This window comes from Apteryx mantelli, chromosome 14 (genome assembly GCF_036417845.1).
Source record: "Apteryx mantelli isolate bAptMan1 chromosome 14, bAptMan1.hap1, whole genome shotgun sequence".
Classification (NCBI taxonomy): Eukaryota; Metazoa; Chordata; class Aves; order Apterygiformes; family Apterygidae; genus Apteryx; species Apteryx mantelli.
In genome coordinates, this window is record NC_089991.1 from 23,050,901 (window position 1) to 23,172,796 (window position 121,896).

General features: G+C 47.9%; 1 protein-coding gene across 2 annotated transcripts; it reads left to right on the forward strand.

Annotated features, from left to right (window-relative positions):
* Positions 1–62,277: 62,277 nt before the first annotated feature.
* PSD2 (pleckstrin and Sec7 domain containing 2) lies at positions 62,278–119,971 on the forward strand. 2 transcript variants are annotated; one of them, XM_013954559.2, is made up of 15 exons: positions 62,278–62,367; positions 64,559–65,163; positions 77,975–78,463; positions 80,687–80,881; positions 86,725–86,805; positions 87,400–87,512; positions 91,076–91,134; positions 99,470–99,559; positions 100,709–100,752; positions 104,617–104,807; positions 106,028–106,098; positions 113,260–113,417; positions 115,082–115,226; positions 116,355–116,498; positions 118,201–119,971. In XM_013954559.2, the coding sequence occupies exons 2-15, from the start codon at positions 64,625–64,627 to the stop codon at positions 118,405–118,407; spliced, it is 2,526 nt and encodes an 841-aa protein (XP_013810013.1). In that variant the 5' UTR covers positions 62,278–62,367; positions 64,559–64,624; the 3' UTR covers positions 118,408–119,971. The 2 variants fall into 2 exon arrangements, with proteins under 2 accessions (XP_013810013.1, XP_013810014.1); XM_013954560.2 differs by lacking the exon at positions 86,725–86,805.
* The last annotated feature ends 1,925 nt before the right edge of the window (positions 119,972–121,896 follow it).

Below are 121,896 nucleotides of genomic sequence, written 5' to 3' on the forward strand. Positions count from 1 at the left end.
CCAGGGAGCCAGCACAAGGAAGAAGCTCCTGAGCTGATGACCATGTAACAGCCATCCCCTGCATTCCTCCTGCATCAGGGAATTTAATGAGAGTGAGGCTGTGGAAAGAACAGGGTTAGCCTCACATCAGTAGCCCTCAGTTGCCTGGAGGAAGAGCTGTGGTCTGGGAAGCCAGTGGACCATGGGAGGGAGGAAGGAAAGGAGGGAGGGTTAGTTTGGGTTACCCAAACCCTTGTGCCTCTGCCTTGTGCAGAGCTGTTGATGCATTACGATGGGCCAGGGCTGGTGAGGGGACCCTGCGTGGGGTGAGACTCTGCATCCCTACTGCGTGAGTAAGCCACGAGAGGTGGATCTGGCAGGCGCCAGCTGCTCATGCCTCCAGAAAGCTCCCAGGTGCTTGCCGGAGTGAGGCTAATGCCTGGCCATATTCCTTGCCAGCACAGGCGAGGGCTCCACTTTTCAACATCTTTTTTTGTGCTGGCCACCAAGCTGACAGGATGCAGAGCTGTGTCTCATTACTGCCTTGAGCAGCTAGTCCCATCGCTGAGCCGTGTTGGCGCCATCGCAGTCCCAGGGGCATGTGGGGTTCTCTGAAGCCCCACTCTCCTCTGGAGGTGGTGATGTTGTGTCCTTGGGCTCCTGTCACTGGGCGGGGGGAACATTGAAAGTGGTCAAAAATCACCTTTCTGTCAAAATCTACATCTGTGATGTAAAAATATGAATGGTAGTAGTTTGAGAACATCCTGGAATTATTGCAATAAACCACTATGGCCCATTCCACACATTTGCTAGACGTGTGACTGCCATGTCGGAGAGTTTGTTTCAATTCAGTGCAGGATAAACATCTTGTCTTACCTTCTCCTGGACCACAGGGACTTCTCCCCTGGCAGCTCAACAGCCTCAGAGACACCAAACAATGCCTCTGATGCTCACAGCCTCAGTCACACTCTGCTGCTGACTTTTTTGCTTTGCATTGTCAAGCTGAGTTACTCAAAACCTCTTTGACATAAAACTACACTTGCCCATTGCCATGGCTGGAGTGAGGGCAATTAGCTGGGCTCCCACGAAAGCAAGAGTCCACAGGTCCTTTGGGTGCAACTGCTGAAAACTGCTCAGCAAATCTCTTTTTCAGTGGAAAATTCATCCTGGGATGAGATGATTCTTCCTTTTTCTCCTGGAGAAAGAATCCCCTGAAGCTGGAAACAGCCAGGAAATGTTGCACAGCACCCTATGGGAGGTTTGATTTCTCACTGTACTTCTGTCCTCTCTCCCATTGTCCTGCACCCTCCCACCTAGCCTTCAATCCAGCCATATCTACCACAGTGCAGGCAGCCTGACACACTCTGGGTGCATCAGCTCCTCACTGCAAGCGCATCATGGGGGATGCAGCCCGAGCAGAGAACATGGCCCATTGAGGGGAGCCAGGCCAGGGCTCCCAAGCACAGCAGCATTTCCACAGAAACACATTGGCCACATTTCAGCTTCTGCATGGTGGGGTTTGGTTGCGGGGGGGGGGGGGGGGGGTGTCTTTCTAGGATTTAATCATCTGCCCCCCAAAACACAAGTAAAATTGAAGAAAGCCTCCATAAGTTTCCCCTGTGCTGCTGGGTCTACTTCTAGTAATTCTTGTAGTCCAGGTCAGCATGATGTCTTGCAAGCTATACCACGGACCTACAGCACCATATGCTGGCCTAGATTAGCATCTACACAGCGGTACAGCCTGCCTCTCTCCATTCCTGGTCCCTACAAAGCAGTGCAGAGCAGAGTGGGCTGTGTGGTCTGGGCCTCAGGTGAGCTGCAGATGCCTGGCCACACTCCCTACTCAATGCACCAGGACTCAGTCAGTGCCCGGCAGCGCTGGCTCAGAGAATGGAGCATGACAGAGTGCTGAAGCAGCAGTGCTGAAGCATCCATCATTCCTATGCGCAGTCCCCAGGAGGGCAGCTTCCAGTGACACCTGGCTAGCCGGTGCAAGCACGGTGCCTGTCTGAGCAGTGAGAGGCCTGAACTAAGCCTGTGATGTGGGTCAAAGTAGTTACTGCCTCAATGACCTGCTCAAGCCCAGTTGATCTGCCCTTTGTTAGCCATAGACCACTGTGCCAAAGCCCAACTTGTGTGGAAGCTCCTGTCTAGTTTCAGTAGCCCTGAGGATAGAGCAGCCCTGCCTCAGGACCCCCAGGCCTGGGGGCCCTGTGGCAACCAGCAGACACCCTGCTGGAGGAGACGGAAGGCCAGCTTTGGGTCCGGTCCCCCCAGTAGCATTCAGACCTGCTAGACTCAGCTGAGCTCAGCTCATGATCCTCCCTCAGACAGGAGGGATGAAATAACTCTGACCAGTTCTGAAAGTATCTGCATTAACATTGAGCTGGGTGAAAAGTTTTGTTTCCTGAAAGTCTATTCTGTTGGACTCCTTGTCTTGAGAGACTGGTGATAACAAGAGCTTAGGATACAGAAAAAAACAATACAGCCAATGAGAGCTAGCTGTATCACTGAGAATAACAAGCATAATGCTTTTACATGCCTGATGTTAGCAGAGAAATTTCATTTTGTATTTTGTCGCCTACTTCTCATCATGCAGCCCCCCCCCCCCCCCCCGAGCTGTCTAGTACTGATCAGAGAAATTACATGAGCTTGGATTGTGGTGTTTATCAGTGCAGTGCAGTGCAGTGAGGCAGTGGGCCAGTGAGCACAGGGTTCTCCTAAGGGGCACTTTGCACTGCCATGGCATTTCCTGAGCTGTGGAGGATGGCTCAAAGATGTATCCCTCTGGAATAACTCTGGTAGCAGACTGTGAGAGTTTGGGACACCCTACCCATTATTCTTGGCCAGTTTCTGAGTGGATTCTGCCATGGGCACAAGGAATGGATGATCCCTGCTAGAAGGTCAGAAAACTCTAAAATATATGCCCCTGTACAACATCAGCATGGCTCAAGCCAGGAACTGCTATGAGAAATCTACCCTTGTGGTATGCCAGACATCAGCTTAGATGCTTCCTGCCCCAAAAACTTGTAGGGGCAGAGCTGGAGTTAGCAATGGCCCATCTAGACTCTGTATCTCTATTCAGTTCACCACATGCTCTAGCTGCTGTTGCCTTGCAAAGAAACATGTCTTCCTGTTCCGGCTGAGCCTCTCTTCTGTGTGGGACTTGTCCATGAGAGAGAACATGCTTAATGCCCAGCAAGCAGAGAACTGGCCCTGCAGTCCCACAATGCCTGCTGTGTCCTTGTATCCATGGACCAGGCTGCACACAGAGATGTGGGGCCTCTGTGGAGCACCTGGGGAGAAGCCGAGAGAGCTGTTGCCCCCACAAGGCAAAAGGATGGAGGACAGCAAACAAAATGCAAGAGGTCAGCAAACATGATGAAGCAATTAGCACAGGTGGGTAGGGAGAAGAGACTGAGAAAATGCAATTTATGGAGTCCAGGAGAGGGAATTCTCTAGGGGCCCTGATCATAGACTATAAATACCTTCAAGGTAATGACATAAATGAAGGGAGTGCATTAGTCACCATCTCTGATGATGAGAGGGCAAGAGGCAGTGACCTGCATCTAAGGAAGGGGAAGTGGGTGGGAGGAAGCCCGAGCTGCAGGCTGGGGCCTTCAGGTGTGGGATGTACTCCCTGGGGCAGCCTTGTCTTCTGGGCTGAAAGTCTGTCTGTAATGCATCCTTGGCCAGGCCCACATCAATGTTGGTGCTGGAGGGGCTGAAGCCAGGTGGTGGCCTGTGTGGGAGCTCCCAGCCTGCAGATCCCTCCTGGCATGGAGGAAGTAAGTGAAGTTTCCTGCATGTGATAGCTCTTGCCCACACATTGAGTCTGATGCTTTCCCAGGGCTGCAGAGAGCACGTAGTTTCTCTCTCCTGCAAGAAAAGACTGGCTGCCTGGACCCATACAAGCTGGCATGGATGGAGATTGGGTTGGCATTTGCGACAGTCACCAAGCTAGCCAGTCAACAGGAAGGAACTAGAATCAGCCATGTCTTCAGCTTGGAAAAAAAGAACCAGGGTCTGGAAATACTTCCTCCAACAAGATGGATGTTCCTTGTGGCTTAGGCACAGACAAGAAATCTCCTGCATGCTGCTGGGGTTATTTTATCCCTCTGTAGTCTCTGCTGTTGAGTAATGACTGCACTGATATTTTGAATGTGAGGAGGCCTGGGAAAGCGCTGTGTCTCTGCAGATGATCTTGCTAAGGTTGCCCTTGGCATGGGTGGGGATTCAGTCCCACTCCTGCTCCCAGATGTTCCTTCTGTCAGCTCCCCTCACAGCTCCCATTGCCTCATGGACAATGCCAATGGGGTGGTATGAACAGACTTCCCAATGCCTGCTCTTTGCTCTGTCTGCCACAGGATCACAGCCTCACGGCTCGTTCAGCCCATGCACAAGGAAAAAGGAAGAGAGGTGAGAAGAGTCCTGCTGCCTCCTTCATGTGTTGACAAGTCTAGGGGCACAGGGGTGCTTCCTACACACTCTGGCAGCCTGGCACCTCCACTTTCACCCATCCTGTGCCTACCCTGACATTGGCTGCCAGAATAGGAGGAAGGCAGAGAAACACTCTCACCCTGAGCAGACCTGATCTTCCACTTCTGCTCCCCTTTCAAGAAGCAAGCCTTTCACTGTGCAGGCTGGGGATACTTACATCCTGGCCTGCACAGATCTGTTTTTTTTCTCCCAGGGCCAAATAAAAGAAGAAATAAACACCTCCATGAATTCCAGAGGTCTGTCTGGATCAGGCTTGCCTGGCTGTGAGCAGCAAGCCAAAGCATCATCCATTCCCTACAAACACACAGGGAACTCAGACCTCTCTTCTTGTCTGCATACAGTAAATAGGCTGGCCATTTAAGCACAACACGGCCCTGATAATGGAAGATACCAGCCTGATGCCAGGTGGAAAGCAAAATATTATAGCAGATGCCATCTGGGGACCTCTGATCCAACAGACCAGGTGGAGTGAGCCAGCATGGAGAGGACCCATTGCATTTGCGAGGGGACCCATTTTGATCTCTGGAGCCTTTTATATCTCACTGCAGATGGGTTTGTCCTTATCTGCTTTATCTTCCTTGTGGGGGTCTCTGAGTATCTTTTTGTGGCTAGTGGGCCCGGGAGATACCTATGGTGCAGCCAACACGCTTGTGGGGTCAGAGTGCTACTGGGGGAGCCAGTGTGTCATTAGCCACTTGCCAACCCCATCCCTGGCAGAGGCAGACGCGACCTGAGAGACAAGTGGGTCAGCTTGGGTGGTTCTTGCAACCTCACCAGGTAACACATGGGAAACAGTGTTCTGATATCCTGCCCAACACACACAAGCATGTCACGAGTTTGGATCTTGGGTGGCAATGTGTGCAAGTTGAAGCTACCTCATGCTGGGGAAAACAAACAAAAAGATGGCTCCTGCCATGCACGTCCATCACAGCCATGTGTGAAAGGTGGCATGGGCTGGAATGACTTTGTGGGTAGAAAGTCTAGAGGGAGCTTGCTGGGTCTGCATCCCACAGAAGCCCACAGGATCTCATGTCTCCTTCTTGAGTGGACAGCGTGGCCAGCAGGCAGAGCAGCCAGCCTGACTGCTAGGCGAAAACAAAGAAAGTGAAATCCACATAGGAAAACCTTCATGCCTTTGGCAGCCCCAATCCTGCCACCTGGTCCATGTCTCCTACAGAGAAGGACTGCTAAATTCACGGCTTCTGGACACTACAGTAGCACACAGCTGTATAACTGCAGCATGAAAACAATGGTCCTTTAGGCCCTGGATGGTTCTGTCCTGAGCTGGCAGAGATGTAATATCTGTCCCAGGCACCGACACTGTAAGCAGTGAACAAGGACATGGTCCCGCATGGGGTACCCTGCCTTGCAAGCCAGGGCAAGAGGAAAGGCAAAGGAAACTGACTCCTAAATACCAGATGACTGAAGGCTGACTCCATGCTCAAGAGACAAAGCTATAAATCTGCCTAGCCCTGCTGCGAAAGCATGAGACACCCTGTAACAGCTGCTCGGTGTCAGAATGTCCTTGATCTCTGTTTTCTCTTCCATCCATTCCTTTCCTCTCTGTCACCCCTGGAGGCATGTTCAGTTTCCTGGTGGCTATGGTTTCTCAGCCTGCTTGAATGCTGCTTCTCCCCATCTTGCTGCATTTTATAGCAGGCTGGGTCAGGTTGCAGTTGCCAGTACCATTCCCCAAGCTCCACACCATTTGGTGCAGATGGAAGGCAGTTCCGGCTAAAGGACCCTGCCAGAAAAACATACTGTCCCTCTGTCAGCAGCATTGGTATACACACCCAACTCTCTCCAGTCATGTTATAAGAGACACCAAGATGACTGACCAGTGGGAAACACAAAGTGCTGGGATTTTTCCCCTGGGGCTCACATTAGGTCATGTGGCCAAGACAGGTCTGGCATGTCCTGTCATATGGCAGAGGAGTGGGTCTGAGGCGCTGCATGACCCGTGGGCTGTGGTGGGCCTGTGGGACTTTGCCCAGACTGTCTGTGGGTCACAGGATCGAACACAACAGCACCTAACACTCTTCTGTTTGCTGGGCTTGAATTTCCATTGCAAACTGAGATGAAAAGGAGGATTCTTATATCACCCCAGGAGCAGGGAGCTGCATCGACATGTCTTCCTAACATAGCACTGACACAGAGACATCCCCTGGGAGAAACGACTGTAGCCCAGCTCCTCAGCTGGTTTAAAACCATCCCTCTTTCAAAGCCACAGAGTGCCCCCCTCACAACAGCAAGCAAGGAACCAGTCTCAAAGGCCACCCAAACCACATCCAAGTGAGTCCATTGCCCATTTGTCCCCATTTGACGGTGTCCTGGATGTCATCTGGGAGTGAAGGAACAAAACAGAGAGGGTATAATGCCATTGCCTCTCTTTCTCCCCTGATTTAGCTCCATCGAGTGGAAGTAAAAACAGCATGCAAGCCACAAAAAGAAATGGCTTGTGCCACATTTGTATCATTTGTGTCTCTGGGCTTGCTGCACAGGGGGAAGAGAAATATGTTCAAGCTGTAACTAATGCCAGAGCCTAAGAAATGGATCAATTCACCCTGAACAATTTGCAATGTAAAGTGAGCTGCTCTCCTCTTGGTTAATTCCTCCCCACATGCAGGCATGCACACTCCCTCATGCCCACATCCCTGCCTTAGGAGAAAAGCAGTGACCCAGTACAGTCAGAATACTCCATCCTGCTGCCTGCACCAGATCTCAGCAACAGATTACTTCCTTGATGATTTAAATCCCTAGCATATGCCTGCCACAGGCACCCTGGTTCCTGTCCATCCTTCAGCAGTGATGAGCCGGGGTTGTGGAGACTTGATGCCAGGAAGAGGGTGGCCCTAGCGCATTGGCAGTACTGCCCATACCCAGCCCAGCTCTCCATGTCTCCAAAGGTTTGTCTCCAATGAGTGCTCAGCTAATTAGTAAACGGAGCCTAAACCTTTTGGTCTCCATCGATCTTATCTTCAAATCTTGCAGACAACAATTCCTCAATCGATACCTCATTTAATTGCTGCCACCAGGCTGACAGCTGGGGTTCTGGCTGTGCAAACCTGGCTGTCACATGGCAGGTTGCCAATGCCACCTTCTAACCCCAAACTGATTTATCCTCATGCAGTTCCTCTCCTCCATCCAGACCTCATTCCCCCACCTTCCTCCCTCTGCGGGGGGACCCCTGTAGAAAGAGCCCTGGCTGAATGCATCCCCACCACGTACACATCACATCTCTGTGTTCATTCGCCTCCAGAGCACAGCTGTGATCGAATTGTCTTGTCAACGACAGCCAGTGCACAAACATACAGCTTCCACACACACTGCTAAGATCTGATGCAGACCGGGCCCAGAACAACAAACAGAGCACTACCACAGGGGTGAATCCTAGGTGCCATGTGCAGTGTTTCACGACTAGTCCAAGCTGGGAGACAGTCAGACAGGCAGCTCCTCCCCATGGGTCCCACCACCAGACCTGGCTTTCATGCCTCCATGTGGCACTGCCATACCCTGCTGGGATCTGACATGTGCTAGGCATGATCAGTTGGCTGGGTTGTTTTTCTTGGTGAGCCCAGAGAATTGGGAAAAGGTAAGGAAAGATTGAGAGGTGGAAGGATCTAACAGCAGGGCCTTGTCTTCACTGGGGCCCTGCATGAGATGTGCTTGCTGCAGGTTGGTGGTGTGGGCACTGCCCAGCCCCATCACAGGTATTCGTGTGGCTACTGCAGCCTCCAAGGCAGGAAGGGACTTGTGCTGGACATGAGGCAGAGAAGACCAGAGAGCAGGCATGGGAGAACAGGAGAGGGCCAAAACATCACAGCATTTAGTGCTACAGGGTGGTTGAAATGACACTCCCATGGAGGATGATGGTAGCATGTTCCTTATTTCACTGGGGGCAGAACCACCCCACAGGCGATGTGTCTAGGACTAAATGAGCATGCTTTCACACTGAACACAAAGTTGCTGGACTCCCCCAGACTGTAACTTACCTTGTGGGTGACCTGTAAAGCTCTGGCTATGCTCCCCCTCCTTCCTCCTCCCTGCTCAGCGCCCTGCTCCAGCAGGTATTTAAGCAGGCTGCAGCAGAGATTTGCTGCAGGATAGCAGTTGCTGAGCAGCTGATTTGAGCTCTTTGAGATGCTCAGGGCTTGCTGAAGAGCAGCACATACAGAGACAACCCATGGCTGTTATTCTGGCACAAGCTGCCATGTGGAGCAGTGCATTGACTTCCCAGCTATGCGCTCAGCTTGGGGTTGCAGGAGGTATTTCAAACAGGTCAGGCTCCTGCCTGGCTTGGTTTTTATTCTTGTTTTGATCATGCTTTTTGCTGTAGTTTAATGATAATCTTTGCTGCAATATCTATTTCCCTCAGTGGCAGATATGCAAAATAATTGCTGTAACCCTGTCTTTGATCAGTTGTGTGTTTGTCATCTCCTGCAATTCTTGATGGGCATCTCTTTGTGGTGATGCTGATTGTTCTGTCTTTGTAACTTCAGGAAACATTAATATGTAATTTTGGAAAGAAATCAAGCTTGGAGATGAATACATCACTAGCAATACAGTCAGAATGAAATCTAGGCCTGCCTCTAGATCGAGACTGTACTTTACAATGGCAACCACGCATCTGGGGTCTCTCTGGCAAGTAGGTGGATGCCATGCTTCCAATGGTGCCTGTGTGATCAGCCACTACACAGCTCCGCCCAGCCGCCAATACCTACTGCAGGCCTGGTCTTGACCACATCAGCTGTAAAGCAGAGTGGAGACCTGGCCCACCACAGTGTGTGGCCACCACTTATTGCCTGCCTGTTCCTCTGAAAGTCTCGATCTTTAAGTGGAGGCAGCAGTTATTGTCTGAGCCCTCATGAGAACATCTCAGTGGACTTCTCAGCCCAGTTGCCATGGTGCTGGTGAGTATAACTTGTTTGTCAGCAGTCTTTAAACTAAAATCTGTGACTTTCACCGAACAAGTGCCTGGGGCTGATCACTCACTTCCCTGGACTCCAAGGGAGGAGAACATGTAGCAGAAGAAAGCTTTCAGATCTGTCATAGAGGGGGTGACTATTCACTGAGTAACACCAGTGACATTTTCTATATCACTCATCCTTGCAGCTTTGAGTTGCTCCACTCCATGGTGATAGTCTTCTCCAAGCAAGAGGAGCTGCAGAAATCTAAAATAAATCATAGCAAAATGAGCTCTACTATTGACCATAGCTAGTATCCTCACTTTGTGCTAAATAACAGGGATGGGACCCTTGCTGGGCTAGGTGCTGTACAAAGGAGATGGTTCTGATGGAACCCATATCTCTTCTCAGGGTGCAATAGGGATGTGGAAATCTTCTCAGAGGTGAACATCACAATACCTTTAAAGCCTTCACAGGCCAACACTGAGGAACTAGCACACCAGGAAAGATGGGGGAGTATGCTAACAGCTTGCTGGGAACAAACTCAACTTCGGTTTAAATGGATGCACTTTCTTTGGCTCCACTGGGCTAACTAAGAAGACCCTCGGCCGCTGCAAGGGTCTGGTGTCTGCTCAAACCAATGAGAGGTGAGATACCCTGTGTCCTTACACATCTACTCTTGCAGTATGCTCTTCCCCTGGAACAGCTACACCATGGCAGAACATGACCCTGGGAAAAAAGCCAGGTTCTGCTCTTGGTGCAAACTGCTGAGGCCAGAGGACACAGCATAGGTCAGAACTGAAGAAAAATAGGTATCTGAACCCCAGTTCTCTGTGACAGAAATAATTTCCAGAGCCCCTGAGGTTGGCCAGCATCTGGCCAGTAAATCTAAGGTGTCTTACCACTGAGCTTGAACAGTGTCTGTGTAGGCAAGAACATGCACCTGTCAGGATGCAATGTTAGGAGAAAGTCTGCCCTGTTCCCAATCTTGTGGGCCACAGTTACCCAGAAAGCCAGGGAGGAAAGTGAACGTTTACTTAATAGCTCCATGAATGAAGTCACTAAAAGCTTCCCATCATGTTAGTGGGACTGAGGGTTCATGTGTTATCAGCCAGCAGAAGTTGTTTCCCCTGGCCTCTGTTACTGTTCAATAGTCTGTCATATTAAGGACTGTTAACTGCTGCAGCTTGCTTGCAGCAGGTCCACTGTGAGACTTATGAGCCAGGCTGAGCACTGCTGGAGCAAAGGGGAGCCAAGCAGACAGTTCTAGCGAGTGGAGAAAAGGGGGCTTACATAGGGGATAACTGTTAGCAGAGGACACTACCAGGGCAGGAGAGGTCCTGGCTACCTGGGCAGGCAGTCCCATCAGGCTGCCAACCCTGCAGCCATCCTTGGCCTCATTGAGAGAAGGCGCCTGACACATGCTGCTGAGAGATCAGCAGTTGGCCCTGAGCATGCCCCAGATGGTCTGATGCCAGGGTGTTTGCACACAACTCTGCCATTTAATGGGGGGAGAACGCATGGCTGATCCCAGCTGAAGCCATACACTAAAATGCTGACAGACTGTTTGTTGAGACACAAACATTGGCAAATGGCCCTGCTTGCTGTATACTTAGAGTCAAGGCAGAGAAGAAGGAAACCTAAGAACAGTGCTCTCTCTTTCTGCCAATAACTAAGAACCACCAGAGTGCAGTTCAGTACATTTTTTCTGAGGAATGGGAAGTAACTTTAAGAGGAGTTTCGAAGCTCCCTTTTCAAATGGGATGCCCAGCTTCTTGAAATGAGGCTAGGTGCTGATGGAGATAGCAAAGGATGTTGCCTGGTACAACACAATTCAGGGAATGGAGCACCTCACCCCTTCGGCCAGAACAGTACCTCCTTGATCCCTCAGGCTTGGTGTGTTCAGCGATACTTCTCCAGAGTGAGCCAGCCTGTTAGCATCTCAGAAGTGCTGGAGAATTCTCTCCCAGCAGGAAAATGTGGCCTGTGGGGCTCACAGTGGTGCTAGCTGTGCTCAGTGCCTTTCAGTAGGGTTTTGCCTTACTCACTGATATGTGCCATTAGCTCTTCCTGCCTGGGATCCCACATACCAAAACAGAAGAGACACATGATGTTGAACTGTCTGTAGATGGCAGCTGTGGAGAATGTAACACTGAAAATGTGAATCAGAGTTGGGCAGGAACTGGAGACCAGTGTTTTGTTCAGCATGTGAGACAGGTCTGCTCTGCTCCCTTCAGAGTCAGGCCAGGACCTGTACATACTGGAGTTCCACACTTACGCCATGAATTGATGGTGGTGCTGGGAAGGGAAGAATTGCCTGCATCCACATTCATCGCTTTTGGTTTCCAGTGCTGTCATCTCACAGGTTACCAGGATTTGCAGCCTGGAAAAGCCAGCTCCCAGGTAGTCTAGGTAGTGAGGCTGCTGAAGGATTCCCAAAAGAGCTGCACAGGAGAGCTGCTGTTCACAGATATCAAACTAGGAAAATCATAAGTTTTGCTCCTACATGACCTTTTAACTTTTTGTTTGCAAACAGGTGCCTTTGTGTCTCAGATATGATCTCCCTCTCGTTTGTGAGAAACTTCTGAACCTAATTTTTAACCTGACTAGGCTTCCATTCAAAATGCCTGACTTCTGCTAACATGCAGTGTGGTGTTTCCTGGAGTTCTTCCCCCCTAAATGCTGAATACTTCTTACACCAAAAGGTGGGAGAGAGGGGTACCCAGAGAAAGAGAATCAGGGCCCATGTGGGTGGAGGAGGGGGCATGACAAGGGTAAGGAGTTATCACCTGGGAAGAATACATACAGAATAGATGGTGCGTTTTCAATTACGTGGACATCTGGGGCAGTTTGACGTTAATGGAGACCATGGATTAAAATTACTACTAGTGACCCTAATGAAAATATAAAAATGGGACAGATCTGTGAAAAGCAAGCCTGTTTGACTTGGACTCAAGGCTCAACAAATTAGCAAGGATTCTCCTGTGGTTTGTCTTGCTTTGAGGATCATTCGACGCATACCTGCACCAGAGGGCGAGCAGTAAAGATGCCGAGGGCATCCTTTTCACCAACCTCTCACAAGAGACAAATGGCACTGGTGTGACAAAGGAGAGAAAGAAGAGGATGGGATCACGGCAGAGAGGAGTGCTCAGCTCAGCGGTGGAGGAGGCTGTGCCCATGAGCGGAGCATTTTACCCTTTGCTGTTGTTGCAATACCACCGTGTTCCACACCGTGTCAGACGCCAACACGCAACCACTTCACGCAGGCTGCAAAACTGAGCTCCAGTACCTATCCTGCCTGAGATGGAACAGCCTTCAGGCACCATCAAGGATTGCACAAGGCATTAATTTGAGGTTAGGAAGGCCTGGGAGGCCCCAATAACTGCCTACTCTGAGCAGCCATCTCCTAATATGCTGTAGCACTGCAGTCTGAAGCTTTAAACTCATCACCTGCAGCTGCACTGCAGGAATAAGGCAATGTCAAATGATGTGGGATGAAGCCTCCCATTTAACTTGTTCTATGCTTCTTTCTGCTCTCTCCTGTGGCCTCCTTGGTGCTGCCAACTTCACTATATATATGTATACATATATATGTATTTTAATTTTAGATCACATGATAGAAATGTTGGTCACCTAAAAGGCAAAAAAGGCTTTTAGCTTTTGTGGGTTACAGTGAAAAGTGTGAAAAAGAACGTCTCAGACCTAGGTGGAAAATGTCTATTGTGGTGATAGGGAGCAGCTCCTCACCTTGTAAAATGGCCATAGAGTATGCCAGTCAGGGGCACCTAGTTGCCCCAGTCGCATGTCTGGGACAGGTATCTAGCTAACACTAAGCTTTGTGCTGCATCATCTCTGGGCATCTTTCCCTCCAACGCCTGCACTGGGCTTCAGATCCCCTCTGACATCCTTGACCACATCAAAAGAGGGGGAGATGAGAGAGACGAAGAGACAATTCCTCAACGCGATGCAAACACCCTGGTGAGTGACCTAGCTGCAGCCCACCCGCAGCAGTGCCTGGCTCCCAGTGCATCGATCCTGCCCTCAGTGTCCCCCAGCCCTCCCACGCAGTCACACTGCCTGCTCAGCCTTGACCCCTTTGGCTTGTGCTTGCCCAGCTGCTCACCCACGACAACCAGACTGAGCTTTCCCCTGCAGTGGACCCGGGAAGGGGAACAGGCTTCTAACAGAAGAACCTCACTTTAGTTTGATCTCTCTGACCCGAAACCCACAGGAAACTTTTCTCTACATTAACCTCATCTGTCTCCCAGCATTTCCTTGCTGCTCCTAAGCCCTTCTCCTGGGTCTTGACCTCTTTCTTGCCACTCCCATAGGTTTCCCTATGTGGGGCCGGGGTGTGTGTGTGTGTGTGTGTCTCTCATGGTATCTTGCAGCAGCCTTTTGTGTGACCTCCTTCTTGGCCTTTCCTTGCCCTGAGCTTCCCAAGCCTTTTCACCCCCTCCTGCCTACACGCTGGGCTCAAAAGCGCCAGCACCACAGCTTCCCTGGGGATCCTGTCTCTTAGCAACACTCCAACCCAGAAGGTAAATGCTGAGCACACATCTCCATCCATTGGCAGCCATAGTGCTGTGTGCAAAGTGCAGAGGGTAACTGCTGCCTGGAGGGGAGAGGGGACATGTGCCTCCCCCTGCACACGTCACCTCCTCTGTTTCCTGTCAGTGGGAAGCGGTCGTGGGCGGGAGAAGATGGAGGTTAAGTTCCTCGTCGCTAAGAGGAATGTGTGGTGTCACAGTCCAGGAACACTACCCTGGGACCTAGCCAGTGTGATGCAACAGGAGATTGCAGAGTTCAAGCATCCCTCTGCAGTCCCTGCCTGCTCCAGAGACACAGTGCAAGTGCCCCAGGGAGGCCTGAAGCCTGGATCTCCTGCCAAAATCCAGTGGTTCTGCCCATCTTCTGCCAGTGTTTCATGATTGACAAGGTCCTGAGAAGATGCTCAGACCCTTCCCTGCTCTGTAGGAGCTGCAGTGATGAGCATGGGTTCACACAGGCCTTGGGAACCCACATACCAGCATTGTGGCTGCATCCCAGTGAGGAGTGGGAATATCCGTAGGACTGAACCCTCTGTCACAGCCATGCAGTGAGGCCATCTCACGGGCACAGCGCTCTTGGAGATGAACTGATTGAAGATTTAATTCTGCTGGTGTGGGAACAACTTGGGCTTGGAGGTGAGTGCCAGCACCTCAGGCTCACTGATGACCCCAGAAAGAAGCTTAGGTTGGACTCTATCTGATTCCCCGCTCTGCTGGGAGAGCTTACATGCTCCTCAGCCTCCACGGGTATTTGGTGCCACTGTATCTGCAGCCTTGAAAATCATAAGAAGGCCCTAAAAGTCATGAAGCTGGAACAGAGAGTGACTTGAGGGCTGTGTAAGTCTGCCATATGCTGTTTTGTGCTGGTGGAGTGGTGCTATCCGCCCTCGGCCAGCATCAGTGGCTGCCCCTGAGCTGAGAGCAAAGCATCTCCCAGTTTCACACGGCACCAGGATTTGGCCATTGTCTCTGCTTCAGCAGGGGAACTGCCCCCAGGACAGGAGACACTCAAGTTGCGGGCCACCTCCCTGCCTGCGGTCCCCATGAAGCAGCATCCTTGCCCTGGGTGCAGGCAGTGCCCTGCTCCCATAACTAGGGCACAAGGTCCTGTGGTGAGAACAGGTGTCTTCACAGCCTGTCTCACACCGTACTTGTCTGTATCTACTGCCGTGTCTTATCTACTACAGCCTTCCCTGTCCACTTCCACCCACCCCAAGCCTGTCCCACAGTCCATGACCTGTCTCCCCCCATTGCCTGTCCCCCCTCACCCCGCAGCCTGTCCCACCCCACATCCTGTCCCACCCCACGGCCTGTCTACTCCCCCCCACCCCACAGGCCTGTCCCACCCCATGACCTGTCCACTCCCCCCACAGCCCACGACCTCTCCACGCCCCGCCCACCCCATGGCTTCGCCCGGTCCGCGATCTGTCCCACCCCACAGCCTGTCCCACAGCCCATGACCTGTCTCACCCCACGGTCTGTCCTTCCACCATGGCCTGTCCACTCCCCCCACACACCATGGCTTGCCCCCCTCCCAGCCTGTCCTATCCCAAAGCCCCCAGCCTGTCCCACAGCCTATGTCCTTTCGCACCCCCCACCCCTCAGCCTGTCCACTCCCCCCACCCCCCACGGCCTGTCCCACCCCACGGCCTGCCCGCCCCGCCGTGGCCGCGCGGCGAGGCCGGGCGCGGGGCGCGGGGCGCGGGGCGGGCGCGGGCCGCCAGGGGGCGGCAGAGGGCGCGGCGCGGCGCGGCGGGGCCGGCGGCGGCGGGGCAGCCGGTCCGGTCCTGCCCGCACCCTGCGGGAGCGGCCGCAGCGCCGCGGGGGCCGGGGCAGGGCCAGGCGCCTCGAGGACGGGCTGTGCAGAGCGGGCTTCCGCATGGCTGCGTGGTGCCGGCGAGGCGGGCCCGGAGCCGGAGCCGGAGCCGGAGCCGGTGAGTGCGTGTCCGCCCGCGGGCTGCGGGCTGCGGGCTGCGGCAGGGCCCGCCGCGGCGGCCTGCTCCGGCCTGCCCCAGACAGCGGCACCCCCGGGGCCTGGCAGAGCCCCTCGCCAGGAGGCCTGGCCCTGGGGCTGCGGGCCTGGGGGCCCAGCAGCGCGACCCCCACGGAGGTGCATGGGGCAGCCTTAGCCTGGCCCTCATCGGCATCCCCAGCCGCCTGCCTGTCGGCATGTCCAGAGGTGATGGGGCTTCCCCGTGCCCCCGTGCCTGGAAACCCTTCCCGGGCAGCCCGTCTCCACTGTGTCGTCCCCCCACCAAGCTGGGCCGAGGCACGGGTGCCAGTGGGGCCCGGCCCCACTGACTGGGCGCGGCGTAGCCCCACGCCATGAGACCAGCTGCAGGCTGGCGTTCCCTGGGGGTGTCATGCAGGCTCGGCCCGTCCAGGCCATGGGATCTCCTGGGAGTGATGCTCGCTCGAAGGCCCCCAGATTGTGGGGCAGTGGGGGGCCAGTTCAGTGCTGAGGTCCCTTTGCTTCCTGTGTGGCCTTGTCACCTCTGGTGAGGTGACAGGGACAAAGGGAGCCCCCGCTACCCTGCTTCCCCATCCACCAGGGAGGGCTGGGACACCCCTGGGGGCAGAACTGCCCCATGCGGCTGCAGTGGGGCACAGGAAGGACTGCTTGTAGACCTCATATGCTGCTTTTACTGTGGGTCATGCACACACGTTGAGCTAAAGGCTGTCCTTACCTGGAGAGTCTTCCCAGGAAGGAGCACTGGGAGATTAAACTTGTGCTCAAGTTTTGTAACTCTGTCTCAGAGGGCTGCAGTGATGATCAGGCTCTTTGGGGGAGGACTCGGTGTTCTGTTTTTGGAGGATTTGAAGTCTGGAATAAGGTTTAGTGCAAGGATTTTTCTGTTTACAGGTTCCTGACCTCCTGCTTATGTGTCCACTGCTACCTAAATTTTCTTCTGTGTAATGGAGTAAGCTCAACCGGCTGCCAGAAACATCATTTCAAATGCCGTCCAGTGGTGTTTAAGATGTGATCCAGAGAAGCAGGGCATTTATCTGGGTTTCCAGTACTTCAGCCAACCCCACTGTTCTATAAAAGGGGACATGAACATCTGTATACCCAGTGATGTCAAAAGAGCTGCTCAGACCTTTGGTGGAGCTCACAGGCATCTGCTTCTGGGAGGTATCTTTCAATTTCTCTCTCAATCCCTGAATAAGACCAGGAGAAGAGTGGGATTTAAGGTTCATCCTGTCCTCAGGGTTTCTCCACAGAGCAATTTCCTGAAAGACACCCCTGAGCAGGATCTGGAATGGTTAGTAAGCATGAGACTTCACTGAGAGAGAGCTTGAAGAGTGAGCTGTAGACTAGGACTTTCCTCCTGTTCACATGGCCATGAAGCCCAGCTCAGCTATGAGTTTCTGACAGATTTTAAGCAGTGTTCCTTTGCTCAGAATAGGGTGAGAGGGGTTGGGCTTACTTTAAGTGTCTGATGTAGAAGGAGGGCTGAGAAACAGAATTAAAAAGATATGATCTGGACAACACCATTCAATTTGATTTGCAGGTCACCTTGGTCTAATGGAAAGAAAACACAATGTGAAGGTTAACAGGCCTTTCTTGGTACCTTAGCAAGCAAAGTTAGTAATCTCTTGGCAAAGTTGCTAGCCTGGGATGCTGTCTCTGTGGGACAGGAAGTTGTTGCTATGAGGAGCTGTCTTCTGCTGTTAACTGTTTTCAGCTTTGAGATAATTGTCACATCCTTTGGGTAATGTTCTGAGGAGAAAAGAGGATCTCGCCTCAGGTTAAGCTATTACCTGTTGATTAGGGTTGAGTGAATGTGTTTTCACCTCTTTGTTGGCATACTTGGGCGAGGGAGTGGGGAGCTGGCTCAAGGAAACCAGAATATTAAATAAATTAGCATTTAAAAAATTCTTTTTTTCAACATATCTTTTTTATTAAAATAAATTAAAATGCTTTTGACACGTTCAGAACCAAATTATTTTTTGTTGATTTCAAATGATTCTTTAGTTAGAAATGCCTTTGCATAGGATGAAAGACATTTTGGAGTAAATATCGTCCTAAAGTGAATACTTTCAGTTCTTACTGCCTGTAGAATGTTGCCATTAGTCTGGCAGGGGAAGGGGAGAGATGGGCTCTACGTCAAACTTAGGGGAAGAGGCCGTTCTGGGGTTTTTGCCTTAGCTGACAGAGGTGATGTATGAGCGGGGGAGTTGCCTTGAAGAGCCTGCTTGTGTGCACCTATGGTCAGCTTTCTCATTGCTGGGGCCTTTGCCTCAGCTTAGCTCAGAACCAGTTTTAGCCTACACCCCAGCATTGAGAAATGAAATTTTACTGTCCTGAGGTTGAAGGCAAATTCTTGTCACTGTTGCTAGCACTAAGAATGGGATTGAGGCCACACTGGGCTGGACATGGTGGTCTCTTCTGTCCCAGCATTTCCTGTAACCCCCAGACATTCCCCTTCCAGCCTCAAAGGGGCAGCATTGCTAACCCGCCTGGACTGCTGGAGAGAGCAACCTGTTCCTGGGAAAGAACTGTGACATGCTACTCTAGCATAAGCCCAGTAGGCCCTCTTCCTGCTTTACTGGTGCCTTAATCTGCTCTGCTTTACAAGTAAAGCACATGCCTCCTCTCTGCCCCAATGCTTTGTCCTCTCTAGAAGACAAGTGCTAGCAGTAGCTGTTGTAACAGCCTTAACAAAGACTAGTGAAGACTTTCTCTGCCTCCCAACTTTGTCCTAGGCTAGTTTGCAAACTCCCCTAGCCCAGAGCAAATGACTGAGCAGCCCTGTTCAATGTAAGGTATTAAAGGCTATTGCAGGTGATGGATTATTTCAAGGTTAAAAGGAAGCGGATGCAGGGATACTTGCAGAGAGGTCTCAGTGCTTTTTTTAAAGGTGGGCTCAGCCACTGGATTAGGACGGAAGTACTGATCTGCATTCCGAGTCTACTGAGAGAATAAATAGCCCTCGAATTGTGCTGATTCCTTGGGCTGTCCTGTCATTGAAGTGGGACATGAAACAGTGAATACCTGCATAGAGGTAAACTACAGCCTGATAAAATGGGACCATTTGCTGCATTTATTATTATTATTACAGGTCTTGTGCTAGTTTTTGAATACCCCAAAGTCCTGTCTTGGGTTTGCTGCTTTGTAACCATCTCGTCGTTCCAGGAGACCCAGCTGATACCATGTTCCTGGGTGGAGTGCAGGGAAGGCTACCGTGGTTCACACCTGGTCAGCTGTCCCAGACTGCTTTCTGCAAATTTGGGTTTAGCAAAAGAAACTGCTCCTGGCAGGGAGCCATTTCTCTGAAGGGGCTTAAAGCTTTCTACAAAGGAAAGTTCCCCACAGACCTAGGGTCTGTGTACTTTCCTACTGCTTTCTTCAAGAGTCGCAACAGACGGGGAGCAAGATTTTGAACCACAGTCTGAAACCTGGTGTTCTGGGTTTCCTCTCCAGTGCAGAGTCCTAAGCCCAGAAAGTTGCCTGTCCTGCTGGACCCTGATATGAAACTCCAGCTCTTGCGCAGTCAGTAAGCAGAGTGGCATTAACTCCCCTCTTCAAACAGCAGTGAGGCTTCTTTGATGAGCGTGCTATCTGTGGTATTTACTTTGTTGTTTCTTTTTTAAAGACCCATCATGCTTGGTTTAACTGCAGCCTGCTGACTGGCTTGTGGGTTGCAGAGCTTTTGAAGATGCTAATACAAGCTCAGTGATGATTCTTAATCACTTCTTTATCATGTCCTCTCTGGACAGTGCTTTGCTAGTGGGCTGAAAACCTGGCTGGTGGAAAAGCAGTGAAGCACATGGAGTCCCTCAGAGCTAGGCTGGCTTAAGTTGACTGAAGGAATGGGCCCCAGTAGCTGAGACTCTTGAAGCAGTTTGCAAGCATTAAACTTGATCTGGCACTTCAGTTGTTAGGCTCATCTTTCTCTCTGGAAATGGTTTGGGGATTGAGGAAGAAATTTCTTGCAATACCCTGGGTTTAGCAGATCAGAGAGAGGGACCAGCTGTCAGCACATGGCAGGGACAGTTTAACCATTTGTAAAAAGTCCTTAACCTGAGGGGCTGCAGATCAGGGCAGCTTCGGCTAGTTTTCTTTAAAACATGTTGATCTTTGACCTGGAGTCTTCCTACTGCCTTTTTTGTCTGACTCAGCATTGAAGTTGGCATCCAGAGGTAAAAATTTCCTCTTCAAACTGTTAGATGATTTTCTTTCAGGAAGGAAGATGCCTTCACAGGGAGGTGTGCAAGGGAGGCTGTTCTGTTCGGTTTTGCATATCCCACAGGCTCTTGGGGCACAATGCTGCTTCTTGTAGGTAAAGAGATGGCTGCCAGCAGCAAGTGTAACAGTAGTGTCAGAGAGAGGGAGAACCACTCTGCTTTGATTGGGGGCCACTTGTCCCAAGCACCTCCCCAAACATATTGCATGTCTTCTCTTTAGTGGTCTTCCATCAAGTTAGATGCGTGCATGGACAAGCTGCTCCGCTGTATTTGCTCCTCCTGCTGTGGTGACCAGATGTCCTACTCTTAGTGTGTTTGTCCTACTTTCAAGTAGGTTAATCTATTTTTGTGTGGCCTAGAGTGTTGGACTGTCCTTTGTTGTGACATTGCCTTCCTACGTGTCCTGCTGCCTGGCTTTCCTGTGGTGGAGGCAGAAGTTTTACTTGTCATGATCCCAAGCAGCACAAGCAATGTTCCTTTGATCTGTACACTGGGGGAAGTACATGTGATCCTGTGTAGTGACCAGCCTTCTTTGCTAAGGTGGGAGGTGCGAGCACACAGTGTATGGGCTCAGAGACCCAATACCAGTGCAGGGTTTTGAGCCTGCCTTCTTAAAGATGATTAGATGCTGAAGGTCCTTGAAGAGAAGAGTCAGGTTTCCACGTTGCTTTAAGGTTTTGGGTGTCTGTGTGCTGTCTGTCTGTCATGCAACACTGGGTGTTCTCATTTGCACACTATTTCAAGTGCCTGCACTTTCAGGGTCTGGGAGAGCCATCTAGCAGAGATGGGAAGAAGGACTTCTAGGGCTGTGAGCTGGGGACTGGACTGGAGTCTTGTAGTGAAACTGATAGCAGAAGACATGTTGCAGCCTGGGCACTGCAGGGAACCTACTTCCAGCTCACAAGTCTTCCTCTAAAAATACCTTGTCTTTGTTTCCCTCTAAAAATGCCTCAACTTTGGCTTTCCAGCCCTTGCTAATATTGATCTCTCTGGCACTGCTTGGCCCTTCCTAACCGACTGATTTGTTTACCTGCTGCCCTTGAACTGGAGTTAAAAAATAGCAGCTTCTCATGCAAGCTAGTGGTGACACACTGAGATTTGCAGACCTGAAGGGTCTCTGAGCTACCCAAGCAGGACTCCAAGTGTCCTGGCATGGCTGAAATGCTGCAATCATGGAAAAAAGCAAGGGAGCTTGATTCCTTAGCAAGGTGGGCTGTACCATAGCAGGGCTGGAAGGGAGAGGAGAGCATGCAGAGTGGAAACTGAAGGCCGATGAGCTTTGGACCAGTGCTGCAGTTTATTTATGGCCTGCTTAGCAATATCAGACTGTCAGTCTGGTTTAAAGCATCTCCTGTCCTGGATTGACAGTATGGATCCAATTAGACATGAAAGCCTCTAATTATTTGTCCTGAATTGCTCCAATGGTAGCCAAGCCTGATTTCTCCTCCTTTTGTCTGTGTCCCAGCTGAAAAATGCCCCAGTGTCCCTGCATCTAGAGCAGCAACTGTGATGTGTGAGCAGAGTCAGCAGAACCTAATTTAAGGAGAGGGGCCACATGTGTTAATGAGGGGATGGGCCTGCTTCATTAAATTTTGGGAGTTCTCTAAGCCCTGTCCTGAGAGGTGAGGGATGGAGTTCACCAGATTATGTGTGGCCAAGATAAGACCCATGTGATGAATTAATGTGGTGGGAGAGCTGTTTGGCGGGGCTGCAGACTGAGGGGAGGAAAGGGAATGAGTGTCAGAGAGGATTTGGAAAAAGGTCACTCATATCTGTGCAAGACATGCATGTTTCTTATAGAGTGCAGTATCTCTGTCCAGACCAGGTCTCATGTTTCCACAGAGACCTTTCATACCCCCTTTGAGGTTGTACTACCAGGAGGGACCTCAAGGTTCAGAGATAACAAACACTTCTCCCTGCTCCCTTTACCCTCCCTGTTCTCTGCCCTCCTTGCTACTCTCTAGAAATACAGCTTATCCATATAAATGACACATTCTTTTAAAACTCCACTGCTTCAGCCCCATAATCCTTCTTGCTGCTTGTCTTTACTCTGTTCATCAATGTTGTTCCAGCAGAGAGAGAGCAATTGGTTCTGCCTGTTGTAGACTGCAGTGTATCAAGCCATTCGAGATGACCATCTCAAAGGAATGAACTCTAAGCTCTCTGGGAGAGAAATTTGGTCTCTAGAACTTGGTCAAAGCAGCAACATTTTTTCATGTCAGCAACTGACAGAGTAGTGGGAAGTACCTGTGGAATGGAGAAATCATGGAGGAGACTGAATGGGGTTATGGCTTAGAGGAGGCACAAACGAGGCCTGAGGACTTCTTTTTTTCCAGATTCACTGTGTTTCCAAACATAAGCATGTTATGTTACAGCTGTGGATTCTCAACTGCAAAAGCATTTTAAGGTGAAAAAACCTTTGCAGGGCAGTTATCACATCCTCCTGCTTATTCTGGTTGCTCATTATGCAAAAGAGGAGTCTCAGCTGGCTTCAGGATAAAATGTGTCATTTATGCTCTCAGTAACCTTAACTCTGACCCAGAATGACAATGAATAGCTCTCAGATGAGACAGGGCACCTTATCTTGGTTTTAAAGCAAAGTTTAAGACAAAAAATATTCAGCTCTTCTATGAGGGATCAGTTGAATGTTTCTGCCATTGTTTCCATGTCACAGGCTCCCACAAAATGGATTTTATGTTGTCACCTTCAGTTGCCATCTGAAGGCAAGCAGCACCTCTGCTCACACTGTTTTCTATGGACACTTTCTCTTTGTGCAGAGGTATGAGGCCATGTACTTCCTGTGACCAGTCCCCTCTTAGCGACAAAATTCTACCCATGGGGTAGCTCGGGAGGAAATGACAGTGGGAGAATCAGTAAGGATGCCCAGCTTGGGGAAACCTGGAACCCATTTGCAGGTGTCCCAGATGGGGCCCAGCTTGCTGGAATGTAGTGATCTGAGTCTAATATTTCTCTCTGAACTCCAGCCAAGGGATGTTCAAACAGGGCCCCTCTCTGCCAAGCAAAGTGCCCATCCAGCAAGGCTAGGAAGCAGCTGACACATCCTTCAAGTCTCTTGGTGTCCTTCCACCATAGGTCAGAGGTGTGTGTGCCAAGTTCAAACCAGAGAGCTCCCTCCATACAAATGGGGAGGGGGGGGGAGAGCTGTTATATACAAAAACTGTTTCTTTTCTGCCCACTTAGAAAGTGGAGCTATTGAATTTTAAACAGCAAAGACAAAACCCTGCTGAAGAGGCCTCCTCTATACTCGCTTGGTGAAATCACTGATCACAGTCGTGGGGGAATCCGGGAAGATGCCAAAGTTGGCCTGATTAATGACTCTGTTGTTGTGTGCTCTAGTTTGCTGGGCTTCACTCTGGGAGACCGTTTGTCAAAGCAGCAAGTATTTTCCCCAAAGAAGCTTCCTTATGAGCTGCCCCTGTGCTTGGAGTTGCTCGTAGCTTCATGGCTGGAGTTCATAAAGGTGGTTCTTGTACCAGCCCTTAGAGTGACATTGGGCTAATGGACTGACCCAAAGTGCTCTAGGAACCTCCTTTATGGCAACAAAGGCCTGAACTTGCAGATGGAGGGGACACAGGCAGGAGGAGACAGAGGCTTTTTGTTTTACCAGTGGACTTTTTTCCTTGGCATTTGAGGGTGAGCAGCCTCACAGCTCTGTACCTCCTGAAGAGGGGCACCCCCTTCTTCTTTCACTTCAATTCCCATGTAGGTCTCTCCACTCTCCAGGAGCACTGCTTTGGCTGTGTTGGGAATACAGTGGCAGCCTGACTCATGCCCTCTGTGCAGTAGTCTGTCGCTTCTTCCAGGTTGGACGATACCTTGAAGTCCATCAGAGCAGCCTTGCAGTTCCTTTTGCCTGCACACCTCCTGTTTCCTGTCCTAAGCTCAGAGCATCAGGCCCTCTTGCCTGTATTTTTCTCCTTGAACCACTTTATTTTTAAAATAGAGCAGTTATCTTTCTTCAGAAAGGAGCTAATTCTTTCCAATCTAGGGCAGGTTTGACAGCACAGCAGTGTATGCAGTTCTCTCTGGGAGTGTGCTTGTGTTCCCAGCATGAATTCACAGTATAGCTATGCTCACAGGCAAGGAGGATCACATCTGTGGCTTAAGACAAGGGTTGGGTCAGTGGCTCGGGATCTGAGAATGAACATCACTAGGAATGAGGGATCTGTCAGGGCCCAAGTCCTTGGTCCCAGTTTTTTCCTTATAACTGTACACTTGTCACAGGAGCACAGGCCTGGCTCCCTCAGCAGCAAGGCCAAGATGTGAATGACCCGAAAGGTAAGTTCTGCCAATACATCACAGCTCTCCCTGGCCACGCCTAGCTCCATGATGGATCTCTGGATGAGGAAACTTACATTGTTCCTGGGCCTATGTTATGAGAAAAGAGAGGTCTTCAGACTTGTACCTACACATGTGTCAACAAATAGTAGAACTGCAGGGCTGGAAGGAGTTTTAGGAGCTGACCTATTTCATCCTCTTGCCTGAAGGTGGGACCAGTTCTTATCTAGGTCACTGTTGATAGGGGTTTCTCCAACCTTTTCCTAAAATCCTTGCCCGTGACCCCTATCTCTCTCACAGAATGGAGACCTGACTGTGATTTGGGGTATATAATGGCTTCTGGGATTAAATGCTCAAAATTTAGGAGAATTTTTGCAGAAACTTGTTGTAGTGATGAATCCTGTGGTAAAAAGGATTCTGTCTGCATCTGCTGCCATGCCAGCAGTGACGGAAAGCTTTTATATGCTCACATTCATATTGGATTTTCTAATCATCTCCTCAGTTTTGGGATCCTTCTGCTGTCTTATAAGTTTATACCCAGCTGTTGTTTAATTAAAAAATAAGCAGACAGGTATTCAAAAAGAAAATGAAGCTGTTCTATTCTTTATTTGTCTATTCCTTGCTGATTTCCTGGTGTCTTGTCTGGGGACAATCATTCTACGCTTTGAATCTGATTTTTTGTCTTGCAAAGCCTATCATATTAATTGGGAACAGAGACATGCAACAGTAAATGTCCCATGCAGAGCAGACTGGCAACAGTGTTAGAGAGGAACTATGCTTTCTCCTTCCCCCTTAGCACTCCCTGCTAGGCTGTGAGGTTCAGGTGATGTGACTGCAGTTCAGGCTCAACTTTGTCTTTTGAGTGACTGCATACAGTTTCGTGTATCTGTGCTTCTACATCCACTGTGTTTGGATAAGACATGGTAGAAAAAAGTGAAATGCAAATTGTCCAAGGTGGAAGGAGTTGAATCTCCTCCCTTAAATTGTTTTGAAGCGCAGTGAACCTTGAGCCCCCCCCCAAGTGGCTGCTTCAAGTCCAGTTTGGGAGCTCTTCTGGGTGGCACCTGATACACAAGGCCCAAGCTCTCGTTGACATCCTCTCAGTGCATCAGCTGGGCAAGGCTGAAGGCATATCCCAGCTGAAAAGGAATTTCCCACTGAGGAAGACAAGCCAGGAGAGTGGAACTTGGTTGCTTTGGACTTCACCAGCAGGAATGCCCAGCTTTCCCCTCCCAGATCGTAAGATCCCTCAGATCATCTAAGGTCTAAACTCACCGGGTTTGTATACTGAATTGCTCCACTGCTACAAAGCAAATGCAGGGGTAAAGATCCAACCATGCCTTTGCTAATGCCTGGGGGCAGATTATTGTCAGTCTCTTGCTTGGCGCCTGCCGTCTATAACATCTTTGAGCGAGACAGGGGAGTGTTCATTTATTGAGCTCTACTGCACTCCTTCTACACTGTCTAAACTCAGTGATATTACATATTTTTCATACAGGAAACTGAGCTTTGCAGAGGTGAAGTGACTTGGTGAAGATCTTTGAGGAAGTTAGAGCTGTGGGGAAGAAGGGGGAGAAGAACCCAGGAGAGCTATAAAGATGCCATTTTAATTTGCTGTATTGTACCCTAAGAACATAAGCATTGCTGGAGATACCACCCCAGCTGCTAATCTAGTGAGAGTTGCTGGAGACTTGCAAGTAGAAGAGCTTTAAACAGAGACAATGTGAATTGAATCTTGACATCCCATAAGATTCCCCTTCTCTTGGGCCCTGATCTACCAATAGACACCTCCTCCATTTTGCATATAACGTGACCTATTGCATAAATATTTAGTCACCCTGTTGGGAACATTAATTATAAATGGAGATGGAGCTTTTGAAAGCTGCCTGTAGGTCTGGACACCCAATTTCCATTAATTTTAATGAGAACCAGACATCCAAATCCCATTTGATGGCTTTGAATAGCTCAGGCAGGAAGCTCCATTTGACACCCCCCCACCCTTTTTCCCCACTCTGGAATTTAATAGTGAGATTTGCAAATACATTACAAATCCCATGGATTCCTGAGTTGCCCTTGAGTGATTGTTCTCTGCTGAGGATGGTTGGCTGGTAGCTTCAGAAGTATTTATAATAAGTTCATTTAATCCATCCCGTTAGTTCTTTTCCTCCATCCCCCCTCCTGCTCTCCCCTGGCACTTTGAAACAGTGATGCCTGAATGAACCCCCAGCCTGCATGGTTTTTGACACAGAAGCTTTGATGCTTGAAAATGACAGCTGCACAGAGCAGGTCTGAAATGAGTGATTGAATTATCTGACTGATTAAAAATGTGCTGTGGTTTGGAAGATCTGACGGCAAATATTCACTTAGGCAGCTGACATGAAAGGGAGTGCGCATGCGCGTGGGGTGTGTATGCGTGCATGTGTTAGAAAAAGCAGCTGGTGAAATGTGACAAACACCCAGAGCTGCTTGGAACGGCAGCTTCTTAAGCTCAGCATCCTTTCAAAAGCCCCAAATCTTCTGCGCGATATTCGGCAAAAGCTAAAACTCAGTGTGGCTGCAGAGATAATCAGTATTTAGACAGACGTCAGCGGTGGTTTAGGAAATGGAAATTGAGTTAAAAGGTAGCTCAGACTGGGAAACTACTTAACTGCGTCTTAGTCCCATATGGACCTGTAGCTGAGGAATGATAAATTGTTCTGCTGAAAAAACAGTTCCTATCTTCCGTATTGCAGAAATGTACTCATGGTATGGCGTGGCCCCAGGGATACCAGCTCAATGGGAATGTGCCCTGCAATCAAGACTTTGAAAAAGATGAGCTCAGGTGAGATCATCCATAATTGAGTGGAAGGACAGAGAAAGGAGGCTTGACTATGGCTTTTTTTCCCCTCATCACTGTCAGTGATGGGAACAGCAGATGTGTTAATATATGAGGAACAGTAACAGCCTTTCCAGGTCTGTCTCTGCTTCCTTGCCCATCTCTATTTGGTGATTTGCCCCTTCCCAAAGCCTCACAGAAATTCAGCTCTGCTAGAACATAGGCAAAAAATCTTGGAGAGAAATGACTGAAAAAACAAAACTAAAGATGTTTCTTTGCAAATGAAGCATATTTTGTCAGCTCAACTGATTCACAGATTCCGGAGGGAGTTTCAGACAGGAAAAAAACATCAAGTCGTAAAGGTTACAGTTGTAGTTCTTCATTGCAAATGGGTTTGTTCTGATAGTTTACTGAAATTGATTTTTTTCCTAAAATATTTAACTGCTCTTCATCTCCTTGGCTGTAGAAGATCACTATCTTCTCCTGACTTCTAGCTCAAAAAAGACAAGACATTGGTCTAAAACTAATTGCTTTATCGGAAATAATTTTGGTTTAGTCTCTCAGTCAAACCACTGAATAATCTGTTCTTTGCCCCCTTCCAGTGCTATTAGCTGCAGTGATGTTAGATATCTCTAATTTCTTCAGCCATGTATTTTTCTGCCCACCCTGTTCCAATTCCAGTGACCATTTCAGCAAGATTAAATTCTATAGCTACAATTGTCCTAAGGACACACATAGCTCATGGTAATTCAGTGGGATCTGTATGTCATTTCCCCATCAGCATCCCAAAATGTTCCTGTAGCAACCCAGGACCACTCAGAGCAGAGAAGATGCTGAGATCCTCCTTACAAAATGTTCATGTAGCTGCATGCCTCATCATTACTTACTGCTCCATTGCAGCCTGACAGCTGAGATGTGGACCCCACCCCCATCCTTTGCATTTCTATTCTCCCACATCTCCCTGCCAGACCTTAACTGTTAGGTTTAGTGAAACCTCTGATGATTTCAATGTCCTGTCTTACCCCCTGCATATTTCCTTTATAGACAATAGCATGTAAATTAGATTTTTCTTTGCAAAGTTTGTTTTTAATCCTTCTTCCTGTATCCCAGGTCTTTGAACAGGAGAGCCAGAGCACCTGGTTGTGGCCTCTAGGTTGGATCCAGACTGACATGTTTTTTAAAGGTGAAGATAAATGATTGGGCCAACATCCACAGTTAGACAGGCAGGGCCCTCTCTTGTATATGCATAGTGTAGCTTATCTTGGCTGGCTTTCTTTGCCATCCTTTGCCACCATACCTCATCCTACAGACTAAGAAATCCCTGCTCTCTCAGAGCCAGAGCTAGGTCTCCCTTCCCACACCTTATGTGTCCTCTCTTTTAATGTCTTGGGTTGTCCCTTGTAACAGCAAATTCCCCTTCTTCACCCTGTTCTTTGCTCCTTCGTAGCAATGCTCCAGAACCTGCCCACACCAGCAAAATTATTCCTTATGCCTTTTACTCAACTCCACGCCCAGTTCAAGCCCCAAACAAGTATAGGCTTTATGCAAAACCCTCTTCAGATATTCATCTCCATGCTACATCCAGAGCTGTCAGATGAAATGTCCTAAGAAGAGCAGGACCCAGGCAGCTTTAGCAGAGACTGATGTGGAATCGTTACAGTTCAGCCAGAGAGGGCCTCCTGGAGATGCTAGTATCCTACACAAAGAGAATCTAACAGATGTGAGGAAGTGTAAATTACGTCTCTCTGTACTCACTTCTTCCCAGCCTCCTTAATGCACCAGGTTTAGGCATAGATCACTTGGATGCTTGGGCGGTCAGTGCTGAGTCCTGGGCCAGCTTGCAGCAAGGGAAGGCTGTAACTGTTTCCCACCACTGGGTCATTTCTCTTCGGTGGTTCTCTTGCCTTAGGAGTCCAGGTGGTCCTCTCGGATTGCATCCGTCTCTAGATACGCTTCCTACTTAGCAGCACTTGTTTTATCCATGCAGCAAAATACATCGCCTGCCCTGACAATCTACAGGATGTTCTGAGAAGAACTGTAGTATTAAAGAGTTCAAGGGCTAGGAGGACCTCCCAGCAGAGATGGACTCAGCAAATGGCTTTAGTTAAAGAGGGAAGGTTGCTTCTCTTAACCATAGGTCAGATTTGGCTGTCAGAAGCCAGTGAAAACAAGCTCTGTGTTACTGTATGAACAGAGTTATCGGTAGCAACCTTTTAGGCCTCTGAGCTTGAAATATGGAGGAATAGATAGAAAGGAGATTGTGCAGTCATCCCGTACATCAATGCCACATGCCTGAGTAATAAACAGACATCAGAAATTCTCATTTACAAAAGTAAATTGGACATCCTGGGCAATACTGAGACACATTAAAAGATTCACAGGGCTGAATCACAGGATACCCTAGTCACCCAGGGCTGACAGGGCAGAGAGCTGGAGATAAGAGCTGGATATGAATCTCAGAGCCATGCAGTATCAGGCACACTGAGAAAGTCATGTGCTACTTGGCAAATCCTCCACCTGCCTGGTGGAGATCATGTTGGAGATCCCAACGAGTTGATGTGATACAATTGTGCAGGACTCCTCAGAGATACAGCAGAGCTATGCCTACCTGGCATAGCACTTAGGTTAAGTAACATTTCAAAGAAACATCTGAACAGCAGTGATGGAGCTCATGGGCACCTCTGCAGGTGGTTGCTTTCCATTGGGTAACAGGAATAGATTTGCTGACAAGAGTACAATAACCTGTAGCTGTTTTGCCTCCAAATCATCAGCTTTTCTTGGGACAGTGTTTACCTGCCTGTCCTAAAATAAAGCCAAAGGCTGCTCTTCCATTCAGATTCAAGTTTGATCTGCCCCTGGCATAGATGTATCCCTGCAGACTACCAGATCGAACTGGAGAGCTGGACAAATAGCTTCCCTAAACAGCTTCATAATAAAGTGAAAGAAAATCCATGTTCATGGAACAGCTTTTCAGCCTCAGGGACAGATGCTGAAGGACTCATGCTGCTGCCAGTACTATAGCCTCAGAGTTTCTAAAAATGACGGATGATAATTTTCTGTTACCAAAGTATTGCAGTGAACTTAGCATAATTCTATATCAGACATCACTCTGACAGATCAGAGTGAATTGATTACTGAATTCAGAATTAATGGTTGCTTAAATGACCTAATTGCATTTATTACAGGCAGATAGAATGTAATTCTAAATGATGGTACATATGCGTGGCACTTTAAAGGGGACAATTTTCCTAAGATGAGAACAATTACAAGCAAAAAATGATTGGAGGAAAAACTGAAACGAAATGATGTGTATTATAGTTGAGAGTTGTTTTAGAAAACTTTGGTAGATGCCATTTCCTCCACATGCATGCATACAATTTTTCAGTCATCGAAGTATTCTTAGCTAAGAATCTATTCTTATTAAGGAAAACAAAAAATAGCAATAATAATTAAAAAATTCAGACAGAAAAAGAAGGGATTTGATAACAAAGGCTGTGGATTTACTCTTACATAATGCAGAAAACTGAAAGGCTAGTTGGAAAGAGCAGTCAGATTCAGAAATGAAAATTGTGTGTACTAGCATTGAAGACAGTAAGAGAATGTGTATATACATTTATCTATATGCATATATGTCAGGAAGAAAATCAATGCTACAAGTTGTTGTTAGATGGCGGTGGTAAAACAGTCTGTCATGATACCACAAAGAAAGCAGTGTCCAGCCAAAGATTCATAGCTCTGGAAAGAAGCAGTCTGATAGGTTCATATCTTAGAGATAATAGAAAGCTTCTTGTTCCAGCAGTAACCAGGCAGTGTCTTAAATGGCAACAGGTAGAACTGAAATGTTTGTACATGTCTAGAACTGGAAAAATTGCATTCAATGGTATTTTTTTAAAAAGTGGCTGAGAAATCTTTTCAGGGTGTTGATGCCTCACGTATATTGGTACCTGGGGCATTGGGGAAAGGTGTTTTTGCATCTCTAGTTAGAAAGGCAAACTGGTATGACCTTTGTTTAGGTGCCATGATGAATGATGGGGAGGGGAAGGCACATTATACTAGAATCTGGTAATAAAACATGGAAGACATGCTGCAGACTCCCTGTACCAGAAGAACAACTGAGTCCCCACTGGATTGCCCAGATTTTGTTTAGATCAGTTGTTGAGAATACGGTTTTCAGACACTAAAAGCTAGTGAAACAATAGACCAACATTAGGACAGATCGGATGCTGAGAGTGGTCTGGTCAGCTTGGAGAGATGATTTTATGTGGATGATGAGCTTTCAGGAAGACATGCAAATTCATACATCCAAGAACCCCCGCAAACATAGAAAAGATAGCGTTTTAGGGAACAGTGACTCATCTGGAAGTTGATGTGCAGAAAGACAGTGAATAGAGAAAGCAGGATCAATCTTTCCTTCTGGCAAAATCTGAAATGCCAGGAATGGTATCTCCCATATTCTAGGCTGGGATTTCCAACGCAGAAATACACACACCAGGCAGGGGGTCAAATACCTCCAGAACACATCAAGACTCCTTGTGCTTGCACAATAGATGTGACTAATCCTTGCACAGTAGATTCAGTCTGTGAGCAGTGTCTGCTTGGCATTTCTAGAAGGGCACTGGAGAGGATGGTGGCTCATAAAACCAGAGTATCTTCCAGTAGAGTTGTCAAATGCCAGTTCCTTGGTGCCTTGATGTGAGCAGCTCCATATGCCATGGTGTTGCTGTTCTCATTTTGTGTCACAGATCATCAGGAACACTGATGTGTGTGGAAAAACCCATGGCAGTCCTACTCAGCAAACAGTTGAGCAGGAGTTACTAGCATCACCACTAGGTAAGAAAGGAAGCCACGCATCTCTGCTGCACCTGGGAAGAAAGGTACATCAAAGCAAAGGGAGGTAGTAGTATCTCTGCTAGGCACTGGCCAGGATGCTACTCAGTTCTGAGCCCTCATCTAGTACCCACACTCAGAAAGTTATCAAGGAGCTGAAAGAATGAATTAAAATGTGGAAACCAGGATCACATGGAGACACAAAACATGTTTCACCTGTTTTGCATAGCCAAGAGAAGGCTATAAGGGGAATTGATCACAATCTGTGCAGCTTCCTAGAGAAAATATTTTCAGTAACAAGGCTCTGTCGTCAAACTAACCAAAATGTAAGAAGAACCAGAGATTGAAAGCTGACACCAATTGAAATGTTTGTATGCAGGGCCTGGGATTTGGATTGGAGGCATTTCACCCTGCGTGGTAATTAACCATTGGACAGTTCACCTCAGGGTGAGGTGCCTGGAGTCTTTCAGTGCTTGGCTGTTTTCCCCTGGGTGCCTGTAATTCAGCCAACAGCCTGGTTTGATGCAGAAATTACTGGGTGCAGACTTTTCTGGACACATTTTACCTCCAAGAACACTTTATCCCCTTCCTTATCCTCCTGCAGGAGTACGTATGGGTGTAAGCTATGACCTTGGATCTTGCAATACCTGCTGTAAGCAATATCACCCATAGGCTGCGAGACTTTCTCCTGAGATGAAGATGCTTTTTCCTGTGCATAAATGACACCTTCTTTATTTGAGGACGTATTTTGTCTGGGCTCTTCAAATCTCTCAGGTCAAAGAATTTTCAACTGATTGTTAAAGCAGAGTTCCCTGGCAATGCCCCTTTCCATTCATGTCCCGGACAGGTTAACAACTCTCCCTCACTCATCTCCCAATTCATCACAGCACCACAGCCCCCCATTTGCTTTGTGACCCCACACCAAGCACAGGCAATCTGTGCAACTGTAACATACTCACGAGCTACCACTGGGACAAGGTGTCATTTAACAAGAGGTACGGATATGACTGGAAGGGAAGAGGAACCAGCTGTGAGTCTTACATTCAGAGTCTGAGGCTTCAGCTCCAGTCCAACAAAACATTTTACTCCTCTGTGGGATCTCTTGCTAGGTGCACACACTCAGATGGATGCACCAGTGTATATGTACACACACACATGAGGTGTGTGCATTCCTTGGGCTCTCTTTTGAGAGACTCCCTCCCTCTAGTCCCTCTCCCCTCTTCCCAGCTATACAAACCTGTTAGCAGCCCTTCTCCCCTAAGGGCTCTAAAGGAGCTCTTTGCACACAGCTTTTTTTTCATCATTTTTAAAGCATCAGTTCTGTCCATCATCCAGCCACCCAGGTTGAGACTAACAAATCTCTTCTCTCCCAGCCCCTAGAAGAGCCATGATGACACCTCTCACCACGAGCTCTGGTCCTCCTAATGTGAACCACCTTTTCCACATCTCAGCAATCAATACTCAAGCAGCTGCAGGATAAACTTTTCATGGAAGGCATTATTCAGAACAAAAAGCTGATTTTGAGTGTCAGGAGAAATGCAGATAAAGGCTCACAAGGACTGGCCCTTCCTCTTCAGAGGGAAAAATCCCCCTATCCACACTGCCTGCAAAGAGCACACAGCAAAGGAAGGTCCTGGTGGTGCTTTCTCCTAAGTCTAGCTTGCATCAAGGTAACTTGTATTTTAAGTTAGTGAGTCCCAGCTGGGAAATCCAAGGGATTTCCAGTGAAAAATAACTGTGGGAGGACATAAAAGCAAAATCATTCCTGGGCACACCCTAACACTTGCAATATTTTCATTGTAAAAAGTAAAGAAAAGGAACAGCACCCAGGAATGTCCTTGTGTGCCACACCAAGTATCATGCCTTGGGCATGGTTGGAAAATTACCTGTAACAGGGCATCAAAATTTCAACTCAGGCACTTGTCCTAGCTGCAGTCAAGGCACTTTCTTCATTGTTGGGTGAAGCTGATTGACCCTATGGGATTGTAGAGTAATTGGGCCTGGGTTCTCCACTCAGAGAGAAAGGGGAGCAGGGCTAGGGTTGCAGCACCGCCAGCCTTGGAGAGAAAGCTCAGGTTTATCAGTAGTTCCCATGTGGGTAAGAGTCCTTTGTACAATTTTAGGACTACAAACACCCATCATTTTCTAGACATGTCCTCCTTTCCCATCAACCTAGGTGGTGCATTTCCATGGTCTGTAGAGTGTGGTTAGTTAGCATCCATGCATGTTGTGTGGTGTGTTTTGTTTAGTTCTGTTCAATGCATCTCCTTGCTCTCTGGAAGGCTCCCAGACATGTGCTTTCATTCATATTTGGTGTGTGAGGGATAGTTCATGTGGTGTCAGTGTGTAAGGAAAGTGGCTTCTCCTAGAGGTTGCTCTCACTTCCCCAAAGGACTCCTGTCACAGCTGGCAAATGACACCTGTAAGGTTCATGTGCACATCCAGTCAGTTAAATGACGTGTGGAAAATGGCTGTAATCATGGAGTTTTATTTAATTCCAAGAAATAATTATGGCATACCCAAGGCATCTAACACAGCTTTACAGACAATCTAGGAAAAGTATTAGCGAGGAGGAGGCAGGGCAATAAGTAGGATCGCAACCCTGGACTTGAGGAGAGCAAACTTTGGCCTCTTCAGGGACCTACTTGGAGGAATCCCATGGGTTAGGGCCCTAAAAGGAAGGGGGGTTCAAGAGAGCTGGTTAATATTCAAACAACACTTCCTCCAAGCTCAAGAGTGGTGCATCCCTAGGAGTAGGAAATCAAGCAAAGGAGGCAGGAGACCTGCATGGATGAGCAAGGAGCTCCTGGCAAAACTCAAACAGAAGGAGGAAGTATACAGAATGTGGAAAGGGGACAGGCCACTTGGGAGGAATATAGGAACATTGTCAGAGTATGCAGGGATGCAACGAGGAAGGCTAAGGCCCATCTCGAATTAAATCTGGTGAAAGATGTCAAGGACAACAAGAAGGGCTTCTTCAAATGCATCTTCAAATGCTTCAAATGCTTCAAATGCTTCTTCAAATGCAAAAGGAAGGCAAGGGAAAATGTGGGCCCATTGCTGAATGGGGTGGGTGCCCTGGTGACAAAGGATGCAGAGGGCAGAGTCACTGAATGCCTTCTTTGCTTCAGTCTTTACTGCTCAGGTCAGCCCTCAGGAATCCCAGACCCTGGAGGCAAGAGAGAAAGTCTGGAGAAAGGAAGACTTTCCCTTGGTCGAGGAGGATCAGGTTAGAGATCATTTAGGCAAACTTGACACCCACAAATCCATGGACCCCGATGGGATGCACCCATGAGTGCTGAGGGAGCTGGCGGATGTTATTGCTAGGCCACTCTCCATCCTCTTGAAAAGGTCACGGAGAACAGGAGAGGTGCCTGAAGGCTGGAAGAAAGCCAGCATCACCCCAGTCTTCCAAAAGGGCAAGAAGGAGGACCCAGGGAACTGCAGGCCAGTCAGCCTCACTTCCATCCCTGGAAAGGTAGGTGATGGAGCAGCTCATCCTGGAGGCCATCGCCAAGCATATGGAGGGAAAGAAGGTGATCAGGAGTAGTCAGCATGGCTTCACCAAGGGGAAATCATGCTTAACCAATCTGATAGCCTTCTATGCTGGAATGACTAGCTGGGTGGATGAGGGAAGAGCAGTGGATGTTGTCTATCTTGACTTCAGCAAGGCTTTTGACACTGTCTCCCATAACATCCTCATAGAGAAGCTCAGGAAGTGTGGGTTAGATGAGTGGACAGTGAGGTGGATTGAGAACTGGCTGAATGGCAGAGCTCAGAGGGTTGTGATCAGCAGCGCAGAGTCTAGTTGGAGGCCTGTAGCTAGCGGTGTCCCCCAGGGGTCAGTACTGGGTCCAGTCTTGTTCAACTTCTTCATCAGTGACCTGGATGAAGGGTCAGAGTGCACCCTCAGCAAGTTTGCTGATGATACAAAACTGGGAGGAGTGGCGGATACACCAGAGGGCTGTGCTGCCATTCAGAGAGAGCTGGACCGGCTGGAGAGCTGGGCGGGAGGAACCTCCTGAAGTTCAACAAAGGCAAGTGCAGAGTTCTGCACCTGGGGAGGAATAACCCCATGTACCAGTACAGGTTGGGGGCTGACCTGCTGGAAAGCAGCTCTGTGGAGAAGGACCTGGGAGTGCTGGTGGACACCGAGTTAAGCATGAGGCAGCAATGTGCCCTTGTGGCCAAGAAGGCCAATGGTATCCTGGGTTGCAGTAGGAAGAGTGTTGCCAGCAGGTCGAGGGAGGTGATCCTGCCCCTCTACTCAGCCCTGGTGAGGCCACATCTGGAGTACTGTGTCCAGTTCTGGGCTCCCCAGTACAAGAGGGATGTGGCACTGCTGGAGCAAGTCCAGCAGACGGCTATAAAGATGATGAGGGGACTGGATCATCTCTCTTAGGAGGAAAGGCTGAGAGAGCTGGGCCTGTTTAGCCTGGAGAAGAGAAGGCTGAGAGGAGATCTTATCAATGTGTACAAACATCTAAAGGGAGGGTGTCAAGAAGAAGGAGCCAGACTCTTTTCAGTGGTGACCAGTGACAGGACATTAGGCAGTGGGCACAAACTGAAACACAGGAAGTTCCGTCTGAACATGAGGAAAAACTTCTTCACTGTGAGGGTGGCAGAGTCCTGGAACAGGTTGCCCAGAGAGGTTGTGGAGTCTCCTTCTCTGGAGATATTCAAAACCCACCTGGATGCGATCCTGTACATTGTGCTCTAGGTGACTCTGCTTGAGCAGAGGGGTTGGACTAGATGATGTCCTGAGGTCCCTTCCAACCTCAACCATTCTGTGATTCTGTGATTCTGTGATTAGTACTCTCTTATCGTTAGTAATGTATCATAAATGATATAGACAAGCACACAACACTGTTCAAGGGATGAGAGGAGGTGTCTCCCTGAATCCAGCTGTTGATCTGCTCATTCCCAGAAGCAAGGTGATTGATAGCCCAGTTCTTTGGAGCCCAGCTAGTGGATGTATTCTTAGAAACTAGAACCTCATTTTCTCTTACTGCAAAATGTCACTTCCCAGGACTGGCTGCACAGAAATTGGATTTTGCTACTTTCCTTCAGACCTGAACAGTACAACACACTGATGAATATTGATCTTTTTTTTTAAGCATCCTAACCTGATAACTGGCTGATTACAAATACATTAAAATTGATCAGAGAGAGGAGCAGGACAGATTTTTATGATAGTATAACTTGAATCATGTCTCTCAGATCAAAGAACCCAGAGGAAGGTTAAGAATTCCACACCTGAATTTGTCAGGCTATTTACTGGCCTTGTCCATGGCCACGATACCTATTTCATGTGTCTCTCCAGCACAGTAACCTTCATTCACACTTGTGTTTGTTGGATAACTCCTGAATATAGCTGCAGGGTGGCTCATTACATGGTTCATTACAGATACTAACCCTGGCAAACAACCCTGTGTGCTATGCTGTGCTGTGGGGTATCCCTTCTGGAAGAATATACAGCCGTATTCTGCTAAGTTGCTTGAGAACATTATTTCATCTAATGGTTGTGCTTTGGTGTTTGGATGTGTTGCTATAGATTGTAATGGTATTTTTAATTCAGGACATTGGAGATTTGTCAGTTCATAATACAGTATTCAGTTGAAGGGTTATTTTCTTTATTTAATTTTATATTCAGAGGCGTATATCCTCTGGAATAAGCCTTCCAATAGAAACAGAGATCTAGAGAGAGGTCCAGAGAATGATGAAGCCATCAGCTACCTTGGAACAGGTATATGGGACAGACACCAAAGCTGTCTTCTTTGGCCTAAAGGGAACATTGGCATGCCTGAGGGTGTTCTGCTTTCTCTGCATGCAGCTACAAGAGCCTTTGGTCCTCCACAGGCTGTTAGAAGGGAACGTTGTGCATACTTGCAGTGCTGTAGCAACCATGACCTGCTAGCACAGTGCTTGGCACAAGCAGGCATCACACTGCTCTGTGAAGCATCCAGGGCGACAGGTGAGCGTCCTGGTTTGTGTGCATTGCTAGGATGTGGGCTGTCTCAATGTGAAGGCATGCACCAGTTCCGGGCGAAGGACCCCAGTAGCTGACCACTGCCCCAGCCAGTTCAGTCTGAGGAAGCCACAGACCCTTTCAGTGGGTTGTGCTCCAGCTGGAATGACTCAAAACCGGAAAGAGCTATCTGGCAGTGCATCCTCTGGGTGCGTTTATGTCAAGAGGGGCAGAGAACCCTAGGTGAGACCCAGTGAGACCTACCATCTCTGACCTATATGCTTATGAGACCCCCTGTCTCAGCACAGCCACCAAATGGACAAGAGACAGCATTTTTTTCTGCCAGGAGACAGGTCTGCAAATAAACTCAGGATGCTCCTAAAACAGGAATAGTATTTTGTCCCTGTAACCTTTCCAGCCTGCACCATGCTTAGCCCAGCCGCCATGGTGAGCCAGAAACCTGTGTTAGTCTATAGGCAAAACCATTGACTTGACACAAAAGTGCTGTTAAGAGGAGGGAGAGGTGACAACCTTGCCAAACAAGCCCCCAGCGATGGCAAGTGGAGGAGTGGTCCAGTCCGCTGTGGGAGGGGGGGAAGCGGTTAGCTCTGGAGTGAGCTCAGCATGGAGACACAAAAGCAGCGCAGCTGCTGAAGGTCAGCAGGGCTCTTTGGCAGTGGGGCATGATAGAGCCAAGGCCTGTGGGAGTGCTAGAGGCACAGAGCAGGCCCTGCAAAGCTGATCTGCAGCACTGGGAGCTTTTACCAGGATTGGCTTTCTTTAGATATTTCCAATGCTGTATGTCTATGTATGTGAGTACATAGATGATTAAAGGCAATGTGTGTGTGTTTGGCAGGGTTTCGCCTCAGCTTGAAGCGAGGTGATTTGCTGGCAGAAAGCAGACCTGTTCACCAGAGCTTTGTGTGGGGGGGGAGAGGGGGGCATAACCCCCAACCCATCCAGGGATATTGTTAGCAGCTCCTGCACACCCTGAGTGGTGAGCAGAGCTTTCCAGCCAAGTGGCAAGCCAGCTCTTGCCATGTGTTCCTCTGGGGGCTTCGCCAGCAAGGTCTTTTCTTCCATCCTTTCATTGGGTCCATTCACCATCACTCTCTGCCTCCTCCCCTTCTCCCTGTCCCCTCCCATCCTGCCTGCTCGATCTCTAGCATTCTCTTGACACCTCAAGGGAAGGCTGGGAGGTGTAACCATCGCTAGCAAGAGAGAGAGAGAGAGAGAGAGAGGGAGAGCAGGAGGGAAAGAAAAAGGAAACCAATAAAAGAGAAGTCTAGGAAGGTGGTGGTGGAGGGGGATGGGGCTACTCCTCTGTCTGTGGAACTGCAGATTATTTTGCATGGATTGTTGAAAAGAAAAGAGAGCTGCATTTGTGAAGGGACCAAGAAATAAGCAGCTCGTTGCTCGGGTAAGTGCAAATATGAGCTCCTCTGCTCTCATTGTCTGTTGTTTGGTACCTCCATCCCCACATCCTATTTTGTTTAGTTATTTAGTTTTTGATTCTTATTAGGATTATTTGATGAATCAGCTGCATGCTTCAGTTGCTAGAGATTAAATCGCTTCCGATATGTGTGTGTGTGTGCGCGCGTGTGTGCGCGTGTGCATGTGGAAAGATGCCCATTCTCTGAATATACATTGAGACATTTTTCCAACTCTCAATGGGGTGTCTCTGTTGGGATGTTATACTACAGCATGCTGTACACACACATACACACACACAAATGGTGTTTGCTATTATTGATTTAAAAATCCATTCATTCATGCAATTATTGAAATAGCTAGGTTGTATGGTAGCTGAAAATTAAAAGGAGGCTCTTTAATCACAGCCCTCATTTAGATGGGGCCACTTTTCTTCATCCTGAGCCTGACATTTTCAGTATTATGTTTTCTAACAAAGCTACGTTTAAAGATCAATTCAGCAGTGGTTATTGCATCCAAATTACATGGTTGTCATGGAGATGGTACAGAGAAGCTGAAGTGATATGACTGCATCTGGACTAGAGTAAGGCTTTACTGTCGAGTGAGATCCTGCCTTACCTCCTGTGTTTTTTTGTCGGTGCTAGGTTACAATTTCTTTTAATCTTGAATGAAGCAATACCATATTACAGGATTTAGAGGTCGAGCTGCTGTGAAGGGTGTGTGTTGGCCCCCCTCAGTACTGTGTTATTATCTTAATTGTGATACTGGCATTTGTGTCTCACTGAATTTCTTCTACCAGACTGAGGAGGAGGAAGACACAAGAAGGACAGATAGTTTTCAGAGCCACAGCTAGGGCTGGGAGTACTTTCTAAAAAGGTACCTGCCATGCCCACACCTCCCTGCTGGTTTCCACATTTTGGGGGACAAAAGGAAAAGGATTCTCTGATTTTAGCCATGTTTGTCTTCCATTTTCCTGTCTCAACTTTGACAATACAGATAGGCAGTCACCTGCTCATCACTAAACAAGAGGAATGTCATTTGATTTGGTTTTATTATATTTGTTTTCCTTGCAACTGGTTACGTGAATGTGTTGGCAGCTGGGAAAGAAAATCCATAATTTATGAGGAAGAAATTTTCCTGCCTAAGGCTAGCTAGAACACAAAGAGTATATCTGTGGGAAAAGCATGTAATATGTTACAGATGTGTATTTCTCTAGTGGCTGGGAGTAAATCACACTATTGTGCTCATCTTCATTATTTTGGGTGTTAGACTGGTTTTAGTCAGTATTTAATTGGAGCTTATTGTGTACTCACACAATAAATGTGTAATTTGGAGCCTAAGTTTACATCTGTAAAATGCTTTGGAAATGCATGTGGCATTGTCTCCATAAATACAATTTCACCCTTTTCTGTAAGCCCAAGCCTATTGTGGGGATGTAAATATAGTAAAAGGCATTGGTGGAAACAAGCCCATCAGAATGGCAGTGTTTCTCTAATTATATCACTAAACATAGGAGAGAATTAATTACTAGGATAAACAGAGCTTTGTAGCTGTTGGATCAGGATAATATTTGCATGGAGTTCCAGGCCTGCATTATATTAGCTAATATTACAGCTTAAATTCCTCCTATGCCAGTAGATAACATTTTTAGCCAGCAGTGTAGCATATTATCATTAGATATTTTTATATAAAACGTGCTAAATCCCCATGTCCCTGTCAAATTGCCCATTACAACTGCTCCAAAGTGTGTGATTCAACTAGGATTTTCTTTAACATGATTTTTCCTGTACAAGTCCAAGCAAACAATGGATAAAGTCTGAAAGTGGGCGGCCAAGCCCAGAGGGGAAGTCTGAGAGACGGCTGATTCACAAAATGGATGGTTCTCATTTTGGCTGTTCTTTCCCCCTAAAAGTTAAGCACAGGTGGAGATGAAGTGGGTGGTTTTCCCTTGAGATCCACTTGGATCCGTGAGGCTGGAAGTCAAGTAATTCTGAATTAGTACTGAGTTTCTTCCTGTATCAGTGTGTTATTGCTCCGCAGTCCACCCCAGGACATGCCTTTATTGTTCTCTGGGGAAACTGAGGCTTGGAGTGGTCAAGTGACTTCCCCAAGGTCACTGTGACCGTGTTATCAGGAGAACACAGGAGATCTGCCAGCAAGTCCCTTTCTCTAACCACCAGGCCGGTTCAGTAGCAAGATGGTGTGGTCCTGTTTATAGATGCAGTGGGAGGATGATGATGATGGAGAGAAGTACTAGTTCATGGACTCTGAGTGGATGGAATAAATGTACTTTTTGCTGAGGCCACACGTTACAGCTGGGTGGCAGGAGGGGAGTCAAGCAGTTTTACACCAACTTCTCTGGTGTCCAAAATAAGGACACTCTTTTCTGACCTGACATACAGGGTAGGCAAAATGGAGCCCCCTTTCATGTCCTCATTATGCGACCAACCACAACTCTGTCACATGGCTTTTCACATGCAGTTGAGGACTGAACGCTCAGGAGGAGGAATCCCCCTTGTTACTCTTTAGGGTTGCATCCTGCTCTGAGTGTGAAGCCTTTATTGATGTCTCACACCTTTGTTCTCCCACTGATGCTTTGTACAGCTCCCTTCCCACTCTGTAATGTCCTATACTGCTCTCCTTGACTTCAGCCTATGGCCCCATTCTCTGTCTTCCCTCTTTCCCATTATCTGACACTTTTCTGTCCTCTTCCTCCATGGGTTTTCCCACCTATCTGTGCACTCCCAAATGCAGATCTCTCCATCCAGTGCTGACACAGAAGATAAAAGGCTTCAGCCCACATCATGATTTATATATGACATGCTTGCCACGAGGCACATGGCACTGAGCATGTCAGGCCACCATTTTAAAGGGATTGAAGCACTAAGTCCACTTTGAACTTTGAAGCGCTTTGTGAAGTTGCCCTCTCAGGTAAATGCAGGTGTTCTGCCTAAAGCTGTAGTTGGTGCTTGTTGCCAGAAGGGAATGGGAAGACTTGCTCTGCTCACACATTCATGTGTGGCCCTGCTGACTTACACAGCTTGATGGCATTGCTAGAAGGATGTTCTCTGGGCTGGGGACAGCTGTTGCTACCGCCACCAAAGCATTGGATATTGACAGAGTGAATGCCACTGAAGGAATGCTTGGAGATCACACGTGAGTCACTGGAGTGGATGATCAGCTACTGTAAATGGCCACGTGAAGGTCTTAAGGTCCGTGGAGCTCTGCTGGTTGACAAGGTCTGGGCTGTAGACACATCTCCTTGTCAGTTTTGTTGAGGGAGAAAATGTCCTCCTCTCCCAACAGAACAGAAAAGCTTGACCAGGGAAATGCCTTTCCCTGGGATGTGCTGGGTTAAGGTCCATGGGAGGAACAATGCATCCAGGCTCTCACTGGCCAGATGGGTCCAAAGAGGTCCTGCCTTCTGCATATGAAACTCATGATGCTTCTCTATGGCAAAGCATGGCCCAACAGAGAACTTCTACCCACATGAAGATGAGAAAGGGAAGAGCAGATCCTGTGACTGGGCAGCAGCAGGCTAATGCGCACTCTCCAAATGGCTAGCAGCAGCATCGCACCACAAATACCTTGTCAGTCAAAGGACAGATGGCGACCAAGCAGTTATGGTGCTGGCATCATAGTCAAGAGTAAGAGGATCAGTTCTTGGTTCCCTCCCTCATTTTCTCTGTGACCTTGGGGAGGGAATTGCAGGTCAGGGCTCACTGGGAGAGAGGAACTTGTGAAGCCCAGAAGGTACCTACCTCACCCTTCCTCCTCACTGCTGTCCCTCTGTCTTCCTGCAGGACCTCCAGGACATGAATAGCCGAGGTGCTCAGGGAGGCCTTTCCCTGCAGTCCATGCTCCAGCTTTCCTGACCCTGGGCAGCACCTAGTTCTGCTTAGGTCCCAGGCAGGGACAGCAATGATTCCTTCCTCAAAGCAAATGCTGCTCCTTTCTCTCTGACTTGCCTCCTTAATGTGCTGGATATTCTTTCTCTGCTCCCATCCTTCTGCACCAGGGCTGCCTCTCCTCCACTCTGCTCTCTGAATTCATTTCGGAAGAACTGGGACACAGTCATTGGAGCAGCCCCAACACTGCTCTCACTTGTAACAGGCAGGGCCAAAGAGTATAAGGAGATGCATACAGTCTGATCAAACATGGTGCTGCTGAGGCCCTGAACCCTTTCTTGTGGTCTCCATGCTCTTTCTGGGCTTTGGGTTCAGCCTAGCTGAATTTAACAATGCAAGGGATTCTGCTAAATTAAAAATATATATTCATCTTCTAGTTGGACAGTTTATCTCATCTGTGTCTTCAGCACCGCTTTTTATATGTCCTCCACTTCTTCCTTTTTGTTCTTCTATTTGCCCCACATCCTTCCCTCATAATTTTTCAGCTCTCTGATGTGTAAGCCAATCTTGGAGAGCCTGGCTAAGGTCTGTTTAGGATACCTCATATGGATGGAGAGAGAATTCCCTACAGTCCTTTCCTGCCTCTCTGCAGCATCCAGACCATAGCTGGATGTCTTGGGCCAGCTCAGAGAAGCTTCTATACCCCAGTCTATACAAATCAGGACCTGCCAAGTATAATGTCCCCCACAGCCAGCCCTGGGTCCCATAGGCTTGCAGAGGTCTTTCTCCTACTCTGTACAGCCATTTCATGTTAGCTGGTGTTAGGCACATGAGAGCACAGAAAGAGAGCATAGCACTTTCTCCATTTCCAGCCAGTGCCTCTCCCTGTTGCATGTCCTACCTAATGCAGTGTTGTTTCCCCATCGTGTGTCCTTGTGGATGGATCTTGCACACTGTTAGATGAGATCTGCATGCTCAGTGTGGCACAAAGCACTGTTCCTCATGCAAAACTTACCTCGCCAGCTTATAGGTGGGGCTCTGCTAATGCCAGGCTGGGCATATATGCTTTCAAAATTTGTTCTTTGTCTGAGGACACTGGGTACTCTGACAGCTCAAGCAGATGGAGGTGCACTGGGACCCTCATATTTCAGGCACTTTCTAGGATCAAAAATAACCAGCCTGTGGATGCAGCTTGTCCAAGCAGAATACAGGCAGACAGAGCTGCCATGGAGAGAGCAGAGCTGACATTTTCTGGTCAGGAGGGGATACACGATGCAAGGGATTCTGCTAAATTAAAAATATATATTTGTCTTCTCTGGTACAATGGAAGCTAGGGGAGCAGGCGAGAAGGAAGTGAGAAAGCTTTATTTAATTAGATTATGAGGCCCCAAAGGCTTCAGACTCAAAAAAAAAAAAAAAGAGAAATGATTTTTGTAATTGAAGATGGGGTTTCTGCCAAGTGCTGCTTTAATGAGTATTTAGGTTTTATCTCATAAGTTAGCAACACCAGGCAAGGACAGCAATTTAAGCCACCCCCCACCAGATCCTTGAGCCTTACCGAAGCTGGAATTACTCACAAGTAGCTGGGATCCTCCTGTCTTTCGATGAACAGACATCCTTTGTCCTTTCAAAGCTCTGTTTATCCAGGTCTTTTGGTGTTCTCTTGCCATTAAAGCTCTTTCTTTTCCCAAGTCCCACGAGGCAGCTTTCTCCATTGCATATATGGGGAAACTGAGGCAGCAGACAATCACAGGATTGTTTTTCCTCCCAGAAGTAGAGAGGGAATTAATTTGCTACAGCTTCTGAGAAAGTTTCCTTTGATTGTTTCTTCCTAAGCTGAAGTGGGACAGGCACATAGTGCTGTGGGACTGTGGACTTATAGCTGGAAGATGGCCTTTGTGATGCTGCCATGTGATGGGACAATCTGGGGGTTGCTCTGTGCTGCCTCAGGGCCTGCCTAGCTCTTGGTGTTCCTTGGCTCTGGCTCTCTTCTCTCCTGATCAGCTGGAGTGGCCACACTCGGACAGTGATCCAGTGGCAGAAATTGTATTAGAAACGGTCTAATCTCTGTCAGTCTATTAAGTCAGTCAGTCTAATCAGTCTAGTCTCTGGCTCCCCCATGTCTTTCCTGATTCCCTTAATTGGGATGGGGCATGGGGGGCTAATGGTTTGAGAGTCCTTCAAACTCCTGTCCACACCCAGATTTCAGCATGCTGAGCTGAGCTGTGGGTCCCAAGCTTGAAGGCACAACTGCCAATCTGTTGGTGTCCTTTGCTCTCCAGTCCCTTCTGTTCAGCACTACTGTGAGCCACTGTCCAGCTGTGTGCTCATGGAGCCGGGGGCGGGGGGGGGGCCTGGGACTTGTGTCACTTGAAGAAGAGCCATTGCTCCTGAGAGACTCGCTCCATAGACCCCTGTGTCATTGTGACCTGCCACAAAGCTCCCCCCACCCTGAGAAAGAAAGCACATGAGAGGTGGCCTGGGGTCTCACTTGAGCAGCTCAGCTTAGAGGGGGAGGCTTATTCTCTCCCGAATCCCCAGAGCATCTCTCTGCTTTGGTCCTGTGATCACATCCTTAACCTGTCCTTTGCTGTCCCCCGAACCCGCCATCCACAATTGCTTCCTCATTAAATCTGCAAGATTCATCAGAGTCTCCCCCGCTGCCCTGGGTTTCCAGCACTGTTTCTCTGCAGGCTGAGAACAAAGGCTGCTCCGTGGATGTGCTGGGGTGTTTGTGGGGCATTTGCTGGTTGTGTCTGAGTCATTCATTTTGAGAACAGCAGCGTGAGGCTTGGTCAGGCTGGCCTGTCTCTTGGCTGCAGCGTCACGTGTTCACACTCATACTATTTCAGTTCCTGTAAACACAGGCTTTCATTTAATCACAGCCGCCAGTTTTTATGAAAGGAGAGGCAGACCAGCATCACCTCTCCGAGCTCCTGTGGGGATCTGCATTCAGCAGTCGTTTTTCAGTATGAGGTCATCATTATTGTTATTACTATTATTAATTATTACATCATTTTTGTTTCTATAGTTGGATTAGAGGTGGCAAAAGGTAAAGGAATGGCCGTCTGGAAGACCAAAGGCCTCACGTTTGTCTGTGGATCAGTCCAGTGCTGGCAGTGCCGGAGAGACTCATCGCTAGGCACTCATCGGAGTGCCTAGCTCTCATCGCTAGGTCCTGGGGTGGGCAGATGGCCCTGTGGGTTCAAGCAAAGCTCAGCCAACACACACCAGAGAAAGGGCTAGTTGAAGCCACTGGAAGGGGTCTGCAACTGCCATCCTACTTCCCTCTAGGTAAGAAGCCTCTGACAGGAGCCAGTGGTGCACAGTTACTCTTATCCTGGATGGTTTTGAGCCCACCAATGGAGAAGAGAAAACCCCACAGCTGACTTTCAAAAAAAAAAAAAAATCCTAACCACCTAATCAATCTAGCCCTCAGTTTTAGGCTTCATCTCATCAGAAGTCATTTTCAAAAGGATTAAGGCAGCTAATGAGCTGTTTTAATACACAACTCATCATAGGCTCCAGAGGCCTGTGTTTTGGGCAGTATTTATGAGGTGTTCAGAAGTGTCTTTAAGTCACTGAGAACCTCTATTTATCATTTGTTAACCCTTTATGAACTATTTACAAAACGTGCTGTATTATAAAGTGGGCCCTTTCAGCTTGCACTCCTTCTTCCATCCCCAGAGGCCTTGCACTGGCAAAGCCTCTGAGGCACGCTGCATTTTCTCCCCAAGGACTCCTTACTGGACAAAGTCCCTGCATGATGATGCTGCCTTTGGACTCTCCAGAGCCTCATGGACATGCTCACTTCAAGGCATTGAGGCTTAGCACTCCTGCAGGTTCTTTCCAATGTCCATGCAGTATAGAGAACCTGGGCATTGTGCAGGGGTGTTTGATTCATGACACAGCTAGGACCTGCTTCTGGCATGGCACCTTGCAGCGCTGTGGTATGGGACACTAGAATGGGCATTACTCCTGACCCCAAAATTGTAGGACTATCTTAAAAGGGAAATAGATTTTTATTCCAGCTTGTTGGAGCTGCCACCTTTTGCACCTTTGAACTCCAGAATTTTTCAGGCTTCCTCTGCAGTCTTTTCATTTCTGTTTCTATTAAGGGGGGAGAGTTGGGTGTTCAGGTGTGACTTCAGGGAGGTTGGATTTCGGATACGCACCCAATGTGAGAGTTGTGATAATGTCAAGAGGTGGCAACTCTGCACTGCCTAGCAGGAGTGTTGGAACCAGAGCTGCCTAGGGACCAGGTACAGAAATAACAACCCAAGGTGAAAAGGTGAAACACAGCAGACTTGGATGTGTAGTACTGAAGCAAAATCACAGTGTGATGGCAACACCTAAAATGCAAATGTGTTACTATTACTACCATACAGACCAAGAGAGAAGCGAAGCGGCCACAAAATTATATCAGCTTCTGAGAGACGTAGGGAATAATCTTCCAGCAGAAATCTGTATTTTAGTGTCCAAGATGTTTTTTTGTAAGCACAAGCAGAATGGTAAGGTATCCATTGATCTCCAAACAACAGCAAATTGTAAAGAGCGCACCTTGGTGACACTGTCCTTTTAATTCTGCACACTATAAAAATCAGAGCTGCCCAGTCTCACATGCACAAAGTACAATTTGCACAATTGTCTTACGCTGCATGTTCCCACAACGAGTCTAACTGCCACTGCTCTCTGACCACTGTCACTGGGTCATTTGATAAGCCAGGCAGAATAGCATTCATCTCCCAAACTTTTGTTTCATCTTCACAACATTCTCATTTCTGTCAGGCCCCTCTTGGCTCCTTGTGTATCTACAAAGACCTACTCAGTCCAGGGTGTGATTCATCAGTTCCCCAAAGTGTTGTCTTGAAGCCTAAAAGTAATGATATGTAAGGAGCAGGAGAAAAGCCCTGAGAACTCCAAGTTTAAAAAAAGCCCTGTAGGAGGCAAATTCACCTACTACAGTCTGGTACAGCAACTCTTCTGTACCCTTATCACAAGATCTAGTGCAGGATGTCTTGCACATAGGGAGATCTGGAAGATCCTCTGGATCCTGGAGCAGATGTAGTATAAACAGTAGACCATCCTGATGCAATTATGTCAACCTGATGGTGCTTTTTGCTCTTCTTAAAATTCCTTTGTGGAGAAGAAATAACCCTGTCTATATAAAGCAACTTTACCTCAGTGTAGGAGCATGCCTGTTGGAGCTGTACTCCTTCATCAGAAAAATCACACTCCTAATGGCATGGTTATCCAGCACTTCTATCAAGTGCAGATCAAACCTTTGTTTGCACAGGAGTTACAAAATGGCTCCATCAGGTTTGCAGTATTAATTTCTGGGCAATATGCTCATTTTTCAAAGCAAGTCAACTTCAACATTTCTTTCTGCTCAAGACATCCATGCTTTGGCAAGCCAATTTTGGTTGTGTTGGGAAGTTCTGTTCCTGGGTTTGGAGGCTGTCACTCCCAGGATCCTCACCACAGCAACCGTTCCAAAAAGGAGAAACTTACTCAGAAAATCTCACTGATTCTTTTTGAAGCACCTGCTTTCTCTAAATGAACACACAGCAATGCAAACTGGATCTGCTTTGAAATGAAGGAACAGAATTGACTGTGGGAAGAAAAGGAAGACTTGCAGGTTCCAAGAAAGTGTCTCCTTTACTCGTTAGCTTTGCCATAAATGCAGAAACATATCTGAAGAAAGCTGTCTACAGAGGAAGTGTTTGCAGGCTAAATATGGTCAGCTCTACTAGGCAGGCAACTCATTTTCTAAAAGTAGGTGTCTGCAATATAAACATCAGCAGCTGGGTTTGTTGTTGCAGGCTGTGGAGATCTAGCCAGTGAACGCTAGAGTGTGATTTTCTCATCGTGATGTAGACATCTAATATAGGCCGGATGCATTCTTTCCACTGACTCTAGGAAGGGCCTGGGGTCTGAGCTCAGCTGGAGATGTCTACACTTGGGTGAGATGAATCCCACCCAAAGTGCTTTCCTATTTATTCAAACAAATTCTCCTATAGTCAAGTCCTGACTAGCATCTCTGGTTGCCATGTGAAGGGTAATAATAACTTACCCCATCCTAACAGAGCAGAGGAATCCTGCTTTTCTTTTAATAACTCCATCCTGGTCTTTAAGTGTTGGAAATAAATATGCAATCATCTTTTCAATCATTTCATTGACTCTCCATGACCTGCAGACCACAGCCTGAGGGACAGGCAGTATTTCAGTACATAGGTGTGATGCACTAGTCAAAGTGCAGATGGGCCCCAAATCTTTCTTCTTGAGTGAAAGCTCCTGGGAGAAAGGAAGGAGGAAGTTCATGCTACATGCGGAACATGTACCTTTGTCAACTAACAGGGATTCCTTGGTGCTCTAAAGCCAATGGAAAGTTTGTCAGAAATTTAGAGATCTTTCTTTAGAAAAGGAGCATTTACTTAGCCCACACTTCCTTTGTAGGAACGTTCCCAGCAGTTTTGACACAGGAGGTGGAATTTTTGCTCAAAGCCAAAGTGAAAATGGCCTGCTGCAGAAGAACTAGTGAGCTGTAGATACAGTACTCACTGGGAACAGTGCAGACATTCACATCCTAGTCTCAGAGGAAGTGTTTTTCCCAGAGCACTGTCCTGTCTGTTCCCCTGCAGTGGCATGCTCTCTCTATTTTGCCTCCCAAATGTCTTGATTTGATCTTGGTGATGCACAGAAGCCTCTTCACATTAGGTCTTATTTTCTCAGGCTGCTCCTTGCAGGTCCTTTGGGCAAACAGCTTTATGCCCAAGCAGTGCTGCTGACTTCAGTGGAAATGGCACATTTCCTGCTCTGAAGTCCCGTTGGCTGTCATCACATCCTGACTTGGTCTGTGTGCTCCAGCCAAATAAGTGCATCTTAGTTGTTTGGGGCAGGAGGAATGAGGGCAGCTGTTCTTCCTTTCCTTTACAGGGAAGAAAAGAGAAAATCCCCACTGATGTGAGAGTTACCCAGCTGTTTTCTTCACAGACAGGTTTGTTTGTCTCACCTTAGGTCCAAAATGGAGACTAGTTGATTCAACTTTAGACTTAGCTTACTGAAGTCAGTTGGAGGGCTTAGCCCTTTCTGTACACTCTTCTGGCCTTCTCCAGCAATCTCTTCTAAACTCAATGCCTTCTAGGACTGAACATCTTCCACAGTCCAGAGTTGAAGGTCATAGCTAAGTGCTGGGGCTCCAAGTCAGCTGCCGAGGTTGTCAGTGGGAACCAGAGGTTGGAAGGAGACAACAGGGCCTTCTGTGGAGTCCAGCTGGTGTTCAGCAACTGCCTTACTTCTTAGCACCCATGTGTCAAGGTACATGCTACCTAGTCATGGATGCCTTGGTACAAATGCTGTTGATTTGGAGGCTATCTGGAAATGCAAGTCAGCCAGAGGTCTCTGTTCAGCCGGGTCAACCTGATGGCGCTCAGTAGCATCCAAGACTCTTGGACCAATTGTCTGCATGGGAGCTCCAAGGACATGGGGACTGAAGCTGTGTGTTGCTGCAGCCTGGAGAGTGCTGAGCAGTGCTAGCATGAGGAGAATGCTCCTGATACAGCAGGGACAGCCCTTTGGAGGCCATGACTGTGTCTTCACTGGACAAAACAAAGGCAGGTCCTCTCTGCCAAGGGAACCCATTTTTCTTCCTCATAAGAAGAGGGCGAAGACCACTCCCTTTTCTCTGGATATAGTCCAGGATGGCAAAGCAGACATTTTGAGATGCTCATAGATGTATATAATTACATCCCTGATGCTTGCTGTTTTCTTCCTCAAAGAAGGATCACCTCACTGGTTCTCTGGCCTCCAGCATGGCTGTCGCACTCAGCAATGCCATCAGGTTGTTCCTGGTGGTTCCCTACAGATGAGGGCTTGCTGGTCTTCCTGTGCGAATATAGGCCCTGCCTTTCACAGATGGGCACTGTGTTGACCTGTGGAGAGAAGGAAGATTTCACTGACCAAAGACTGAGGAGTTGTCTGATGTTTAGAGTGCAGCACATCAGCTTTGAGCACTAGTGACATACAGCTGTCTCTGATGTCAGCACCCGCAGAAGTCTTGACTGCTGTCTTCCAACTTTCCCCAGCAGGCTTGGGAGATGCTCAAGAAGGCCTTGTCTTCTGCAGTGGTCCCCAGATCACACCCGGCTCCCAAAGGGCCCCTCACCTCTCCATGTTTCTGTGCATCTGGACTCCCAATGCTGCTGGACAACTTGTCCCTCAGGCTGGAATCCATTTGTCTTCAACAGCCTTGATCACCAACTTCTTTGGAAGAAACAGCTCTGTAAAGATCTGTGGTCAGTCCTCTATCAGGAAATGAGAGGTTCACTGATGTGTTGGAGCCTGAAGGAAAAGTTTACCTCCCTTCCAAAAATCCAGTTCATTCTGTAATACTGTTGTCCACTATGCTGTGTGTTTCTCTTATTCATGGGCTTGCCTTCTGCCTCTTGGAATCTTGCTAATGTCTTGCAGCAAGACGTTGCACAGGTTTAGTGCAGACAGCATGGCAGGAGTTTCCTTTTCTGGGGTCTGAGTCAGCCTCCAGCCCTGCGTTATTATTTTGGATATTGAGTGAATGTGGGGAGGGTGGATCAAAGCAAAAGGAGAAAAAAAGGTGATTAGGAAGGCTCTTTCCATTTATAGGTTATGAAAAGCAGGTCCAACTCTTGACTTTTATAGATAGTACCTCTGGCTTTGGGGAAAACTGGTTTTAATGTATTCAATTATAAAATCACCTCAATTACGGTGGTGCATGGAACTGCGTGAAAAGGCCCATAAATAGCCTGTTTTTGTAATAAAACCTACAGACAACCACTACACAACCCCTTATTCCCACTTTACAGCCACCTGAACTATAAAGCTCTCAAGAGGAGAATGTGAGCACCAAAGAGTAAATAGGCAGAGGCAAAGATGGAGACAGCTCTGAGCTGAGACAAGAAATCCAACCATTTGAAGTCAAAGGTGGGGAAGGCTGGCTGGAAGCACCATTTGAAGGCTCCTACCTTGAATGATGCAGGCTGATTAATAGCAGTTTGTTCTACCTTAACACAGGATGTGAAGCATTGGGACCTGCTTACTGCTCAGGCAGGCCCCTTCTTTAGTGCTCTTCTCTGAGCTGAGGGAGCCCTTGGCCAGGGCCTGGGTACCACATGCCCAGCAGCCCTAGGTGCCAGGCCAGAGCCCTTGGCATGTCCCCCAAGGCCCTGATACAGCAGGGGCCTAGGACAGGGGGTGCAGAGTGCCCTTCTGCCCTGCCTTAAGCTCTGGGATGCCTGAAGGGGGTGCCAGGGCACAGGAAGCCTTTGCCCCTGCCCTTTTTCCCCTGGCTTTGCTCTCACACCAGGGAAAAGGTGGCAGGAATCTTTGCACATTTGGGAGTCTTTTGGTGTCCCTGTAGCCTGCCTTTAGGTTTGCTTTGTGCCACCACAGGCTTGCACAACCCAGTACTGGCCTTGAAATTCCACAGCAAGCTTCCACTCTGCCCATGCCCACTCTGCATGGAGTGCTGCCTCAAGGAGGCAGCCCTATTTGAGTGTCTCTCCTGCTCCCCTCCCTTTCTTCTGCTAAGGGTACAGTAAAAATTCACCCTCCTTTGCTGCTTTCTCCTTCTGGGGGCAGATCCAAAGAGTCCCCTGGTCCTCCCTCAGCCACAGGAAGACTCATGTAAATCACAATGGTTGAGTGCAGGTGGAGGGAGGACCACAGGGGCCCCTGTAAGGTCTCAGTGGGGTCAAGCTTCGCTCCTGCAGGAGCCGAGATCTCAGGGACTAGACCCCACTGACTGCTGTATCACTGATGGGGACCTTTTTCTTCTCCCACTCAAACTGGAAAGCTCTTGACAGGCTTTTAAAGCAGCCTATTCTAGGAGGACTTCAGACCCAATGTGCCAACTGAAATAGAGGGATGTTCAGGTCTGTGTCCATTACTTTCCCTTCCAAGTTCACACTTCTCCCAGGAGACACATAAGCAGACCCTATGCTTTGACTGACCTACCCCCTCACCAAGGCATAAAGTGATGGTGAATTCCAGACTCCCATAGGCTTGCAGCTGTGTCTCAATTTCCCCTATGAAATGCACTTTCAGGTTTGCCTAACATGCACAGGCTAAAGGAAGGCTCAGTGCACAAAATACTGTGCAGCCAGGGTGTCAGTACAGAGAAAGGAATACATGAAAAATAATGGGCATATTGTTTTATTTTTATTTTTCCCCTTTGAGTAACTGCAAAAGAGTGCAAACAGGAAAGCTGTTAATGATTTTAAAACCCAATTTTATTGTTTTCTGTAAGTGGAAAACTTGTTTCCCCAAGATGAAGTTTTGCAGGAGCCATTTAGAGCCACTTAGATCTGAATGCACACTAATTGCTCTGCAGGCTCTAATAAAAATTCAAAATAAGGAGCTGTAGGATTTGGTTTCAAGAAAAAGCAAGTTCCATGCACAGTGATTTCTGATTACCCCAAAGCTCTTTTTTTTAGCATGTAGTTGGTTTGTTTTAGTCTGTGGTATATGTTTTATCCATGGACTTTCTTCTGCCTTGGAAATGAAGGATACAGGACCTGTGGTTTAAACTGACATTGACAGATGGAAACCGTTGGGATAGTATATTGCACATGAACAATGACCATCAGTACCCCAGGGGCTCTACAGATTATAACGCTAACAGCAATGAGCATTTCATTGCTGGAGCCATGTTTCTTTCAGCCCGGGTGAATGGTGGAATGCAGTGGCACCCAGTCAGGGGAAGTAGCATGCCTAGCCCTGTTATAGGCCGACTGACTCTGGTGACTCTTCCAGGTGGTTCTCTTAAGCCTGATCTGGGTCTCCCATAGCAGTGTACTGGCCCTAGTCCATGCTGAGACCAACCCAGACAGCAACGCACAGGGCATGTGAATGGGAGTGGAGAGTATACAGACTTACCCCCAGCACGCAGAGCAATGCTCTTCCATCTGGTTTCCAGGAGCAAGAGAACTGCAAGGTTGAATGACTTGCCCACGGTCACTCAGAAAGGCTGTTGCAAATCAGGGAACTGAAGATGGGTTTCTTGAGTGCCAAGCTCAGAGCTGAAGGAACAGCAAGGCGAGGGCAGGGAGTGAGTAAGTACTGGGTTCCCCCAAGCTCTGCTCACTTTCTGCTTTTTCCTGCTTTGGAGTGCCACCTTTGAAAAAATTAGTGTCTTACAGACCCCAGCCCAGCTCTGCTCCTGAGACCAAAGTCTTCGGCAGAGATGTTGCAAATTAGCCAGAACTGGGTATCTTCAAAGGATGACAGGACAGGTCCTGTTGAGGACAGGACAGAGGGCATCAATGTGCCACTGTATAAATCCTTGCTATTCCCACATCCTGAGTCCGATATGCACATCTCCCCAAGAAGGTAATAGAGTTAGTGAAAAATCCAGAGAAGGGCAATCAAAATGCTCAAAGAATGGAGAAGCTGTCTTATCAGAAGAGGCTAAGAAGGCTTGGACTGCAATTTGAAATGGAGAGGCTGAGAGGTGGTGTGACTGAGGTCTACAAAATCATATAAAAACAAACCTCCAGCCCATGGGAGAAAGAAATGAGGTTTTTTGCTGTGAGAACTGTAAAAGGTTTTTATTGTCAGCAACATTGAAAGGGCAGAGGTCAAGGCAAAGGTGTAACAGAGAAGAGATTTCTTTCAAAAACAAAGGGCAGGCAAAAGCATGGCTGTGATCTCTCCGTTTCTCCATCGTTCTGTCTTCTCAAAGAAATGTTGGTGTGCCCATGCACACATCCTTCATCCCAGACAAAGCAACACCTGCATTTTGCAAACTCAGCAGTGAGTCAGGTCGTAAAATCACATCTGTTCTCATTCCACCAGCCACATTATGCATCAGATCAACAGCATTTAGATCATACGGCCTTACAGAGTGTTTCCTTCCTGATCAAAGGATATGGGAACTCGGAGCACGTGATTGCTCATAGCAGAGGCTGTTACTGTAGGAGCTTTAGCCTACGGGGCTCAAGGACTCGCTCCAACAGAAATGACCAAGGGAATTTTTAAGCTGCTGAAAACCTAACCCAAATGCTCAGAAAACAAAGATTCAGCTATTTAATGTTTCCCTCTCTAAGAAAAACAGAAGAGAATTGTGGCAGGCTGTCTGTAAAGGCAGAGAGGGACAAGGCACAGCTGTAGCTGTGTGTGTAGGTGGTATCTGTGTGTCTACACAGCGTGAGTTATATTAAGGAAAGGGGCCAAGCAAGAAACATCTGCCTGTTGCGTCTTTTTCAATTATGCTGATGAATTCTTCCCACCATGAAAGCTGATGCCTAAAATTGGTTTTCACTCACACAAAGAAGAGGACATGAAAGGTATTTTTCAGAAGCAACCATCTTGAGAAATCTGCAGCCACTTTGCAATGGCATGGAGAGGGTTCTTATGACCCAGAAAGCTCTGCAGAAATAGGCATTTTGTGGTGTTCAGCAAATGAGTTGTGAGAAAGACACCTCCTGCCTTGAGGATGAAAAATAACTTAGAGCCCAAAGGATAGGATTGCAGAGTCCTGAATGGCTATCTGCGTGTGTGCCATCTGGGATTAGGGGAGTTCAGAGGACAGAAATCCTGAGATGCTCTCAGCTGGATCTGTCTGTGCTGTGTTTGTATTGCACTGAGTGAATCCTGTCCCATGCTTTGGGGTTTCTGCAGGTTGAAGGAGCTGTTCCCCAGCTTCTTCTTGCAGCACCAAGATGTAGAACTTGGTTTCAGGGGATGATTTGCCCGAATTGAAGATGGGACACTGGCAGGGATACACTGGGGCTTCTCAAGCTATGAAGAAGCTCTCTGAGCCCTGCTTGGTGAATTTTGTTCAAAAGCACAGAGTTAAGCCACCCAAGCTATAGTTCAATCACCTGGGCTGTGGTCAGGAAGAAACATCCCCTCTAGGTCTAAGTGACAAAGATCCTGGAGACTTTTTGTCACCTAGAAGTAAGAAGCTTACGGGAGGTGTCCGCTATTTCATGGGATCATGTAGGCATTTTCACCTCTCAGCTCTTTCTGTGTCATGGCCCTGGCCATGGCTCAGCTCACTCCCGCTCTGTGCCTAGTGGTCCACCAACTCTCAGAGACAGCCACAAGATCCACCCAGCTCAGCATCCTGCTTCTCCGTGGCCAGCAGCAGGCACCTAGGGAAGAGTAAAAAGGACTGCTAGAGGGATGGTCTAGAAGGAAACTAATGAAATTTAGCAAAGAGAACTGCAGAGTCCTGTGCCAGGGCCAGAATAATCCCAGATATTGGTATGGGCTGGGGACTGCCTGCCTGGGGAGCTGCTCAGCTGAATATGACCTGGGGGTCCTTGAACCCAGATCAGCTCTGTGGTTTTGTGGCGATGAAAGCCAACCACGTACAGGCTGTATTAGCAGAAGTGCAACCAACAAGTTGAGGAAAGAGATTCTTCCCCTCTATTCAGCTCTTGTGAGAACACACATGGACACGGTGTCTGGTTTAGGAGCTCCCAGTACAAGAAGGACATTGACAGACTGAAGTGGGTCATGGGATTACATGTGCCTCCAGCTGTCAGCATGGGTTCAGAAGGCCAGGTGGTGGTGGCTCAGGTGGTGGCACCTGAGCTATCTCTGGTGGCTCAGAGATCTTCTCTCTTTCCCTTCATGAGAGCCTTCACCTCTATGCCCCAGAAGAAAATGTGAGCCAAGCTGCCACCATTCCCCCAAGCCTGCACTGAAGCACACTCACAGGAACTGACATGTCTCTGTTAGCCCCAGGACCTTGGCAAAGTCTTCCACCACTCCTCCCTGGCCCTATTACCATCTTGGGTCCAGCAGATCAAGGTGCTGTTTTGAGTGAGGCCTACCTCCATGAATTTTGCTGAATGACCCAGAAGGGTCAGTCTTGTTCTGCCCTGCATCTTCCAAACTTACAGGCAGCTCTACAAGCAGGTGCAAAGCCATACCACCCTCCTTCCCCGGGGTTCTCTACCCCAGTATATCCCAGAGCAGAGGAGACTCAGGCTAGGAAAGTGGGCTGTTTGCCACCCCTTCCCTTCCTGGTCATCCCCCTCTGTCTCTTTCTACTCTTGACTCTCAGCTTGTCAGACAAGACACCCACGTATGCTCACTTTCTCCTTCACTTCTTGCACCACAGGAGCTGCATCAGAACCAGCCCTTCTCTCCGTATTGGTGCCGTACCTCCTGCTCTCTATCTATTTGAATCTCTTTGCAGTGCGAGGGTGAGGACAGCCCCCTCACGAAGAGAGCTTGCTGCCCCTATCTCTGACAAGCCCAAGGGAAGGGGACCCTGAGCACCAAGGCAAAGCAAGACTGCAACGTGAAACAGCCCAGCTCAGTGTGAGGAAAAGTTAGTGCTCAAACAAACAGCAGGATTTTTTCCAAGCCTTTCTGTGTCACAGCAGCCAAGCAGTTACACAAAGCCAAAGTGGGAGCCTTTCCAGTTCCCAACACAGGGAAGAAAATTAAAAATAAACCATTTCCCACCAGCCATTCAGCTTCAACAAAAGCTGGGAGACTTCCAGAGCCAGTCCCTGAAAGAGCTGCTGTGTGGTTTCCAACCCCTCGCACAATCTGGACAAACTTTGCTTCATTTCTGCCCAGCCTTTTTGGGGCTGGTACTTTCCTGCCATGGATGCCAGCCTGGCTTCACTGCCCCAACTGCAAATCCAACTGTGGCCTTTAAGTAGGCCAGAGTGACCTTGAATGACCAGGAGGGAATACCTCAAAACCAACAGCAGGCAGTTGCTTCCTGGGTGCCTCCTCGCACTGGTAACTTGGTTCTCTTTATGCTCTGCATCAGTGAGCAGTTCACACTGGGTAGTAGGCTTGGATGAAGTTATCTGCTCTCTGATGGATGATGTGCTAGGGTAAATCTTTCTGCTGCATTACTTCACTGAGAGTCTGACTTTGCCCCCAGTGTGCAAGGTGCTGTACAAACATAGAGAAAACAGTGTCCCTTGTGCTCACAGGGCAGCAGGCTAGGGCTGGGCTGGAGGCAGTTCTCCATCTGGCTGGTCAAGCCCATGTCTCCTCCACCTCTGCTCTCCTTTCTTGTACTCAGATTGGTGGGCAGCTCCCCCTGTCCTGGTTTGCTGGTGTCATACAGGACCCTGTGGCAGAGTGGGGCTAGAACAGGCAAGTCGGTGGTTGTGCTGCATAGCCAGACTCTGGCACTGGACATGTGGCACATGTGGGCTGGTGTTGCCAGGAGTCTGATAAATGAAACAGTTCATGTCACTGCAGTTGGCTTGCTTGGATCTCACCTGCGAGAAAGGGCAGCACTCCAGGGCCGCAGGGAATGGGATGTCCAGTCGCTTTTGCCTCTCTCCTGTCTTGCAGTGGAAGCACTCAGCCCTAGCACTGGGGAGGAGACAGGAATAAGCTCAGGGTTAGCACTGGGTCATGGATTCCTCTGCTCCCCTTAGCTTTGATGTGTTTTGAACCACAGTCCTACAGTGGTAGCAGCCTCTTTCTCAGTGCAAATCCATGTCCTCCTGCTTAGGTGGGCCTTGCAGAGCTTTTCTGTGCCTGGAGGATGGATGGACACATCCTTATTTCTTCTGGCTGCTAGAGTTTTTGTCTTACAGATTGCTGGGTCCATCCAGACTACTGCTGTATTTACTGAGCAAGGGTACGTTCGCATTAACACAGCTTCTACTGAAGTGAATAATGCTGTCATTAACATCCCTAATACAATAAATAAATATTAAAGAGATTATGATAATAAAATGTAATGCAGATTTATGAGCCAGCCTATGCTCTGAGATTCTCTGCCCTGAAAAAGGACTCAGACAAACAAATCAAGGAACTGCAGCTTAACAAGTGTGTCTCAGCAGAGCTGCAGTAGTCTTTGGTATGACCAGTCCTGGCCAGGGCATACACAAGATCATTCTCTTATTGTCAGCCCTCTTTTTGCATGCTAAACTACATTATGTTTGCTGGAGGCTGGAAACAGTGGACATGCATGGGTTGCCCATGTACTGTCAGGACCTAGGAAAGCAACAGTTGCTTTAAGGCATGCCTGAGCCTGCAGGAAGGGCAGGGGTAACAGTCATGTGAAAATCCACTGGTGGAAACTCAGTTCACTTTCCAGCCCTTATCTGTGCAGCCCTCTGCCAGAGAGTGCTTTGCAGAGTAGAACCAAGAAGAAACAAGCAGGGACATGGGGAACATCAGCTTGCAATAGAAACCATGGTCCAACCCAGTTTCCTGTCTGGCTGTACTGCTTTGGGGGTGATGGAAAGGAGCCATCGGAATTCCAGCCGATGGTGTGCCCTCACTCAACAGCCTGATTGAAGATATGGCTACTTCAGGCCAGAGGTAACAAGCAAGGTAGTGGTAACCTTCCAGCTATTGCTGGAGACAGACAAGGACAGTCATACTAATAGGGAACAAGTACTTCCACCTGGACTTACATCCCAACCAGCTCCTCTGCCTTCCTTGGTCTTTCTCCAAGTCCTAGTTGTGGCATCCCAGGCCATTTCCTCCTTCCTTTGTCCGTGCACCTAAACCAATTAGGGGAGGTTCACAGATCAGTCCTACAACATATAAGTGGCTCATTGGGTCGTAGAGCAGAAGAGACCCTATGAAGCTCACATAGGACACACTGGCCTGGCTGTGGGATTGAGAGTGGCAAAAGCCAGCTGCATGACCTCAGTGTGAGATGTCACCATGGGCAGCTGGGAGCTGAGCCACAGGCCATTACAACCCAGCCATTCATCTGGAGCTTCTGGGAAGCCTCAGCCACCCATAACGTGGGTGTGCTTCAAATGGCCGTTGCTGCAAGCACAGATCTAGTAGCTAGTGACTTGTTGGGTAATTTATCATGGGTTGATATACACTTAGCTTGCCAGCAGTCTTTAGCTGTCTATGACAAACTTCCATCCATGTCTGTGCAATGGAAACATACACATCTCAGAGGGGTTAGGAGGCTGCAAGAGACACAGATCCCTACTTCTGGCTCTGCTAAAACCAGTACACTGGAAGCTGAGGATTGATGGTCTTCCTGGCTCAGCAACAGTCTGTTCATGCATTCTCCCTGGGCTTCCTTGGGATCGCTTCTCAGGTGGAAACCCAGACCAAAGAACAGCATGCCCAAGGGATTAACAGTAACTAACTGACTGTTCAGCCCTTCTTCCAAACCGTAAATGTTCCAGTTAGACTTCACAGAGAGTAAAACATTATAAGCATAATGCGGTAGGTTATGCTGCATAATAACAGTAATGTTGATTTATTGATACTTATAATATTAATAAGCAGATTACAGTTAGGAGGGAAGAGAGAGTCTTCACAGTTATTAAAGTTTGCCAACATTTCTCCTTGTGCAGCCCCATCTCCCAAGCGCATTTAGCTTCCTGTTTTCTGGTAGCATATAGCTGTGCCAAGCTTTAACTATTTGACCAGAATTTATCTTGGGTGGTATCTGGTTCCTACTGAAGTTTTGGGATGGGCAGCTGGGAGGAGGGGAATGTCAGCCTAAATCCTTTGGCTGGTTTTAAAGAATTAGATTTGGAGAAAAAAACAAACACATTATTCAGCTCATGTTAAGAAAAGGCCAACAAAGCTATGCTGGAGAAGTTTCTCCAAAGATTTGAGCATTGGCTTTGTGTTGCAAGTTGCAAGTGAATTACGCCTCTGCCATGGGAAAATGTTAAAATTTGGCCATGTTAGGTTTTTAGCATAACCCAAGATTGCAGTGTGGTCATGCTCAGGAAAGTCTTAATAGTTTTGCAGGTAAATTCCTTGAAGATACTGCATTGGCTTGGGTCTGCTGTCAGTGCACAGGAAAGCCAAGTGCTTGGGTCTGTTTTTCCATCCTGGATTCAGTGGAACACAGGTATGCAGGCCTTTCCTTTTCATTTAGGATGGCAGAGGAACAGCAGGATGAGACTGATCCCACATGTGTGAACCTGAGGACTGTATCAGGAACTTGTCAGCTCCTGAATCCCCTTGGCCTTCCATGTATTTACACCAACAAGCCTTCAAGGATGGGCTACCTGCAGGTGGGACACTGGACTCTGGGGAGGCCGATGTGTGGGATGTCCCAGGAAGCTGGGCAATCTAGCCTTTCCCTCATTAGGAGATGATTGTTGGCTGAGAGAGATACTGCCAAGGCCACTGAAGGGCCATGGGGGCAAGAGAGGATGTAAGCAGTTCCTGCTGCATGGACCTTTAAGCATCAGTGACACAGGTATCTGCTGCCCGGCTCCTCTACCAGCCCCTTCTAGCCACTGGAGAGCAGGAGGCACATCCATGGCCTGATTCCCCCAGACTGAGGTAGACATCTAACATAGCACAGGCAATGCAGCCCTGTCCGTCTTATCTCCACGGACTCTGTAGCAAGCCTGGCCCGCTAGCTCAGGCAGTTATCTACATCCCATGTCTGGTGACCAGGCATGCTCCTCTGGCCTGGAGTCGCCACAGAGGCATCACTGTCCCCTTGCCAGTCTGCATTGCACAATACACTCTGCAAAGGGAACATCACTACATGAATGATATTGATAGTTCAGATTTTTCATTACAATTAGCTCCAAGACCTTGAACTTGCTTCTTAATTCATTTGTTAGGCTAGGGAAGGACTGTTGGGGGGATCCATCTACAACATAGATGTCTCTATCTGTGGATCTAGTTGATGAAATTGGATGTTCAGTGGGTTCACCAGCAACTTTCTGCTGGATCCTGCAACAAAACAGCCCCTTGCTCCCTTGCTCTGGTCAGGTGGAGGCTGTAGGAGGGAAGAAGTCAACAGCCATTTCTAAGGATTACTCTTGCACTCAGCTTTTACAATACCATGGCTGAAAACCAGGAAGGACCAATGTGCGTAGAGGAAAGACCATTAGCAGTATCTTGCAAACAGGAGCTGTAGGATGGTTCTGGAAAACAGCTTGAGATGAATCAGCACCAGGGTGACAGGAGATCAATGAGGTTCTATTCTCTGACCTGTTTCTCACTTTCTCTGGTCCCTTGTTGCAGGCAGGGATTGTGCATCTGTCGGAAGAGCCAGGCTGCTCGTAGTGAGATAGGTGTGGTGATGCTGCGCTGGCTGTGACAGCGAGGGATGCATGCTGATGCACGTGGAGAAGAGGTAAAACTGCCTATGTTGTCTCAAAGATGGGTCTGCCCCAGCTCTTGTCTGTGGCATGCGCAACCTTGAGGAGTGTTTTCCCCCAGGCCTGCTCTGTGCAGGGCTCTGAACTTGCAAGCCCAGTGCATCTCCCAGCTGCAGGGGACAGGGCACAGAGAGGGGACCAGATCCTGGGTTCAGGTTGGGCTTTGCCTATGCTGTGGATTTGGGGTAAAGTCAGCTCTGGGATTGGGTTTCCCTTCTGGAGCAGTCCTGTTCAACCAGCATCTCAGCACAGATCTGCATGGATCTGTCCATAACCAGGTCACAGAGGGATAGGTGGGTTCGAATCCCACCTCTCCCTTGCTCCTTGCCCAGCTGCAGAAAAATTGGAAGCAGGGGGACAGGCTGCTGACATTTTCCCGGCCTCCACAGGGTAAGGAGTTGTAAGAGTGAAGGCAACTGAAGTCCAGCACCTCTTGTTACCGAGAACCAGTAAGGCCTTGTGCTGACAGAGCGGTGAATGATTTTACTGCTAATGAGAGCTGCAGCTCAGCGAGTCATAGTGCCCGGAGCCTGTTGCAGGCATTTGGGCACCCTCACAGTCTCTCAGAGGTGAAGTATTATCCCTGATTTACAGAGGGAAACTGAAACAAAAAATTTAAATGGTCTGCTTGAGACATGAGGTAGGAGCAAAACCCAGGTTTGCTTTAACTGGTTAGCCATGCTCCCTACTCAAACACATCCGTTGTCTTTTAAAACAAAATCAGCTGTTACCATACCCCAGCCTGAGCTCCACATAGAGCACTTGCTTCCATAGAAGATCATTTCTGATGGTGCTGTGGTCACTTGATTTTAGTTGCAGGGGTTACAATGGAGAAAAGCTTGAATGACACTGCAGGGCCACAGCCCATGACTGAGGATGGTGCTTGCAAGACTGGCAGCTTTTGCATCAGTGGGTGTGTTCACAAACAAGGTGCCTCTTTTCATCAAAAAGTCTGTCTTTTCATCATATGTCTCATTTGTCTGGTGCAATACAGTGCCCTTCCATTGTCCTACAGAGAGAGCCTCTCGTGGGATATTCAGAAAGGACATGTTTTCCAGAGTCTTACTTAACAACTAATGAAACCCTTCAGCAGTAATTTTGTGTTGGGGAAGAGAAAAGTGTTACTCTGGCAGGCAAGAATCTGTTTGGAAATGCAAAGTCAGCAGGGAGAATCATACAGGTTGGCACATCACAGGCACTTAAAGGTGTTAAAAAAAAGAATCACATCTTGCACCTTTTTCCCCCACTCCAACAAACAGGTCCCTGCTTTTGGTGGGCAGGGAGGACCTGGGAATAGTACCTCAGTAACCAGCCTAGGAGAAACAGCTGGGCCACGCTCCTGTCCCCAGCCCTAGGCAGCTGGTCACCACAGCCAGGACTCGAGCAGCCTGCAGGTCACAGGCCTCCCGCATTTGAGGTTGGAGTTGTTTGGAGATTATCTGGGGGATCCTGTGTCCTCATGCTGAACTGGCCAGGCCAATTGAAAAATTAGAAAGTGAGTGACATTCTAAGGGAATGATGTGGGAACCAGCCTACACAGCCCCGTGTTGCCTCCTTGTGCTCTGAGCTGAGGGGCTTCATTGCCCCGGTCCCCTTCTTCTGCCACACTATCTTATTCATTCTCAGCTTTGGTTTAGGGGCATGCACAGGTGCTTTGAGACTTTTAGCTTTGGGGGCTTTTAGCTACAAAGCAGATTAACCTGCTTCAGTGCTTTTGTGGCCACTGAGGGTTGGCAAGACTGTGCTGAGTCCTGGACCTTGGCTTTTCACTTCTGAGGAGAATTGCCTGAGCCATGCACCTACTGTACTGCTTCAAGCGAAGAAAACAGGAGCACCTGGGCCTGTGATGGCTCAGGACTACAATTGCAGCTTGAAATCAGGCCACCATTTTAATCTCCAGATCTGACTGCACTGGTTAGTGAGCTCTGTTTTTTGCAGGCAGGCCAGTACCATGCCTCTCTGCTTTTGTGTTGGGGATGGAGCCGGGGGCGCATTTTCCTACCCACTCCTGCCACTACTTGCCACTCCCACTAACAAGTTGGGCTGGCCTTAGGGATGCTGGCCCTCCTCCACTTTAAACTGTTGCCCTTTTGAACTACTATCAATAAATGCCTTTCTGACAACCCTTGCAGACACTCATGTCTCTCTGCTTCTTTCCTGTTGTAGATAATACCAAGCCTGAATTAACCAAGGGGAAAGGAGCCCCGTAAGCACTGTGAGAACGAGCAGAATATGACTGAGAACATTCACTTTCCATTATCTTCTGCAGACTATAATGAGTTGCATTCCTCGGGCTCACAGATCGCTATGTTAGCCTGTAACAATGGAAGCGAGCAGCTCAGTGAGTCCTTGGAGTCTGCCAGTGAGAAAGGCAGCCCCTTGGATAATGCTGAGCCTTCCCAAAGAAAGGACGGTGAGAGTCTGGCCAATGACGGCATGGGCCAAGGGGCCGAACATCTGGAAACAGCCCTGGCCACATGGAAGCCGGGTGAAAGACGGAGGGAGCGGGGGCAGGAGGAGTGTGCACTGAGTGAGAGTGGCAGAGATGATGGGCCGGCGCTGATGAACGGCATGCACACAGAGCTTGCTACAGGGAAGGAGAAAGCACAGCCACAGGACAGCAGTGTGCCCAGCCAAAGCAGCGTGGATTTGGAGGAGAGAGACTCCCTCACCCAGGAGATATATAGTGAGGCCCTCAGCAAGGTGCGCTTGCACACGTTCCTGGGCTCTTCAGAAGCACTAAGCGCTGATGACACAGAGGAACAGCTCGGGTAAGTGAGAAGTCATTGTAACTTTAGTTCAATGCTGGTTTGTGTGTGTTGTTTCTCAGACCTTCTTGGATCTCCATATGTAACTCATCAGTTTAAAAAGCTACAGCTGCTCTCATGGCTGATTCTCATTTTTTACTCTTTTCTTTCTGGGCTTCTTGCTCTGCTTTACCCTATTACAAATGCAGAAAAGTTGTGATTAGAGTCAGTGTCTGCCCACAGACACACCAAAGTAAAGGAAAAGGATTTAGGGATCGCAACTGTGCTGAGTGCAGAGTGTGCTGTCTTTGGGGGTGTCCCACTTGCAAGCTGGAGATGCTGCTGCATTACCTAAGGCAGAGCTAGCTGAGGTAGCTTAAGTATTAGAGCAGGGCAAGCATGACAGCATGAAGCCCACAGTGAATCGAGCTTGTCCGGGAGCCTGGTACACCCCCAGGAGTCCTGGCAGCATAACTTCTTCTGGCAGTCTGGACTAGCCAGGTTACAGCCAAAGCAGCATCTTGTTAGTAAAAGAGGGCAAGGTGTTAGGTTTTGCTTCCTACTTCACTTGTGGCAGCTGCTACCAGTGCCTGAGTAGCACAGTGATTGTTTTTTGCTTTGGTTCATGAGCATATGCTTCCCAGCCGCCAGGAGATGGCTTTGTGCTCTCAGTCTGGATGTGTGTGCTTTAGGATGCACAGAGGCAAGATGGGGCAGTGGGGGAAGTGCTGTGTGTCAGTCTGACAGCATGAAGCTGACCACATGGGCTCACTGTGCCTCAGCCCGTGCAGTCCTACTAATGCCCCGACAGTCAGTTATGTGAGTTGTTTGAACTAACATTCCAGGTTTATGGGACGTAGTCGCTTCCGCACTGACACACCAGCCTCTCTGCTGCCCTTGCTGCCTGAGTGGAAATGAAGAACAGGGTCAACAGCCCATGGGAGCCTGGTGCAAACTAGGGGTGGAGCAAACAGCAAGGGGCAGTGCCTTCCAGGGAGGGGGTGATGCAACAGCAGGAGGCCGTGCTTTCCATGAAGGTGGCCGTGCCCTGCTGAAGTGCTACCGTGACACCTCCAGTGCTTGCCTGGAGGCTTATCACTTGTATTAGCCTGGTAGAACATCCTCCTCCCTCATCAGACCAGAAATCTGTTGCTACCCCAGGTCAGCAGTCCGCTAGCTCAAGCAAATGTCCCTTGGTTTAGATTCCTCTGCAGATGTTCTGGCCAAGGTGGTCTTCGTCAGTGCATCAGGCTGGGTGTAGAAGAGCTTGTGCTGCCTTTTTTACAGGTATGTCCCAGATTTGCAGTAGAATTGGAGAGGTCATCAAGTCACCTTTGTGCCTGAAGGTCCGCAGCAGGTAGTGCTCTCCCAGAACCACAGGTGGCAGTGGAGGAGTGAGAACCGAAGGGCACCAGTGTCATCCTGCCCTCAAACACTAGAGATAAACCAGTGTATATTTCATGCCCCCCTGTGTCCTCCTTGCTGGCAGCTTGACTTCATGAAGGGACCCTCTATGACTGGAGGAAGCTCTGATCAGAAACAGCCTTGTTGGGAGCTGGTGTGGGCTTCACAGCAGATTTGCATATTTTATGCCTGTACAAATGCCTAGACCCCATTGGGGATCTGAAGGTTGGGGGATTGAAGGAAAATGACTGGTCACTAGGATGAGTTGAAATGCTTCCCACTGTGGGATGAGTTGAGGTACTTTCCTTTGCCACCAGAAATGGCCCAGGGAGCCTAGGGTATTGTGTTGTAGCCAGCCCAGGGTTGCTAGCCATTGTGAATTTTACAGCATGGCCTTTATACCTTCTGTCACAGCATGGGAGAGATGCCAGCAAGCGGTAGGGGGCTGGAGGAGAGCAGCAGAGGTTGACAGAGAGGTGCATAGCCTTCTTAAGAGAAGAAGGTGTGAAAGGGACATGGTGGCCAAGAGGTGCATGTAAGCCACCTCCTAGTTTTCATCTGGTGCAGGTTTCAGGCTAAATTTGTTAGGAGCATTGTCTGGAGCTTAGCCAGGAATTGCAGGAGTGCTGGGAAGCCACACAGCATGTGGACTGACTGCAGGGTGTACCGAATTCCTGGCATCTGTAGTGTTGAACAGGGTCCCCAATAAAAAGCTGGTGATTTGATTTACCCAAGCCTCCCAGCAAGAAGCAGCAGCAGCAGTTTCAACAAGTACAATTGAAGGTATCAAAGAGGAAAAGAGGGGTCCAAGTTAGGCTGCTACTGTCTGTTGACATCCACAGGGCTAGAGGAGTCCACCCCCAGGCAGGTCCTCACTGCACCACAAGCTACTTAGTTGGGTCTTGGGTGTCTGTGAGTCGCTCAGGTCGCATGGGGATCACATTTGCTTGGTATGTGGCTCCCTGCCAGAGACTCTGAGTTGAAGACGGAGCTAAGAGTGGTCAGTGAATGCTGGTACAATCACTGGAAGTGCGATTATTTTAAGGTACTGGGGCGTGAATTGGGAGAAGTGGCAGGCTGAGGATTTGGACACGATGTGACCCGACTGGGCTCTGCATGCAAAGGTCATGATTTTGTGCTCTATACATATTCGCTTGGATAGTAAATAAGTCTTCTGGGAAGCTGAGTGCAGAGGGGACAAGTCACACACCATATTCAAAGGCAAAAGTGCAGTTGGAAAACCTCAAGGACACAGCTAAATTCTGGGAAAACATTTATTCTCCAGGAATCAAGTTAGCTCTCTGTATTCAAGCTCCGTAGTACTTTTACCAACCATCAGTAGGTTAAGTGGCAGAAACAACTAGCCGGGCCAAATACAGCATTGTAGAAAGGATGTCTCACACCAGAGACATTGGGATCTGTCCATATGAACTGGGCACAGTGGGATGTATTTGATCTTCTTTCCTGGCTGTAGCTAACTGCCTGCTGCACTGGCTCTCCCAAATGAATGTGCCTTCAAAAAGCTGACAAGCAGATCGAGGCACAAGAGAAGTCACTGTCATCCTGCACCAAGTTTCCCCAGTTCTTTCTTTTTTTCCCTTCTAGATATTATTGTTTCCATTATGACCCCTTCTGGATGTAGGAGAAACTGGGGTTTCTCTATCTCTGGCCTAATGCTTTTCTCTGAGCAGTCAACAATTTGTTCCTGGTGAACAAAGCATTTGTCATTATTAGTATGTTGGTGCTTATATGGCTCATTTTGTCCCTAGATCTTCTAGTACTTTACAAGAAGGGGTTGAGTCTTGCTCTCTCTACTGGACCAATAAGGAATCAAAGGGTAAAAAGTCCTCCAAGTCATCCACTCCACAGGAGAGCTGGAGAAAGAAATCCGGTCCCACAATTTCACTCCTGAGTGTATGTTAGCACATCTAGGTAGGAAATCTTTATTAACAAAGTCAAGGAAATGAAACAAACCCAAAGCTTTAAAGCTTGTGCTGCAGTTTACATTCACTGAATCCCTTTCTCCTCCTTTCTAATTTATCCCATGGCACCACATTGACATGTGAATATACCATTTGGCAAAGCCCGATTTTCCCCTCTCTATGGCTATTTTGACTATTTCACCTTCTGAGAGTCCCCAGCATTGGCCTTGCTGGTCTTAGGGAGGTCGCAGCTCTGTAGCCAGATTGAGACCTTCACCAGTGAAATATGTTCTCTTTTTCCAGTCTCTGGAAAGCATGCAAAAAAGTCCCCACATTTGGCTTGTAGATGCACTGAGTACCTGACACTTTGGAACTACTGCCTTTACCCACACATTTCCTCCCACAATACTGTACAGCCATTGAGCATTTCAAATTCCATTAAATAAAGTTTCAGCAAAACTTTGCTGAAAGACTTCACTGGGTAGACATGAGAGTCCTGCTTTCTATTATGTACTTTTCAGGCAGGCCTCCTTGCTCCATCAACACAGCAAACTAGGTTCTACTTTATTATGAGTAATTAACCAGTGGTAAGTGAAAAGTAAGCAACTCAGTGCATAAAAATCCGGTATGGTTCAGTTGCAATAATAACCAAATGCATTGCTCTGCATGCCTTGCCATAAGCAATAAAACAGCATTTCAGAGATGACTGGGAAAAGCAGCACAGGCAATTCGATACATTACTTCAGTATACTTACAGAGGCTTGTGTTTACAATGCAAATAAATATATGGCTCCTTATTTAAGTAAAGCAATTGCCTTCCCTGCTATTTAGTACTTAAGTACACAACACTTCTCTGTGGGCAGGCTATGTTAGGTTTATTCACACAAGCGAAGTCTTATGTTGTCTCACATCTTAGCCGAGCTTTGCTTGAATTAGGTACAGACTGTGCTTATGGGCTGGTGTGAGCTGGAGAAACTCTGTTCGTCCTCCCTTGGGAGACTCTTCTCTGGGACCAGAAAGGAAGAGACATGAACTGACTTGTATCCATTGATGCTGGCAGGGTGCAAGCAAGCTTATTAGCATCCACTGACCTGTCCTGCACTGCGGCTCCTGCCCTGATGTCTATGGTCTGTCCCATGCAGCCTTAGCTAGGGTGTCCTTTTGGACACAGGCTTTCTCACTTTGTTGCCTGCTGTGTGAGTTTGGGCTCAAGGGATAAATAAAGGGTTGGAAAATTCAAGCTCCATGGTATAACTAGGTTAATGGAAATGACTGCGTTCAGTGTGGTGACTGAGTGAGTGGGAGCTCTCTGACTCTGGAGTATGGCAATGTGGGACCCACTAAGTAATAGCCTGGGGGCACTGGGCTTGATGGCTCTTCCAGGAGCAGTCAGGAGAGCACTTGTAAGGACAGCTGCAGGGCACAGCTACCCTGCAAATACATGCTGTGTGCGAAACCTGGCAGGGATGGGCCAGGACATGCACTATCCATGGGTGCTCCCACAGCTGCCGCCTCCCACACAAACATTTGCATGCTGGTGATCAGGAGTGAAGCAATGCAGGCCAGGAGGAGGCATGATGGGTTTCTCACAGGACCTGGGGAAATCACAGAGACCCAGCATTTTTCATTAGTGTGGTGAGAACACAGAGCCTCTGTTACTGAGGGGACACAGAGGTTCAATGGTGATGGGAACTATTGCTAGAAGTTTGGCAATGGGACAAGCTGCCAAGGCAAGTCTTGCAATTCCCATCACTGGGTGCAATTAAGGATGTAAAATCCTTCCTGCCACAGGAGTGTGAAGTTTTTAAAGTTCCTTCTGCTTTGTGGAAGGAGGAGACACACAGTATCATTGCCAGACACTGCAGTTCACCCTGCAGGGATAGGTGGATTTTTAAAGAGAAGCACTCCTGGAGATAAGGAGCCTTTATGCTGCAGTGGTTAGTTTGTAAAGCTGCTATTGTCTATGTCATTTCTGTTCATGTCTGGTTTGCTGTGTGGCCAGCTCTGATGAGGCAGGGGATAATTTCTTAAAGCCCTGAGCTCCTGCAATCAAGGGATTCTGTGGGGCTACAGTTTTATGTAAGCTTTTATCTGTGGTGTTCCAGAGTTAAGCTTAAAAACAGTATCTCCGGAGGTTCAGACATCAGAAAGGAGTTTAAAAGGATCTAAGAACTTGTTTGTCAAGACTGGTCAAGTCTCACACACTGAGTATAAGCCACAAATGGCTGGCTCCTTCCTCACACTGTCCATCAGCTGGCTCTTTTCTGCTTCCTCCTGCTCCAGGGTCTCCTATACCTGGCACAGCTGGTGGCTCTTGTCTGCAGCTCACCAGCCAGCTGGCCTGGTGTGTGGCATCACGGAGAGGAAGAGATGCCCCAGCAATTCACTGCAGCTAGCACAGAAGAGCTACTTCATGGGACCTTGACCTGCTTAGGTGCATCAGACATGTGGCTTGGCATTTGGGGTTTAATGCACTGAGAAATAAGAAACTTGAGAGCACTGATCCATCCTCCCCTCTTGGCTGGCCCTCGCCCTGGCACGTTAGAAGCAGGAAACTGTACCTTTGTTCAAGTGCTTCCTCAAAATACACTTTTGTTGCAAAGATCAGGCAGATGAGTCTGGTTGCTGACACATGCCTGCACCTTGCTGCCACAAACAGGGTTATGCACATTTCTGTCTTTGCAGTCTTCCCTCCTCACACTGGTTTGTCTGTTTATTGTCCATTATGTCCCACATCAAACCACAACTGTTTTTGGTTACGCTGTGGATTCTTGAGGTGAGGAGGTCTCTGTTTGCAAAGTATTTCCTATCCTGCAGGCTTGAGTAAGATCTTTAAACAGTCTGGCTGTAGCAAATGAGGGTAATCTTGAGAACTTCCCTGTGTGAAGGGACTCCAGGTCCCATTTTACTGTGTCTGGAATTAGTGCTAATGTAAATGGGGAGCTCTTATTGGGCCTGTGCTAATGAGGGCACTGGAGGATGGCCCGTGTGAGCATTGCCTCTTGGACATGCCCAAGAGAATAAGCTGCTCTGTGAAAAAAACACTGATGGTTAAAGCAGCTTCCCAGGTAAGTGTGTTATCAGCAGTGACAAGGTGTGTATTCACTAGGCCTTAGGGCCACTGTTTCTTGAAATGGCTAGCCATCTTCCATCCTGCTTGAGACACCTTGGAGAGGCTGGGATTTCCACAAAGGGATGACACTACTTTGGTATCTCTGGACCAGCAAATTCAGGGCATGTCTGTTGATTTCAGGGCCAGAAAAAAACGTTCTGATTCTCCTATCTGACTTTGTGCATAACATCTATGGACATCACATATGTTTGTGTGTTTGCTGGCATCATCTGGGCAACACTGGGCTCTTTCTAAATTAGGAGAGCCTTATCTGGCCATGTGATGTGCTGGTGTGGAGACATGAATTTCTGTGGAACTTACTATGTCCTCTCCTTCATCCTGAACTTGACCTGGCTCTTGATATCCAGACACGTGTGTCAGTGGTAACACCTACACCAGGTGACACGTCTCCCAGCTGCCAGTGGAGTTTCTTAGGCCTTCTTATAAAACTCCAGCCATGCCTTGGAACAGTAGAGTAAGGAAGAGGATCTTGCCTAAACAGTCAGCTTCTACATTTGGGATGGTTTTCACGGCAAGTCCTCCAGGGCTAGTTGAATGTCAGTTTGTAAAAAATCAAACAGAAGAAGTGTATTTAAAAAACAAATGTATGAGTTCTTCTCAGTCCCTTACCAAGAAGTGAGCATTGGACAAAAGTTTTGTTCTGTTGCAGAAGGGGCATAGAAGTTTTTTTCTTGCTTTTGGCAATAAGGTCATTGGTAGGCAGGTGGTTTTGATATTGGCACAAAGCTGAGCTGGCAGACTGGCTTGTGGCTTTCACCACTCAGGGTCTTACTTTAATGAATGAAGGTGTGTTAGTGAGCATGGAGTGATGTGCCTGCATACAGGCAGCGTACAAGCAGCAGGCCTTCCTTTGGCATGCAAAGTAATGCTTTGCCAAGATCCACTTCTAGGGTCATGAATCAAGCCCTGATAGTCCACAGCAGTTTCTGAAATCTTACTCCATTGACCTGTTAGGAGAGGTATCTTTTCTGTCTAGCAGAAGGGGTACTTGTTTCTCCCCAGCAATTCAGAGCTGAGATATGTTTTCCCAGCGCAGTTGGGCCTGGATAAGCCCAGGAGTACTGGTGAGATTCTGAAAGTTTTTTGAATCCTGAAGCAAGAAAAATAATTGAACAATTGAACATTTTTGTGAATTAGCTGTCAGAAAGCTCTTTCCATTCCCTGCCATTCTGGCTTTTAATATTGTTTCAGTTGCTTGACAAACAATGATTTTTGCAGTATACTGAAGGACTTTTTTTTATTTCAAAGATATCAAAACTGCATGTCCTGGCCTTTCTGTAGCTACCTTCCCCCTTCCCAAAATGGTCAAGTGAATAAATGAAGGGGAGCCCAACCTCTTGCTCTACACAGTTTTATTTGGATGAAGCAGCAGGTTTTTTATAAAGACTGGTTCCTCAGGGAAATCCCATCCAGTAGTATATGCATTTGACCACTGAACCTCCCCATCCTGTAAACTACTCACTTCATCAGCTAGCTGGTGTCACTGGTGTCATGTGCCATTTGTCAGTTTTGAGGAGGGAAATGTCACCTCCCCTCCAGTTTTCCTGCTGTGTTTCCCAGCTCCAAACCCCAGGTAAATACACATCCCTGTGGTACCTGAACCAGCAAGGACCCCTCAACCAACATCTTCCACAGGAGAGAACATCATGCAAAGCCTCTGGCCCTGCAAGTTGCCTATGCTAGCAGCAAGAAAAAGATTTCAAGGGAGGAAAGAAAACAGCCTAACCCATGCAGTCCCTGCAATATTTGATGCAGTCTGCAGAGTCCATTGAATTTCTCTGTTTGTTTTCGCCTGTGCAAGGCCAGGTGATGGCCCTGGGCTTGGGGCTGCTTTGCGCTGCTCAGGACCTCTCTAGGGAGAGCTGTGCTCCCCCCCCAACCCATCAGCCCTCCTGGAGCAGAGGTGCTGTGCATGTAGGAACACCCCAGTTTTAAGAAGGGGTATCAGGACACATCAGGGACAAGGCTATGATGGAGGACAGCAGAGTGGAGCACAAGCAAAATGGTATGCAGGAGCTTTGCCACCCAATTTCTGATATTGTTTGGTATTGTGGGAATTGCCCATCACTGCTGCCAGCAAAGGATCTCACCAAGGTAACAGCAGGGAAAACTGACTTCATCTGATCTAAAACAGAACTCCAAGCTTTTTGCTAGTGGGAACCACACCAAGAACAGAGTTGTTGTGCAGAACTAGGACAGAACTGGAAGGGAATCAGCATCAATATAGAGGATGAGAACAGAGGAAGAGTGTTATAGGGGGACATTGGCTGCAGTGCAGAGCTGAGTTTAGCTGTCCCCGTTGCATACCCATGTGTATATAGACATGACATGCTTACAGAAAAACCTGCTCTCTACAGATGTACCTATAGTGCTATAGAAATAGAAATGGGACTGTCTCCTGCCTCTCAGTCAGTAGTATAGTACAGATGACCACTCTGGGAGCCAAGAGCTGAAATAGAAATAAATTGTCACTTAAGGTACAGGTTTAAGAAGCAGAATTATTTCATTATTTCAGTGTTGTGGATCTCAACTAAGATCAAGAGTGGGAGCGTCAGCCCTGCCCAGCATCTGGCACCTGGGATGGGGCCTTTCTGCATGCTCAGGATGGCTGAGTACAGTGCCCCCAACCGTAGACAGGGGAGGTCTCCAAGAGCAGAGCTGTTCCTGGCACGCAGGCGAAGGCCCCGGGGACAGACGGAGCTGTCCTTTGCAGCAGAGGGACGTGGGGTATGGGATGCCCGCTGCTGGGCGAGGCAGCCGGACAGGGACAGGGTCACACAGCCTGCCCCATCTTGTTATCGGCCACCTCACAAGGCCTCCCAGGTGCCCCATCCCTGTCCAGGTGTCAGTCCCCCCCACCTTGGCCAGCCTGCCCCACTCGGCCCCATTGCTAGGGGAGCTGAGGCGCCTTAGCAACTGCCCAGCCTGGCAGCCGCGGGCCCCTGCCGCCGCCCAGCTGCCGGAGCCCTCTCCGGTGGGCGGAGGTGAGGCCATGGTGTCTCTCTGCTGCCCAGAAGATACTTCAAAGTCAGGGGACCATGGCCGTGGCAGGAGGAGGAACCCACATCTGGCACTGAAAAGAGCCCCAAAGAGAAGCAGCAGCAAGTAACCCCTGCTTTGTCTGGTAGTCATTTATTTATGACAGGCCCGGCCTAGGTCCTCAAGTCCTAGCTTGATAAATAATTATGAGCGGCACGGTTCAAAAGGCTAGGAGATCAGAAAGCAGTCATTTTCCCTGTGCCCCCAGTCCTCAGCTTGTGGTGTGGCTAATTGCCGAAAGGCCATCTCCTTTGGGATGTTGTGATTCCCCTAAGTCCTTCCCAGCTCTCCTTCCTGGCCTGGGAAATGTTTGGCTGACAGACTTATCACCATGGAGAAGGCAAAAAGGGAGGCGGGCTTGGGCTGAGGTGAGGTGAGGCCTTAGCCACAGGTTTGTGCATCCAAGGGAGGGAGGGGGACAGAAGTCTAGAACTGATCGTGCCTCACTGTTGTCTCAGCCTTCTCCCCATTGCTTGTATCTCAAGGGGGCTGCAGCACACAGGGCTGGGAAGCTGAAAACCTCCACACTTTGTATTTCCTCCCAGAAATCTCCTGGAAGCAGATTCTGTGAGGAAAAACTGATTATGGAGGAGGAGCAGACATGGGCTTGCTGGAATGTCTCCCTGTAAAACATGTCTGTATTATCCCAGCCCAGAGCTGCTTCATAAGGTCTGCCTCTGAAAGGAAGGGATGTGGGCTTTGCACCAGCTGTGGCTGATGGGAAGCACATCTGGCATCCAGTGCCCACAGCCAGTGCGAGGAGCTGCATTGCTGTGCAGTGAGACAGTGCTATGTCGGGTCATTAGACAAGAAGGTGGGAGGGGGTGTCTGGTGCATCAGGTCACCAGGTTGGAACTGCAGCACCAGGCTGCAGCTGGGACACAGGGCTCTTCTGAACACACAACTGCTCTAGGAGGTCCTTGCCAGCTGCACGGCAATGCTGGGGAGTCTCTCTCAGACGAGGATACTTCAGCTTGGAAAAGAGCTAAATGGTGAAGGGGAGGTGTGAGAGAGGTCCGTGAAACAGAGCAGACTGGAGAGGGTAGATGGGGAATGACTGCTGGCTTTTCCAGTATGAGAACTGGGAGATATAAAAAGAAGCTAGCAGGTTCAAAGCAAACAGGAGGGTGATTTGCATGCAGTGTTGGTGAAGCTGTGGAACACCTTGCTGCAGGGTGTTTTCTTCCCTGTGGCTCCACGTGCTGGAGGCAGGTGATGTTTCATCACAGCCAAGCATCTGGGCTCCAGAGGGCACAGCCTGGCAGGGGGTGCCACATGAGTTGGGAACCAGTAGGTAATCTGCAGCAAGGCAATAGCAGGAGATATAAAGCACAGTTGAGGTTGCATTGAGGCAATTGTGGGTGCACCGATAGACCTGCTGGGAACATGGGAGACCTTGCTGCCTTATTAACACACCCTCTGCTCAAGAAGTATCCCTCACTCGTTGCTGCTTATTTACCTGTGCAGTAAAAGTAAAGGCAAATCCCTAGTGCTGTGGGAGAAGGAAGTGTGTATCCCAGGCTACGTAATGGTACAAACTGATTTTGCTTCAGTGCTTTGCTGAACCTTTGCCCAAACATGGCGGTGGTGTTCAGGATACCACATCCACCTTGAAACTAGGGAGCCTATGTCTAATGAAAAAAAAGGGGCTGGATGTCTCTGGATCAGGGCATCCTTAAGCTGCTGATAGCTGGGAGTTGGAAGGAGGTGGCTGTTTGTGGGGGGGAGCAGTCACTTTGCTTTCCCTGTTCTCTGCTGCCTGCTGGTGGAGACAGGATATAGGGCTATATCGCTGTACCTCTCCTTTGCTTTTTCTATGAGCAATACCCTGGACTGCTGTGTGCCTAAGTTTCCCTAGCTACAAATTTCAGAGAATGAGCTATCTCGTGAAGGGCACTAAAACCAGCAGTGTCCAAACTCCTGGGAGGCGCTGTCGTGACTCTGCTATGTCTGGCTCACAAGCAGTTTGCTGTCTCTGTGCTGGAACCACAACCTCCCAATGTCCATTTCCAACTTTTGTGGGCCAGGTGAGGTTCAGGTTAGATATTCTGCAAGGCAGGGAGTGGGCTATCACTGACGCCTCCTAGAAAACGTTAGTAACAATAGCTGGGTTTGGACATGCAGAGGCACAGCATCTCATATGCTGGCATGGAACTGCTCATCCCTGAACCACCCCCCAGAATTCATCTCAGGGAGATGCACTCTTGCTGTAAAATGAGGCTGTGTTCATTAGGAGGGGAGCTACGCACAGTCATGACACTGAGAAAGGGTTTCCAAACTGCGACAACCATAGTGAGGAGGAAAAGAAGCTTACTTTCCCCCTAGCTTTTGCCTATATTATAGCACTAATTGCCCAATTCTGTCAAAGCAGAATTCCTTCTGGGAATGGAAAGAGAGGTTTCTCCAGAGAAACCTGGGGTACTTCAGACAAGTTCTTGCAACCTGGTCATTCTGACTATTGCAGGAGGAACTGAGCCCTCCTAATTCTCCAGGGCTCCAGCACAACATGTGTTGCTGGTTTTGACTCAAATGAATTCTCCCCTTGTGGGTTTTGTATTGAGATGTGACTGTAATGAATTCCCCTGTGTTCAAAATCAAACAGAGTCAAGATTGCTGAGGTTTGTCCAATGTTTACCTGGAAATTAGTCTTGTAGACTCATTAATTTCACAGCCACTTCTCACCCTTCTAATGCTATCCCTAAATCCCTCAGGCTGGCTGTGAAGTAGCGTGGAGCCTCTCCTGCCTAGGCATGTGTTCTCCCTTGTACGTCCCTGTCATTTGAGAGAAAACAGTACTTCTAGGGTGCCTTGTCTAAGATAAAAGGTTTAAGATAGGTCAGAAAAATTGCTCTGTAAAAGCTCCTGTTTTTCTCTACTGTAGAAAGAGCAAGGACATTCACTGCCAACATCCAAAGTTAGATTAGATGACTATGATCCTTAAGGACTGTCATGATTTTGAAGTATGGTCATAATTGGAGCACTTAGAGAGATAACCTGCAGATTAAATCCATTCTGGCGCTGGATCCAATCACAGATGTCAGATGCAAACATCTCCTGTTCAGAGCTCTGGATTTTTACTGGGACATGATCAAATTAAGGGTTAGCCCCACCCCTGGGATTGCTCACTGTAATGCTCTGCCTTCATCAGCTCTAGAATTTGTGCCAAGCTTGAAGCTTGTAATAAAATTGGGAACCAAACAGATTATGCCACAAAAAGATCACAATAGCCTGTAATAACAGCATCCATGTCTATCCCTTCTCCTGCCTCATTCCTCTGAGAAGAACAATCCATGCAAATACTCTGACAGTATTTTTTACATCTCCCCTTTTGGTGCAGGTTTGCTGCTGGAGATGCCAAGCTGAGCTGCACTGAGGATGACAAGGAACAGTTCCAATTTAAAGACATCAGGGATGGGTTCAGCTCAACCTTTGAGAAGATTGTTGAGTCTGACCTTATGAAGGGCACATACTACAGCAGCTTGGACTCTCTGGATGTGCTCTCTCTCACGGATGAGACAGACAGCTGTGTCAGTTTTGAGGCCCCACTCACCCCGTTGATTCAGCAAAGGGTCAAGGAAAGCCCAGAGCTCTTAGAGCAGAAACTGATGGCCCAGCAGAGAGAAGCTGTTCAGCACACGGCTGCAGATAAACAAGAGCAGGAAGCAGCAAAGCCAGTGGAAGGGGATTTTGGGAGCCCCCTGAGGCACTCGATTACCAGCAGCAGGTCAGAGAATGTGCTGAGCCGTTTGTCCTTGAAAAATATCCCAAATGGATTCCATGTGGAAGGGTCAGAGGAAGACAACAGCAAGATCATTAACTCCATCAGGTAAGTCAGGATGTGAATTTCTCGGGCAAATGGCTCCTTGTCTTATGGGGTCCCACTCCAGGAGCAAGGCTCAGAGGATGTGATAGAAATGAGGATATTTTTTTTTCCCTTGTGCTTCCTTCACTTGTGCTATCATGACAGAGACCAAGCACCAATAGGACAAACTTTCCTACCCATAGGTTGAGACCACACCAGAGGACCAAGGTCTTATGTCATTAGACCAGCCTGTCCTGTGGCTTTGTCCTCTCTGCTCTCAGACCCAGGACCCTATACTACACATGAGCTTCAGGGTCCTGGGAGAGCACTGAGAGCTCAGCAAAAGCCAAGGCTCAGCACTTTGTTCATATTTGCCCTAGGAGCTACCTGCATTCATCCAGACTGCTTGCAAATCCTGTCTGCCCTTATAGCAGGCAAAGCTGGGGCATTTCTAGGCAGAGCACTGCTTTGTCTGCTTGACATCTGCAAAAGCTCAAGGGAGGTTAAAAGCAGTCAGATACGCTCCCAAATGTTCTCTGAAGTGCAGGATATGCCTGATGTTTTCCTTTAGGACTGGGTGCCCCTGTAGATGCCTCCCAAAGGTTCTTCTGCAGGCAGCAATGAGGCAAGAAGAGAATTCATCCTCCAAGCCAGGCTCAGACCCCAAATGCCCTCCAGAAGTGCTGAGCAAAGGGACCACACAAGGGACAGTATGAGATGTCATTCCCCAGATGCAGTACTTCACTGCATGGGAGTTCCTTCCATGAGGAAGCTAGGTGATGAACAGCCAGGTGAAGTCTCCAGTGGAGATCTGGAGCAGGCTGGCAGGTGTGATAAAGTATGTTCAGTTAATTACAAGGCCCTTAATGAATCACACTGCCCAATACTGTGTAAATAGGTGCTATAAGTGGCTTTGGGCAAGAAAATAAAGGGACACAGCCCCATCTATAGGGTGCCAGTGGGGCTATTCTGCATGTTACCTGTGGAAACTGCTGGCCAGAATGCCAGCCAGCAGCTGGGAAAAGCCCACCTGGGAGAGCAATTACATTTCCAGTCCCCTCCACATGATGCCCTAGAAGGCCCAGGCCCATATAATTACAGCTTTTCATCCTCAGCAAATAATTTGAACTTGAAGATATATCATCTATACTTAAGGTTTTCTGAACATGTTCAGCTCCCAAAGACATTGGTTTCAATCATCAAGCAGCTACCCACCTTTCAGAGCCTGACTACAGGTTAAATGCTGCAAAGTGAAGGATGATTGAGAGAGAGAAGGAAGCAGAGGGAGCTCAGAGCCATCAACTGCAGTCTAAACACTGGCACATCTCATGGCAAGGTTCCTCCTGTGCACTGTACAGCAGATAGGGATCCCAGACTGCTCTCTCCTTGGTATCTTCATGGAGAAGAAGTGTTTCTCACCCACAGAAAGAGGTCCAGGATGGTATGGTGGCTAGAAGCTAAAGCTCGGCAAATCTGAACTAGAAATAAGGTACAAGTTTTGAACAGTGAGGGTAGTAAACCATCAGGACATCATCCTGAGATCTACCAGTGGAGTCTTCCTTACCTGAGGACCTTAAATACATAGCAGATTACTTTCTAGAAGAGTGTCCATGGCTGAGACAGAGGGAGGATACCAACGAGGATGAACAGAGAACCTCCCTGACCTAGAAATCTACCATTAGCACCATTTTGAAGAGGAAGACATGAATGGATGAATCAAGGGATAGGGACTGCAATGTCTGTTTTTCATATCTTGGCCTCTGGAGTCTGAAGCCTTCATGAATTAATCTCAGTATTTTGACTTTTATTCTGGGGCTCAAGAGAGCTGACTGGAAATTTTTGAGAGATCTTTCTCCCACAGATACTGATTTGAAGAAACTAAAACTTCTGACAGTCCCTGTATCCATTCAGGACAACTTTCCATACAAATGGAGAGAGAGGGAGTTTAAAAAGGTGTTAGATCTGCTTGCTTTGAAACAGTACATCCTCATTTCTTGGTGTGAAGTCACTTTCTCTTCAGTATTTTCTTACGAGTTTGAAATTAAACTGTAGTATTTGAGTGTCTCAAAATACATTTCAGTTGACCTGAAATGAAAGAGGGTTTGTGCAATGTCCAGTTCAGAAAGGTGTGTTGTTGTTTTTTCATAATTTTTTGGTTAGGACAGGAAGAAATTAAAATGTGGTATTTTGTATGGGTTTCATAAAGTCACATTGCTGCTTCTTAAATTGTTTTTTGCTTCCATGTAGTGATGCCAGCTTGAAAGATGCCCTTTCAGATTCAGACTCCGACATGGGCAGCACAGAGCAGCTTGACCATGGCAGCACAGACACTTTAGCAAATGGCTGCAGGGCAGATAGTGAGGCTGCAAAGAGGCTGGCCAAGCGCCTCTACAACCTCGAAGGATTCAAGCGTTGTGATGTGGCACGCCAGCTCGGAAAAAAGTAAGTGGTCTTTTTGAGTTATAGCCAACCCAGGAGAATGTGGAACCCAGCAAGGTGATTGATTGAGTTGACAGAGCCAACTGTGTGATGAGCAGAAACAGTTTTGGTACAAAGAGGAGGTCCTGAGGGAGTACTGACAATGCTGCTGGGAAGAGAACAGGACAAAGCTAAGAATGAATTTTGAAGGAGAAAGCCTGCTGTTACAGGGGCTTGCTGAATGAAATCAGGACCATTTGAGATTCTTCCAGTTGAAACTGGTCCAAGTCCAATGTCCTTACAATTTGAATGCTGCAAGTTGTTTGCATTTTTGGGGCATTAGCTTCCACAAGGTCCTGTCCTCCAGAACCAAGAACTTCCTATGTTTGGAAAAGGCCCAGGTTAAGACCCCTGAAACAATCCATGAATTCTAGGGTTTGGTATCCAGACCTGCATCTGTTTGGCTGGAGCCTCTCTTGGAACAAGAAGGTCATATCAGTGAGAGCCCCTTCCGGTGAGATAGGACAAAAACCCTGTAAAATCATTGCAGTGGTCTCTCTGGCAACACCCAGGGTTTTCTTGTCTGCACCCAAAAATCTCCTAGCTGCAGTCTTTATAGACAGTGTGAACCCAGAAAGCTGTGATGGAGAGCCAAGAACACACTGGAGTTCCCAGTACCTTGGTTGATAGGCTTGCCACGGTAAAGCAGAACAGTGTTTATTCAAAGCATCTAAAATAAGTGAGAGAGTTACAGAGATTTTTAAAAGTCAGAGTAAGAGTAACGAAGGTGGGAGTAACAAATGGTTTTAGGTTGCCAGCGGGTGTTGTGGTGCTGGGTTTTTTGTATGTCCTGAAATGGCTTACATCTGTACAGACCAGCAGGACACAGCTGTTCTTCAGCAAATATCCAAGCTTCCAGAACAGGGTGCTGGTGTCTGACTCTCAGCTTAGCCTCTGGAGTGGAAGGAGCCTACTGAGTGATCTCTTTGTTTCACCTAACAACATCCCCATTCCTCTCTTTCAATGTGATTCTTGAAAGCAGGTGCATCTCTGCTTGCTGCTCTTTCAGGCCTGGTGTTCTTTTCTTTTCTTGCAAAGCTTGTTGTGCCGGCTGGCTGAGCAGGGTCAGCTACAAGCAATGGGGTCTCTCAGAGTGCATCTGAATGTGCCCCTTTGCCAGTTCCTGCCACCTTCACCTCACACGTACACCAAAACAACATTTTGGAAGTGTCATGACCTACACCTGGGAATTGACCCATCCTTTAAAAGAAAACAACTTTTGTTTTGATCAGTTGGGCTTTGACAGTTGGATCACTTCCCTGATCTGGTTGTCAGCACAAGATCTGGAGAGAGCTGCAAGCTCTGGGACCAAGTGGGTAGATTTGTGAAGCAGGAAAGGAAGGAGGAGGGGAATAGGTGCATTTTAATCTGGTCATGCCCACTAAGACAATATAAGACCAAACTGCAATTGTGGGAGCAGGATCAATTTAAGCTATACTTTCAGGCCAGCAGTACTTAGGAGGTGGACTGGCTGGGGGATTTGTAGGAAAAGCAAAAAGGTACCTCTCATTTTTAGACTTTTTAGCTCTTTTTAACCCCTTTTTTTCTGAATGTTTCTGTGAATGTTGGCAATTTTCTCAAAACAAACAAACAAACAAACAAACAAACAATATATTCACCATTGTCAAACAAGTAGAAAAGACTTGATGAACAAGGAAATGGAGGTTGGACCTCTCCAATAGTTTCTTTCTATCTGACACAATTCTATGAAGTTAACTTCAAATCCAGAAATTATCCTTGTCTCTCTGAACATATTTTGGCAGCTAAACTCTGCATACAAGATTCTTGTTGCTGCATTTGTCTGTGGCAATGTCTTAGCCCTGTCACTGCCCATAGTCATATGTCTCTTTCTCTTCTGCACCACTTCCTTCAACATGGACTGGATGTAGGTTGAACTGTCTCAGCTGCCAGTCAGGAAACCTTGAAGATGGTCATGCTGGGAGCTCTTCTGCAGGATTTCCCAAGGGAGTGCTTTTTCACAAAGCCACTCAGGCAACAACAGAGCAGGTGTGCTGATAAAGAGATCTGAGTAAAGAGATTTCAGCATTGCCATGCACTGTGAGCTGGGAATCTGTCCCATGGACAATGTGACCTGGGCATACAGCATACTTTCCTCCTCTGGAGAGTAGGTGAATTTCGTGTAACCAAAGTTCTTATTGGAAATATGATTTGATCCAGGTGACTGTAGCAGAATAAGGATCTTGGAAAATACAATTTCGGCTCTGTAGAATAGTGTGATTCAGACCCTATAAATATCACAGAATGCATCCATGTCCAGCCACGCAGTAATACAACTAGGAGAAGCAGCTGAAAAGATGGAGGCTCCTGTACTGCGCCCGGGGGTGGCTTGTGACCAAAACAGGTTAATAAGCACTCTCAGTGCCTGGGCCTTCCCAAACCAGGAAGAGGGAGGAAACACTGAACTGGACTATAAGGGAAAAGAAGGTCTGTAGGGACTGTCTGTGTGGCTGGGCCACCAGCCAGAGGATGCTTGACATGTCCCCATGGGAAACCCCTTACAGTGACCTTATAAACACCTTCGTTATAGTGAAGTCTCTGTGCCGTATTTGAGCTGCCTGGTGGAAGTGTCATCTTTTCCTGCAGGAAGGGCTGGGATTGGCACAGAGAGAAAGCAGGCCACCCCTAGAACAAGGAAGCCAAAGCAATTAGCTAAGTACACCACAGTGCAGGCCATGGGCTTGCCCTGGCCAGTAATTGAGCTCTGTCTCCCAGCCATGCCCTGGGGTGTATTGACTGGGGTCTGGAGCCAGTGCTCAGGGAAAAGGATCTCATCAATGTTACTGAGCCCCAGACTAGACACAGGAGTTTGTTTCTTCCTGGGGACTGGTTGCCTTCAGGTGCCCTACCAAGCTGTCCAGTTTCCTCAGCAGAGCTGGCAATCCCTGCCTGGAACTTTTCCAGACAGAGATGGATCAGGTGAAGCACATAGGGAAAAGTCTGACAGGCCCCCCAGGCTGGGTAGCTGCTCGACGCCCTGGCACCTGGCAGCCACCAGGATGCTGATGAGCACCATCTCTGGGCCTAGCAGAGAAGGAACTGACACAACCCACTCCCAGCCAGGCTTGCTGGGCCCTGGCATGAATCTCATATGGACTTCTGGCCTCCAGCAAGACTCAGTGAGCTGAAGGGCAGGCAGCTAGGCCTGCCTGCTCTCTCAATGGAAAAGTGTTGTGAAATGGAGCCTCCACCCACTTTCATCCTGTCTAATCTAGTTAAGGATATAAAATAGGGTGTAGCTTCCAGTGTAGGCCATGGAGACACCTCAAGAGCTATTCAGCCCACCCAAGATCTGTGCTAGACTCTAGACTTGCTTCTCTGTCTTTTGGCTCTAGAGAGCCTTGGGCAAGGCCAGTGCTTTCTGTGGCAGCCCAGCATAAAGTTAAGTGGGAGGAATCAGACACTGTATTCTCCCCATACCCTATCCTCCTAGGAGCTGCTTTTCCTGATCCTGCAGTGTGTTGTGCTACTGAACAGGATCCATCCCAAAAGCAGCTGCCTTACACAAAAGATAAAGTGATGCTGTTGGAACAGCAAGGAGTTCTGTGTGTAACATATCCTGTGGTGAAAGTAAATATACAACACTTAGCAATATGCTTTTCATTTTGTGGGGAGAAGGAAAAGGAATTATATGGCAAAGACTGCATATATTGAGATCATCTCCCATTTCTTGCCAGTATTCATTGATTCTTCTTTTTTCCTTATTAAAACCACATATTAACTGAAGAAACAGGACCAAATCCAAAGAATAAATGATTTTCCAGAGTGATCACAAAGTTTTGGCTCTTGAGAGGCTATCTGGACTCCTAAATCATTGACGTCACCTCCAGACATGAATAGTATTAAAGATTTTCGTGACTGCCAGTGCTGTTGAATGGGAAGCTGCTTGTTTGGGTGCTACGGGTCAGAGTGGTGCCTTTAAGTCATACCTGAAAGCAGAATATGGGATGATAGAGACTTGGAAGTTTTTTTGCCCCATACACCTACTCCTCCCTCAATTCTGGGCTGCAGAAGAAGTGCCAATAGGACTGAGAAAGCTGGGGGGGGGATGGGACAGTCCCAGTGACATCACGAGGCAGGCTGGCAAGGTAGTGAGCTCTCTGCCTGTACTTCACATCTGCAGTATACCTGATGGGACCTCCCTGCACAGCTCTCTGCAGCCCTTGCTGGCAGGGATGAATTCCAAATGCAGACACCTGGCCTGATGCAGAAGCTAGGCCTGAGGTTCTGCTGAGCTTTCCTGTGTGCTATCTGAAATGGCTTTAGAAGGGAAAGGAAAGAAGAAAGGATGCAGTGTAGATTGACTGGCTGATTTACCTGGTGAGTCCCCCACTCAATTTTGAATGCCAATTAAGTGTGACATCACCTTTATTTCATTGTCCTTCCTGCAAACCAAAGGGATCTCGAGAGCTTTCTCCCACTGAGACTGAGCAATGCCCTTCCCCTCCTTCCATGCCCAGTGGAGGGGTCATTCCATGGGCAAGATGAGAACTGCAAGCTCAGCTTAGCTCCAGTTGTCAGCCTGAGAGCCACATCTCTCCATGCTGGGGAGTCTGGAAGATGCACTGCTAAATGCTGTGACCTAGCATTACAGTATATGGCTGTCATCTCATCCTTTTCTACAGACACCTTATCAGTAACTTTGCAGAGTGCTTGCACTGTGACCTTTCTCTGAAGAAATGCCTTCCCTCACACAGAGGAGGGATGAGGATTTATTGTTTGTTGTTTCCCTCTGGCCTTCTGATTTTAATTCTGTGCTCGTCATCCCCTTCCACCCACACATCCAGACAAAAGCTGCTGCTCCAGCCCATTTTTGTGACCCAGCAGCAACAGTGGATAGAGGAGGCTAAACTCAAGTGAGGCTGGGAATGATCTGCCCAAAACACCTCTGTGAAGCAAAACTGAAAGAAGTCCCAGCCCTCTCAGAAATGAGGTGCATAGTGCTCCAGTGAGGGAGATGAAACTCTGGAGGAATCAGTGGAACCATCTTTTGAGACATACTTGCCTTTTCTGGCAGTCACTGAAGTACCTGGGTGCACTTCTGCTATCTGAGCTGTGCAGATGGAGGGACTTGACAACACCCATTCTAGGTTTAAAGGCAACCAGTCTCCAGGCATACTTCAAAATCATAGCAGGGGAACGGTTTCTGGAGAAGCACTCAGAAATGAACAGGGGCCAGAGATTAAGCTGAGCTCTCCTGCACCCTGACTCCTCCAGTTCCCCAGTGGCATCCATCTGGCTGTCTTCCTCCCCAAATCAAGATGTGAGCGAGGGTGTATGAGGGTGGACCTGAGAACAGACATAGGGTGATACATCATGGTGAGAGGGTGGGATGGGAGCTAATGTGGGGCTGGAGAGCAAGAATACTGCAGTAGGAGGAGGGAACATGTCCAGCAATAGGAAGGAGAGGACCAGGTAAGAGAGAAGGTACCCAAGGAGAAAAGGGCATCCTTATGGCCTCCTCCTGTGGCCCTGGCTGGCTTGGGAGGATGAGGCCCTGCCTCGCCAGCAGTGCAGATGGCAGAGGGGTGCACTGAGGCCAGATATCTCCCATTCTCAGGTGTCTAAGGATGGCAGCCAAACAGTGCAAGGCTGGGGGTACATTAAGGCCCTTTGGAAGCCTCCCAGCAGCATTTCAGGCTGGGATAAATTCTCCTTGGGTCTGGGATCATGTCTGTGCAGTCCTGCTGGGAGTTTGGGCTGTCCAGGAGACAGGAGTCTGCTGTTCCTCTTGTAGACAGTGTCTTCTTCCCTGATGAAAGGGCTGACTACTCCCTCTTTAATTACAGTAACGAATTTAGCAAGTTGGTAGCAGAGGAGTATCTCAGCTTCTTTGACTTCACTGGCCTGACCCTTGACAAAGCACTCAGGTGAGCTGGTCTCTGGCATTCCTGTGTATTGCCTGGGCTGAACAGAGCTGAGCAATGCGGCGGGTTTTTCCTCTGGGCTTCCCCCAACTCCACAGAGGCTGTCCGTGTCATGAGAACAGGGACTGGGGGGGAGCTTCATGTTGTGGTTAAATCTTTGCTTTGGTGTCACGTTTGACACAATGTACTGCCACCAAAAGCTGGCTTTGACAGCTGGGTCCACTACCTGCTTCCCTGTGGTGGAGAGCAGCTTTCCCAAGAATCCCATCTTGTTCAAAATCAGAGCAAATGGGAGCAACTTCTGCCCTTGTGATGGATAACCCATCCTGGTGCCCTCAAGCCGGAGGTGAGGCAGATTCGTTGATCTCACCTGGCAGCATGCTCCCCTACACAGCTCAGAGCTGGCTCCATAGACACTCTTTGTATTGCAGTCTGCAGGGTCCAAGGCCTCACAGGATGAGGTGACAACAAGGGCCTCCCTAGTTGCTCTAAGGACCCTGAGAGGGAAGATATCCCCTTTCCATCTCTCTCTTCAGCCTGGACACTGCCTGGCAGATTGGTCCTGTGACATCTTTAAGTATCGCTTTCTATTTGCAGGACGTTCTTGAAAGCATTCCCGCTGATGGGAGAGACGCAGGAGAGGGAGCGGGTGCTGATCCACTTCTCCCGGAGATACTGCCAGTGCAACCCAGAGGAGAGCACTTCCGAAGGTACTGTTTTCTTTTCCTGTCTCTAATGAGGCACCATTGCATGCTCACAGTGCACCTGCCACACACCTAATGAGTCGCATAGGCTGAGCATAGGACAAGCTATCCATAGCCAGGCCTGAATATCACCCATTGGGTAGGAAGGCTGCAGTTTCTCCCATTGTCTAGGATCATGCCCTGCTGTGGCCCTGGGTGGGATTGGGGGTGCCAGGGACCTCACGAGGAGAGCCATATGTGTCCCATCAGGATCAGTGATAGGGAGACACTCCCCCTGGGAATATTGCCCCCTAGACCAAACATGGATGAGTTATGCTGAAGACAGGTTCCTCAGCTGTAGCCTGGCTCAGTGGCCTTGCTTTGCCCAACACCAGGAGAGATGATCAGTGGTTTGTGAGCTGTTGGGATCAGGGACTGCAAATTTCTGCAGTTGTGGCTTGCAAAGTGGTTGCTGGTAATGAGCAAATCATTGTCTGATGCTAGCTCAGACCAAGGTCTTGTCCATGGAAAGGGGTCCTACTGAATGGAAGAGGATATTTCCATACAGACTGAGGAAGACTGTCAGCATGCACAGAGGTTGTGCTCCCTGCAACTACAAATGCAGCAAAAGAAGGCACAGTTGGGTAAAATTTTGGGCTCATCAGGAGCTGCAGATTTTGGAAGCTACTTGCAGCCCCTCCCCTGTTTTTTTTTTAATTTGTTTGGGGTTTTTTGAGATACTTTCTCCTGAAACTTATAGAAGACAAAGGTCATTCCCTGTACACACATGTACATGCACACATCCAAACATGAGTATGCCCACATTCACACTTCCATGAATGCCTCTACACATGTGCTTACAGGCATCTAGAGATGCCACTATGAGAGGAAATCAGGCTGTTGACCTGCCCTCACCTGGCAGCATGGAAGTGCCAGTTGTTCCTTCTCCAACCCCATCAGTTTGCAATAGGCCTGTTTGTCTCAGAAGGTCCTGTTTGACTGTCTTGCAGGCTTCCCAAAGAGCAGCAGTGCGTAGTGTCACAAGAACTCTCCAATCCCTCTGTGAAATTAACGGGACACGAGCTCTTCTCAAAATAGAATAACCTCTTTGCTTTGATCAGTGGTATCCCAACAGGCTATAGCTTTAAATTTCATTTTCCTGTGTTTGCTTTACACACATGTGATATTTTCCCCTTCTCAGTTCAGAAGGGGGCCTTCCTCTGGGACTGATCCTTCACCTGTAGAAATTAAGCTGCAGGCTAAGTTTTCAAGGCTTTTTTTCAGGTTTCTGAGCACTGATTTCAGCAGAAGTTACTGAGCTTAGGCTAAATGGAAGTCCCCAACCAAAATATCCCAAGTACCCAATCCTGATCCTTCTTCACCACCCCTCTCTGGAAGTGATGCCCAATTCTGTTGCATCCACCTCCCTTACAGACAAGGACCTTGGGACCCTTTCTCCTTCTTCTGGTCCTCAGATATCTTACACCCACTGTGTGGAGATGGAAGTGTGCACGCAGTAAATTGAGCAGTGGTTGAACTGGAGCATGTAGGAGTCAAACCTCAGACTCCATCCCACGCCCTTGAGCATGTGTGTATTTGGAGGGCAGCTAACAGTTAAACAATGCAAAATTTTTGCCATGATGACATAGATTACAAAGCTGCCAATGAAGCCATGATGTGGCTTGCACATGTTCATTGCATTAGCTTCAGGTCGCACTTGGATTCCAGCTGTATGGCGTCACCCAGGGGTCAATACTGGGTCCAGTCTTGTTCAACTTATTCATCAGTGACCCAGATGAAGGCACAGAGTGCACCCTCAGCAAGTTTGCTGAAGATACAAAATAGGGAGAAGTGGCTGATACCCTAGAGGGCTGTGTTGACATTCAGAGGGACCTGGACAGGCTGGAGAGATGGGCAGAGAAGAACCTCATGAAGCTCAACAAAGGGAAGTGCAAAGTCCTGCACCTAGGGAGGAATAACCTCATGCACCAGTACAGGTTGGGGGCTGACCTGCTGGAGAGCAGCCCTGCAGAGCAGAACCTGGGAGTCCTGGTGGACACCAAGTTGACCATGAGCCAGCAATGTGTCCTTGTGGCAGAGGAGGCCAATGGCATCCTGGGCTGCATCAGGAAGAGCATTAGCAGCAGGTCAAGGGAGGTGATGCTTCCCCTCTACTCAGCCCTGGTGAGGCCACGCCTCAAGTACTCTGTCCAGTTCTGGGCTCTCCAATACAAGAGAGAAGTGGAGCTACTGGAGTGAGTCTAGTAAAAAGCCACTAAGATGATTAAGGGACTGGGGCATCTCTCCTATAAGGAAAGGCTGAGAGGGCTGGACTTGTTCAGCCTGCAGAAGAGAAGATGGAGGGGGAATCTTATCAATGTGTATAAGTATCCGAAGGGAGGGTGTAAAGAGGATGGAACCAGACTCTTTTCAGTGGTGGCCAGTGATAGGACGAGAGGCAACAGGCACAAACTGAAACACAGGAAGTTCTGTCTGAACGTATGGAAAACCTGTTTTCCTGTGAGGGTGACTGAGCACTGGGACAGGTTTTCCAGAGAGGTTGTGGAGCCTCCATCCTTGGAGATATTCAAAAGTCATCTGGACACAATCCTGTGCAATGTGCTCTAGGTGACCCTGCTTGAGCAGGGGAGTTGAGCTGGATGATCTCCAGAGGTCCCTTCCAACCTCAACCATTCTGTGATCCTGTGATTCTATAACTCACAGCCTGACCCTAGGGCATCAGTTCACAACACAGCCTGGCTAGGGAAATAAGCTGAAAGCATCATATCATATGGAGCTTGTTCCATGGAGCAGCCCATCTGTGTGAACCCACAAAAGCATACCAAGAGCAGGACCAGAGACCAAGGCTTCATCACTTTCATCCCCTGCTTTCTGCCTGGTGCTGTTCCCTTTTGTTACTCTTGAGGGAACCAGTTAATGTGCTCAGGAGTGCATTTGCATCTCACTGCTGTATGACGGTACATGGAGGCAGGTCTCTTGACCTTGAAGCTTTAGGGCATAGCCTGGGTTTGCAGTAGCAACAAGGTACCAGGCTACCTGGTGCAGAGCTGGGAGCCGTGTTATGTCAAAGGAAAAACTTTATGTGAGCTTTATTAAATTAGAGGGTACATTTCACAGTTGGGAAGCCAAAAATGCTGCCTTCATTTGTAGTAAATTTTTTTGTTGGGGAATGCAAGAGCTTACAGGCCACCCTGAAAAAAGCCTGAACTAGCTTAAAATACTCTTGCCAAAGTCTCTGCAGCTTTTGCAATGGCATTAGCACAAAATGGAAAGCGGAGAGTAATCAGCAGAGAGTCTGATCTTTAGAAAGCCTTTGACAGAATTGCTCTAAAGCCAATTCCATGGTGATCTTTCCAGAAAAAGGTAAAGTTTGAGGGGAAAGAAGATATCTTTTGTTAAACTAACTTGCGTAGTTGGAAGAAACAGATGTGCTTTAAGGTATGTGAGTCCCCAGACATAGCAGCTGGTCTTCCTTTTTTGTATCAGGTAGCCTGCCCAGACAGAGCAAACACTGAAACTGAGTGGGAAGGGAAGAAATAACTGCCAGCTGACTGTGTTATGTGTTTCAGATGGGATTCACACTCTCACCTGTGCTCTGATGCTGCTAAACACAGATCTTCATGGCCATGTAAGTAGTGCTTACAGATGCATCCTTCCTTCTTTCCTTCCCAATGTAGAGCTCTTTCCCCTTGTGCAGGATGTATTGCTGGAAAAACAAGATAGGTTGGAAGAGAATATTCTAACCAATCTCAGAAGGAATTGTTGGTGTTAGGCCCAGTTCGGGAGACAGACCTTCTCTTAGTGTCACTCCACACTCAAACCAAGGGCAAATCTCCTGCACATCACTTATCCTATATAGGCACAGGCAATTCAGCCTTCTTCCCAGGTCCTGCTGTGTGCTTCAGCCCTTCCCTGGGAACTCTCATGGAAAGGTCTTCACCACCAGTGTCTGTGATGCAGGCAAACAGCAGCACCAACTGCGCTGCTATTTCTTGTGGTGCAGACACCTGAAGCTCCCATCATCCCAGAAACTTCTGCAGTGCAGTCAGCAGTTTCATACAGGTCCAGGTTTGATTTTTGCTTTCCAGAGCATGAAGCAAGTTGCAGCAGCTCCCCTTATCCAAGTCATTATGCTCAGCCACTGGAGAGCATCACATCAGAGATGCCTCTAAACAAATAGAAGGGTGAGGTGAGCTCACTGCCAGAAGGTGAGGTTGGAAAACAGCAGAGGCTGTTAGGAGAGCTTCTACCACATCTTAGAGGCACCTTCAGGCTGCACAGGTTGGACTTGTTCCTAAAAGTTCAACTGGAGTGTTGCCAGGGTATATTGAGGAGAGAGCATAGTAGTAAGAAAAGTTGCTGCAGAGGGGAGATGGGACTGGGTGGGAGCGGGGGGGCAGCACTGGAAAGTGATATACCCTGGAGATCCCAGCCATAGAGTACAGTTGAGAGTAGGCATGAGCTCAGCAACCTGCTTACTACTGTGGAAAGCTTTTGGCACTGATGGTCCAGACCTCCCCCTCTCTGTGTCCAGTCTTATCGCAGAGCTGTAGAACATGGCCGTGAGCCTCAGGGGCCTGTGCCCTCTTTCCAGCAGTGTAGGAACTTCTTGAGTCTCAGATCACTGAAGTACCTTCTTCTTTCATAGCCCCTCTGAGAGCTCAAACCTGGAGCTGCAGACTCCCCAGAGCCTGTGTGCAGATGGAGCAGGGGAAGACTTATTATAACAGCTTGCACATAGGAAACCCATATAAATTTTACCCCCTTTTTCTGCCCCGCAATCCCATGTTTTCCAAGCTGTGTTATCAGAGTCCTCTTCTGCCTCCATCTGGCAACAATTTATTGTGCATCTGCAGATATCTGCCCTGATTTTCTCTTCATTAGTCTGCTAATGAAGAGACAGTAGGCCATAACATAGCTCTTTTTCTGCATACTGGTTTATAATCACCTTCAAGAAGAGCTTGTTTTAATGGGGGTGGGAAGAGGACATGGATCAATGCTCTTCACCTGTGATGGCAAAGATGCAAAGGCCACCAGCTTCACCAGTTCCATTTGACGGTCCACCTGAGAGATCTTCCTTCCTTCATTACAGCACAGGTACTCCCCTCATGGCACAGTGGCAAGTTTTGAATGCAGGAATCCATGGAAGGAATTACTGGTCTTGGCAAGAGCAGCTAGTCACACGAGCACAGTCAGATTTTTTTCCCCTGCAGAGACAGACTCATCTTCGAGGTGTGCAGCAAGCTCTATTTTGTGTTTGTTAGGGCCGGGCCAGATTTTGGACACTGGGAAGCCAATGTATAGACTGTGAGGAGGAGATGGAATCTAGGGATCTAGTCTGAGCTGGGAACCAGTGTCACAAAATAACCCCTCCAGTGAATGCTTGCGCCAGTCAGGTGCTGAGACAGCATCTTCAAGTGACAGAGCCCAAGAGGGGCAAGATGAAGGCTTGGAAAGGCTATAACTCACAACAGTACCTGATACTGCTTTTCCTTAGACAAAAATGGGGATAGAAGAATGCCTTCAGCAAGGCCTAGGGGATACAGCTCCAGGGACAGCTGATGTTCTTTGCCTGAAAGAGTGTTGCTACAGCAGGGCTCAGGGTATGGAGGGGAAGTGGACAATGGCAGTGCAAGGTGGTCTCCGCTCTTAGTGCCAGATCCAAGCTGTCTCTTATTTGCTCTCTCTCCATTCAGGAGGGACCATCCCAGGTTAGCCTGTTTGGTGCACTCTCAGGAGCTATGGAGTCCTGGGCCCTTAGGCTGAAGTGAGTCCAGGACACAGGTCTCCTTTCCTGAACATCTGCATTGTGGCCTGCACCAAGCAGGCTACAGCTGCCATGACCTCATCCTTTTGTGACCGGAGAGCCCATGACCGGCATTACACTGACCACTGGATCCATTCCCACATGGTTGCCAGTAACATGTCTAGGCAAAGTGTCTCGGAATGCTATTGGAGAGCAGTGGAGCAGGCTCCTGGGAAGGTTTCACATAGCATTCATCCTTCAACTGAAATGGTTAGAACCAAGGAAATATTTTCATCAAAGCATTTTCTGCCACAGCAAAAACAGCACTGCAGCAGAACACAAACCTTACCCTTCACTCCCAAATAATCTTATTTTGTCTAGATTTTTTAGTTAAATCCAAAGAGTGTCTGGGAAGGCAGAAGTTATTGAAAGGGCCAAAAAAAAAAGTCCAAATGCTTATCATTTCAATTTTTTGGTTGAAAAGTTGGCTAGCAGGCTTGGTAAGAGATAATCTCCTGCTGTCTAGGCAATGAAAAATGTAGCTTTCTTTTGACCAGATACAGAAATGCCCGAGCTTTTCGTCTTTGAAAAAATCTTCTCTTTATTTCTCCGCATGCATAACATTAATTTCTTCTTCTCCTTCTTCTCCTCCTTTTTTTTCTTCCTTCTGCTCCTGGAACCTCTCTTTCTGCTCTTTAACCCTTTACCAGGTGGTAAGTGCAGTCATTCTAGTGTTTTGCTTTAAAACACTGGCATTTCACTTATTTTTCTGTGTTAAGAAAAAAGGCATTTTGTTTGTCTGGATTCTGAAATTGTTGTGCAGTGTCCTTCACAACCTAGCAACCCATTCTTAGCAGCTGATATGAGTCACATGAAATTCTCCTTGTACAAAGAAACCTCCAAAAACCACAGTGTACATGGGATTGTGTGACTTGATCTCTCTCACCCCTCCTTGTTTTGTTAAAGGTGCTGTCATGATATTGCATATCACTTTTTATTTCTTTTCTTTTTTGATATTGTGTGTATGTTTCAGTGTTTTACTGTGCATTGCCATGGAGTGAAAAATCCCATTGGTTAGGAAAGGGTGGTTAATATGTCTCTACAAAGGGCCAGTTCTCTACAGTAGTGTCTCTACAGTAGGCTAGTGTTGCAGCAGTGGCCATCAAATATACTGAGTCAGAGCTTAAAAATAATGAGTCTGACTTTAAAACATGAGACTTTCACATGACCACACTGGAGGTCTGCTTCAGTACTGTTGATTTTCACCACAGGTGCATTCAAACCCTGTTTCCATACTGTTCAGAAAACATACTGTCTTTAAAATGAGACCTTCCATTTTCATTGATTCACATGATTCCTGGCGTTGGTGCTTTAAAAGCCAGTAATCCCCACCAAACACTGCAAGCCTTGTAATAAAATCCAGGTTGTTGGCAACTCTGTAGCATGCTCTGCTGGTGGAGCTATTTGAGCTCCAGCAGATCTTCTGACAAAGGACTTGTGTGCTCCATCTTTTGTCCCTTGGAAACAAAGTTTTAGGATGTCTCCTTTTCAATGCACAACTTTATCCCTCTTTGTTCAGAACTGCTGGCCACGGAAAGACAGTGACAAATCAACACCTCTGCATCACCAACTCTCACGGTTGCATTTTGCTTTCACAATACTGAGTGCTTTACTGAAGCCCAGCCCTTGAAGTCATGTTCTGATGTGACAAGCTTTAGCATTCAGTACAAAAAGCAAATCAGCAGCTCTCTAAGCCACTGAACAAATCTTGAAAATGTGATCCCTGAGAGCTTCCAATCCCACATGTCCATGGTTATTAACCTTACAACCCCTGTGAGTTTCTCTGTAAGCCAAGCTTGAGATTTGAGACCCTGACGTTTGAAAAGCTGATATTAGCACTACTGCTGTATTAGTAGCACTTAGAGAGCTGAAGAGCTCTGAGGTCAGAGCAGCTGTTGGAACCACCCAGAGAGTGACACCCATCTACCCATAGCAGCTTTGCATGACCCAGGTGTCACTGGTACCCAAAGTCTGCAGGATCATTCCCTGCAGCTGGATGGCTTTGTTTCTGCAGCCTAGGACACATCCACTACCAGATCCCCTTGGTCCAGTCACACCAAAAACCCTTACCTCATACTGATGCATAAATGGAGCTTCCTCTCACCCCAGAAGATGAATGTTTGAGAGAGGTTAAGAAAGCCTGAGTAAAAAGCAGGGCCCACTAGGGGAAGAAGGCTTATGCTGGGCAGCTCACAGGAGATGTGCTCCACTCACCACTTTGCAGCTGAGATGTTTGGTGCCTGGGGGCTCCAGATCAGAAATTTAAGTGTTTTAAGACCTTACAGAGTGAGGGCAGGGGAGAACATCCTGGGCAGCCACCCTTCACTGCCTGTGGCCCCTAGCAGCCTGCTTCTCCTGCTGGGGCTTTCACATGGCACCTGCTCTTCCCACCAAGCACCCAGCTCCATGCTCTTCCTGCCAAACATGCAGCTTTCTATCATCCATGCTCACCCGCCTGGCCTTCTAACGCTGGGATTTGGCTACAGCCAAGGGCTACCACACTACAGCCTGTTGTCTTCTGGAGGAGGGTAGAGTCATCCTGGACACTTCAACCCATTATATGTGATTATCTTGGATCAGTCAGCTCAGCAGTAGATGGTTGAGGCTCAGAGGAGGAAACATCTCTGTTATAAACAATGCTATTGCACTGAGGTGAAACCATGGGACAGCAGAATCAGCCCTGTCTATTTACCCATGTAACCATTCTGCCATTAATCTCAGCATTCTCATAGGAATCTACAAATCTACGTATCTCACCTTGAATATTCCTCTAATTTATTCTTATACACTCTAACCACCCTAGTGCACCCTGTCTCATCCATCCATTCCTGTAGACCATCTGCACCCATCCGTCTCTGTCCATCTGTTCCCATACTGTCTCTACCTGTTCATTCCTGTAACAATCTGTCCATTCTTATATATTTTATCCATTGCTCACTCACACACTCACCATCCAAGCACATCATAGTGCTAGCTGATTACTTTAGAGTGATTTCTCATGGTTTGCTGTATGGCCTGGAGCAGATAAAGATGGGCTAAAGATCTTTTCTGCCAGGAGGACATATCAGAAATAGCAGCTACACATGACTGTGAAGCAGCCTCACTAGCTTCTTTCAGCATTGACAAGTGACTGATGCATCACAGAAAAGCAAAGATGTCCCCATCTGTGTGGCTGGCCAGTTCCTCAAGGAAATGTCTCTCTCCAACCTCTGCAAGCAACTGTTTATGTCCAGAGATCCCAGTTCAGCTAGGGACGTAGACATCAGAACACTGATCTTTGGGTGTGCAACTGCTCTTCTCGACCAGAACCATGCCCAGACTTGAAGATTATGTCTACATGCGATGATCTTGTTGAACTGAGGCCCGCTGCATAAGAAAGTACCACACTTTCCCCTCATGGTGGCCCTTTCTAGAGGTGCTTCTGGGATTCCCCACATTCACTAAATACTGTTGCAGTGTGTGGAAAAGCTCAGGCAGTCCTTGGCACTGGTGCTGTTGATAATCAGGTACTTGTGGTCACAGAACTGTTTCTTTGCAAGTGTTGATCAGGTGAAGCTGCAAAGTCCAAGTCCCAGCATATTTTCTTTTGTTTTCTTTATCCAGCTGGTTATAAATGCAGGAGGTCTGGTGCCGCAGTCACTCCTGGTGTTGCTTTGGAAGCACTTGCAGAGCTTTAGATTTGAGCACTGGTCCCAGTCCATGTCTCAAACCAACAAGCTGAAGCATTAAGATATAGCTGACTTGAAGTTGTATTGCTTCTGATCTACCCCAGCACCCCATGTTCAATCCTACTGACATCCAGCCTGAATCCTGCCCCTGACTCTGCAGTACTTTAACAACCTAGTCCAACAAGATGATTCACAGTGCCAGCACCCTTGCTGGAGCTTTATCGTCACCTCTTCTGGTTGTCAGAGAAAGGGCAATCCTATGAGTTCATCCTCCTCAATTGCTCAGCTATTACCACAGTGCTGCTGCAGTCTCATTCTGGACTCAGAGATCTTCATGTGCAAGAGAAAGAGTCAGATCTTCATGAAACCAATACACAAAATCAAAAAGAAGCCATCCAGGCCCTGGGATTGATTTATGACCTGGATGCAATACACAGGAAACCAGAGGAAGGGCCTGTAAGCCTGATAACTTGTGCCATTTTTTCCCCACTATATCCATTCACTTCCTAAAAGGTTCTTACTTCTATCTTCATTGCTAGACCAGCCCCACTGCAACAAGAACTCTGCAGACAGAAAGACCTGTGCTATTTACTCTGGTTTCCTTGCAGAAGGCAGGGGTAAAAGTAGCCACCTCCTTTCTGCGCAAAGAATTTGTTGCCTCAGGGTTTTGGGCAACATACCTTGCTCAGGGAGATTTGCTACTGCCTTTTTTATGCCCTCTCTCAACCCCTCTTCTTTCTCTACCCACACACCCATTGCAGTGCCATCCTTTTTTGCTGTAATTCAAGAGCCCATGAGTACATAAATTCCCTTCCCTCTTCCAGAGAAACACTATTTGCAGTGAAGCCTGTCTGCAGTTTTCTCTGCAGGTCCTCTGAAGCTAGTTCATCCCCTGAGCAATGGCTGACATGATCCTGCTGCTATGGGGTCCAGTTATGGGCATCAGTTACTTGAGAAAGCAAAGATGGCTGAAGTTTCACACTGTGCTGCACTTTGCCGACTGCAGCATCCCCAGACTCTGCAGATTTGTAACAGTGTTTTATTCCTCTTTTCCTTGATCTCTCCAGAGTGCCAGCTCATCTGAAGCTGGCACTAACAGGAGGCATAATTAGGAGTATCAGACAGAGCTGCTCAAAGACAGTGCCAGCTCCCCGTTTAGCCAAAGAAGATGTCTCAACACACAGATGGCGGGGGGGGGGGGACACATTGTGAGTTAATACCGAGGCTTCACTGTGCAGATGCTTTCACTTGAGGAGAGGCCCCCAGGTCTTCTTTTGTGCATGTTTGTGGACAGGGGTTTCTGATATCAATCACTCTCAGGAGGTTATTTTCTTGCATGGAAGACATACCTTGCTCTGCACAGTACTTTCTGTATCATCTGATGCAGCTTCATCCCCTCCCACTGAGGTCCTGAGTGGGATCCTTCTTCAACCGTTCTTGCCCATCTTCCCAGGGTCCTCCGGGAGGAACCTGGACAAGGACAGCCACCTTGTTGATACCACAATGCAAGCCCACCCAGTGTCAAGATGCAGTTGGCATCCTTAGGGCTGCCAGTGGTAGGTCATGTCTCCTGCTGTCCTCTCACTAGCTCCACTGATCACTCCATGCAATATCACCAAGAGGTCTGTCCTTGGGGGCTTCACTCCAGGGTAAGAACTGCAGTATCACATGGCACTGGAGACACCTCTCTTTCCTCTGTGGTATCAGACTCCTTTTTCTGAACCCCACAGTCCTCACTGACTCCTCCACACCTCTGCTCTAGTCCTCTGGAGAGGTAGGATTGCAGGGGGAGACAAGAAAAAGGGCTGCCTTGACCTGCACAGTCTGAGAAGGTGACACTCCCAGCTATGGTGAGAGTAAGAGGGTGTGAGAAGGAAGAGGCACAGCAGGGACAGATGACAAAGACCAATATTAGGGATGTCAGATGACCTGGCAGCATCAACAGCAAACAGTCTTGGCTGTTCCAAATCGTGCAGTTCCCATGGTGTCCGTGTATTGCCCTCAGACTCCACAGTAACCAAGTTCACACAGTACCAGTAGCTGGATTATTCCTGTCCATAATGGAAATCAAAAATAATTTCCATCAAGGGCAAATCCTTGCCCAGAGCCTGCTGCCTTAAGAGACTGACTCTGCATGCCCAGAAAATTTCACGTACTGCTGGCTTGGAGACACACCCCAGTGTTGCTATTTCTGTACCAAGACCAGCATGGAGACCAGAGGTGAGACTACTTGGAAAGTTTGGATCAAGAGTTGGACAGGTTATTTGCAGGTGTTTTAGCTACACCATTTTAAAAGAGGCCATTTGAAATGCTTGGATGTTGGCATGAACAAATAGAGCAAAGACCCCAATAGAAAACCAAAGTAGAAGACCTATTTCCAGCTTTAAGTCTTGGGGCCTCACCGTTATATACAAAACTGTTCTTTAAAAACATTCTGATTAAAGTCAGAAGTTTCCAGAATTTTAATGAGCTGCTTCTTTGCCTTACAGAATATTGGCAAAAAGATGTCGTGTCAACAGTTCATAGCAAACCTGGATGGGCTGAACGATGGGAAGGACTTTGCAAAGGATTTGCTGAAGGTAATAAGATATAAATAGACAATTGCGTGCTGTTATTATTACTGTAGTACCACCCAATCCTGCTGGGACAGTAAATGCCCTTGAATCAGCATTTTCCAGTGCACAGTTCTTCCACTGGAAGAATTTTAACCCATACTGATAGCTTGTGCTAACTTGCACATCAAAGTGAATCACCGGAGGTCTGTTTCCTGTCTATCTTTTATCCAGATTGGTGGCATATCTGTCCTCAGAACATATCTGGGGGTCTCCCTCCATCGTGGTAGTTCTGTGACCCACCAGACAATGCACAGAGCAATGCACTCAAAATAAATATGGCCACATGACACTGATGCTGTTCTCTATGTTCACTTCCACATAATTAGATGGAACACTCCAGTACAACTATTTCAGTACCATGGAAGGTTGCTTAGACACCCCAAATCAGCATTTTCTCCCTTCACATGGTTTAACAACACCAGCATTGTCCATACCTGCTACAGTTCCAGCAGCCTCATCTGGTTAGGATTTTGCTGTATGGAAAGTGGTTGAAAGGACCAGTGCCACATGAGCAGTGTCACAGCATGCTTGAGACAACCCGCTCCAATGGGCCTCATCCTACCCCAGCCCCAGACATGGCCAGTGCCACCCGTACCTTCTGCTTTCCCAGCCATTAACTCCTTCTTTCCCAGTGCCCAAGGGAAGTCATTTGAATTTGCACAGGAGGTATCTGAAAATACAGAAAAGCTATTCATTCTGACCCTGCTTCTCAGGGCAGCATTTAAACCTCCACTGCCCCTTTCCCCCAGTCAAGACACTGAAGGTGTCTTAGCATGCCCCAAACTCTTCTATCATCTTTAGGTAGGCAAGAATTCACTCAGGACTAGACCTGGCACCCAGAATTAGTCACAAAGATCATAACCAGGCTCCTGAGCAAAGCTGACTGCCATACACTGCTGCTGACATGTCCAGTCCAATCCCTAGCACAGTACATAGACAAAAAAGGGCCAAGTAGGAGAGCAGCTGTCCTGCTCACTGGCAATTACTACCCAAGAATAATTCAGCAAGGGAGTCATCTCTCCAAAAACAGAGATGGTGTATTGGGCAGATGGTCTCCACAACCTAGGAGTGTCTTCAATAAGAGACGCAGCTAATACCATCTTCTTGTTTCAGACACTGTATAACTCCATCAAGAATGAGAAGCTGGAGTGGGCCATGTAAGTATACGTTTTAAGCATTTAAGAGATAGTGTGTCTTTCAAAGTAGTTGACAGGTCTTCAATCTTGTTTTTAGATCCAGAAGCATCCAGAACGTTCCCTTGCAAGCCCTTAAGCACTGAAGGCCCTCCTGTAGGCAAGCTGGATTTATTTACAACTCAAACACAATAGTAGCCAGGAGAGGATGGTGGCAGTCTGTGGACGCTGGAACCATAGGCATGATCTAAAGGAAGGGAATGGCCTCTTTATTTCCTGTTACACCCAAGAAGTGCCAGCCCCTCTCCAAATCATTCCAGAGCATGGTCTTTGCTTGAGGAGCTCAAGATCTGGGATTATTTTGGTCACTGAGACCTCCCTTCTCTTCCGCTTCAAGCCACAGTCCCATCCGTTCTTTCTGGAAATAAAATCACAGAATCACTCTGGCTGGAAGGGACCTCTGGGCATCTCCAGTCCAGGATACTCAAAATGGGGTCAACACTGAATTCAGAGGCAAGTGCTTAGGGCTTTGTTCAGCCGGGTCTTGAAAGCCTCCAAGGATAGAGATTCTGTAGCCTCTCTGGATCTGCACATCAATGCTTAATTATCCTCAGTGACATTTTTTTCTTATATCCAGTCAAAACCTCTTTTGCTTTAACTTACACCCCTTGTCTCTCATCCTCCTGCCATGCACCACGGTGAAGAGCCTGGTTCTGTCTTCTCAGTAACTTCCTCACAGGTACTGGAAGGCTGTGATGAGGTCCCCTGAAGCCATCTCTATTCTAGGCTGAACAAGCCCAGTTTCCTCAGCTTCTCCTCGCAGGGCAAGTGCTCCAGTCCCCTGGCCATCTTGGGGGCCTCTGCTGGACTCTCTCCAATTTTTCAATGTCTTTCCTGTACTGGAGGCCCTAAACTGGTTGCAGTATCTAGAGATGGTCTAACGAGTGCAGAGTAGAGGTCACTTCCTTCAGTCTCCTGGCTGTGCTCTTGTTCATACAGCCCGGGATGCTGTTGGCCTTCTTTGCTGCCAGGACACATCACTAGCTCATGTTCAGCTTGTTGTTCACCGGGAACACCAGGGCATTTTCCACAGAGCTGCTCCCCAGGCAGTCAGTTCCAGTCTGTCCTTCTGCAGAGTACTCTATGCTACTGCAGTACTTTGCATTTGTCCTTGCTGAATTTAATGAGGTTCCTGTTGGCCCATTCCTCCAACCTGTCAAAATCCCTCTGAATGGTGGCCCTGCCCTCCTGGATGTTGACTGCACTTCCCAGTTTGATATCATCCACAAACTTGATGAGATGCACTCTGTCTCCTCTTCCAGGTCATTGATAAAGATCTTAGACAAGATAAATCTGTTCCCCTTCAGCTGTATACAGGCACCTTTCTCATCTCCAGCTACCCTGAAACAACATGGTGACAGATCTGAACACAGCTAGCACGATTACCTCCATGACCATTTCACAAACAGTTGCACTGCATCTTCTTCAGCCCTTCTTCTCTTTCTCTGTTAAAAACCGTCCATCTCCAGTGTATGTCAGGATTCCTTGACAAGAAGGTGCTGTGTGTTCCCTAGCCCACTGCCTTCCCTGCAGCTTTCCCTGCCTGCACACCTCTGCCTTAGGGAAGCCCATAACAGACCTGGGGCCTTCAGGTTACAGCATGGACACCTCTTCTCTTCTAAGTTAGCCTCAGGCCTGTCTTGTCTCTAGAGGATTGTGGGACTGAGCAGGACCTCTTGGACTGTTAGCTCCACTGTTTGCTGTACACCTTATGTTGTCCTGGCCAGAAATGTGTCTGGAAATGGTTTGATCCTACCTCCCCCTTCAGCTACCTGGCAGACAGGGTCAGGCTTTCCAGACATAAGGAGAGCCTCCTGCACCAGCTATGTCCCAATGGCAGAAATGCTTGCTGTGGGCTAGTGGTTCCTTCAGGAAGGGCCAGGGGCTGCGGTGACACAGCCAGTCTGTAGCACTGAAAAGGCAGTGATTTTTGAGTGGGTTGTGTGGCATTGATTCCACTTTAAAAATGATCCTACATTAAATCCTTAAGAAAGAGAGGCACCAATAACATCTTTGTAATGGAAATGCAGCCCTGGAGGGGTCCAACCCCACCAGGCCATGGCAGCCTGGGTCAGCCATCTGCATGTGGCCTTCAGTGCATTGACTTAGCATGCTGTGGTACATCAGTCACGAGAGGGAGCTCGCTAGCTCTACAAAAGGGGCCTGGTAGGACAATTTATATAACAGGAGTTCAGCAAAAGTGCAGCTGTTCAGTGGATGCAGGCAGTGATTATACAACTTCTGCAAGCACACAGCTCTGGTGGGGGGCACATGCTCCCCTACATGGGCATGCCTGGGGAACAGCATCCCCCACAGGGTGCAGCTGCGGCAGGCTGGGACAGTCTAATCCCACTCAGCAGCATCTAGCCCTTCATCTGCCCCCTTCCTCCCTGCCCTCTCATTTCTATTCACCACCTCATTCACCCCAGGTATCAGTCTGGGACCTGTCTTGCTGTAGCATGTCTTGCTTTATTGCAGGCAAGCCAGCTGTAATGTGAGAAACCTTTCACCTTCTCTGCAGCAAGACAGATGATCCCTGGCATGGGGTACCGGGTTTTTCTTCAGAGACATGGCACTGAGTCATAACCTTGCGTGGGTCTGCCTTCTCTCAGTGGCCACCCCACTGCTTGGCCTTCAAGGAAGACACCCTGTCCACAAAGCCCAGCTGGACATGCAGACACAAGGCCACAATCCCAGCACCAGGCACCTCTCTGGTACAAACCAGAGAACTGATCCCCCACTAACTCACCAGCCAAGCATGGTTTCTATGCTCTGCCCAAGCCCCAGGACTCCTATGGGGGCCGAGAGCTCATAAACCAAACTTCTGTTCCTAGAGGTTCCTGTCATTCTGACCAGTCTCCTTGCTGCAGATGGGAAAGTGTGGTATTTTACTGCTTGCTTCTCAGCAAGTGATTAATCTCCAGCTCACTGCTCAGCTGAGATTTGGCCCCAATCTAGTCTGCAATTTAGGGTGCCCAGTCATGCCATTTAGACACTAGCTTGCACCAGGTGGGGCAGAAATTCCTTGTTTGCTTTCCCTTCTCAATGTCCTAGGGACACTGGGGGAATACTTCCCATGCAAATTCTAATTTTTGTGTGCCGAATTAGTTTTTACTTCAAAAAGGAAGAGGCAGGCTTTGAGGAATCATTGAACATTTCCCTGAACTGCTCAGCCCTTGCTGTCCAGAGTCCAGGACCAGGACATCTGTAAGGAGAAGCAGTTTCTGGAAATGACCAGCAATCTTTGTTCTCTGGTGTCCCAATCTGAAAACAGAAATGGGGGTCAAATGCATAACCTGCTCCAGGATTTCCAGGATCAGGTGGCCCATCTCCTTAATGTCTGCAGAGCTTTTGTGCCTCAGAGATGTGGAGAAAATTCCTAAAGCTCCTTCAGTACCTAGTAGGCCACAGAAGCTGCCTCAGGAGAGGTGACACCCCTTTGATACCTGGTGTCTAGCAAAAGACCTCCTCCTGTCCCTGTAGGTGAGCCACATAGTTGGGGACTCTCCTTGTGAAATGCTCGTAATCCTAACAATGCTGTGTCTGCAGATTACTGGTGTTCAGACAGGCACCCATCCCTTACCTGTTTTGAGTAATGTCGCAGTGGAACCATTGGGACAGTTGCTTGCCATCCATGCTCCTCCAAGCTGTGTCCAGATCACCACCATTGGTATGTCCTGTATGTTGCAGTCCCTGGGTCTCCTTGCCTTTTCTTTCTCCGACTGGTCTTGTAATAAGCAACTCTCTCAAAATCAAGAGCAGATTATGCCCGCCATGACCCATCCCGTGTGTCCTCCACTCAATCTATTCTCTGACTTTGTTTCCAAGTGATGAGGACGAGTTGAGGAAATCACTCTCGGAGCTGGTAGACGACAAATTTGGAGCCAGTGCAAAGAAAGTGACAAGGATTGTTGACAGCAGCAACCCCTTCCTGGACATCCCCCAAGCGCTGAATGCAGTCACCTACAAGCACGGTGTCCTCACGCGCAAAACCCATGCAGACATGGACGGGAAGAGAAGTATGTGTTAATGGGACAGGTGGAGATGTGCCCTAGGCAGTACCAGAGCCTACCCCTAACCTTCCCCCTGGCTGTCCCTCTGGAGTGACATTTCCTCACCCCATCCCAGAGAATACAAGAGAGAGCCCCCAACACATGAGCACCAGTTCAGAGGGAAAGGAGGGTGTTTTGAGGCATTTGCAGACTTGAATGTTTTCAGGAGACCTCAGTCTTCCCTTCTCACTGCCGAGGAACCTATAAGAGTCTGCTGTTCCACATGCTGCTGGCATAGACCTGGCCTTCTGTCATGGGCATAACCCTGAATTCCACACTCTGAGCAACTGAGCAAGGCTGGTTCCACAGCGGTCATCCACCCCAGCCCTGACCTTAGGGCAGGCTGGTCTTAGAAGCTTTGGCCTTATCTACATTCTGCTATGTGCAGGGTACTGGGCAACAGGATACCTCATAATTTTGCAGTCAGCATGTGGGATTACAGAAAAGGTAATGGGAAATGTATTTGGAAGCTGTTTGCTAGTGAGCAATGATTAGTGAATCACTAATCACTTGGATATTCACTATCCCCTTGGATAACCACTGTTGCTAACAGATATGAATGGCCCAGTCACTGTAGCCAATTAGAAGGTCTTGAGGAGAGAAGGTTACCACCAAAGGCCTCCCTTGCTTCCAGCACTTTCTTAATAACCCACCCCTGGAGGACCAGCTCTCTTGTGATGATGTAGATGGCTCTCCTCTCCTCCCACCCCTCCCCAGCTTCCAGCAAGTTCTCTTTCCCTGAGTCCACCAAGACAGCTAGTGGTAAGGCTCCATCCGTAGTGGAACAGAAGTTGCCTTAGCCAGGGTATGTCTGCCTCACCCATCTGAACTAGAGAAGCTCAGGGTATGTCGCTGCTCCTCAAGCATTAAGTCCAAGGAACATGAACCTGGGTTTGGAGAAGCAGAGACTTCCAGCAGGTGTCCACTGGTACCCCTATACCTTCTCATCTCTGGTTTTGACCTGCTTGTGTTCTCACTGTGAGGTTGCATCTCCCAGCCCAGGTCTCTCTAACTGGCACCTCTCTGCAGACAGGCTGCTTGTAAGCAACAGCTTGGAGGTGTATGAGGTCTGGCATCAGTGCATGTCTGTGGTGGGTCAGGAAAAGGGTTGGTATTGCCAGAAATGTGAAGGTCCAGCAGCTCTGGCAGAAGCAGACATGTATAATTAGATGTTCTTCCTTTTTTAGCTCCCAGAGGAAGAAGAGGTTGGAAGAAATTTTATGCTGTGCTTAAAGGGACCATCCTTTATTTACAAAAGGTAACCATGATGAACTGAACCATTTGCTAATTTGTGCTGTCTCCAAAGCAGCCATGCTCCCTTAAGCAGGAGTCCCATAAATGCAAGTACAGGTGAGTCCATGTCCTAATGCATGCATGGACATCTACGGAGTTCTTCTGGAGACCTATACACAGAACTGGAGGACACTGTAATCTTCTGTGATGATGTTCATGCCAAAGGTGCTATTCACAACTTCACAAGAGGGCCATGCAGGAAGAAATAGGAGAGAAGGAACATTTAGGCAAGATTTCTGCAGAAGAGTCCCCTCAGGTAGGAGGAGGATTACAGAGCAGATGATATGGAATAGGTGATAAAGGATGTTAGTGAGCCGTGCAATAGGAATCTGAAGGGGCAGAGTGTAAGACTGGTCTTGTCCTGCCTGTTGTTTTATTTGCTGACATAATCCTCAATGGCGCATAAGTAGCTCCATTGAACATGGTAAGGACCTCTCCATGCTTAAATTTTATACATCTCCTTCAGGACCCTGCTGAGCTGGGTTCTCCATGAGCTGCCAAATGGACCTTTATGCCTTTCTGCACCTTTGTTCCATAGAGCTTCCTCCAGCTCCCCAGGTCTGTAACCATCTCTAGTCAACACAAGGATAAATTGAAGATCTCCACGAGGGGCAAAGTCACCACAGAAGAGCCTCCATGCATGCTGTAGCATTTATCTCTCTGCCTTTGAAGACTCTTGAATGCTAGGAGGATTTCCATGGATAGTCTTTATGTGGGGAATATCTGAGGAGCCTGGATAGGACCTCACTTTAATGTCAGTAAGAGCCAGCTAAGGGTGCTTGTTTATCATGCAGTCACATAACCCACTGAACTAGGTCTGAACTACTTAGTAAAACATGCTGTGCAGTAAGCCATTGAACTCATCTTGCTGAAACAGAACTCCCTGTGAGTAGATGTTACTATGAGTTGCAGTATTATCTCCAAAGCAATGAAAGTAAACAAACAGTGGATTTATATAAGAAAGGCCCAAAGATCCTCAGGGCAGCACAAAATTATGACTCAGAGCTCATAGCACACCCCAATGATCCTTATGTTTTGCCAGATACTATGGCACATGTCACAAGGCCAAAAAAAGTCTGGCAGTAGCTGACTGTAATTTACTGTATGCGTTGCTCTTAGCCAAGTGGTATTTTTACAGCCTTGCCACCTTCTTCCGCAGCTGAGGGAAGCTGCAGTGTACAGGAGAGCCCAGGTCTTCCTCAGCCTTCTAAATGTAGCCTTATTCAAGTCCCTAACACTCCAGTCTCGTCTTGTTGCAATCTCCACACAGCATCCAGTGAAGAGGTCCTCATGCTGACTGCAGGGTGAGACATGAGGATTTAACTAACACAGAGCTAGTCTAAACATTTAGTTTTGTTGACAGAACAGTTTTGCTATGGAAAAAAATGCAATTTCATCAAAATCACAGGAACTAATTGAATTTAAAGGAATTTTTCAACAAGGACCTTTAGGGGCAGGGGCCTTGAGGTGAGGCTGTTGAGGGTAAATATATTTGGAACCAAATACACTTTCAGGAGAGATTTCTTCCTATGCTGGTCTAAAATCCAGTTTACTCAGGTTTTTTCTTAGCGCTTGGACAGTATTAGAAGGAGCCAGGAAGCAAATGCTGAGTATCATTCCTGCTGATGGGAGGAGTTGTTTGGTTTTCTTCACTCTACAAAGCCAGTAGCAATGACCTTACAGACTGGTGTATTCATACAGGTTGTTATTTTGATACTAGAAGCTTATAGTTCCAAAAGAGAGAGGAGATGGGCTTGACAGAGACACATGGTTGTTAGAAGAACAATGCTTTTATCTAGCTTGGCCTTCAGGGGCTAATGGTTAAGAGGCTGAGGACCTCTTTTATGGAGAAGAACTGAAGAAGCAAAACACCTAAGTTTTGGCTAGGTTATGAGGGTGTCTGATAAATACCCGCCATGACTGACATGTAATTAGAGGGAGGGACCAGAATTGCCTAGGGTGCCCCAGGGAAGTAACATAAGGAACAACAACAACAACAAAAAGTTAACCTGAAGAACATTCGGGCAAAGGGTTAAGAGAGGTTTCTTAATCATGAGCTGCTGTTTGACTGTACATGGCCCCTTTCAAAGGACTCCCTGTGCTGACCTAATCTGGTAGACATAGGGTCCACCAAGCTCATGGAAAAAAGACAGGAGGACAAGACCACCAAGCCAAAGTCCTTGCACTGCCTTTTCCAAACATTCCCAGCACCACAACAGAGAGCTGATAAAAATCAACCCACCCAGTTGATTCTTAGTGCAATTTATTGCTGATGGGGTGGTTTGCAGAGCAAAATAATTGTACAATAAAGGAAGGAAACCTTGTGCCAGCCTTCCAAGCTCTCAGCAGAAGATGCTTACAGATAAATGTAAGGTAGAACCTGGCTTGGGCACAAATCACTGGGAAAGGATTGTCTGACATGAAGACAGAGAAGAAAGTACCTGCTGCCAGGCTCATCTGATGCCAGGGAGCACAGCTTCAATGTATTCCAGGTTTTCACTCAATCCAAACCAAGGACCTTTAATTGGAGACTCTCAGAAGACCATGGAGGCCAGCCTTGGGGATCAAGTGCAGTAGAAATGTCAGGGGGGCTGTCTGGGGAGATAGACAAAAGGAAAGGAGGAATGGATAGATAGAGAGGTTAATATAAGATAGGCAGAAGGGTGGGGGTGGCTGAGTGGATGGATAGATGGCAGTCTTCTAAAAGAAATCCAGGCAGCAGCCATAAACCTGCTGATGTAGAGATGTTACATGTCATTGACTTGCCATTGTTAATTGCTGAATTAGCATGTTCTAGCACAGTCTACTGAAGCAATTGCTTGATCCCTTAAAGGGATGCAACAAAGTCTTGAGGGTGAAATGTAGGCTTAGGAGCAGGGCGCACCTCTTCTGCACTCTAATCCGTGCTGGGTCACTGACTCACTCCATGGCCTTTGGCGATTTACTTCACCTCTATAAAATGGGGATAATAACCCTGAATCACCACAGGTAGAGGGATGTTGAGAGGAGAGATGAAGGGCTATAAAGAATGAGGTGCTCTTACGTGGAAGTACTGAAAAGGGTGCGGGTCTGAGCATTTCCCTCAGCATCTGACCCTTCAGCCCAGACTCATAGAGGAGTTCCCAGCACTGCCCTGAGCCATGGGCACTGTCCCATGCAGGCAGGCCCTTATCACAGTAATGCTGCTCAGAGTACCAAGTTCATGGCCATACTGAAGACAACAGTTTTTCTTATTAAACAGTTAGTCTGGTGGGTGTGAACTGAAAAAGAGGAAAACCCCTCACAAGCTGAAATGTGAGAAAACTCTCTAGGTCTGCTTGGGCCTGGTTCTGAGCCCAGAGGAGGAGGCAGTGCTTTGGACTCTTTCACTGCATCCAGATGCCCTTCATAGGCAGGCAGACATAAGAGATACCTTTTCTTGAAAACAAGCTGTAAGCTGGGGAGCTCATCTTAGTTGTGGATCCCCCACCCTTCACACACAGTGTGCAGTAGGAGAGAGCTGGGTTTAGAAGAGCGAACCAAAGATGCCATGGAACACTGCCATGGCAGAAAGTAAGCCCAGGAGAGGGGTTGGTCATGCATGTTTAAACAGGGTCTTTGTGCAGGCGGAGGAGGCATATGAACTGGGAGTCTGTCTACACAGTCAACATTAAAAGTTAAAAGTAAATTAAATGAATTTGGAGAGATTCTGAAACAAAGCACCCACACAGGGGCTCAGTTCCTACAGAAAGTGTTTTCAAAACATACCCTGGAATTTGCTGACCCCAACCATCCTCCACCCAGAGAAGCAAGGAAAAAATAAATTACTCACCATTTGAGAGCTAGGGGCCTTGAAACCTATCCTGATTTAATTGAAATGGAATGGCAGATCAGACCTTGCCCATTTCACAGTGGCATGTACCCATGTAAGCAAAGCAGGACACGTAAGACAAAACATTCAACAACCCTATGATACCAGATTAACACCTTTATCAGCATCTGTAGATGAAGCCAAATTCAATATGGCAAGATAGCACTGCGGTTATAAAAAGATGAGAGTATGATCAGAAATACTACAGCATGAAGAAATCATTGTATTAAGTTCCTTCAAATGTGGCAGAAGACTGCTTAGGTTTTAACATAAAAAAGTTTTCTTTGACATTTAATCCAGAATTACTTCAATGAAAGTGTTTGTGTTACTATTATGTTATATATGCTTAAGCTTGTGCTTAAGCTTACATTAAAGTTCAGAATGAGACAGAGGCAAAACTCAGAGAAGCCAGTGGGGGCTTCAAAACAGAGCTGACATGCTTTGCAGAAAGGTAATGGGATTATTCTCCCAGGGAAGGCTAAGTGCTAGTGCAAGTACTGTGCGCAGTAAGAATCCCAGTTGTCTGTGACTGGCATCTTACAGGCCTGGAAGGCTGTTTATGGAGGGTGCCTGTTTAGGCACAGAGATCTCCCAGCAGTGGCAGCAGTGCACATCATGATGACTTTTGCAGCATTTGCATCAAAATGAGCTTCCTGGAAGACCTGACCCATGCAGAAGTAAGCATCCAACACCACGCATTCCTGCAAATGCATCTTTTCCACTGGTGAGGAAGCGCAAGGCAGAGAGGACCTGCTTGACTCTACCTCATGCTGATTTACAGAGTCCAATGTTAGAAAAGTAAGATCTGGCTTTTCCTTACACCTACATTAATGCGCATGAGCATGAAATCAGTAGAGGCAATAAATGGAGATGCCTTTCAAGGTGAAGATCTGCATTAGTTGAACCAATTTGCAGCCATGACAGTTTCTCCTTGTCACCTGCCACTAAGCCTCGTTATTCTCACCGTATTTTCAGAAAGCTTTTCTTGAAATAAGAGATCATGGGCTTCCCAGTCAGTTTTATTCATATCCAAATAGCTTCAACTTTGGAAAAACATTCAGCATTGGAAGTCTCTCTGCAATATACTAGGCTTGAGCAGCAATGTTTCCCTCAAGCAACTGTTTGCCACCAAATGGAGTAACATATTAGGTCCTCATAAGCCAAATCATTTTTTTTCTTTGTTGAAAGGCAATTAGCCCATCTTTCTGACTACTGACAGCACCAGTTCGACTTCTACAGTCAGCACTGGTATCTGTAGACATTTGGCTATGGCTTGAATTTCAGAGGAGCTCCAAGCCAAGCAGCAGTGCAGGAGTGCACTGGGGAAAGGTCATTTATACCATCCCACAGTGCAACTCATCTGATCATTACCTTATGAGCAGGGTGCCCACACCACCCATCCCTTCCCATGCAGGGCTTTTCTTTGCAATTTCCCCTTAAGAAGGCATCACTTTCTGCGTGAGTGAGGGGTCAGTACCAGACATTTCTTGGCCCTGTGACCCACAGCATTTCTTTCCACGAGGCCAAGCAGCCCATGTGTTCATACACCAGTCACTGTGGCAGCCCCTCTCCAGCTTCGGATGACTACTTCAGAAAAGAAGGGAAGGAAAAGCTTTGGAAGCCTGTTTCTCATCGGAAGCAAGGATCTGTGCCAGCCACTTTCATGCGCTGGGTGGTGCTGGTCCCGGTTGCTCTGCAGAGCCCATGCAGCAGAGAGAAGACCTTTGTGGCCCTGTAACAGAGAATGGCCTTATTGACTAGCGTTACCAGCCAAAAAAGTGTGGCACAGCTTTTCCCTGGAGGACTGGATTTGTGGCACCAGGACATGGGAAAGAAAAATCTTTTTGCAAGACTGCAGAAGAGACTGAGCTTTAGCTTGAAACCTGAAGAAGGGTTGGGATGAATAGATCACCAGTATGAGGGGCGAGCAGACCCTATATTGACAGTCAAGGACAGTCAAAGAAGGCAAGATACCTAAGACTGAACTAGTCTTCTAGGTTTGAACTGTAATCAGTAGGGCAAGGCAGACTCTTGCAGGGATAGCCTGCCCTGAAATAGGCTATAACATGGTCATTTCACAACAGCTCAAGCTGCCATCAGGCAGTGTAGTTACCCAAAAAGGCAATTCTGCTCTCCACTCCTGCAGCACAACCATGTAGTCCCAATATGGCCCTTTCCCTTGCACCAGCCCACTCATCCAGGCAGTGGCCTGGAACAGGGGAACTGGTGCAGTTTATAACCGACCAGAGGTGGGCACTTGGCAGGACGGGGAGGAAAGCAGTTTATTTTAGCCAGGGCCAGGTTTCCATCCATCCATCCATCCATCCATCCATCCATCCATCTCACCACCCAGCTGGACCAGCCATTGAGCTGGAAAGCAGGCAGTGTGAGAGGCTGGCTTAAAGTGGCCAGGAGCTCAGTCAGTTTGAAAGCAAAGTGTAAACATGGGATTGATGGAACTCCTATTTTTCCTAAGAAGTGCTGTGTCCAGACAATCCCATTAGAGTCTGATGTTTGAGATTTTCTATCTGTTTATAAAATATATACATATGTAGTTATTGTTACATTCTCTGCTTGTGTGAAATTTTCCTGCAATGGGGAAAATGCTACGGAGCATCAGGGAAGCAGGAATAAAGGCAATGCTGCTGCAATCTGCAAATGCCTGTCTACTGAATTACATGAAAGACCATGCCAAAGGGTCAAACACACTAAAGAGAGACCAAGCATGGTTTGACTGGGCTATGTTCAGTCTGGCAACTGTCCCACCAGCCATGCATCTGAATGGAGAGGTGCACTAGGCTCCAGAAATATTCATGTTCCAGGGCTGCCAAAGACAGTGCAAGCCCCTGAGCCCAGGTCCTCCAACATGTAAATCAGTGTAGCTCCAGGGTGGGCTCTAGCTGATACCTGCTGGCTATCAGGAGTTGTACCTCGGTGTGAGTTCTGTGGCTGTGAGTAAAGCTCTGCAGAAACCTAGCCCTATCTTATGTCTTCCCTCAAAGCCCCAGGCATGTGCTGTGTTAGAGATAACTATTGATAATTGCATTTAAAACTTTCATCTCCTTCTTTACATCTTCCCAGTGAACTTAATGATGGAGGAAGATGCCAGATGTTAATTATTATTATCATTGTCAGCTTCTAAAATTTACTGTACAAAGCAGTGCTTTTCCTGGTCTCAGTACTCTGTGATTACAGCACAGAGAAAAAGGCATATTTGTTGAAGTAACCCACAAATGTTAGTGTTGTCATTATCCAATTAACGTTCCTTCTTCACAGGATGAATACAAACCTGACAAAGACCTCTCTGAAGTGGATCTGAAGAATGCCATTCGTGTTCACCACGCCTTAGCCACGAAAGCCTCTGACTACAGCAAAAAATCGAACGTGCTGAAGCTGAAGACAGCTGACTGGAGAGTGTTTCTATTCCAGGCCCCGTAAGTACCATCAGTTCCTCACCGGAAGACTTCCCTCCAAGCATGAAATGGCAAGCCAACTTCCATCCAGTGTCGGATTCTCTTCTTCTTGACCAAATCAACACACACATTAAAGGAGAACCCTAGAAAGAAAAAGAATTTGGGGGAAGAAGGTGCTAAGCAGAAGGAGGACTGAGGGTGAGGTCTGTAGGACTGTGTAAGGGACTTGGTCATGGGGTCACAGTTTATACCCCAGGTGAGCAGAGATTGCTTATGTGACAGCAATCAAGCTCTTGACAATGGTGTGTGTCAGTCCTTTCTGGTTTGTCACCAGGGTTAGATGAGCAGGTTAGGATGAGAGGTAAAGGGCTGAGGAGGGAAGTAACTTCCCCTTCTCCCTCCCTCAGACATTAGCACCAAAAATACTGCAGTGATCCACAGCCCCCTACCCCACCCCCTTGAAGCCATATCCAGCCTGGCTACACAGTCCATCAGGCAAAATCCTACAGGCTTCAGCTGGGTTTTGCTACTAAAGGACTGAGGGGAAGCTGATGAAGCAGAATGTTTCCAGAGCATGTCTGTGGGTTACATTGCAAGAGAGGGTTTCCAGAGCTGGACAGGAAAACATGGTTTCCAGATAGGCTATGGAGTTCCCACAGCCCCTCAAAAATAGCAAGGGAATATATGGACACACTTGCACTTAATTGTAAGACTGTTTTAAAATGTGCTTGAAGTGTTTTACCAGTTGAAAGTTATATCCTAGCACTAACTCTGTGAGACAGCTGTCTAGAGTGGATATTTCCAAACTCTCTTCGTGCTTGCTATGTACAAGTAGTTTGGGCTACAGTAACAAGCCAGCCCAAATCACACCACCATGCTACCAAGTACGGTCCTGGGGTCCCCAGTGTGGATGTGTCCTCACACTCTCCTCTTACGAGCTTCGGTTCTCAGTCTGTGGGAGGCATTGAATTAAGAAGCTGACAGTTCACCTTGTCAGCAAATGATGGGGAAAACTATATTAAGATCATTAAAGAAGTCTTCCAATCCAGGCTATGTCTTCTACCTTACTCCAGTGCAGAGGAAAGTTGCTCTGCTAACAAGCGCCACATGATTGAGTTGTCTTCTATTTGATGTTTTCTTTGTCACCTCCTGAGATACTTGACACCGTAAGTTAGGATGGGGTAGTAACATCAGGCTAAATCTTGACATCTAGACTCATGAAACGAAAATTGAGTTGAAACCTAGTGGGAGTGCTTCCCAAACAGATCTGATTAAGGACCCTAGGCTATGTACCACGAACATCTGAGGGATCCTTGTGCTCCATGGGACTTCTGTTCCTTACCGCCAGATAAGGACTCCATATCTCCAGAGAGTGGTATGTCCTTCGCACTTGCCACCATGTTATCTCTCCTCAACTTCTCATAGAATGCAGAGTTGATGAGGAAGGTGGAACTGTCAGGGCTTCATGTAAGCGGACAAGTGTCCTGAAATCATTAAGGCACTGTAGAGGAGCCAATTAGGCAGTGTTTTGCTGTGTTCACAACCAAGGGTAGCACAGAAATGGCTTTGAAACAAGGCCACTTATGGCCCTCCTGAGGGCAGACAGCTTCAGGGCTGTCCTTAGCTGGCTGGGCTTGGGTCAGGAGCATTTACAGAAACCCAACTTCTCCCCTCCTCCATAACAGAAGTAAGGAAGAAATGCTCTCCTGGATCCTGCGAATCAACCTCGTTGCTGCCATTTTCTCTGCCCCGGCCTTCCCAGCTGCAATCTGCTCCATGAAGAAGTTCTGCCGCCCGCTCCTTCCTTCATCCATGACTAAACTGTGCCAGGTAATGTGTGAGAGAAGGGGTGGTGGTGGAGGTGCCTGGTATATAGCCGGCCCTTCAGCACACAGCTGAAGGTGAACCCATCTGCAGCTTCCCTCAGCACCTGCCTGCCTGACATATCTAAGCCCTCAGGGGTACACACACCCCTATCTTCAGGGCAGGAAGGAGTGTAGGGGGCAACTCAGAATGCAGCAAATCCCGTGTCTGGCCAATGCTTCCTCTGCAATGAAGGTAAAACACCCCTGCACACATACCTTCTGCCTTAATGGCCGTTGATTCTGGACTGTTTACTGCTTATTGCCCATCACATCCCAGCACCTCTCCATTGCTGGGGTTGAAATGACTGCTCCTGCCGAGCCCAAGAGCTGGCTACAGCCCTGGTTTATTTCATAACATGACACTCAGAGAGGGCACCCTGTTATATCTAAAGCTGAAAAGCCACAGAGAAGAGAGAGTCTGAGTCCTACTCAGTGGGGAAGGTTGTCTGGAAGCAGTGGGGCACAGTGCACCAGAGCACAGCTGCCTAAGGCTCAGTTAGCCAAGAGTGATGGGCAGCTGCCATTCAAAGAGAAGCTTTTGTTTGTACTGCCCAGGGAATGTGAAACATGCCTTAGCACCTCCAAAAAGCAGGAACACACAGCCACTGGGCCTCAGCAGAGGGGAAGGGAGAGGATAGCCTGAAATGATCAGAGCAGAGATACAGCTCCTTATCTGCTGGGCAGACATGGCTGGATGTTGTCTTTCTCAGAGCACAGACTCGGAGGGTGCTTTTTCATGTAAAAAGGGCAAGATACTCAGCTCTGGGGACACAGCCAGTTCTGTCTGGGTATTAAAGGACACAGAGCATTTCATGTTTGTGATGCTAAAGAGGCCCAAGTGCCAGGGAAATCTACTCCGGGCACTTGTAATGGATGGGTTTTGATCTTCCTCAAATACCTATCTTTCAACTGCTCCCTATCAGATGAATTTGCAAATGTGCTGCACACTTTTGGCTCCAGCACATGGTACACAGCCCATTCCAGTAACTAAGCTTACGTCCTTGCAGAGACAGATTCCACACTGATAGGCAGGTGGTGCACTTAGGTGTTACATCTTTGTACATTTTAATACCTGACATGCTTCTCTCTGCAGGAGGAACAGCTGAGGTCCCATGAAAATAAAATGAAGCAGATTGCAGATGAATTAGCAGAGCATAAATTACATCCTGTAGAGAAGAGCCTGAAGTCGAAAGAGGCTGAGGAGTATAGGCTGAAAGAACATTACCTAATATTTGAGGTAAAGGAACTTTCATCATTTCTGTGATAAATGATACCTAGGCTGATAAGAGAGAGAACTGATAAGTCTGGAGCAGATGCTGTGTGTCTGGGAAAGCATGAAAAGGGAGAAATGAAAGAGGGCTCACAAGCTTGATGGGTGTCATGGGGCAGCAGTGAGTTTCACTGTTTTGCACTGAAGCTAAAAAATGATATAACAGACGTTGCATCCCCTCTGCGATTTCTAATGTGAAGAGGGGAAAACTGATGAGAGAAATAAAATCTTCCGTTACTGTCCTGGAACTTGAAATTTCCTCAGGTCCCAAGTAAGAAGGTGGTTCGGTTGCTGGTGTGCATCAGTCTTTTCAGCAACATTAATAAAAATCTAAGGGGAACCCTGGGAGAACTATTCTTGTTTTGGCAAAACTATTTCTGTAAATAAAAGCCAAAGACCATGTTATGGCTGATTACAGTCTCTTTGAGGATGCATGTAGCTAAGTTTAAAAGTTCTGCAAAATCTAGGCAGTGTTCATTGTGGGAGAAATAGGGTATTTTGTTCTAGAAGGAGCTGCACACAAGGTGGGATTCCTGCCACAGAGGAGTCAGTGGGAAGAGCCTGCTGGGGACCTCTAGTCCTGCTCTCAGCCAGAGGTTGGACTATTGCCAGTACTACCCCAGGCTGGCCATGGCTTTTTCTGGCCAAGTGTTGGAAATCTCCAGTGATGGAGATCTCCTGCCTCCCTGGTACTGCATCACAGGGCTGCACCACCCTCTTGGGGAAAGGTGTACTTGTAATGCCCAACCTGAATCTCCCAAGCCACAGTTGGTGGCCTCTGGTTCCATTGTCTTTGTGCCAACCCTTCAAAATAGTTGTTGGCTGCTGTTAGAGCCCCCTTTGCCTCCTGTTTGCCAGACATCTTATTTAGGATACCTGCAAAGGAAAAGTCTCCATTTGAGCTAGTTCTCTAGACTCTATTTTTAGTCAGGGAGTAGAAATTGGCACTTCCAGAGCACAATTCACCTCACCTCTCTGATGAGGTGTGCTCTGGAAATGCCTGTTTTTTTTGTGTTAATAAAGAAGGGAGAATATGCTGCCTCTGAGACTTTAGGGAAAGGATTGAGATATTACAGAAGCCCATAAAAACAGAACCCATCTAACCTTGGAGTAAAGGTGCTAGGCAGAGAGGAAATGCCTCCTTTTTGTGCTATGTTCTGTGAGAAGCAATGGGGGCACAATTTAACAGTAACAGTGAATCACTGGATAAGTACAACAGCAAGCAGAAGTATTTAAATCAATGGAAGGAAACATTCCTCCCTGAAAACTACTGTGCTCACCAGCGACTTCCTCGTGATGTTCCTAACCAGACAGGAAGGAGGATGGAAACTCTGAATATCCCAAATCAAGAAGGAGCAAATCTGTTGGCCTGCTTTTGCCTCTAAAACCTGCCTCTCACAGTCAGAGTGAGAGTCAAGAGCTGTAAGAGAAACTGGAGTCTTACACAGCCTTCCGCATTCACCCTTGGGTTGATTGGTCTTGTTAGGCTGTGGCATAGATCAGGCATTGTGCTGTAATTAAACTGTACTTGCTGGCTCTCATTAGTGGGATCCTGGCAATATAGCATGTGTTTTCCTGCAATAGCAGACAGCATCGTCTCCGCTTTCCGTGCATGCCCTGTTCTGTCCCTGTTCACAGGTTCTCTGCTCTGTTCCCTGTTCCCCTGCAGAAGAGCCGCTACGAGACATACATCAACCTGCTGTGCATGAAGATAAAAGTTGGGACAGATGACCTGGAGAAAATTGAAACCAACTTCTTCAAAGTGGAAGCTGATGATATTGCTTTGCGGAAGACACATTCAAGCCCTTCCTTGAGCCAAGGGCATGTGTCCATCAGTTGCAAGGCAGAAAAGGACATTGTAGAGCGGAACACTTAACAAGGAACGCACACAGAAGGGGGAATGAACCAGCAATGCTTTGCGCTCCTGGACTAGATCGATGAGCACAATTTTATCTAGGAATTTATATGAACAAAGCCGTAGACATACATGACACGGTGACTGCTCTAGTGAAAGAAATCAAAGAAGCTTTAGTTGACACTCCTTGGCAATGCTCTGGCATTTCAGCATCATAGACGCTCCACCTTTTCTTCATCCCTAACAGCACCTGTGGCTTTTCTTTCCCTCCTACTACTACCTGCACAATAAAGGGATATACTTGTTCTCCAAGGGCCAGGTTGCTCTTTTCTCCAGAAGCCCTCTCTTTTTCAATCCCTTCCTCCTTCCTTCTCTCCCTGGAGTCTCATGTCCGCAGTTCCTGGCAGTGCAGAAAACTCAACCAGTTCTCATGTTCAAAGGTTCAGCCCTCACCTCTCCGGTGAGCAAACAGGGTCTGTGGCACCACAAACGCTCTCAGAGAAGGGCACAGAGCAGCAGAGCATGTCCCTGCCATAAGAGCACTGTTCAACACATGGCACTAGGACAGATTCCGTGAGCTAGTCACTGATCGAGTGAGAGGCATCTTCAGCATGGGTGCACGGGAACGTGATCTGCCCATGGCAATGGAGGCCTGATGTGCCCTCTGTCGCCTTTTCCTTTTTTATATATATATATATATATACACACATATAAATATATATAAATAAATATATATATATAAGGAAACTTTAATGTGGGTTTTAAACCTCAGTGTGCAAGCAAAGGTAAGCTTCCTGGGGAAGACATTAGGGACCATGGAGGGTCTGACCGGCCTATTAGGATATTTTCAAAAATGCAGTAGCCTATGTTTCTTTTTTTTCTTTCTTTTTTTACCACAAAGGAAATCCCACCTGGCTTTGCTGTGAAATATTGCTCTCCTGTTCCTGCTGATTCAAACTGGCCGACTTGCTGCTTATTTAGCATCCATGACTTCTGCCACTTTGGGTTCGAGGCACAATTGGAGACATGCTTCAGATTCAACCTTACCTATGTGTGCAGGAGTGATTCTAACTGTCCATCAATGTTGTACTTCCTCCAGGACATACTGTACTCTTTTAAATGGGGAAATGTGTTTCTGTTCCTTTCTGTTGTCTGTGATCCAATGATTTACTATTGTACTAGAAATGATTCCACTGCATTTCAATGCCATGACTGTCCTCCCGCACTTTATTTATTTATTTCACTATTTGGTTTGGTTCTTTATCTTGGGTTGCTTTTCTTTCTCCTAAGTACATTCACAGTAATCAAGTTCCAGTTTTAAGGGATCTTGTAGCTGCTAATTACACTGTCATTTGCTGTTTATATTTTTGCAGCATTTTTTAAACAAACAAAAAAATTTTCTTTGGACCATCAACTTTTGAGAGCCTATGGACTACTGTTTTCCGTGATGGTTCATGCCACTAAAAACCTCCACCCAACTTTGTCACCTCTTCTTTTGATCTCTCTGTTTCTTTGTACAGTTTGATAGTTTATTTGAAATGATGCACTAAGAATCATGTAAAAAGAATAACAATAAAGCTGAATCTGTTGGTAAAGAGAATTGGTCTGAAATACAGTTGCACCGAGGCCTGTTGGCTGGAGTGGTCGCAGATTTTACAGCAATAGATGGTTATGCTCAAACTGGTCTCCACCAGCTCCTGCCGAATGAAAGCCAGACCCCTATTGACAACACCAGAAAACTCTCATTGTCTTTCCACAAGTGGGGTGCCAGACTGCCCATCCTCTTGGGTGCTGAGACTGCTGGCCTGCCTATACTTAGAATGGATGGCTCTCTGAGCAGGTGCAGACAAATTGGCTGCTTTGGAAATGCATTCAGGTAACTCATTCTTTCCTCCAGCACATCCCAGTCCTACCTTTCTACCTGCAGGTTTATGAGAGGAGAAAGATATAAACATCTGCACTGGTGGTTGGAGGTGTCCTAAGAACTGTTCCCAGAAGAGCCCTTGGCTATATTAGGTGTTGTGGCTACTCCTGCAACACATTGGATGCTTTGCTGTGGGAGGTGCTGTACAGATATCCCTTGCACTGGGGACTTCTCATGCTGCTACTTACAGGAAGCGTCTGGTGCCTCAAGATGCCCTGACCCACACAGTGCAAGCCTAGGGGAAAGTCAGGCCTGACTCTTGCTCTCCAAAGTCCCAGGTAATAATATCTCATACATCAACCTATCCCTTTTTTCCATCCCTTCCAGCAGGCAGCAACATCTCCAATGTGTTTGAAGAAGCAACCAAGAGCAGCTCAGTCCCACATGTCCAGGGTGCTACTCTGCTGCCCTTGGCCAGGAGTGAATTGCAAGGAAAACTAGGGTTTTGCAAAGTCTTCTCTGAGCACCAGAAAAGCTCCTCAGAGCTGAGACACTCTCTGCATAATGGGTGTGGAAAGGGACAGCAGTCTGTGTTAAACTCCTTGGCAAGGCAGCTGAGAGGGCTAAACCTGCACTTACCAGCAACCAGCATGGTTTGTCCTGATGCACAAGGGCTGATCAGGATTCTTATGCATGTACAGGCCTGGTGGGTCACCTTGCTTAAAAGAAGGCATTAAGAACACCCCAAAAATGCTCTGTTTGACCTCCCTCAACCAGATTATGACCAGCAAGAAAAAGGCTTTTGTCTTACTTTTATCCTTCCTGGAGGCGAAGTACTTGACCATTGCTATGAGAGAAGAGCAGCAGCTCAGAGGAATTAAGCAAGCACATCCTCTTTTCCTCCCATAAGCACCCAAATGCACCCCTTAGTACAGCCCCCAGCCTGTCCGTGGCCCTCCAGCAGACAGCACAGTTGTTCCTTATCCCAAATGGCATCTCCCACCTTTGTTATTTCAGCCTGACCTTTCTGCCAGGCCCCTTCTCCTGGACACAGCCTGCCACAAAATTCACTGTAGAGGGTCTTTTCTGAGCAGATGGCCTGAATCTGCACTTTTGGCCCCAGAAGCTGTGGACAAGAGCCATCTCCTTCTTCTCAGACTACCTCCCCCTTTCACTGTGTTGTACATTTTCTCACAACATTTGATCCCTCCCAGACAAAGCCAGCTAGCCCTGCTGTCTGATCCCATTCCCAGTAAGCGTCCCTGGGCAGCTGCACACCCCGACTCCCCCAGCTCAGCTGCAGAGTCCTGGGACACACCCCCAGACTCCCCACACTTGCATCCCCACCCCATCTTCTCTGCATCTGCACAGAGCAGCCACTGCACCACTCTGGGAGAGCCAAGCCAAACCAGCCCTCACCTCACAGCCCACACCAAGCAGTCCTTGGCCTGCCCAGTGGTGCGCTAGGCCAGGACTGCCATCACTCACCCTAGCCAAGTAGCCAAGAGCTGGAATCTTCCCACTGAACTGTGAGCCCTGTGGGGAGGAGTGAGGATGAAGACTGTATAATGTGTCCAGTTGCTCCTGTCAGCACCTATTAGCAGCAATATAGATGTGAGCACTTCAGTGCAGGCGGTATCCATTTG

Coding starts and splice junctions, on each gene's coding strand:
- PSD2 (XM_013954559.2), top strand. CDS start 64,625: ATGACTGAGAACATTCACTTTCCATTATCTTCTGCAGACTATAATGAG. Junction 80,882..86,724: donor GCACGCCAGCTCGGAAAAAA/GTAAGTGGTCTT, acceptor CTTTAATTACAG/TAACGAATTTAGCAAGTTGG. Junction 86,806..87,399: donor ACCCTTGACAAAGCACTCAG/GTGAGCTGGTCT, acceptor TTCTATTTGCAG/GACGTTCTTGAAAGCATTCC.